At 47.2% G+C, this 144,179-nt stretch overlaps 1 protein-coding gene and 1 long non-coding RNA gene across 3 annotated transcripts in view; both read right to left on the bottom strand.

Annotated features, from left to right (window-relative positions):
• LOC141237910 (uncharacterized) overlaps nt 1-4,953 on the bottom strand; it is a 46,151-nt gene extending 41,198 nt beyond the window's left edge. Inside the window, exon 1 of the long non-coding RNA XR_012303435.1 lies at nt 4,826-4,953. This is a non-coding gene — a long non-coding RNA (uncharacterized lncRNA). The remainder of the gene's footprint in view (nt 1-4,825) is intronic.
• Nucleotides 4,954-39,012: 34,059 nt separating this feature from the next.
• CLIC6 (chloride intracellular channel 6) lies at nt 39,013-122,454 on the bottom strand. 2 transcript variants are annotated; one of them, XM_073668374.1, is made up of 6 exons: nt 119,816-122,454; nt 76,332-76,441; nt 65,356-65,481; nt 63,208-63,314; nt 57,071-57,252; nt 39,013-40,631 (listed from the first exon to the last, which is right to left on the bottom strand). In XM_073668374.1, exons 1-6 carry the CDS (start codon nt 122,312-122,314, stop codon nt 40,467-40,469), a joined length of 3,189 nt encoding a protein of 1,062 aa, XP_073524475.1. In that variant the 5' UTR covers nt 122,315-122,454; the 3' UTR covers nt 39,013-40,466. The 2 variants fall into 2 exon arrangements, with proteins under 2 accessions (XP_073524475.1, XP_073524476.1); XM_073668375.1 differs by lacking the exon at nt 119,816-122,454 and adding an exon at nt 104,091-104,247.
• Between the last annotated feature and the right edge of the window lie 21,725 nt (nt 122,455-144,179).

Genomic DNA, 144,179 nt, shown 5'->3' with positions numbered 1-144,179 from the left:
CCCAACCAGAGAGCACTGGGATGGACATCCACCATATTACAAGAAGACATCTAGCCCATAAAATGAGATTGAAGCGTACATGCCCTCCAAACTTTGGATGGAGCTTTAACCCATTAAATACCATAATGTGTGAAATAGGAGACCGCAGGATCACTATATAACAATGATGCTGTCAATCACTACAAGTGTGAATGGGACACAGGAACTCAGCTCAACTTTGGGGCCAAAATGTTCTATCTAACTATCTAGAGATAGAAAAATAAAAGTAATACTTTTCATGCAAAAATTGGTGCAAAGCCCCCAAGGTTATCACCAAATATTCATATTTACAAATCCCAAAAATGGGGAGTTTTTGAATGAAAACTCTTCAAACTCCTCCCCATTACTTCTCTGTAAAATTTCTGACATTTGTATGTTTTATATGTTTGGTTTGATCAATACCTTACAGACCATCTTTGATTCTATAATTAATAACCCGGAAAAAATCTCAAATTCATGTGTGTGGGCAACTGTACAAAAAAATGAATGACATAATCTGATTCAGAGGACTGAACATACCTAAAATCAAGCCTAATATCTGAGGCACACAAAAAAATATTAATTTGTTCCCCAGTTCTATCTACAGAGGCTTGCTAAAGTATTCATCCCCTTGGCTTTTTACCTTTTTTGTTATATTACAACCTGTGCTTAAATATTTTTGTAATCCAATTTGTGTGTGATGCATCAGCACTGAAAAGTCTAAGTTTTTGAAGTGAAGTGAGAAAAATCTAGGCATAAATTACATTTATAGGATCAAATAACTAAAAATTGGCATGTGCATATGTATTCACCCATTTTGTGATGAAGCCCCTAAACATTTCTGGTGCAAGCTATTACCTTCATAAGTCACATGCTTAGTGACAGGATGTCCACCTGTGTGCAATCTAAATGTCACATGTCTGTCAGTATATACAATTTACCTTTACTGAAAGGCCACAGAGGCTGCAAAACCACTAAGCAAGAGGCTCCACTAACCAAACAACACCATGAAGACCAAGGAGATCTCCAAACATCACCATGACTACCAAGGAGATCTCCAAACAACACCATGAAGACCAAGGAGATCTCCAAACAACACCATGAAGACCAAGGAGATCTCCAAACAACACCATGAAGACTAAGGAGATCTCCAAACAACACCATGAAGACCAAGGAGATCTCCAAACAACACCATGAAGACCAAGGAGATCTCCAAACAAGTCAGGACAAAGTTGTTGAGAAGAACAAGTCAGGGCTGGGTTATAAAAAAATATCCTAATCTCTGATGATCCCCCGGAGCACCATCAAATCCATCATCATGAAATGGAAAGAACATGGTACCACAACAAACCTGCCAACAGAGGGCCGCCCACCAAAACTCTCAGCCCGGGCAAGGAGGGCATTAATCAGAGGGGCTGCACAGAGACCAAAGATAACCCTGAAGGAGCTGCACAGTTCCCAAACAGAGACTGGAGTATCTGTCCATATGACCACATTAAGCCGTATGCTCCATAGAGGTGATCTTTATGGAAGAGTGGGCAGAAAAAAAGCTTTTACTTAAACACAAAAATTGTAAGGCTCGTTTTGAGTTTGCCAAAAGACGTGTGGGTGGAGGAAGGTGCTGTGGTCTGATGAGACCAAAATTGAACTTTTTGGCCACCAAATTAGTAAATGCTATGTCTGGTGCCAAACCAACACAGCTCATCACCCCAAGAGCACCATCCCCACAGTGAAACATGGTGGTGGCAGCATCATGCTGTGGGGATGTTTTTCAGAAGCAGGGACAGGGAAAATGGTCCGAGTCGAGGGGAAGATTGATGGTGCGAAATGCAGGGATATTCTTGAGCAAAACCTGTTTCAGTCTGTCAGTGATTTGAGACTTAGACGGAGATTCACCTTCCAACAAGACAATGACCCAAAGCATACTGCTAAAGCAACACTCGAGTGGTTTAAGGGGAAACGTGTAAATGTTTAGGAGTGGCCGAGTCAAAGCCCAGACCTTAATCCAATTGAGAATCTGTGGTCAGAATTGAATATTTCTGTTCACTAAAGGATACCATCTAACCTGAAGGAGCTGGAGCAGTTTTGCCTTGAGGAATGGGCAAAAATCCCAGTGGCAAGATGTGGAAGCTCATAGAGACTTATCCAAAGCAACTTGCAGCTGTGATTGTCTCAAAAGGAGACAAAAGTATTGACATTAGGGAGTGAATAGTTATGCACACTAAAAATTTCAGTTATTTTGTCCTATTTGTTGTTTGCTTCACAATAAAAAGAAAACCAAATGTTCACTGTTATCGGCATGTTCTTTACATGAACTGATGCAAATCCTCAAAAAAAAAAACAGTGAAATTCCAGGTTGTGAGGAAGCAAAACACGAAAAATTACAAAGGGGTCAATACTTTCACAAGCCACTGTATCTACAGTATCTACCACAAAAATGACAAAGGTTCAATCGTTAATGTTGCCACCATGGACATGAGTAAATAAACCGTTGATTTTTGTGCCAGAATCTAGAATGCTGCCTACAATTACATTTTTTATATTCTATCTATCTATCTATCTATCTATCTATCTATCTATCTATCTATCTATCTATCTATCTATCATCTATCTATCTATTATCTATCTATCATCTATTATCTATCATCTATCTATTATCTATCATCTATCTATCTATTATCTATTGTGAGGCAGTGACCGGGATCGTATACGAGGAACGTTATATATCACCAGAATGTGTACAGAGACCTATTAAATCTATTGGAGTGCATTGCAGTTGTGGCACCCCAGTGGGTCTGGTTGCCACAGTGGTAGTAATACCATGTCTGGGAGCAAAACAGGAGTTTCCTGGTCAGGAACACACAACATGCAACACCTCTTGCCCCAGACCAGAAAGGGGAGGATCCTGCCCTATATAACTGGATCTGGAGGCGGGGTTAGGGGAGTCTAGTGTCAGGAGTCAGAGAGGACACAAAGGAGCAAGGAGCTGAGGACTGGAGCTGGCAGAGCTCGTCCTGGCCAGAGTACATACAGAGGACCGGACACCGGAGTCCGAGGCTGTGGGGATTGTATATCCAGCAGCAGAAACCGCACGGCAGGAGATTGTAGGTCTCCTGGCCAACAGAAGCCCGAAGGCTCAGCCACACGAAAGGACCAGTACCGCCACAGAGGAGCAAGGAATACACGGGATCCGAGTCGCCAGCCATACGGGTGAGCACAGCACGTCACACTCAGGGACGTGGGCTACAACACGACTATAAGCGGGATAGCCAAAGAGTACAGTTAGAACGGCAGGCCTACAACTCCACCTGGCCAGGGGAATTCTAGGATTGCTCCTAGACTGACCAGGCCCTCATCCCTAGCAAGTAATCCCGTTGGGGCCTATATATTTGCCACCAGTAAAGACCCTAGGACTGCACTGCAAAGACTCCATGTTATTATTACTGATCCAGGCACTATCACCACCATCATCCACTCAAGCTGCCCTGAAGCTCCACTCTTCCTGTGGGGAGTTACATCACCTTGCTGCACAAACCACCAGCTTCAGCGGACTGCTCCGCAGCGGCGGTTTCCAATAACCGCATTCCACAGGTGGTGTAGTCGGACTATTTAAAACAGATACACATAGACTACCCTGGTTTGACCGCCCTGGGTCACGGACCGGGTCGTCGCCACGGTGACTACAACCCCCAGCATCTACAAGGCCTGGCTCCGGGTACCCCCACGGCCCAGGGGGCACGTCACAGTCACAGATACAGCTGCGGCTGCAATGCAGGAATGAAGGTGAGCATTGACCTGGTCGGTTATAGGAAGTTTCGCCCCCAGCAGTACGCCCCCAGCAATTTTCCCCCAGCAGCTTGCCCCCATCTGTTCACCCCAGGTACATTTCGCCCCCGCACATTTCGCCCCTATCATTTCGCCCCCAGGAAGATTCGCCCCCGCACATTTCGCCCCCCCCACGTTTCGGCCCCGTCGAACTGGGGGCGATATGTGCGGGGGTGAGATGTGCGGGGGCAAAACATCCTGGGGGCCAAATTCTGGGGACGAAATGTGCGGGGGCGAAATGTACCCGGGGGAGAGTTGCTGGGGGCGGGGGCGAACTGCTGGGGCCAAACTGCTGGGGGCGAACTGCTGGGGGCGAAACATCCAATTCCCAACCTTGGTCAGGCTATCTGGCTAATGCAGATTAAGTAAAACCCAGCAGGGCCTTCATTTCTTGGAGGAGGCTACAGGAGGCAGTGGGGCGGCCTCCTCCCTCCAACCCGGGTTTTCCAGTGGCTCTTGCCACAGGTCCTTTAAAATCCCTGCACTAAGGATTAGTGTTGTTCAGTGTTGGGACCTGCTAGGAGCACAGCAGGAAAGCTCGGCGGGACTCTGTATAGCTGAACCCACGCCTGGGAAGGCTCTGCACCTGTCAGGCTCTGAGCGTCCCAGTGTGGCCGTTGTGTAGCACCCTGAGGATTCGGCTGCTACAGGGGTATTGCACCTCAACCCAGAGGTGTGATATTCCACTCCCGGGTAAGGATGGAGTGTGAAACTGAGCCCAGAGAGCTGCATGCACTACACACATCCCATTTCCGGAGGGCAGACCAACGGTACTCCCACTTAGAAATGTGCAGGTACGACCGAGTCTGTCCTTGGCTGGAGTGGGAGGGGGGTGGAACATCCCAAGTAGTGTAGGGGCAGATAGGGGGAGCAGCCTGGGTAAGGTTAGGAGCTCATTGGGTGCTGGTCACCTGAGCTCACACATAGAGGGAGTATTTAAGGTGGGCACCATCTAAGATCAGAGTCAGTCTGTGTAACATACCTGGCGGCGTCCTTGCATGGTGGTCCTTCTCCCACTGTGCAAGAGAGCGCACTTGATCTCCTGTCCAGAATGTCTCTCTGGCTTCCCTCCATGCTGTCTGTTTGTGTCTGTTTCTGCTGCTTAAGGGCGGCGCCCGATCACTTCCTGCTTTTTGTACCTGCTGTGGGTCACGCCCCTTGTGCGTCCTCAGCCTATTGCTGTCTGACACTTGGTATATAGCTCAGCAGCTCCCTTCTATCCCTGCCTGAGCATAAGTGTTTCTTTCAGTGTGTGCTTGCACTCTGAAGGTGCCAGGTCCCGTTCTGTGTTCTCTTGTCTGCCTATCCTGGAGGCTGTATTTCCAGGCCTGTCTGAACACGCTCCTAGCCTGTTCCTCCTGCCTTCTAGGGGCCGATTACCTAGACCTGTTCCTGTATCTTGTCTGACCTGTCTGAACACGCTCCTAGCCTGTTCCTCCTGCCTTCTAGGGGCCGGTTCCCTAGACCCGCTCCTGTATCTTGTCTGTCCTGTCTGAACACGCTCCTTGCCTGTTCGTCCTGCCTCTCTGGGGGCCGTATTCCCAGACCCGCTCCTGTGTCCCGCTGCGGTGTCGGTCTCCTCCGTACACTCAGTTCCAGTCTGAACTCTCTCCTATCCTTTACCTGTTTTTCCTCTATGTCCGTTCCCTTCCTTTTTCTGCAGAGTCTGAACTCGTACCTAACTCCTGCTTGTTGTCTCTGTACTCCCGTTTGTGAGTTTGTGGTCCACTCGCTACTTCACTGCAAGTACCCTGTGGGTGTCTGGCTCTGCCTTTCCCTTCCTGTCTGTTCCGTGTGAACAGAGCCCTGTCCCCCCTACTCAGCCTAGCCTGCTCTGACTCCTCTGGCCGCTGCTCCGGCAGTCCTGTCCTGCCCTGCTTCTGCCCGCTGCTCCGGCAGTCCTGTCCTGCCCTGCTTCTGCCCGCTGCTCCGGCAGTCCTGTCCTGCCCTGCTTGTGCTCGCTGCTCCGGCAGTCCTGTCCTGCCCTGCTTGTGCTCGCTGCTCCTGCAGCCCCGTCCTGCTCTGTTCTTGCCCACCGCTTCGGGCGTTCCCTCTCTGCTGTGGTTGTCTACCGCATCTGCGGTTCTGTGACCCAGTCTGTACTGGGTCTTAACCTTTCTGTGCTCCAGCCCGTCCTTTCGGCCAGTACCTCCCTGCCTGCATACTCGCCTGTATCCACCCATCTGCATACCTGCCGTGTTTGCTTATATCCACCAGTCTGTGCCAGCCTAACCTGCCTGTTCCTGAGTCCCAGTGTGTACTGGGTCCTATCCCGCCTGTGTTCCTACCTGCTAGTGCCTCCCTGTCTGCACTCTAGCTGTGCTTGCCTGTACCCCTCTACCTGTATTGTTCCTGAGTCCCAGTGTGTACTGGGTCCTATCCCGCCTGTGTTCCTACCTGCTAGTGCCTCCCTGTCTGCACTCTAGCTGCGCTTGCCTTTACCCGCCTGCCTGCATACCAGTCGTGCCTGCCTATACCCTCCAGTCTGTGTGCCAGCCTACCAGCCTGTTCCTGTATTCCCCTGTGTGGGTCAACAGCCGTGTCCGGGGTCTGTCCTGGAGTAGCACCTGGTCCCTCTGCTCGGTTCCTCCTTGGTGCACTGGCGTCGTATGCCGTCGTGCGACCCTGGTCGGATCGGGTGAATACTTAGTCACGCCCCTCCAGGCATTCACTCTCCGGCACGGTCCAGTGGAATCACTACCAATCCCACGCACACGCCGCTTAGCCCGGGCGTGTGCATAACAGCATGCTCAGGCCATGGTTCCCGTTGAGCCCCACGGCCTTCGCTCTCTGAGAAGTTTTCCAGCGAATACATGCATTAAAATAAATAAATAAATATTTTTTTTTTTTCCTTTAGCTGAGTTCCAGGCGAATTACGCACCCGTCCAGATGGATCTATCTGCTCTCGTTCCCGCGGATCCGCTACGTTATTATGGGGATCCTAGACAAAGTCGTGCATTTGTGGAGCAATGCATGCTACACTTTAAGGCCTACCCTCTCTACTTTCCTTCCGATTGGGCTAAAGTGGCCTTTATGATGTCTTACCTGGCGGGTGATGCCTTGGAATGGATCAACCCCCTATATGAAACACAGGATCCGATCCTCCGGGACCTAATGGCCTTCCTGGTGGCCTTTCTAATGGTCTTCGATGATCCTAACCCGGAGGCTCCTGCTGAAGCTTCACCTCCCAATATCCCGGAGCAGCCCCGATGGGTAATGTGTGTGGGTAGCGCAATAGTCCTCCAGCCCAATGAGACTACTGCCCACCCAGAATCCTCACAGGGTGACTACGCTTTCCGGAATACTTCTCTCAACCTCAAGAGGCAGTCCAGACGTGCTAGACTTAGAGGCAAGCCGTCACGCCAGGGTCTGTCCTCCCTGAGACCTCCTGACCCCAACCTTGAAGTCCCTACTGAAGCTTCATCTCCCTGTATTCCAGAGAAACCCCAATGGGTAATGTGCGTGGGTAGTGCACCAGTTCTCCTGCCCGAAGAGACTTCTGCCCATCCAGACTCCACACAGGAGAACTTCCTGCACCCGGCATCAGTTGCTTCTCTCTCTTTAACCGGTGTGCATGTCCAAGGATGCGCCAAAGCTGTGGTTACCTCAGAGTCTGTGCACCTCTACTACCTGGCGGAGGATCCCCTGTTGCCTCCAGAATCCTCCGGGATACCACTCGATGACAAATGGAGAGAGACTTCTCTACACCCGGTACTCAATACTTTGTCCGCTTCGTCCTGTGAGCCTGACAATGGGTACCCCAAAGTGGTAGTTACCCCCGAGTCTCTACACCCCTCCGACCAGGCGGAGGATCTCCAGTTGTCTCCTGAACCCTTCGGGGTGCTACCTGGTAGCGAAAGGACAGAGACTCTCCTATACTCTGTACCTGATACCTCGCTCGCTTCGTCCAGTGAGTCCAACCTAGTGTACTCCGAAGCAGAGGTTACTCCCGAGTCTCTACACCCCTCCGACCAGGCGGAGGACCTCCAGTTGTGTTCAGAACCCTTTGGGGTGCCACCTGGTGGTGAAAGGACAGAGACTCTCCTATACTCTGTACCTGATACCTCGCTCGCTTCGTCCAGTGAGTCCAACCTAGTGTACTCCGAAGCAGAGGTTACTCCCGAGTCTCTACACCCCTCCGACCAGGCGGAGGACCTCCAGTTGTGTTCAGAACCCTTCGGGGTGCCACCTGGTGGTGAATGGACAGAGACTTTCCTATACTCGGTACCCGATACCTCGCCTGCTTCCTCCAGTGAGTCCGACCTAGTGTACTCTGAAGCAGTTGTTTTCTCTGAGCCTCTGCACTCTTCTGACCCGGCGGAGGACCTCCAGTTGTTTCCTGAATCCTCCGGGGTACCACCAGATAACAAAGAGACAGTGACTTTTCCTCATTATGTACCTGATAACCCGTCTATTTTTTCCTGTGAGCTTGACAAGATGTACCTCGAAGCAGAGATTACCCTCAAGTCTCTGTCCCCCTCCAACCCAGTGAACGACTGGTCCTCGAATTCCCTGCGGAAGATTCTGGCAGGCCTGAAGAAGAGGGGGCGTAAGGGGGGAGGTACTGTAACATACCTGGCGGCGTCCTTGCATGGTGGTCCTTCTCCCACTGTGCAAGAGAGCGCACTTGATCTCCTGTCCAGAATGTCTCTCTGGCTTCCCTCCATGCTGTCTGTTTGTGTCTGTTTCTGCTGCTTAAGGGCGGCGCCCGATCACTTCCTGCTTTTTGTACCTGCTGTGGGTCACGCCCCTTGTGCGTCCTCAGCCTATTGCTGTCTGACACTTGGTATATAGCTCAGCAGCTCCCTTCTATCCCTGCCTGAGCATAAGTGTTTCTTTCAGTGTGTGCTTGCACTCTGAAGGTGCCAGGTCCCGTTCTGTGTTCTCTTGTCTGCCTATCCTGGAGGCTGTATTTCCAGGCCTGTCTGAACACGCTCCTAGCCTGTTCCTCCTGCCTTCTAGGGGCCGATTACCTAGACCTGTTCCTGTATCTTGTCTGACCTGTCTGAACACGCTCCTAGCCTGTTCCTCCTGCCTTCTAGGGGCCGGTTCCCTAGACCCGCTCCTGTATCTTGTCTGTCCTGTCTGAACACGCTCCTTGCCTGTTCGTCCTGCCTCTCTGGGGGCCGTATTCCCAGACCCGCTCCTGTGTCCCGCTGCGGTGTCGGTCTCCTCCGTACACTCAGTTCCAGTCTGAACTCTCTCCTATCCTTTACCTGTTTTTCCTCTATGTCCGTTCCCTTCCTTTTTCTGCAGAGTCTGAACTCGTACCTAACTCCTGCTTGTTGTCTCTGTACTCCCGTTTGTGAGTTTGTGGTCCACTCGCTACTTCACTGCAAGTACCCTGTGGGTGTCTGGCTCTGCCTTTCCCTTCCTGTCTGTTCCGTGTGAACAGAGCCCTGTCCCCCCTACTCAGCCTAGCCTGCTCTGACTCCTCTGGCCGCTGCTCCGGCAGTCCTGTCCTGCCCTGCTTCTGCCCGCTGCTCCGGCAGTCCTGTCCTGCCCTGCTTCTGCCCGCTGCTCCGGCAGTCCTGTCCTGCCCTGCTTCTGCCCGCTGCTCCGGCAGTCCTGTCCTGCCCTGCTTCTGCCCGCTGCTCCGGCAGTCCTGTCCTGCCCTGCTTGTGCTCGCTGCTCCGGCAGTCCTGTCCTGCCCTGCTTGTGCTCGCTGCTCCTGCAGCCCCGTCCTGCTCTGTTCTTGCCCACCGCTTCGGGCGTTCCCTCTCTGCTGTGGTTGTCTACCGCATCTGCGGTTCTGTGACCCAGTCTGTACTGGGTCTTAACCTTTCTGTGCTCCAGGCCGTCCTTTCGGCCAGTACCTCCCTGCCTGCATACTCGCCTGTATCCACCCATCTGCATACCTGCCGTGTTTGCTTATATCCACCAGTCTGTGCCAGCCTAACCTGCCTGTTCCTGAGTCCCAGTGTGTACTGGGTCCTATCCCGCCTGTGTTCCTACCTGCTAGTGCCTCCCTGTCTGCACTCTAGCTGTGCTTGCCTGTACCCCTCTACCTGTATTGTTCCTGAGTCCCAGTGTGTACTGGGTCCTATCCCGCCTGTGTTCCTACCTGCTAGTGCCTCCCTGTCTGCACTCTAGCTGCGCTTGCCTTTACCCGCCTGCCTGCATACCAGTCGTGCCTGCCTATACCCTCCAGTCTGTGTGCCAGCCTACCAGCCTGTTCCTGTATTCCCCTGTGTGGGTCAACAGCCGTGTCCGGGGTCTGTCCTGGAGTAGCACCTGGTCCCTCTGCTCGGTTCCTCCTTGGTGCACTGGCGTCGTATGCCGTCGTGCGACCCTGGTCGGATCGGGTGAATACTTAGTCACGCCCCTCCAGGCATTCACTCTCCGGCACGGTCCAGTGGAATCACTACCAATCCCACGCACACGCCGCTTAGCCCGGGCGTGTGCATAACAGTCTGCCACAGTCAGTCAGTCTGTGAGAAGCCAGAGGAAGAGGAGCAGAGCAGCCCCAGAGAGAGAGAGAGGAGAAAGGAAGAAAGACCCAGAGGGGGTGAAAGAAAAGGACTCTGAGAACCCAAAGTCCATCACCGGGTGAAGAGTTGGCAACTGGGTACCGGATCCCAAACTGGTGGGGGCTAAAGCACACCCTAGCCAGAGACCGGAGGCCGTGGGCAGGATCTGCCACAGCCACCCACCACATCCACCCGGAAGGCAAACCACGTGTAGGGTCAGGGAACCCAAGGCCAAGGGTCTCCCAACAGAAGGCCCGAGGGAGCTGGACCTAGGTGGATCCCTGGTGGGGACGGCCAGAAGACAGGACAGGAAGGAGGGCTCAGGGTCACGCTCCGGACTTGCTTGGGGGTTGGCTGAATCCAGGACCTGGTGGACGCAGCACGGCTCGGGTGGTCACTTGAAGCTGGAGTGACCGGAACATCAGCAGTAAGTAAATACCCTAAACTGCACAACCCGACTCTGTCTTTAATTACCATCTATGCTGCACCACCACAACCCCCATCCTCTGCACCTGACCCCCTGAGGCTATACCCCACCCGTTGGGGGTTATACTATCAAAAGCTGCACCAACACCATCAGCCTCAGCGGACCCTGCTGCAGCGGCGGCCGTAGTGACCGCAATACAACGGGTGGCGTAGTCGACATAAAGAACTTTATAACATCTGTAGGACTGCCACATACTCTGAGCTTGACACCCTGGGCACGGACCGGGTCACAGCCACTCGGAGACTACAACCCCCATCTGATCCGGCTCCGGGTATTCCCCTAAAGAATATGGCCCAGGGGGTGCGTCAACTTTGGCGTAGTCGGCAGGATAACGTGCCCGCAACACCCGGGTACTGCGTGCCTGAAGAAAAGAACAAGTTTACCTCAAAAAGAAGTCTCCCGCCGGTCCCGGAGGGTCCCCGCCATCGGACTCCATCACAGATCGATTCCCGCCGGTTGTCCGCCATTAACAGCTTTTTCCCGCCATCTGCAGAGTTTCCCGCCACTGGGAGACGATTCCCGCCATTTCCAAAGGTTTCCCGCCTTGTCAGAGCGGACCAGAGGATGGCAAGAGGCCGCCTCCCATCGTGGGCCAGGACCGAAAATGGCGCCAAAAGTGGAAACCGCCCCCACCAACAGAGACTGTGATGCTAGAGGTGTCTGTCAGCGTGAAAGAACTGCCCCTGGAGCTGACAATCACCAAGTGGCCCCGGGACCGCCCTCGAAGTGGGAGGACTGAGAACAAGAGAGCAAAGATGGGTGTCGCCTGGAGCAGTCTGGAGAGAGCGCACCCGGAGACAAGAAGCCTAGAGCTGAGTCCAGAAGAAGCTTACCCGGAGATGGGAGAAGAGCAGAGCAGCACCGGCCCGCTGGCCAGGAGCCTGCCGGGAACAGCAGAAGGAGAGCAGAGCAGCACCGACCCGTTGATCAGGAGCCTGCTAGAAGCAACGACCCCACTAGGCCTAGTGGAGGTCCTAGCACAGCTCCCCCGAGACCGGGAGTGTGCGCAGACCGCTCTGGAGGGCCTCGCACGGAGGATGGCCCGGGTGCAGCGAGAGACGTTGGCGGAGTGGAGCCGTGAGATGGCCCAGCAGACCGAGACCCGTCAGCGGAGCACGCCACCCAAGACGAGGAGACAGACCGCCTCTGAGGATGGCGCAGGAGGACTGAAGGCCGGAGACGGCGCCGAGAAGGGAGCCGAACGAAAGGAGGCAGGTAAAGGGGACGTCTCTACCCCAAGCCGGGAAACCGCGTGCCTGCCCCAGCTCCCCGTCGCAGAGCCCGAAGTACCCCCTGCCGTGCCCGTAACCGCAACGTCACCGCCACAGACTAGGCCTCAACCGGAAGCCGCAGCCGCGACCCCTGTGACCCCTGTGACGTCACACGCCTCGACCCCGAGCGTGACCAAGCAGGAAGTACCACCAGCCTGGTCGCAAGGCCTAGTACCCCCGGGCGCCGCAATACCAACAGCGCCCCCTACCTCCGCGGAGCCACCGGCCTGGTCGCAGGGCCAAGTAGCCCAGGGCGCCGCCGTCCTTACGGTGCCCTTCACTTTCCAGGTGCCCCAGGCCTGGCCGCAAGGCCTGGGCAACCCGGGCGCCGCCACCACCACCGCGCCCATAAAACCTAAAGTACCGCACCTGGGTGAGGACCTGTTCGCCCAACATACGTGCCCGGATGGGCAGCCCTTCATATGGCCACCGGAGTTTCACCATCCCCGACTCCGGAAAGAGAGACCCCTAGATGAACCCCTGATCCCGGCTCCAAAGCCCGTTAAGAGGATCTCGCCCCCGCTAGCAGAAGCGCAGTTTGAGTGGGACCCCACCGGAGAAGATCTCATGGGGTTCACTCAAGAGACTCGGGCAGCCGCAGCGGAGCGTGCAGAGTGCTGCCGCCAGCAGCTCGAGGTCTTTGAGAGAGAGCGGAGAGAGAGGCGGGTCCGGGAACAGCAAGCTCAAGTAAGGAGCGCGGAGCAGAAGAGCCGGGCCAGGAGAGACCCCCGTGCAGCGCATAGTCCCCGCACCACCGGGACTGTGATCAAGTTTAACATGCAGCATGGGTGGGGCTTCATCCGAGACCACCGCACCCCAGGCGACGTCTTCGTGACCAGGAGAGACGTTGAGTCCCACCTACCGGAGGGACACAGAGGTCGTGACCTTTACATCGGGGACGAGGTCACCTTTACCCGGCACAAGTGTGCCAAAGGACCCTACGCCCTCCATGTGCATCGCCTGACGGAGGAAGAGCTGCGGTGTGAGGAGGAAGAACAAGAGGACCCGGACGGGTCTGAAGCTAAAGGTAACCACAAAGAAAGAGCAGGAGGACGTCGTCGTTGAGTACGGCAGAGTAGAAGCTGTATATAGTTACCCGTAGGGGTACCAAAGAAACTGTTGCTGATAATATAGTCCCCGTTGGGACCAGCAAGTGTGAACTGTTTACCCGTTTATCCCTTAAATACCTGGCCGAGGACTGAGAGCGGCCATATCCCTTGTATATAGTTGCGCTTCCTAAAAGCACCCCCTACCGGTTTTATAGGAAAACCATTTTTCTAGAGAAACTGTTGCACTTTTCCCGGGCACACGTTGCACAGTGTCCGGAGGAGGAGCCAGAGGCGACGAGAATGTTATTAATATGAAAAGTTTTATGATGATGCTGATATATATATGATATTTTATATGTTTTTATTATGTTGTTTATATGAAAAAAAAATGTATGTTTGTGGATGTTTATCTCTTACAGCCCGAGGACGTGCTGTGGTTTACCAGGGGGGAATGTAGCACCCTGAGGATTCGGCTGCTACAGGGGTATTGCACCTCAACCCAGAGGTGTGATATTCCACTCCCGGGTAAGGATGGAGTGTGAAACTGAGCCCAGAGAGCTGCATGCACTACACACATCCCATTTCCGGAGGGCAGACCAACGGTACTCCCACTTAGAAATGTGCAGGTACGACCGAGTCTGTCCTTGGCTGGAGTGGGAGGGGGGTGGAACATCCCAAGTAGTGTAGGGGCAGATAGGGGGAGCAGCCTGGGTAAGGTTAGGAGCTCATTGGGTGCTGGTCACCTGAGCTCACACATAGAGGGAGTATTTAAGGTGGGCACCATCTAAGATCAGAGTCAGTCTGCCACAGTCAGTCAGTCTGCCACAGTCAGTCAGTCTGTGAGAAGCCAGAGGAAGAGGAGCAGAGCAGCCCCAGAGAGAGAGAGAGGAGAAAGGAAGAAAGACCCAGAGGGGGTGAAAGAAAAGGACTCTGAGAACCCAAAGTCCATCACCGGGTGAAGAGTTGGCAACTGGGTACCGGATCCCAAACTGGTGGGGGCTAAAGCACACCCTAGCCAGAGACCGGAGGCCGTGGGCAGGATCTGCCACAGCCACCCACCACATCCACCCGGAAGGCAAACCACGTGTAGGGTCAGGGAACCCAAGGCCAAGGGTCTCCCAACAGAAGGCCTGAGGGAGCTGGACCTAGGTGGATCCCTGGTGGGGACGGCCAGAAGACAGGACAGGAAGGAGGGCTCAGGGTCACGCTCCGGACTTGCTTGGGGGTTGGCTGAATCCAGGACCTGGTGGACGCAGCACGGCTCGGGTGGTCACTTGAAGCTGGAGTGACCGGAACATCAGCAGTAAGTAAATACCCTAAACTGCACAACCCGACTCTGTCTTTAATTACCATCTATGCTGCACCACCACAACCCCCATCCTCTGCACCTGACCCCCTGAGGCTATACCCCACCCGTTGGGGGTTATACTATCAAAAGCTGCACCAACACCATCAGCCTCAGCGGACCCTGCTGCAGCGGCGGCCGTAGTGACCGCAATACAACGGGTGGCGTAGTCGACATAAAGAACTTTATAACATCTGTAGGACTGCCACATACTCTGAGCTTGACACCCTGGGCACGGACCGGGTCACAGCCACTCGGAGACTACAACCCCCATCTGATCCGGCTCCGGGTATTCCCCTAAAGAATATGGCCCAGGGGGTGCGTCAGTTGCACACGGCAACCATTGTGTATGGACTTCTGTTAACCCGGCTGCAAACCGGAGGACTTTCTGTTAACCCGTGAGTTGCTGAAATAAAAGCTGTTAATGTTGGACTTGCTTGGGTCACTGCCTCAGTTACTGCATGGTGTGAACACCGCCGCCTTACAGCTTGGTGGAGAATGCGGGCATAGTGACTGAGGCATACCCCACCGGCAGCTGCATGACAACAATCCGGCCGGCCACCTTTCAGCCTAACCCCGTGGACAAAATGGAGGAACTGTTAAGGCAATTGGTCCTCACGCAGCGGCAGCAGCAGGAGCAGTTCAAGCAGCAGCACACCAATGAGCTGATCGTGCAGCAACTCACAGCCCTGTGGGAGACGCCGACGGCACCAGCCCCGGAACGTCGAGAGGCCCGTGACAAGGTTCGCTCAGCATTGAGGAAGATGGGACCGGAGGACGACGTGGAAGTGTGACGCCCTGCGGCTGCAGGCTGTCACAGAACTCCTGGGTGTTGCACAGATGGATTCTCCCCAGTGGCCTCAATACATGCAGACACCTCCACCCAAGTCCACTAGATGGAGCCCTGTCAGGTATATATATACTGGGGGTTGGAGTTCAGGAAGTCAGTCAGTGGGAAGCAGTGAGTGTGACACGATGCTGCAGCACCAGACAAGCTGAAGTCTGTGTGGCTGAAAGCCAGGCTAGGCCCAAGCTGCGGGCTACTCTGGCCAGTGAGAGCCTAGAGTGGGCTAGAAGGAAAGGAGAAGAGAAGAGCCTTGAGGGACAGAGGAACCACAGAGGGTTCGTCCCCTGATGCAAGCCAGGCACCGGGCCCGAGCCTATTGGGATCTCTATGCCCAGTAGGGAATCCGGCATACTGAGGAGGATTTCATATCCCTCAGTCCATCCATGAATACCGCACATTCAGAGGACTAGGTACCACGAAGGCCCCAGCGTCCAGGGATCGTGGTAACCAGTGGGAAAGCCCTCGCCGCCAAGCAACATGGGTGAGAGAAACATCAAGGGAGCTAGACCCTGTTCCAGGCAGGTCAGACGCTCCAAGGAGAGAGGCAGGAAGATACAGGCAAGGAGGCCTTACACCCGCTCACTGGGGAGCAAGTCCAGAAGTGCACACCACCTACAAGTACCCTGGACCATACCTGCCTACCATCTGCAGTAAAGGTACTGAAACTAGCCCCGGTGTGTGTGTCTGTTCTTCCTCTGACCCGGCTGGGTCCCCTCTCTCCTGCATCCCTTCATACCATCCCTGCCCCGGGGGCCCGCTCCACCTGTGGGGAGCAGAAACACCTCAGCTGCCATCCCAACACCCCCGGAGGTCTGAAGCAGCGCTGGTAATCGTTACCAGGTACCACAGGTGGCGTCACGAACTGTTTATTTATTTTATCCATGTTCCAATCCCCTTTTTCAAGAGTGACCCCAGGGTACGGGCCCGGGAGCCGACCACCTCGACATCCCCCAAACCAGGTAAAGGCCCGGGTACCGAGTCATCCCCATCCCCTGGGCGCGTCAACTCAATCCTGGCGTCACGAATAGGATTGCATGCCCGTTGCCACCGGGTACTGTGCGCCTTAAAGTACTGTGTCGCATACCGTGGTGACGTTTTCCCGCAAATTGCCACTGTTTCCCGCCATTGTCCGCCATTTTCGAGTCGCCACGCGGGAAGAAGAGGGGAGTAACCGCGGGAACCAGAGAGGCGTGACCGCTGGAAGCGCGCAAAGTTCAAGCCCCGCCTCACGCACTGATGCAGTGTCAGGTCCTGGAAGGAGACCGCCGTGCCAGGAAGTGCACGCCCTGACGTCAGACGCAAGGGGATGCCAGGTCCTGCACCGGGAACTGCTAGTCGAGCAGTTCTCCTCTTCCCGTCTGAGGGACCGCGGCCAAAGCTTGAAGCCGGAAGGTAGGCCACAGTTAACTAGGGGGGCACAGCGATGGCGGATGATCAGCAACACGCCGGGGCCCCAGTTAATGCCCCAGATGACCAGTCTGCACCCGGCGCTGCTCAGGCAGGAGCAGTCGCCGCACCAGCAGGAGCTGTGGCACTGATGGTGCCCATGGCTCTACAGCATGCCCTAAATGTTCAGAGGGTGAGGGAACTGTTGGAACAGGACACCCTGACTGAACGGGAGGATGACCAGGACGGGTCACCTACCTCCCATCCCCAGGCGCATCCCAGGAGGGGGCGCCCTTGAGCTACTAGTTCCCCGGTAGCTCTCATGTTAAGTATAAGTTAACCTGAACTTGGAGTCCGTGAACTATGAGCGGTCCCACCATTGTACATAGTTTGCACCTCCTGAGGTGCCCCCTGGTGGTTTTCACAAGACCACCACCACTAAAACCTGCTTGGCGTGGCCAAACCAGTGGTCCTACACCAGTCCTGCAGCCCGCCCAGGACCTTCATTGGGGGTTTGGAGCAGGTCCCCCACAAGCCAGCTTACCCGGATGAGAGGGACACACCCGAGGAGGGATCTCATCAAAACTGACCGTTGCAGAAAGTAAAGTTGTTGTAATGTTTAAAAATATGTTATCCTTGTGTTACCTGTTATACAAAAATGTTTCAGTCCGGGAGTACTGACTTTTACTAGGGGGGAATGTGACACCCTGCAGCTGCAGGCTGTCACAGAACTCCTGGGTGTTGCACAGATGGATTCTCCCCAGTGGCCTCAATACATGCAGACACCTCCACCCAAGTCCACTAGATGGAGCCCTGTCAGGTATATACACTGTGTTCCAAATTATTATGCAAATAATATTTTCTCAGATTTTCCCAAATTACCTATATGAATTGCAGTCATTGTAATTTTCCAGTCAAATAACTATTAGAGTACAATTGAAAAGTTTTTGTACAAACTGCCTATGATAACAGTATATTTTTTAAAAAATAAAAAACTCAAACTGCACTCAAAATGCATGTTCCAAATTATTATGCACAGCAGAGTTTTCAACCTTTTCATTTTAATAAAGAACAAAAAAATGGTCATTTTTGAAATTATAAGCATTAGCAGGTTATTACAAACTGAAATCAAACAGTTTTCAACTCAAAACTTTATTCTAGGTGATGTTACATTTGCACATAGGACCCCTTGTTCGAAAGGAGCTTCTGAACTCTCTCGTCCATTGAATTTGTCAGGTTTTGGATGGTTTCTGCTTTAATTGTTTTGCATGAGGACAGAATACCCTTCCAGAGCTGTTGCTTAGATGTGAACTGCCTCCCGCCATCATAGATACTCCTTTTGATGATGCTACAGAGGTTCTCAATGGGGTTGAGGTCAGGGGAGCATGGGTGCTACACCATAAGTTTGTCCCCTTTTATGCCCATAGCAGCCAGAGATGCAGATGTGTTATGTGCAGCATGAGACGGGGCATTATCATGCATGAAATGATCTCAATGGTCCAGATGGATGGAGTGGAGGATGGCTGGTTGATGGACACCCCATGCAAACACGGCTACAGCGCCAACAAGGAGGAGGTGGAGTAATGTTTTGGGCTGGAATCATGGGGAGAGAGATTGTCGGCCCTTTTAGGATGCCTGAAGGGGTAAAGATGAACTCCATAATGTATGTTGAGTTTCTCAAACAGCACTTCCTTCCATGGTTCAAGAAGAAGAACCGTGCATTCCGCAGCAAGATCATTTTCATGCATGATAATGCCCCGTCTTATGCTGCACATAACACATCTGCATCTCTGGCTGCTATGGGCATAAAAGGGGACAAACTTATGGTGTGGCACCCATACTCCCCTGACCTCAACCCCATTGAGAACCTCTGGAGCATCATCAAAAGGAGTGTCTATGATGGCGGGAGGTAGTTCACATCTAAGCAACAGCTCTGGGAGGGTATTCTGTCCTCATGCAAAACAATTAAAGCAGAAACCATCCAAAACCTGACAAATTCAATGGACGAGAGAGTTCAGAAGCTCCTTTCGAACAAGCGGTCCTATGTGCAAATGTTACATCACCTAGAATAAAGATTTGAGTTGAAAACTGTTTGATTTCAGTTTGTAATAACCTGCTAATGCTTATAATTTCAAAAATGACCATTTTTTTGTTCTTTATTAAAATGAAAAGGTTGAAAACTCTGCTGTGCATAATAATTTGGAACATGCATTTTGAGTGCAGTTTGAGTTTTTTATTTTTTTTAAAAATATACTGTTATCATAGGCAGTTTGTACAAAAACCTTTCAATTGTACTCTAATAGTTATTTGACTGGAAAATTACAATGACTGCAATTCATATAAGTAATTTGGGAAAATCTGAGAAAATATTATTTGCATAATAATTTGGAACACAGTGTATATACTGGGGGGTGGAGTTCAGGAAGTCAGTCAGTGAGTGTGACACGATGCTGCAGCACCAGACAAGCTGAAGTCTGTGTGGCTGAAAGCCAGGCTAGGCCCAAGCTGCGGGCTAGTCTGGCCAGTGAGAGCCTAGAGTGGGCTAGAAGGAAAGGAGAAGAGAAGAGCCATGATGGACAGAGGAACCACAGAGGGTTCGTCCCCTGATGCAATCCAGGCACCGGGCCCGAGCCTATTGGGATCTCTATGCCCAGTAGGGAATCCGGCATACTGAGGAGGGTTTCATATCCCTCAGTCCACCCGCGAATACCGCACATTCAGAGGACTAGGTACCACGAAGGCCCCAGCATCCAGGGATCGTGGTAACCAGTGGGAAAGCCCTCGCCGCCAAGCAAGACGGGTGAGAGAAACATCAAGGGAGCTAGACCCTGTTCCAGGCAGGTCAGAAGCTCCAGGGAGAGAGGCAGGAAGATACAGGCAAGGAGGCCTTACACCCGCTCATTGGGGAGCAAGTCCAGAAGTGCACACCACCTACAAGTACCCCGGACCATACCTGCCTACCATCTGCAGTAAAGGTACTGAAACTAGCCCCGGTGTGTGTGTCTGTTCTTCCTCTGACCCGGCTGGGTCCTCTCTCTCCTGCATCCCTTCATACCATCCCTTCCCCGGGGGCGCGCTCCACGTGTGGGGAGCAGAAACACCTCAACTGCCATCTCAACACCCCCGGAGGTCTGAAACAACGCTGGTAATCATTACCAGGTACCACAGGTGGCGTCACAAACTGTTTATTTATTTTATCCAAGTTCCAATCCCCTTTTTCAAGAGTGACCCCAGGGTACGGGCCCGGGAGCCGACCACCGCGACATCCCCCAAACCAGGTAAAGGCCCGGGTACCGAGTCATCCCCATCCCCTGGGCACGTCAGAAGCCTTCCTGACCATTTATGAGCACACAGTGGAGCGGGAAAACCTACCAGCCGGACAGTGGGCATAAGTGGTGGCTACGTTTCTGGTCGGCGATGCCCAAAAGGCCTACTTCAACCTCAGTCAGGAGGACGCCCAGGACTACCAGAGGCTCAAAGGTGAGATTCTTGCCCGACTGGGGGTCAATACATACGTGAGGGCTCAGCGCGTATTTTCATGGGCCTATGTGGAGACCCGACCCGCCCCGCTCTCAGGCTTATGTCCTCCTGCAGCTGGTAAAGAGGTGGCTCCAGCCTGAGTCTTTGACTCCAGCCCAGATGGTGGAGAGGGTGGTGGTCGAACGGCTGGTGAGGACTCTGTCGGCCGCTGTCCAACGTTGGGTGGGGCAAGGGGACCACGGCACCCTCGACCAGGTGGTCAGCCTGATCGAGCACTATTCGGCCACTCAGGACTTTATCCGAGACTCTGCCCCCTCGCGGCTGTCACGCCGATCCCTGCCAACCCAGGAACCGGGATAGGGGTCGCGTCCCTCTGCTGAGGACAGTCAGCACAGTACCCGTGTTGAAGGGGTACCCCGGAGTGAGAGTGGCAGGATACCGGTTCCCTCCCTCATAAGACCTAACAGTACCTCCACCATTAGGTGCTGGCGGTGTCAGGGGCCTGGACATGTGGTTGCTAACTGCCCCCTGACTACGGAACCCATGGACTTCGGGTATAACCGCCGGGTCTCAATGTACGCCCAGACTGTCTGCACTGCGAGCGCCGACCCCCCAGACAGTGAACCCCAACTGTGCCAGGTACTGGTTAATGGGTACCCCACGGAGGCTCTCCTAGATTCGGGAGCCTAGTGACTTTGGTACATACGTCATTTGTGGCAGGAGACAACCCCAGTGGACAGACAGTCGGGGTTGTGTGTATCCATGGGGACTTCCCAGAGTACCCAACAGCGGAGGTAGTTTTGTCCACGCCATGTTGAGACATAAAACATGTGATGGGGGTGGTAAAAACTCTTCCCTATGGGACTGTGTTGGGAAGAGACTTGCACCTGTTCTGGACTCTGTGGGAAAACAAAATCCACTCTCCCCCGGTAAAATGTGTTACAGGCGCTGTACCCGACGAACCCGAGTCAGGGGTACCTGCCGTAGGGGTGTCCAACCTAGGGACAGAGTGTGACCCCGATAGGTTTCCCCTAGAGGTGCTGGCAGGAGAGGTCGAGGAGACGCCATTGATCCCCGAGCTGGAAGTGTCCCGGGGGAACGTTTTTGACAGCTCAGCTACAGGATCCCACTCTGACTCGGGCGCGGGAAAGGGTGTTAGAGGTAAATGGCGTAGCTCAACAGACCGGTGCAGATACTGTATTTCCACGCATGGTAGTCAACGGTGAGTTGCTCTATAGGGTAGACAAAATCAGGGACGAGGTCGTGGAACAGTTAGTGGTACCTCAGTCGTACTGTCGGGCTGTTCTGTTGTTGGCACACACACACCTGCTGGGTGGACACTTAGGGGTTAAAAAGACGCAAGAGCGTATCTTGCAGCGGTTCTTTTGGCCGGGGATTTACGCGGAGGTCCAAAAGTACTGCGAATCCTGCCCCGAATATCAGTTGACCACACACACCGCAAGCTTCCATAACCCATTGGCACCTCCGCCAGTGATAGAGGTACCTTTTGAACGGATTGCAATGGACTTGGTAGGGCCCATTGTAAAATACGCTCATGGCCACCAACATATACTGGTGGTCGTCGACTATGCCACCCGGGACCCGGAGGCTATACCGCTACGCCACACCTCGGCAAAACTGATTGCACGGGAGCTGTTTGCCATGTTCTGTCACCTTGGACTACCTAAGGAGATCCTGACACATCAGGGGACCCCTTTTATGTCCAAAGTGACAAGGAAACTGTGCAAACTGCTTAAAATTAAACAATTGCGCACCTCGGTGTACCACCCTCAAACCGACGGGCTAGTAGAACGGTTCAATAAAACCCTCAAGTCCATGTTAAAAAAGGTGGCTTCTAAGGACGGAAGGGATTGGGACATGTTGCTACCCTATTTGATGTTCGCCGCCCGTGAGGTACCCCAGGCTTCCACAGGGTTCTCTCCTTTTGAGTTATTGTACGGCAGACACCTTAGGGGTCTGTTGAACGTAGCCAAAGAGACGTGGGAACAAGAGCCAACTCCACATAGGAGTATAATTGAACACGTGGCTAGTATGCAGGACCGGATTGCGGCGGTCATGCCCATCGTGAAAGAACATCTGTTAGATGCCCAGGCAGCCCATAGGCGCACATATAATAAAAGAGCCAGAGTCAGGTCTTTTAACAAGGGCGATCGGGTGTTAGTACTGGTACCCACAGCAGAGAGTAAGCTCATGGCCAAGTGGCAAGGGCCGTATGAGGTTCGAGAAAAGGTGGGGGAGGTAAATTACCAGGTGTATCAGCCCGGAAGGAGGAAACCTGAGCAGCTTTATCATGTAAACCTGCTAAAACCTTGGAGAGATCGAGAGTGTTTAGTTACAGACATCACTCCGGGCATATCACCAGAGAGTTCTCTACTTTCAGCCAGGCATGCGTTCGGGGGAGAGGTCAGGATAAGTGATGCTCTCACTAAACAGCAGCGACGGGAGGCTCGCTCGCTGGTGCAGCAGAATACTGACGTGTTCTCAGAGCTACCGGGTAGGACTACGATTCTCCAACATGACATTGTCACCGAACCTGGGGTAAGGGTGCGAATTAGACCATACCGGGTACCCGAAGCACGGAGGCAAGCCATCACGGCTGAGGTACAACAAATGCTCCAGTTAGGCGTCATCGAGGAATCACGGAGTGAGTGGGCTAGCCCCATCGTACTGATTCCGAAACCAGATGGATCTTTACGCTTCTGTAACGATTTCCGAAAATTAAATGAAGTGTCGAAGTTTGACCTTTATCCAATGCCCAGGGTGGATGAGCTGATTGAGAGACTGGGGCAGGCCCAGTACTTTACCACACTCGATCTCACAGTACCTCTCACAAAATCGGCGAAGGAAAAGACCGCCTTCATAACTCCGGAGGTTCTATTTCACTATGTGGTCTTACCTTTTGGATTACATGGGGCCCCGCGTACATTCCAGAGGTTGATGGACCTAGTGCTCAAGCCACATCAGGAGTACGCATCCGTGTATCTAGATGACATTATCATCTTTAGCACCGACTGGCATACACATCTATCCCAGGTACAAGCAGTGCTGGATTCTCTCAGAGCCGTGGGGTTAATGGCAAACCCCAAAAAATGTGCAACAGGGCTAGAGCAAGCCCGATATTTGGGGTATGTGATTAGCCGAGGAGTTATCAAGCCCCAAATCAATAAAGTTGAGGCCATAAAAAATTGGCCTAAACCGTCAAATACAAAGCAGGTGAGGGCGTTCCTTAGCTTCCTTGGGTATTACCGCCGGTTTATACCTCATTTTGCTGGGAGAACGGCGGCCCTGACCAATCTCTTGAAAGGGAAAAAATCAGTAATGGTTCCGTGGAACCCTCAGGCAGAAGAAGCCTTTCAGTCCATGAAGTTGACCCTGTGTGGACAGCCGGTCCTCATAAGCCCCAACTTCAAGGAAACCTTCATTGTACAGACAGATGCCACGGAGGTAGGCCTAGGGGCTGTATTGTCACAAAAAGTGAATGGTGAAGAGCACCCGGTCACCTACTTGAGTAGAAAACTTGTCCCGGCAAAGAAAAACTATAGTGTGGTAGAGAAGGAGTGTTTGGCTATTAAGTGGGCCTTGGAATCACTACATTATTATTTACTCGGGCATCAGTTCCTCTTGGTGACGGACCACTCACCCTTGGTATGGATGAGAAATGCCAAGGAGAGGAATGCGAGAGTCACCAGGTAGTTCCTGTCACTGCAAAATTTTAGTTTCTCTGTAGAACAACACCCTGGGAAGTCACAGGCAAACGCGGATGCCCTGTCCCGGGCACCCTGTATGGTGGCAAATGTTCAACCCCACAAGTTTGAACAGAGGGGGGGATATGTGAGGCAGTGGCCTGGATCGTATACGAGGGACGTTATATCTCCCCCAGAATGTGTACAGAGACCTATTAAATCCATTGGAGTGCATTGCAGTCACAAACTCACCTGCGGCTGCAATGCAGGAATGAAGGTGAGCATTGACCTGGTCAGGCTATCTGGCTAAGACAAATTAAGTAAAACTCGACAGGGCCTTCATTTCTTGGAGGAGGCTACAGGAAGGCAATGGGGTGGCCTCCTCCCTCCAACCCGGGTTTTCCAGTGGCTCTTGCCTCAGGTCCTTTAAAATCCCTGCACTAAGGATTAGTGTTGTTCAGTGTTGGGACCTGCTAGGAGCACAGCAGGAAAGCTCACCAGGACTCTGTATAGCTGAACCCACGCCTGGGAAGGCTCTGCACCCGTCAGGCTCTGAGCGTCCCGGTGTGGCCATTGCCCAAGGCAACCATTGTGTATGGACTTCTGTTAACCCGGCTGCGAACCAGAGGACTTTCTGTTAACCCGTGAGTTACTGAAATAAAAGCTGCTTATGTTGGACTTGCTTGGGTCACTGCCTCAGTTACTGCACGGTGTGAACACCGCCACCTTACACTATCTATCTATTATCTATCATCTATCTATCTATTTATTATCTATCTATCATCTCTTTTCTGTGCTCTTATATTCTTGTAGTAATGCCGTTCCTCCGGCCCTCTTTTCTGTATTCAGCCATGGATTTCTTTTTCCGTGCCCCGGCTTTATTTTAGGCTTTGGTCTGGTCCTCTCCCCCGTACGATGGCTTTCTCGCTCTTCTGGCAGGAGGCCAGGTTACTTCTGATAGCCGCCTTGTGACATCACTGATCTCGCTCAGCACAATAGATTGCAGTGTTTACTGAGATAACGCGGCCGCTATAGAACAAGGTGACATTTAGGAAATCGGAAACTTCAGTCCTCAACAATGATTCGGACGGCTGGAGACCAGGGCAGATCGCTTATGAAACCAGTAAAATCCTATGCGGCTATTGACGGGGAAGACTTGTTAAATGGATAATGCAGTCCAGTAAATGAGGATTACTGCTATAAGCTTATTATTAACATCTTTATAGTATTGAGAAAGGATATTGTTGGACACGTCTAGTATTTCACTCCCTGAATAACAAGTACCAAATACTGAATTCATTTTAGTGTAACACGGTAGAAGCATCATCCAGTCTGTCTGGGATTATATAAAGAGCCAGAAAGATTTTTAACAAACCTCATCCATAGAAGATCTGTGGTTAATTCTCCAAAATGTTTGGAACCACTTCCTTGCCGAGTTCCCTAGAACTTTGTAGAAGAATTTAATACTTTGACCTGTTAAATGAAACTATCTTCCACAACCTCACCTTTGTAGCAGAGTTTGACTATTCCTCACCCAGTTTTAAGTCTCCTAAAATGCTGTTTCAGTTAATGACTGTTTTTTTCATCCTACAAATGAAAATTGATCATTAACAACTGTGTGATATAACTGGTTACTCATACCCCTGACTGTAATCCTACAAAATCCTTGACTGTGTATAAGTGTATCTAGGTGAATTGATGCTGTTTTGAAGGGAAAAGGAGGTAACACCGAATATTGATCTGGTTTAGATTTCTCTTCTGTTTATTCACTTTGCATTTTTTTAAATAAACTATTAACACTTCTATTTTTTTTAAAGCGGTATTCTTACTTTGCCGCATTTCTTCCACACCTGCCTTTTGCACAGTGACATATATATATATATATATATATATACACAGTACAGACCAAAAGTTTGGACACACCTTCTCATTTAAAGATTTTTTTGTATTTTCATAACTATGAAAATTGCACATTCACACTGAAGGCATCAAAACTATGAATTAACACATGTGGAATTATATACTTAGCAAAAAAGTGTGAAACAACTGAAAATATGTCTTATATTCTAGGTTCTTCAAAGTAGCCACCTTTTGCTTTGATGACTGCTTTGCACACTCTTGGCATTCTCTTGATGAGCTTCAAGAGGTAGTCACCGGAAATGGTTTTCACTTCACAGGTGTGCCCTGTTAGGTTTAGTATGTGGTATTTCTTGCCTTATAAATGGGGTTGGGACCATCAGTTGTGTTGTGCAGAAGTCTGGTGGATACACAGCTGATAGTCCTACTGAATAGACTGTTAGAATTTCTATTATGGCAAGTAAAAAGCAGCTAAGTAAAGAAAAACTAGTGGCCATCATTACTTTATGAATGTCAGTCAGTGCGAAAAATTGGGAAAATTTTGAAAGTGTCCCCAAGTGCAATTGCAAAAACCATCCAGCACTACAAAGAAACTGGCTCACATGAGGACCGCCCCAGGAAAGGAAGACCAAGAGTCACCTCTGCTTCTGAGGATAAGTTTATCCGAGTCACCAGCCTCAGAAATCACAGATTAACAGCAGCTCAGATTAGAGACCAGGTCAATGCCACACAGAGTTCTAGCAGCAGACACATCTCTTCAACAACTGTTAAGAGGAGACTTTGTGAAGCAGGCCTTCATGGTAAAATAGCTGCTAGGAAACCACTGCTAATGACAGGCAGCAAGCAGAAGAGACTTGTTTGGGCTAAAGAACACAAGGAATGGACATTAGACCAGTGGAAATCTGTGCTTTGGTCTGATGAGTCCAAATTTGAGATCTTTGGTTCCAACCACCGTGTCTTTGTGCGACGCAGAAAAAGTGAACGGATGGACTCTACATGCCTGGTTCCCACCGTGAAGCATGGAGGAGGAGGTGTGATGGTGTGGGGGTGCTTTGCGGGTGACACTGTTGGGGATTTATTAAAAATTGAAGGCATACTGAACCAGCATGGCTACCACAGCATCTTGCAGCGGCATGCTATTCCATCCGGTTTGCGTTTAGTTGGACCATCATTTATTTTTCAACAGGACAATGACCCCAAACACACCTCCAGGCTGTGTAAGGGCTATTTGACCAAGAGGGAGTGTGATGGGGTGCTACGCCAGATGACCTGGCCTCCACAGTCACCAGACCTGAACCCAATCGAGATGGTTTGGGGTGAGCTGGACCGCAGAGTGAAGGCAAAAGGGCCAACAAGTGCTAAGCATCTCTGGGAACTCCTTCAAGATTGTTGGTGACTACCTCTTGAAGCTCATCAAGAGAATGCCAAGAGTGCGCAAAGCAGTCATCAAAGCAAAAGGTGGCTACTTTGAATAACCTAGAATATAAGACATATTTTCAGTTGTTTCACACTTTTTTGTTAAGTATATAATTCCACATGTGTTAATTCATAGTTTTGATGCCTTCAGTGTGAATGTACAATTTTCATAGTCATGAAAATACAGAAAAATCTTTAAATGAGAAGGTGTGTCCAAACTTTTGGTAGGTACTGTATATACACATTATATATACTGCATATATATACACACACAGGTGCATAAATATTTGGACAGTGACTGAATCTTCATGATTTCAGTTCTGCAGGCGACATTTTTTTATTTTAAATGAAACATCTGGGATGTGATAGAAGTGGAGACTTTCAGGTTTAATTAATGGGGTAGAACAAAAATATCCTGTGAAACGTTTAGGAATTGCAACCATTTTTCCAAAAAACCTCCTCATTTCAGGGGCTCAAATGTTATTGGACAAATTAACAATATCATAAAAAAGTGTTTAATACTTTGTAGAGAATCCTTTGTGAACTATGACGGGCGGAAGTGTGGAGGCCATGGACATCACCATCACTGGGTTCCCTCCTTTGTAAGGCTTGGCCGCATTTACTGCGGTGACTTCAGTTGTTGCTTATTTCTGGCTCTTTCTGCCTTAAGTTTTGTCTTCATCCTGTGAAATGCGGCTCGATGGGGCTGAGATCTGGTGGTGACTTCTTTGCTTTCGCAGGATGTTTTGGGTCATTTTCCATCTGTCATATGAAGCGTCGTCCAGTCAACTTTGCTGCATTTGGTTGAATCTGAGCAGAAAATATCTCCTTGTACACACAGAATTCATCCGGCTGCTTCTGACTTCAGTCACATCATGTATAAACACTAGTGACCCGGTGCTATTGGAAGCCATACTTGCCCACACCATCACACCGCCTCCACCATGTGTTATACAAGATATGTTGGCTTTAGATCGTGGTCTGTTCCAAGCCTTCTCCAGACTTTCTTCTTCCCATCGTTCTGGTGCAGGTCGATCTTAGTTTTGCTTTTCCAGACCTGGTCGGCTTCTTTAGATGTTTTTTGGCAAAGTCTAATCTAGCCTTTCTATTCTTAAGGCAGATTAAGGTTTGCACCTTATGATGAACCCTCTGTATTTGCTCTCATGAAGTCATCTCTATTTGGCAGATTTAGATACTGAAACACCGACTTTCTGTGTTCTTCACTTGGGTGGATGTTGTGAAGGGGTTTTTCTTCACCATGAAAAAGATTTTGCAATCATCCACCACTGTTGTCTTTCGTGGATGTCCAGGCCTTTTTGAGTTCCCAAACTCACTAGTGCGCTCTTTCTTCTGCCGAATTTACCAAAGTGTTGATTTGCCACTCCTAACATTTCTGCTACCTCTCTGATTCATTTCTTCTTTTTTTTTCAGCCTAATGATAGTCTGTTTCACTTCCAGTGAGAGCTTCTTTCATTGTATGATGTGGGTGCACAGCCATAGCTTCAAAATGCAAATGCCACACCTGGAATCAGCACCAGACCTTTTACCTGCTTAACTAATGATGGATTAATGAGGTAAAAGCCCATGCAGCTCATTTAAGAGCTGTTGAGATAATTATTCAATTACTTTTGGTCCCTTTAAAAGACGCAGCCACATATTAAAGAGCAGTAATTCCTAAACGCTTACTTCAATTAGGATGTCAATACCCTGAAATTAAAACTGAGAGTCTGCACTTTGAGCCCCTATTGATTATATAACTGTATCGTGAATATGTTTTGATAAAATGCCCAAACTTGTGTCACTGTCCAAATATTTCTGGACTTAACTGCATATATATATATATATATATTTTTTTTTATTTATTTATTTATTTTTCCCCGTTTCCACATATTTTATAAAGTTTTTGAACAAAATAATCTCCTATTGGCCCCACGCTTCATTTATCAAATATCTTGTGTTAGGTTGGACATTTGCTATGCCAACTGCTGGCGTCACTGGCATGTCTGCAATGTCCTTTGTAATTAGCCCCTTATTAACATGCACTTCCGAGACAATGAACATCTTCAGATATTTTGTGCCATCCAGATAGCTGAATCAGACAGTCCTCGGCAGAGTTTGTGCACACATCTGGGGGACCCTGTACAAGCAACGATAACACACATTTAATGTGTTTGCACAGGGAGAGAAAAGGCCTCTGACGTTGGCGCTCGTATTACCAGTACCAAAGACACAATGCAAACCACACAAAATAGCCGAGGACTGGTCACCAAATGTCACAAATGTGACTTAGTAAAAGTGGAATTTGATTGAGGTCTCGGTCAATGTAAGGGAAGGGGGGGAGGCAGGTTTATAAGGGTCCGAGCTTCCCGCAGAGCGTCAAAGAACCCGCACCCACAGGACAAGCCTTATCCTAAGGCGCTCACAGCTAACGGAGTAGGGAGGAAGGATGGAAATCATAGTGATCCTTAGTGTGATTGCCACCGCGCTGCTCTCTGTGACACGAGTCGTCAAATGCTCTCCTCTGGGGGCCGAAACGCTGCAACTCAGAGAAGGTACGTACAGATCAATAGTTATATATGTGGAGATATATATATATATATATATATATATATATATATAAATTCATTTATAAATATATATATAAGATATAAATTAATATATAAATATATATATATACATATAAATATACGATATATGAATTTATATATGTGTATATATATATATTTATATATATATATATATATTTATTTATTTATATATACATGGCATAAATAACTATCCAGTGTGATATACCTGTTTCCCACATCATTAAGAATGGAAAATTCACTTCTGTCAAAGAGGAAATCCAGGATTAAACTTTAAAAAATTATTAAAAAAAAACACATAGGTGCAATTATTATTCTGATTGCATGTATGAGTCTATTATTATTATTATCATTATTATTTTTATTGTTTATTTATTTTTTTAATTAAGCCTGAATATTTATTAATATATGGATTTATAGACATTACCTTCATCAAAATTTGGAAAATTATTTCATGAGTCTATGTCTCAATTTTTCAATTTATTATTATTATAATTAAGCCTTGATATTTATTAATATTTGTGTTCATCAGAATTTGGAAAGTTTGTTCCCTGAGTCTATATCTCTCATTTTTCTTAAAATATTAAGATCCAAAAATCTTGTAACAATTAAGAATATTATTATTACTAGTATTATTATTATTTTTTTTTTTTGTCCAATTCTGTTGGATTTTGTTTCAGTCAAATTTTTTAATCTTAGAATGATGAACTTCTATCTCAGAATCTTTCATATTTATCATAGAATGTTGAATTTTATCTTAAAAAAAAAATGAAAATTTGAATTCTATCTTGGAAATACAATTTTTTTTAAATTTTAGAATTTAGATTTTTTTTATTGAAAGTGAAACTGTCAGTTTATTTTTACATACAGAAGCAGTGGTATGCCTATATAGGTGCTTGTCCCCCCCCCCCATCCATAATTATATATTCTTTGTAGGGATCCAATTTGCAGATCAGTAGAAATATAGTGTAGAAGCCATATACAAATCAGACTTTAAGTGCACTGGGGGCGTGTCAATGCACTTAGTGCATTTCCACCCTGATTTGCATATTGGCTTCTATAATAAATTTTTTATGACATGAACATCAAATCTTTATGAAAAATGTAGCATTTCGATTGGAGGACAGACGTTTATACAACTAGACCACTACTTCCCTATGTAATAATGTGCTGGAAGATTCCCTTTAAGAATTTAATTTTTTTTTTATCAATTTTTTTTTCCAACTTTCAGAAAAGATTGATTAATTTCTCACCTTAGCCGGCCTCCATGACTCCAGAAGGTGCAGGTACGACAATGTGGTGTGAAATAAGTAACACAACGGAAGTTCCTGTAAACGCCCCTGATCACTATTTTGCCCGCTGCACAGAGGAGATTCTCACAGATACTCGTCCCCAGTGGTAGCAGCCATCTTTCCATGTACATTTATGTGATGTTCTTATTTATTAGAAGAAACTGAACAGACACAAGAGCGTCTTTCGGCAGAGAATGAGGACGTGGTGGCATTCCTAGATTTACTGGAGAAAGCAGAAAAAATTGCCAGTTCCAGGTTTGCAGCAAAAATCACCGGTGTAAAAGGTAAATGTAAAGATAATTGTTATAAAGAACACGAATACACACACTGTAATATCGCATTCAACCGGGGCACACACATACATGTGACACATACACTCACTTATATACTGCACACCACACAAGCTGCCATCTCAAGTGACCTAGACAAGATGATAAAATCACAAAAATAAATGAGTTTCACATTGTTGTACTTTCTTTTTTCACTAAAAACGAAGCAAAATCTGATGGGTGGTGAAAAAATGCTGAAAAACGCTTAGCGTGAACATAGCTATCAGGTTTTGCTGTGTTTTTCGTGAAAAAAAAGCAAGTAGAACAGTATGTGAAACTCATTTATTTTTGTGATTTTTTTTTACCATCTTGTCTTGGTCACCTGAGATGGCAGTTTGGATTAGAACACTTTAATTAAATTAGTGATATGTAAAACAGTAAACATTGGCTGAGCTAGGTGTGACATTGAACAATACCTGTGGCCCGGGAAGGTGTGAAATTGAACAATCCCTGAGCAACTGAATGGCAGACCATAGTGTGAAAATAAATCCTGTCCTACAAACTCAATGCACTGTCAGTGTCTTAGGTAAATTATTCTTGAACAATTCACCTCCCCCACTGTTACATTTGAAATTCTGATTAAAATGTTTTCACATATGTCTTGCATTGGTGACCTGTGTTCCTGCTTCTGTGGTGGAAGCAAAGCTGAACTTTGGGATCCTGAAAAACGCACTAAAACCTGCGTTTTTGACAGAGCTTCTTTCCTGCCAAGAGATCAGGTTTTGCTGCAGAAAAAAAATGCTGAAAAAACGCAATGTGTGAACTTAGCCTTACATATATATCACATACACACTAGCAGCAGTGGTAACATGTATAATTACATGTTAGAAATACATCATTTTTAAAACATTTCTGAGATTTTCCATGGCAAGACAAAAAGAGAAATATGTTGTAGATTTCACATTACAATGAATGGAGCAGAGGAGCACGAGCTCGGCCACCGCTCCAGACCGATGGGACATTTCAAAGCCCGGCTCTCACGATCAGTGCTGGATCTCCTCCACCGATCCAAAAGTCGTCATCTATCCTTCTGCATAGCTGATAACTTTTAATGCTTGCTCGTGCTGCTCCCTATTGACCTTGGGTAACCAACAAGGCTTTAGTTTTGGGTAACCACCAACCACACATTTGGAGATGTGAAGAGGACCTATTACAGACACCCTGTTTTTTGGGGATGGAAAAGAAAACAATATGGCCAATGTATGTCCTCCGAGGACAGGTGTGTGGGGGAGATAGTGGCCCCTTTACACTTTAGCTCCATTATTGAACCTGCTGCATTTTATAATAGTGCAGGACCCCATATATACAATAACAGGGTGACTTTAGTCTATGCTCAGGAATTATAGACAGTCCTAGGATAGTCCGCCTTGTGGTGTCACCATTGGCTCCAGATGCCTTAGTGCCTGGATACTGAGTCAGTAAATAGGAGGAATGTGAACGTGTGTACACTGAGGGTCCGCGAAATGTGAATGTTATCCCGAATACTGAGCAAAATTGTAAACACGGGGGACAGTATAATGGACATTACCACCTCCCATCATCCCAGCATATAGGGGAAGGAAAGGTTAGACGGCTCCCTGCTAATTCTCTGGTCACATCATGGGGAGAAAATGTATTTTTTTGGTGTCCATTTTTGGGGACAACTTTTTTTATTTTTACTTATTGACATGTATTTTTGGCTAATAATCAATTTTATAATTGGGTTTTATTAAAAATTTTGCACCGTTTACCTTCCATAGCTTCTGTGTCACGCAATCTATTCCTGGCTGCAGAATGAGCTAACTCAGGATCCATCAGTGAGCTTGTTCTGACAGGAGAATTTGCCGCTTTTTCTATGCTGATTTATGACCACACACCACTTAAAAAGATGAGCATACTCTGTAAAAGCCAAAGAGTGCAATATTTTTTTAATAAAACCCAATTGCAAAAATTTTTGAGCCACAAATACATGCATTTAAGTTGAAAAAAAATATTTAAAGTATTAAGTTTTCACACTGAAATCTTTGCAAAACTTTGTACACACAAGCCCAATGACAAATTGGAGAAACATTGAGGTTATTTGTCACTTGTGGTGATGCTACAAGTGACCATGTTTTGCCATAAAGCCCTTAAACGATCACAGTGTTTCCATTCTGCGGCTGTCGTCTTGCATGTAAGTGAAGGAGTTAGTACAATTAGAAAAAGAGTCTTTTTTTTTCAAAGCAACAGCGCCACTCATGTCCAGTGGCCATGTCTGGTATTGCAGCTCGGTCTGCAGAATAAAATTGAGTTGTAATACCAGGCACAGCCTATGGACAAGAGTGGCGCTGTTGGCTGGTGAAAAAATACATGAAATCCATTTAACCATGATTCGTGATATATTTTAAGTTTCTTGATGATTTCACAATTTTCATTTGAGTTTTTCCTTGTTTTTTTTTATCTTGTAGCCAACAAATTATTTGGAAAAAAGAACAGACTGGTAAGTGGTTCTTTTCATTAATGAAGTGACTTCCATTTGATTAATGGTTAGAAACTAGGTCTAGAAATTTGGAAATATTTTCACACCCTCCAAATTGTCTGGAATAAGTTGCAAAGAGTCGTGAAGTTTTAGAAACAATCCTAGAAAATTGAGCCATACGCCCGATCAAAAAGATAAGCGATACTTATGTAAACTCATCCCCAAAGTTGGTGTTTTTAAACATTTTTCACCATTGTTGGGTGAGGGGGTCTATCTATGACCCAGCAGACACCATTAGCAGGAGCTCACTTCATAAAAAAAAAAATCAATACTTGCGCCCTCCACTAGAGGGAGCTCTTCACATAATCATTCATAGAGCCCCAGTGCAGTTTTAGCTGTATAATTCCATATGCACCTAGCTCCCCCTAGTGGTGACATTATATCTTGTGAATACTTTCATATATATATTGATTGGCGGGCACAGACAGAAAAGGGCCCCTGTGAAAGATCAAGTGCACCCCTTGGACTTTTTTGATTTTATGTGATATGCCATCACAAAGTAGCAAGTATTTGTGAAGTGTAAAGAAAATTCTGCTCTTGATTTGCTTCAAAAAACGCTGCGGAAATTTTTAGATATGTATGCCCTGTTATATTTGGCCTCCTTAATAAAACCTTCATGTAGCGTTCCTCTTTAACAAATCTTCTGTTGTACAGGATGAAGTGCGAGAGGAGCACCCGAGCCCATCGTTCCATCTAGAAGAGTCCGTAGATCACACTGATGAAATAGCCGACAATACCCCCGTGAGGGGTAGACACTTTAGGAAGATTTCTCAGAATTTACCCAGGAAAAGCAAGAAACGAGGTAAAAAAAAGTTCTAGAAGTTTTATATTAAGTTCCAATATGATTTGGTGTATATGAAACAGAATTTAAAGTGGACTTGTCACTTCATTTTTTTTTTACCTGGCGTAAATGCCGCTGTTCTCCTGAATCCAACGCTGTTTCTCTTTTGTTCCTGCGCCTCTCCGTTCCTGAGATATCGCCTCCTCTTCACTGTATATAAATCTAGTATTGTTAGTAAAGTGGGCGTGGTCCTGAATCATTTTCTGTGGGCGTGTTCATGAGGACCACACCTTGTTGCTTAAAAAGACTTGATTTACATACAGGAAATAAGAGGCCATATCTCAAGAACGGAGAGGCACAGGAAGAAAAGAAAAACATAGCCGGATTCAGGAGGACAATGCCTTTTACACTGAGTAAAAGAAATACATAATTTTGGCAAGTGACAGGACCCCTTTAAGAGGTTTACTGGTTTGGTTCTGCTATGTCTTCCAATATGTAAATCCTCGTTTGAAGATATGCTTCCTATGCACCAGAAGTGTCCAAAAAAATCACCCAGAATGGCAGTTTTACTACTCCTAAACTTTATTTGGGTCTAACCACAATCATCACCGCCAATCAGATGTACAAAGGGACAGGGACCTCTGCAGAATTTTCTTACACAGCTGACCCTGTGCAAAAAAAATCAAATTCTTTGAGTCACATTAATAGGACTGAATTGCAAGACCAAGAGCACCAAGCAGGGCAAGAATCACAAGGGTTACTGAATGGCGGCATTTTGTGGGACACACATATAGCGGTGGTATGTAGGAACTATATGGCAGTACTATCAATAAATCCAGCCTGATAATGATAGAGACCACGCAGAATAAATCATATATGTGACATTATGTAGCATAATACATTTTTTTTTCTCTTGCAGCTTGTTTCTGGAAATACTGCATTCAAAACAAGTGACTCAGGCGACCGTACGCCGACATCAAGAAAATCCTAACCTGAACGACAGTGAAACTTTCACCATGAAAACATTAGCAAAACTAGTGACAAGGAACATTCGTATCATGTTCCAGCATTTAATAAGTTAAGAAAAAAATAAACTAAGTGAAATAAAGTGTAAATCAGTGGCTCTCTAACTGGTGTGGAACTATAACTCCCAGCGTAACATGAAAGATGTCCACTGTTATACAGTGCTGAGACTTGTAGTTTCAATACAGCTGGAGAACCACAGGTTAATGATGTAAAGTGAATATAAAGAGACATTTCATTTGTATACAAAAAAATATATATTGCATGCGCCAAACTTATTTTGTGCTTTCGAAACTTTTTTTATGCTTATATTCACACTGTTGAAAAGAAGCAAGGCTAAGAGGAGTCATAGACAATATATATATCTATATATATAGATATATATACATACTTATACAGTATATACATATGTATATACTGTAAGTTTATACAGAGCCTTGAAAAAGTATTCATACCCCGAGGACTTTTTTGATTTTATGTGTTACCAACACAAAGTAGCAAGTGCTTATGAAGTGTAAAGGAAATGATACATGTTTTTCTAATTATTTAAAAAATATAAATCTGAAAATTGGGACATGCATTTGTATTCAGCCCCCTGTAGTCAATACTTTGAAGAACCACCCCTCGCTGCAATTACTACTGATGAATTTTCAAGTTTTGCCACGGATTCCCATGAGGTTTAGGTCTGGACTGTGACTGGGCAGTTCACACACATGAATATGTTTTGATCTATACCATCCATTGTAGCTCTGGTAGTATGTTTATTTTCATTTTCCTGCTGGAAGGTGAACCTACGCACCAGTCTCAAGTCTTTCGCAACCTCTAACAGGTTTTCCTCCAGGATTGCCCTGTATTTAGTTCCATCTATCTTCCCATCAACTCTGCCCAACTTCCCTGTCTCTCTTGAAGAAAAACCTCCCCACAGCATGATGTTGCCACCACCATGTTTGATGGTGGGGATGGTGTTTTTGGGGTCATGTGCAGTGTTAGTTCTCCACCACACATAGCGTTTTGCATTTAGCACAATAAGTTCTCCTTTGGTCTCTTCTGACCAGAACCCCTTCTTCCACATCCTTGCTCTGTCCCCTACATGGCTTTCTGCAAACTCCAAATGTGACTTCTTATTCTTCTTCTTATGCCTTGCTTTCAAAAATGTCTTTCTTCTTGCCACTCTTCCAAAAAGGCCAGATTTGTGAAGTACACAGCTAATAGTTTTCCTGTGGACACATTCTCCCACCCGAGCTGTGGATCTCTGCATCTCCTCCAGTGACCATTAGCCTCTTGGCTGCTTCTCCTATTAGTGCTCTCCTTGCTTGGGATCTCAGTTTAGGTGGACGGCCATGTCTTGGTAGGTTTGCAGTCGTGCTATTATACTCCATCCATTTTTGGATGATGGATTGAACAGTACTCTGTGAGATGTTCAGATGTTGGGCTATTTTTTTATATCCTAACCCTGCTTTACTCTTCTACACAACTTTATCCCTGACCTGTCTGGTGTGGTCCTTTGTTTTCCCTAATCTTCTCAAACAAACCTCTGAGGCCTTCACAGAACAGCTGTAGTTATACTGAGAAGGAATTAAACACAGGTGGACTCAATGTACTAATTATGTGACTTCTGGAGGCAAATAGTCACTCAGGATTTTACTTAGGGTTATCAGGGGGGCTGAATACCAATGTACCTCACAATTTTCAGATTTATATTTTTTAAATATTTAGAAAACCATGTATCATTTCCTTCACACTTCCCAAATACTTTGTGTTGGTATATCACGTAAAATCCCAATAAAATACATTTAAATTTGCGGCTGTAACATGGAAAAGTTCAAGTGGTATGAATGCTTTTTCAAGACACTGTATATTATTGGTTTGATACATCGTGTTCTAAAATTAACTGTTCTACAAATTCAAATTCAGAAATGTATGTAAAAAAGTCAAATCTAGTTGCACAGAAAATACCTGTATAGTGAAGCCTGTATCATTTGTACCATTTCTGAGGACTTTGTCTGGGACAGACTGTAATTATTGATGACCTCTTTCACTGTGTGAGGGGGCAAATACTATTTCCTGACAAAGTCAACGCTTATTTTTGACTACGACGTATAGTAAAATTTGGAGCTGTGATTAAAAGTGAAAGCAATTGTACAAGTGTCTGACTGATGATCGGCGTCACAATCATGGAGTCCAGTGAAGTTTAGTCTCACTAACTACTGTCATTGTTGATTTTCAGGAGGACTTATCACTCACCGTAAAGATGTAATATTTTACCTGGTATAAAACCCGCTGTTCTCCTGAATTCGGCGATGTTTTTCTTTTGTTCCTGCGCCTCTCCGTTCCTGAGATATGACCCTTTCTTCTTTGTATATAAATTTAGTTTTTTAAATCCAAGTGGGCGTGGTCATACCCTATTCTCTAGAAGAGTCTTCCCGTGGACCATGCCCAATTGGCTAAATTATATACAGTGAAGAGGGCTCCATATCTCAGGAACGGAGAGGCGCAGGAACAAAATAAAAACAGCACCGGATTCAGGAGAACAGCGGTATTTACACCAGGTAAAAAAAATTACAGAATTATGGCAAGTGACAGATCCCCTTTAAGTGTCTAAATAAATTACACATTTCATGATAAGTATAAAAAAGGACACTTTATTTAGACAGATATTTTCAGTACGCTCTTGAACTCCACCTAGTGGCTACAAGAAGATGAAATTTGATTATTTTACTCTATGGGGAACCAGAAGTTTGGAGTGTGCGCCACTCACTGATCTACTGTCTAATCAATGACTACGTCATCATAATTACACACTATAATGAGAAGGGAAAAAAGTGAAGCCTAGTTCTAAATTATTTAGACTTTTCACAGAAGATTAAAAAAATATATGATACAAAATTCTAAGAAAAAGATGCTTTAGAATAATTTCATAGGGATTAAAAGTATTTACTAGAACAGAAATGGGATACTGAATATAGAATATATGAAAAAAAAATCCTATATTTTTCTCCTTTTCTTTTCTCCTATTTTGTCTCAGTTTACAATTAAAATGGTAAAGAAATATAAAATATCTAAAGAAATCTTTTCTGTGTCCAAGGAGTTTAACCATTTCTTGGCCCCACCTCTTCATTGCCCTGTCTCATATTGTAGCAAGAGCCTTTCCCTCTTTCAAAAAGGAAATTGTTATAAGCCAACACCCCTGGCTAAACCCTCAACTCTGTCAATGAAAATGGTTTTTTATTTTTTTTTATTTTCCAAATAAAATATATTCAATTTTATAAAGATTAATAATAATAACAAAAAAAATAAAGAAAATATTAATAACAAAAAAATAAAGAAAAAAAAAACCAGAAAACTGCATGTAATGGTAAAGATAAAGTTTAATATAAATGTGGGTATATGCATAGTAGTTATTTGCAGTAACATACATCATTAAATAGTTTTTCTTGTGAAATGCACACGACTTCTTTAAATTGCATTAAGTGACAAGATCAAGTCGGAGGCTCAGAAGCAGCTGAATATAAAGGGAGAAGAAAAAAAGTGGAAGAAACATCACATGATGCTAGAAATAAACTAATCAAATAACAGATTCTCTGGAATATTCTACTAATTTATTACATGTCGTGGAAACATGTAAAAATCAAGATTGCGTTCCCATTTAGGAGGCCTGACGGACCCCACTAGTCCATTTTATATAGAGGAGAATGTGCCCATCCTCTTCTTTGTGCCAATGAGAATGAAGAACCAGGAGGACGGCCCATGAGGAACATTAAAAACCTGATTTATACAGCAGGCGATTTTCTGATGGCACATTCTTATTAAGTGTTAATCCTATGCTATGACTACATTATTAAAAGTTTACTTTTTAAAACTTTTATTGCTTTTTTTTTTACTTTTACACCTAAGACCACAGAAGACCACAGTTTCATCTTAAGAAAGTATCAAGATCTACAAAAGAAATAAATCTGATATTTAAATATCTAAAATCCTTCAAGTCAGTCTCTATATGACTCAGATATACTTATTGGCACTTTCACGTTCCAGGCGGCAGGTCACCGAATCTTAGCTTTTATGTTTTGGGTAGTATTAACCTAAAAAAATGTGTTTTCTTTAGAATTTTATCATTTAAGTCTATGTCTATGCAAAGTATTTGGAGCACTCTAACCTATTAAGATGTCCTATGAAATTGTGTGACCTAAAAACTTCATGGTGTTAAAAGGTGAAGTTTTACTTTTGGATACATTCACACTTACAATGTTTTTGCTGCTAATTCACTGCAGATTTTGATGCTGATTTATTGTGGATTTCACTCTAGGCAATTTTTGCCATAGCTGCTCATCTTTTTGTGAAGTCTCACCCTTTACACTCATTCTCAGCCTTTTTATTCCCAATCCACACCTATCCCAGCCCCTTCTTTTGCTTTTTAGAGTGAAATAACCTCCCAGAACAGTCGGTTTCCCAAAAAATTAGAGGTAGGTTCAGTTTAGAGATTTTTAGGATATCTCCCATTATTCCAGGAATTGACAATTCTTCTTGGTATTCCCTTAACTGCTATTGTGAATTTTCAAACAGTAAATCCAGATAGGAAATCTGCAGCGTATCATGTGTGAACATAACCATAGACTGTGTATTGGACATAGTTGCACATTGCCTAGAAGCAGTGATAACATTAATTAAGATAATTCAGATTTGCGTTTCTGTAACTCATCAAATCTCTAGTAAATAAGGTTAATTAAATTTACGGTAAATTTGATTTTGACACTTTTTTGAACCAATACTGCATATGGAATATTTCAAGAAATTGGCAACAAATCTTTTATACATTCATTTGTTTGGCAACTCCGAAATATGCAAATTCAATCTCATGGACGGCCGGACAAGTGTTGATGAATTCATCTCTGGTATACGCATTTTTCAGGTATCTCCAGATTCCGGTCATTTCCGCTGGGATTTCAAAATTCCGGAATTTTTTGCAAACAACCTGAAAAATAATTAAAAAAAAAGAAAAATCCATTATTACATAACTAGTTCTAATGAAATGATTATTCCCCAAAACATAAAGTAACGTAGTCTCAGTTTTCAGTACATAAAGAATTGGTTATATTCTGCCAATACAGCTTATTATTAAATATTGCACTGATTTGCAGTATCACCCCCTAATGATGACTCCAAGAGCTTTCTTCCATTGTCACTGGATCTGTCTCCCAGTAGTTCTAATGCTGTCGGTCGTGTATGCTCAGATGCACCCAATGACTCTATATAATAAAACATCTGACAGCCGAGTTGCAGCAGGGCTCAGCTGCGCTATGCTGAAGATCCCAAGGATAGCAGCTAACATTTTTACCTAATGACCCTGTCTAATTCATGAAAAAAAGATGCACCTAATGACCCTGTCTAATAAAAAATCCCCCAGACCTTCTCACAGCATCTTCTTTGCTTTGACAGCCGACTTGTAGCACAGCTCAGCTCAGCTATGCTGAAGACCCAACGGATACCTGCTAACATTTGCACCTAATGACCCTGTCTAATAAAACATCCCCCAGACACACTCACGGCATCCTCATGGTCCTAACAGCCAGTGTCATGGGTGTGTCTGAAGTGACAGACAGTCATCCTGCAGTTGGTTGTAGGAGATTTCTGCGTTTGGCACCTTCTTAGGTGTCTTACAGACACCTTCTTAGAAGTTGTCTCTCTAGGACCCAGCGGCTACCTTCCTCTAGCTAATTAACATCCTGGCCTGGGTGTATAAATACCTGCAGTTTGCTAGATGGAGGTGCTGACGATACTCACATGATCCCCTGTGAAGGCTTGGAGCAAGTGCATTACTTCTTCCTCTCTGGTGCTATAAGGATGGGTGTCCATCTCTCTGAAGTCGACTAAAAGCTAAGCTAAGCTATCTACCCTTGTCTGTTCCCCCTTGTTGTCTTTAGTTGTCAGTGGGGATCGACTAGCGCTCATCCCCTCCCTTCCCTAGCCAGGGCTAATCGCCAGAGAAAGCCAGCACGAGGTTCGCGTGCATGATTGGTGAAGAACCTGTTATGATCTGCAACAAGAACTAAGGAAAGATAGGGGAAAGCTGTCCCTACAGTAAGACTAAGCTGAATCCCTACAATGTAGCGGGCTGCCTATTGTTAGAACCCTCCTGTTAGTTTTTTTCTATTTTGTGGTCACGTGACCTGCTGCCTATTTATTCCAGCTCCGCCCTTCTGGCTTTGCTGGACTTCAGTGTTACTTTGACTCTTAATCTAGCCAGGTGCTTTGTACCTATCTCTATAGTTTGCTTGGTCCTTGGACCTCTAAGTATTTTTGTCTGTTTGTCTTTTTGCTCCGCTACAACTTCTGCTAGGAGGTGTCCAATTTTGTCCCAGTCCTTAGTACTTTCAGGGACCCCTCCCTTATATCTATAGGTCTGCGTTCTGACTAGTTGAGGACGAAGGCGGGTCTGTTCACAAGGAACAGGTTGCCCGCTGCATCGTAGGGAATCAGCTTAGTCCTATTGTAGGGACAGTTTTCCTATCTTTCCTTAGTTCTTGTAGCAGATCATAACAGTAAGTCCAGCCCAAAATAAAAAAAATAAAAAATCCTAAGGAACGAGATCCGGAGATCAGCATGGTGTCTGTTCAGGAATTGGCTCAACGCCTACAGGGATTGTCTCTTGAGGTGGCCGAGCTCCAGCAACACGTGAGTAGCTGTCCTGGTGCGCATTTTGTTGAACCGAAGGTAGGACTGCCTGATTTTTTTTATGGTAAACAACAAGATTTTTTTTCCTTTAAAAATGCTTGTTTATTATATTTTTGTTTGAGACCCAGGTCCTCTGGGAATGAATCACAGCGTATTGGGTTTATCATGTCACTTTTGCGCAAGGAACCACAGGGATGGGCCTTTTCTCTCCAACCTAATGATCCGTGTTTTAGATCAGTGGAAGATTTTTTTTCTGCTATGGGGTTGTTGTATGACGATCCTGATCGAGTCTCTTCTGCTGAGACACAACTGAGACGTTTAAAGCTGGGGTCAGGGGATGTTGAAAATTATTGTACACACTTCAGAAGGTGGTCTTCTGAAGTGAGATGGAATGATTCGGCGTTAAAATGTTTGTTTCTTGCTGGTCTAAGTGAAAGGGTTAAGGATCTGCTGATTGCTTTCCCTGCACCTGGAAACTTGCAAGAAGCCATGCAATTAGCTATACGGGTGGACAGGAGACTGCGTGCCAGGGTTAATGAGGAGAAAACTCCTGCTATGGCAGCTCCTAGTCATCAGAGGGTCTGCTCGGACGACGGAGAACCGATGGAGATTGGGGCGATGCCACTCCGCTCTCAGGAAAAAGACTGCAGGTTTTCCAAGGGATTGTGTTTTACTGTGGTAAATCTGACCATTTTGTTAAGAAGCTTCTGTAAAACAAAGAAAAAAAAAAGGTCAGTTACGCCCGTATTGCTTGTTTAAATTCTAAGGGAGTATTTCTTTCAGGGAGTACCTCATTACAGGAGGACTTGATTGAATTTCAGGTATTTGTGGATTGTGGTTCTACACTGAATGTCATTGATAAGGGATTTTTGGAAAAACTTAAATTGGAACCTAAACCTTTGTCATCTCCTATTTCTGTGGTTGCTGTGGATAACACTCCTTTGAAATGTGTTACTCACAAGGTTTTTGAATTTCCTCTTAGTATTAATGGTATTCACCAAGAGAATTTGGATTTAGTGGTATTAAATAATTTACCCTCTCCAGTCGTTTTGGGTTTGCCTTGGTTAAAACTGCACAATCCTTTACTGGACTGGTCTACTAATGAGATTAAATCCTGGAGTCCTAAGTGTTATGATAAATGTTGTAACGGTCGCATTGCTGCTGTGGAAAGAGGGGAATTACCTGTACCTATTCAGGATTTTTGGAAGGTTTTTTCAGAGGAGGAGTCGCAAATTCTACCTCCTCACAGGGACTATGATTGCACCATTGAGTTTGTTCCGGGTGCTACTGACGCACCCCTGGGCCTGTGTCGCGCAGCGTTGCGCACGCGGGAGCTTACCCGGAGCCGGATCTGTTGAGGGTTGTAGTCTCGTGGCGGTGACCCGGTCCGTGCCCAGGGAGTCAGACTAAGTGGCGCTGTATTAGTGGTAGATGTTGTACGACTACGCCACCCGTTGAATGCAGCGAAGGAGCTGCCGCTGCAGGGCAGACCGCTGAGGCCGGTGGTAGGATTGTGCAGCGTGATAGTATCACCCCCAACGGGAGGGGTATGGCCTCAGGGCAGCCGACGTGGATGATGGGGGTAGCAGGAACCACTCGGAGACGGTACGGTGTAGTTCAGGGTCTTTACTGGTGACAAAGATAGACCCTCCTGGAGTACTGGCTAGCGATTGGGGCCTGGTCAGTCCTTGAGCAGATGGGATCTCCCCTGGCCAGGCGGAGTTGTAGGCCTCCCAAACTAACTGTACTCTTCTGGCTACCTTGCTAGAGGCGGGTATAAGTAGCCCACGTCCCTGAGTGTACAGTGTGGTGCTCACCCGTATGGCCGGTGACTCGGGGCCTTCTAGTAGCTTCCGCTCCACGACGGCGGTGCTGGTCCCACGCGTGTGACCGTGCCTTCGGGTTTCTTGGCCAGAGGACCTGAAATCCCCTGCCGGTCGGTTTCTGCTGCTGGATAGGAGTTAGTCCCCACAGCCTCGGACTCCGGGTCCGGTGATAGCTTCTCAGTCAGGGCGAGCTCTGCAGCTGCCAGCCCCTGACTCTTTGTAGTACTGCTCCCACAGAGCTCCTGTTGTTTCTTCCTATGCTGCTTCTCTTCTCTGTCTCTACTTCTTCTCTACTCACTAACCCTGCCTCAGCCCTAGGTTTATATAGGGGAAGTTCTTCCCCTCCCAGGACTGGGCAGGAGGTGTGGCATGCACAGGATCCCTGACCAAGAGACCTCCCACCTGCTCTCAGACATAACATTGCCGTTACTGTGGAAACCAGACCCCTGGGGTGCCACACTACTCTTCCCAAGAGTCGCTTATTTAATCTTACTATCCCTGAGAGAAAGGCCTTGGAGGAGTACATACAGACGAGCTTGGCTGCTGGTCACATTAGACTTTCTAAGTCACCTGTGGCTGTTGGATTTTTTTTTGTAAAAAAAAAAAGACGGCGATTTACGTCCATGTCTGGACTTTCGAGAAATTAATAAAATTACCGTACACAATTCCTACCCATTGCCGTTAATTCCTGACTTGTTTAACCAGTTAGTGGGGGCCAAGTGGTTCTCTAAAATTGATCTCCAAGGGGCATACAATTTGTTGCGAATGAAGGAGGGTGATGAATGGAAGACTGCTTTTAACACTCCGGTAGGTCATTTTGAGAATCTGGTTATGCCTTTTGGTCTTACCAATGCACCAGCGTTTTTTCAGAACCTTATTAATGACATCCTGAGACCTCTGATTGGTAAGAATGTGGTTGTGTATTTGGATGACATTTTGATTTATTCGCCAGATCGCCATTGTCAGAGTGTACATGAGGTATTGCAGTTATTAAGTGACAATTCACTTTTTGCTAAGCTGGAGAAATGCGAGTTCGCTGTGCAGAGAATTAGTTTTTTGGGCTACATTATCCCCAGCGAGGGCTTTGAGATGGACCCGGTGAAGGTTCAGGCTGTGCAGGAATGGCCTAGGCCTATTGGTGTAAAATCGATACAGAGATTTTTGGGTTTTGCCAATTATTACAGGAAATTCATTAAGAATTTTTCTATAATTGTTAAGCTGCTGACCGATTTCACCAGGAAAGGTGCGAATACGGTCCAGTGGACTACTGAGGCCATTGAAGTTTTTGTGTATCTCAAGGAGAGCTTCAGTTCTGCCCCCATCCTTATGCAGCCTGATGAGACCAAGCCTTTTTTGGTCGAGGTTGATGCTTCTTCGGTGGGGGTCGGTGCGGTTTTGTCTCAGGAGAACAAGGATGGGGTTCATCCCTGTGCTTTTTTTTAGAAAAAATTTTCTGAAACCGAACTTAATTACGATGTTGGTAATCGGGAATTGCTGGCTATCAAACTCGCATTTGAACATTGGCGTCATTTCTTGGAAGGTGCTAAATTTCCCATTCAGGTTTTCACTGATCATAAGAATCTGATCTATCTAGATGCTGCCAAGCGCTTGAATGCCCGTCAGGCTAGGTGGGCACTTTTTTTTTCTCGGTTTAATTTTTCTATTACTTACATCCCTGGTACCAAGAATGTTAAAGCCGATGCTTTATCTCGCAGTTTTTCTCCCATGGTTGGTACCGAGGAGGAGGAGAGCATTTTACAGGAAGGAGTTGTGGTAGCAGCATTGGACTCCGTTTTGGAAGATGGGATTCTGAAAGCCCAGGAGGATGCCCCATCTAACACTCCCCATGGGAGGTTGTTTGTGCCTAGAACCTTTAGGAAAGATTTGTTTGTGGAATATCATGAGTCTCGGTTGGCAGGTCATCCAGGAATTTCTGAGACTAAGAGACTTATAAGTCGCAGTTTTTGGTGGCCTGGGTGGCAGAAGGAAGTCATCAAGTGGGTGCGTCAATGTACGGTGTGTGCTAGGTCAGAGGCTTCACATACCCCTGCTGCGGGGTTGCTTTGCCCTCTGGAGGTTCCTAGTGCACCTTGGACGCATCTTGCAATGGATTTTATTACCTTCCTGTGTCCGAGGGTTTCACTGTCATCTAGGTGATCGTGGACCATTTTAGCAAGATGTGTCACTTGGTTCCATTCATTAAGTTGCCCTCCGCCAAGACACTCACTAAGGCGTTTGTTAAGGAGATTGTCAAGCTCCATGGCTTTCCCACGGATATTGTTTCTGATAGAGGACCTCAGTTTGTGGCTCGCTTTTGGTGTGCTTTTTGTGACAGGTTGGGAGTCCATTTGTCATTTTCGTCTGGTTATCATCCTGAGTCTAATGGACAGACTGAAAGAAAGAACCAGGATGTTGAACAGTTTTTGCGTTGTTTTGTGACGGCCAATCAAGAGGTGTGGTCTGAGTTTCTGCCTCTCGCAGAATTTGCTCTTAACAATCATACATCCTCCTCAGCTGGGTGTTCTCCTTTTTTTTGTTGTACTGGGAGACATCCGTCTTTTGGTTCGTTCTCCAAATTAGGGTCGGCGGTGCCGGAGGAGGAGAATTTTTCCGGTGATTTGGAGAGAGTTTGGACTAATGTACATTGCAACCTTCAAGAGGCAAACAAGAAGTCCAAGAAGTATTTTGACAGGTTTGGTTGTCCTTGAAGAACCTGCGGTTGAGGATTCCCTCTAAAAAACTGGGTCCTAAATTTGTGGGTCCATTTAAAGTACTTCAGGTTGTTAACCCATCTGCTGTTATTGTTGGATGTCCCTACTTCCTGGAAGATTAATCCTGTGTTTCATGTTTCCTTGTTGAAAAAGGCTGACGTATCTAATAGGGACGCCACTGTCACAGTTCCTCCTGTGGTGGAAGACGGCGAATATGAAATTTCACGTATCTTGTCTCCTGGAAGGGTTTCAGTCCCGAAGACAACTCCTGGGTAAGGACGGATGATGTCTGTGCTCCTAGGCTTGTTAAAGCTTTCCACAGGAGGTTTCCGGATAGGCCTGGGTCTAGAGGATCCTCATAGAAGAGGGGGTACTGTTAGAACCCTCCTGTTAGTTTTTTCTATCTTGTGTTTTGCGGTCACGTGACCATCTGCCTATATATTCCAGCTCCGCCCTTATGGCTTTGCTGGACTTCAGTGTTGTTTGACTGTTTTGCTAGCCTGGTGCTTCGGTGCCTATCTCTGTCAGTTAGCTTGGTCCTCTGGGACCTCTAGTACTTTTTGTCAGTTTGTCTTTTGTGTTCTACAACAATTTCTGTTTAGGAGGTGTCCCATTTTTGTCCCAGTCCTTAGTTCTTTTAGGGACCCGTCCCTTATTTCTATATTAACATTCTTAGTACCGGGGATATAGGTGACAGAAAAATGAAACCGGGAAAAAAAAAGTGCCCACCTAGCTTGACGGGCATTCAAACGCTTGGCAGCATCCAGATAGATCAAATTCTTATGATCTGTGAAAACCTGAATATGAAATCTAGCGCCTTCCAAAAAATGACGCCAATGTTCAAACGCAAGTTTAATAGCCAGCAACTCCCGATTTCCAATATCATAATTCAGTTTGGTTTCCGAAAATTTACTCGAAAAGAAGGCACAAGGATATACTCCACCCTTGTTCTCCTGAGACAAAACTGCTCCGACCCCCACCGATGAAGCATCGACCTCGACCAAAAAAGGCTTGGTCTCATCAGGCTGCATAAGGATAGGGGCAGAACTGAACCTCTCTTTGAGATACTCAAATGCTTCAATGGCCTCAGTAGTCCACTGGGCCGTATTCGCACCTTTCTTGGTGAGATCGGTTAGAGGTTTAATAATTACAGAAAAATTCTTAATGAATTTCCTGTAATAATTGGCAAAACCCCAAAATCTCTGTATAGATTTCAAACCAATAGGCCTAGGCCATTCCGGCACAGCCTGAACCTTCACAGGGTCCATCTCAAAGCCCTCGCTGGAGACAATGTAGCCCAAAAAACTAATTCTCTGCACAGCGAACTCACATTTCTCCAGCTTAGCAAAGAGTGAATTATCACTCAATAACTGCAAAACTTCACGTACACTCTGCCAATGGGACTCCAGATCTGGCGAATAAATCAAAATGTCATCCAAATACACATTCTTACCAATCAGAGGTCTCAGGATGTCATTAATAAGGTTCTGAAAAAATGCAGGTGCATTGGTAAGACCAAAAGGCATCACCAGACTCTCAAAATGACCTACCGGAGTGTTAAAAGCAGTTTTCCATTCATCACCATCCTTCACTCGTAACAAATTGTATGCCCCAAGGAGATCAATTTTGGAGAACCACATGGCTCCCAATAACTGGTTAAACAAGTCAGAAATTAACGGCAATGTGTAGGAATTGCATACGGTAATCGTATTAATTTCACGAAAATCCAGACATGGACGTAAACCCCCGTTCTTTTTTTTAACAAAGAAGAATCCAACTGCCACAGGCGACTTAGAAGGTCTAATGTGACCAGCAGCCAGGCTAGTCTCTATGTACTCCTCCAAAGCCTTTCTTTCAGGGATAGTCAGATTAAACAAGCGACTTTTGGGAAGAGTAGCACCCGGAACAAACTCAATGGAGCAATCATAATCCCTATGAGGATATAAAACTTGCGACTCCTCCTCCGAAAAAAACCTCCAAAAATCTTGAATAGGTACAGGTAATTCCCCTTTTTCCACAGCCGCAATGCGACCATTACAACATTTATCATAGCACTTCGGACTCCAAGACTTAATTACATTAGTAGACCAGTCCAATAAAAGATTGTGCAGTTTTAACCAAGGCAATCCTAGAAAAACTGGAGAGGGCAAATTATCCAAAACAACCAAGTCCAAAATTTCTTGGTGAACTCCATTGATAGTGAGGGAAAATGCAGCAGTCTTGTGAGTAATATGACAAGCCCAGGGGAATGGGGATGACTCGGGTACCCGGGCCTTTAGCCTGGCCTTGGGGATGTCGCGGTGGTCGGCTCCCGGGCCCGTACCCTGGGGTCACTCTTTAAAAAGGGGCTAATACATTTCTTAGTTTTATGAAAGTTCGTGACGCCACCTGTGGCTTCTGGTGAGAATCACTAGCGCTGCGCAGTCCACTGAGGCCGATGATAAGGCAGCTCGATGGTATAGCTCCCCACAAGTGGAGCTGGGCCTCAGGGCAGCGTACGGAAAGGGGAATGCAGGACAGGTGAGACCCAGCCGGGTCAGAGCAAGAACAGGGACAGACACGATAGTCACTTCAGTACCTTTTACTGATGGAAATTCAGGCACGTCCCAGAGCACTGTAGGGTGAAGGGTGCATGTCAGGATCCTCCCCAATGAGCGGGTGTAGGGCCTCCTGTTACTTGCCTCTGCGTAGTAAGTTTCTGACCTGCCTGGAGCTAGGCCTAACTTTGTCTCTGTCCTGCGCTGGCTGACCTTGTGGTAGGGCCTTTTCTTGGAATACACGCTCCTCAGCTTGCAGGGCCTATGTGTTTCCCGTCTCTGTTACGTATCAGCACTTTAGCGATCCTAGGACTTGTAGTTCTCCAGGGATTCCGGTTATGCCTTACTGGGTCATAGAGATCCCAGTAAGCTTCGGACCCGGTGTCCGGTAAATGCTTCGGGGTGAGCTGGTTAAGCTCCTCTGCCCCCTATGTACTAACTCTCCACTCGCCTTCGGTCTACTCGGGCCCTCACTAGGCTATACATACTAACCGCAGCTTGCCGCGCTTCACCGATCTTATGGCGCCGGCACACCTTAAGCTCCCTATTCCGAGCTTCAACTGAGTCTAGACTGGGCTTACCTCTGCAGACAGATTTCTGCAGGAACCGAACTGAGAACTCTGTCCCTCTCTGACTGTGAGCAGGGACACTGTTCTGGCTAGACTGAGCTTGACTCTGTATTCAGGTTTGTACTTGCTGAACTCTCCAGAGGAACTGAACTGCCTGGCTCCACCTTCCCTATTTATATCCCTAACGGGCTCCCTCTGCTGGTCTGAGGTGGAAGGTGGAGATGTGTGAATGTTTATGGGGGCCTCTTGTGGAGGAATCCATCAATGCACTCTTCCAGGATCTGTGATACCAAGCGCAGCTGGGCGTCACAAATACATTTCAAAGGAGTGTTATCAATTGCAACCACAGAAATAGGTGATGACAAAGGTTTGGATTTCAATTTAAGGTTTTCCAAAAACCCTTTATCAATCACATTAAGTGTTGAACCACAATCCACAAATACCTGAAATTAAATCAAATCTCCCTGCAGAGTAGTACTCCCAGAAAGAAACACTCCTGCAGAGCATAAACAAGCTATACGGGCGTAACTGACCTTTTTTTTCTTTACTTAAACGACGCTCACAATACTTAATCAAATGGTCAGCTTTACCACAATAAAGACATAAACCCTCGGCGAATCTCTGGTCTTTTTCCTGAGAGCGGAGTGACATTGCCCCCACCTCCATTGTTTCTCCACTGTCAGAGCAGATTTTCTGGGAACTAGGACCTGACGTTACAAGAGTCTTTACATCATTCACCCTGGACCTCAGTCTCCTGTCCACACAAACAGCTAACTACATAGCTGCATGCAGAGTCTCAGGTGCAGGGAATGCAATTAGCAAATACTTAACCCTTTCACTCAGACCAGCAAGAAATAAACATCTCAGCGCAGAATCATTCCATTTAACTTCTGAGGCCCATCTTCTGAAGTGTGTGCAATAATTTTCAACACTGATTCAAACGTCTAAGTTCTGATTGAGTAGATGAGATTCGAACAGGATCGTCATATAATAGTGTGGCGCCCCTGAGGGTTCAGTCACCACAGGGGTACTGCACCTCAGACCGAGGTGTGGTATCTCCTCTCCGAGGTAAGGGTGGAGCACCTCTCAGGACTCAGCCATCCATTCAACACTACACCACTCCTGTCCTGAGGGGGGCTTTAATGCACCATAGTGCTGCCCCAGCCAGGATAGAGGAGATGGGGGGAACCAAAAGATAGGGGGAACCATGTAGTGGGTGAGGGTGGAGGATGCACTTTAGGTTACACTCATTCAATCATATTTAATCAACGGCCATCTTAGGTTCAAGGTCCTTTGATTGTGGTCTTCATCACTGAATGTGGCTTTCCGGTGGAACCAGCAGCTGATTGAAGATACACGGTCCTCGTTCTCTGGCCTTGAGGCGAGGAGCAGGCTAGAGTTAACGGCTGTCTCTACCCGGTCAAGGTCCCTACCTAAGAAGGCCTGGAGGGGAGCAGAGGAGACAAGCTCCACAGGCAAAAGGATCCCAGGGGGATGCAGATGGAGCGGCATGCGCCACCTGTCCTCACTATTCTGGCCTAGTCAGAGGGACTCCTGCTGCAAAAGGGGTACCGGCCCCCGATATCTGGCTTTGCTACTTCATGTCCTAGTCAGAAAAGCCCGGAGGCTTAGAGGATCCCACCGGATAACGGACGGAGCGGAGTCGCCACCTGTACCCTTGTTCTGTGTATAGCCAGAGGGAGACCCAGCCTTGTAACACGCACCACATAAGGACAGGAGAGGACCTAGTGGGAAAGTCTAGGAACACTCTGGTGCAGGGGGTCCTGATTGATGGACCCGAACTACCCGGAGTGTGCTGAACCTAACAACGTGAGTAAAGCTTGGAAGACTGCATCCATTGCCTCCGGTCCCTTATTTTAGCGCAACACCACACCGCACCACCCACTACGACCCCCCCTGATCCGTCTTCTCTGCCCTGAGGCCCTGCTTCGCCTGTGGGGAGTAGTACCATCTTCTGCTGCCACGACATCCCGCCTCAGAGGATTGCCGCAGCGCTGGTGGCGAATCACCAGGCACCACAGGTGGCGTAGTCATTACATCCACTCGATTACCACCGTTCCTCCTGGCCCTTATTTTTTTACTGAGACGACCCTGGACACGGGCCAGGCCTAGGCCACGACTGCATCCACCGTACACCAGGAGGCTCAGTTCCGAGTACCCCCATCTCTCAGGGTAGGGCCAGCGAGCGGGAGCGAGGCGTCACAATAGCCCCATAGCAGAAAAAAATTCAACAGAACTTAAACACGGATCATTAGGCTGGAGAGAAAAGGCCCAACCCTGTGGTTCTTTGCGCAAAAGTGACATAATAAAACCAATGCGCTGTGATTCATTCCCAGAGGATCTTGGTCTCAAAAGAAAATATAACAAACAAGCATTTTTAAAGGAAAAAAAATCTTGCTGTTTACCATAAAAAACATCAGGCAGTTCTACCTTGGGTTCGACAAAATGCGCTCCGGGACAGCTACTCACGTGTTGCTGAAGCTCGGCCACCTCCAGAGACAATACCTGCAGGCGATGAGCCAAATCCTGGATGGAAACCATACTGATGCCCGAATTTCTTTCCTTTTAGTTTTTTTTTTTGGCTGGACTTACTGTTATGATCTGCAACAAGAACTAAGGAAAGATAGGGGAAAGCTGTCTCTACAGTAAGACTAAGCTGAATCCCTACGATGTAGCGGGCTGCCTGTTCCTTGCGAACAGACCCGCCTTAGTCCTCGGCTAGTCTGAACGAAGACCTATAGAAATAAGGAAGGGGTCCCTGAAAGAACTAAGGACTGGGACAATAATGGGACACCTCCTAAACAGAAATTGTTGTAGAACACAAAAGACAAACTGACAAAAAGTACTAGAGGTCCCAGAGGACCAAGCAAACTGACAGAGATAGGCACCGAAGCACCAGGCTAGCAAAACAGTCAAGCAACACTGAAGTCCAGCAAAGCCATAAGGGCGGAGCTGGAATATATAGGCAGATGGTCACGTGACCGCAAAACACAAGCTAGAAAAAACTAACAGGAGGGTTCTAACAGAACCAATATAGGGACGTTAGTGGAGACAGAGTGATATTAGATCAGCCTAGGAGGTCTCCACTCCCCCCCTTTCCCTAGAGTCTGGGCTTCCATACCCTCTTCCTGTGATTCCTGATTTGTTCAGCCAGGTTGTAGGAGCTAAGGTATTTTCCAAGTTGGATTTAAGGGGAGCCTACAATCTGATTAGAATCAGAGAAAGGAACGAATGGAAAACAGCGTTCAATACCCCTGAAGGGCATTTCGAGAGTCTGGTTATGCCTTTCGGTTTGACCAATGCACCTGCGGTATTCCAGCATTTCATAAATTATATTTTCCATCATTTGGTGAGGAGGTTTGTGGTGGTCTACCTGGACGATATTTTGGTTTACTCAACTGATTTGGAGACACATCGGGGACATGTTAAACAGGTGCTCCAGAAATTAAGGGATAACAAACTATATGCCAAACTGGAAAAAATGTGTTTTTGCCGTTCAGGAGGTGCAGTTTTTGGGGTACTTGTTGTCATCTTCGGGTTTTCGGGTGAATCCAGAGATGATCCGTGCAGTCCTTGATTGGGACCGTCCTGAGAACTTGAAGGCTCTACAACGTTTTCTGGGGTTTACTAATTTTTACCGGAAATGACATGACTAAGAAGGGGTCTGATTTTTCCAAATGGTCGGAGGCCTCCATCCAGGCTTTTTCATCCTTAAAGAATTATTTTGCCACTGCACCTATAGTCAGTCAACCTGATGTTTCCCAACCCTTTATTGTGGAGGTTAATGAGTCGGATGTCGGGGTTGGGGCTGTGTTGTCTCAGGGTTCATCCCCTGGTAAATGGCGTCCATGCACCTTCTTTTCTAAAAAATTGTCTTCGGCTGAGAGAAATTATGACGTGGGTAGTAGGGAACTTTTGGCAATCAAATTGGCGTTTGAAGAATGGCGACATTGGTTGGAGGGGGCTGTCCATCCTATTACTGTTATTACTGACAATAAGAATCTGTCATTTATCCAGTCAGCTAAACTTTTCAACCCTAGGCAAGCCAGATGATCCTTGTTTTTCACTAGGTTCAATTTTGTTGTCACTTTTTGTCCAGGGGTCAAAAATGTCAAGGCTGATGCTTTGTCCCGGACCTTCCCTGGTGGTGGTGACCATGGGAACCTTGTCCCTATATTACAGAAGAAGGTAGTCATTTCGGCGTTTTATCCTGAAGTGGAGGGTGAGGTGTTGGAGGCTCAGGGGGGCACCCCTACCTCCTGCCCTCCAGGAAGGTTACCATCCAATCTGTGCCGTAAGGTTATTGAAGAACAGCATAAACTCTGTGCTTCCTGGTGATCCAGATGGTAAGGCAACCGTGGACCTCCTCTCTCGTCGTTTTTGGTGGCTGGGGTTGCATCGGGGTGTGATTGAACACGTATCTGTTTGTAGTATTTGTGCGCGTTCTAAGGTTTTGCATACCCATCCGTCTGGTACTCTTCTTCCGCTATCTATCCCTTGTCCATGGATTTTTTTACTGACCCACCGGTTTCTGCAGGCAAAACGGTGGTTTTGGTGGTTGTAGATAGGTTCAGTAAAATGGTTCACTTTGTCGCATTACCTGCACTTCCAAATGCCAAGACACTTGCTCAGGTGTTCATAAATGAGATCGTGAAGCTTCACGGGGTTCCCTCCGATGTGGTGTCAGATCGAGGGACCCAGTTTGTTTCCAAGTTCTGGAAGGCATTCTGTTCTCGACTGGGGGTGCAGCTGTCCTTTTCCTCTGCCTTCCACCCTCAGTCGAATGGACAGACCGAGTGTGTCAATCATAATTTGGAGATCTACCTCAGGTGTTTCGTCTCCGAAAATCAGGAGGATTGGGCATCCTACTTACCGCTGGCAGAATTTGCCATTAATAATCATCATCAAGAATTTACTGGCAGGTCACCGTTCTTCGGTGCATACGGTTATCACTCACAGTTTGGTACCTTTAGTGGGGGAGGAGCTTCAGGAGTTCCTGAGGAGGAACGGTTTGCTTCGTTGCTCTCCTTAGTATGGCAGGGTGTGCTGAGTAATTTAAAGATAATGGGAGACAGGTATAAACGTATGAATGACAGAAAAAGCTTGCCAGGTTCAGACCTAAATGTGAATGACTTTGTGTGGTTGTCTACCAGGAATATAAGATTGAAAGTTCCTTCTTGGAAGCTGGGACCTAGGCTTATTGGTCCCTATAAAATAACCGCCGTCGTTAACCCAGCAGCGTTTCGTCTTGAACTTCCTCAGGCTCTTAAGGTCCACAATGTGTTCCATAGGTCCTTACTCAAGAAGTATGTGGAACTTCTTGAGCCCTTACCTCTACCACCGCCCCCAGTAATGGTTGATGGTAATCTGGAATTCCAGATTTCGAGGATTGTAGATTCTCGTCTTCAACGTCGTTCTCTGCAATATTTGGTGCACTGGAAGGGCTATGGTCCAGAGGAGATGATTGGGGTTTCAGCATCAGAGGTGAATGCTCCCAGGTTGGTTGGTTCATTCCATACCTCTTATCCTGAGAAGCCCGGTCCTGAGTGCCCTGGGTGTATAAATACCTGCTGTTTGCTAGAGGGAGGTGCCGGCAATACTCACATGATCCCCTGTGAAGGCTTGGAGCAAGTGCATTACTTCTTCCTCTCTGGTTCAATGAGGACGGGTGTTCATCTCTCTGAAGTCGACTAAAAGTTAAGGTATCTCCCCTTGTCTGTTCCCTCTTGTTGTCTTTAGGTGTGGGGATCGACTAGCGCTCATCCCCTCCCTTCCCTAGCCAGGGCCAATCGCCAGGGAAAGCCAGGGTGAGGTTCATGTGCAGCGATTGGTGAAGAACCAATATAGGAATGTTAGTGGAGACAAGGTGATATTAGATCAGCCTAGGAGGTCTCCACTCCCCCCTTTCCCTAGAGTCTGGGCTCCCTTTCCCTCTTCCCTTTGTGTTGCACTAGTCTTTCCCACACTTTGCGTGACAGCCAGATTGTAGCACAGCTCAGCTATACTATGCTATAGATCGCACTGATATAAGCTAACATTTGCACCTAATGGCTCTAATTCCTGAAAAACAGATGCACCTAATGACCCTATCTAATAAAAAAAATCCCTCAGACTTTCTCAAAGCATCTTCATTGCTCTTACAGCTGGGTTGTAGCAAAGCTCAGCTGTGATATGCTGAAGACCCCACGGATACCAGCTAACATTTGCACATAATGACCTTGTCTAACTCATGAAAAATAGATGCACTTATGACATAATTCCCATTGCCTTATTGCAGCATCCTCATTGCTCTCACAGCCGGTTTGTATCACAACTCAGCTATTCTATGCTCAGCTTTCCCATGCATACAATGAATGTTGGTCAAATAGTTGGTCACAGTCACTACATTCAAAACCATAAATGATCTCCTCAGCCAGAGAAAAAATATTGCTCATGTTGAGATCTATATATCTCTATAAAGGAGGAACATAGGAGAGCAAAGGATGGGGACCTGCAGCACTGAGAAGAAGCAGGGTGCAGCTGGGAAATATAGCTTTAGCAGATCAGAATAGGACCGCTCATTCCGTTCAGTGAAGCTGGATGCACAAAGAGGCAGAAGAAGATGATAAAAGACACAAAGGTACAAGAAAGAATCTTTATGTTGGGTTTCTACTGTATATTAACAATAGTAATGGGAATTATTGGAGTCAGTTTTGCTTGAAGCCGTTTCGCCAATATTCTCAATGAAACGTACAATGTTTGATAACATTGGCACATCTTTAAAAATTCGAGAATTTTTATACCACAACGGTAGTGGAGTGAGAATTGTGACAATTCGAAAAATTGCAATTTAAACATCATTGAAAGCACGTGAACGTTTGGCTGAGTGGGGGATTCGGGAGAGATAGCTGTCAGCCGAACATTCATCTCATTCCAATAGATGTCGGCCAAATATTGGTGTAATGTGTAGAGCACAGCTTGTATAAGGCATAAATCATCACAAGCTGATAAATGACCGTGTCAACGAGAAAAGAGCGATCGTCAGTAACGGACACTCAGAGCTCAGCTGCTATCACGTGTGTTATCTGTATCAAACCTTTATTATGTGGAGTTTTGGTAACAGGTTACAATCTGCGAGGGTCAGTTCATTCCCGTCCAAAAATTTCCTGTCGGAGACAGTGATCTCCTGTGTCGAATTGGCATCAATCTCGTCAGGCAGCGGTGAATTCAGAAAGTCATTCAGCTTCTTTAAGGATCTCAACAGATTTTTTTCTAAATCTGAAAAACAGAAGAAAATACAGAATTACTGACATAAATATATATATAAATGTTACTTCTTATAAGAAATAACCAGTCATTAGATTAGCATTTACTGTGTACAGATCAGTAATCCTGTACTGATCCTGAGTTACATCCTGTATTATACTCCAGAGCTGCACTCACTATTCTGCTGGTGGAATCACTGTGTACATACATTACATTACTGACCCTGTACTGATCCTGAGTTACATCCTGTATTATTCTCCTGAGCTGCACTCACTATTCTGCTGGTGGAGTCACTGTGTACATACATTACATTACTGATCCTGTACTCATCCTGAGTTACATCCGGTATTATACTCCAGAGCTGCACTCACTATTCTGCTGGTGCAGTCACTGTGTACATACATTACATTACTGATCCTGAGTTACATCCTGTATTATACTCCAGAGCTGCACTCACTATTCTGCTGGTCGAATCACTGTGTACATACATTACTGACCCTGTACTGATGCTGAGTTACATCCTGTATTATACTCCAGAGCTGCACTCACTATTCTGCTGGTGGAATCACTGTGTACATACATTACTGACCCTGTACTGATCCTGAGTTTTATCCTGTATTATACTCCAGAGCTGCACTCACTATTCTGCTGGTGCAGTCACTGTGTACATACATTACATTACTGATCCTGTACTGATCCTGAGTTATATCCTGTATTATACTCCAGAGCTGCACTCACTATTCTGCTGGTGGAGTCACTGTGTACATACATTACTGACCCTGTACTGATCCTGAATTACATCCTGTATTATACTCCAGAGCAGCACTCACTATTCTGCTGGTGCAGTCACTGTGTACATACATTACATTACTGATCCTGTACTGATTCGGAGTTACATCCTGTATTATACTCCAGAGCTGCACTCACTATTCTGCTGGTGGAATCCCTTTGAACATGCATTACTGACCCTGTACTGATCCTGAGTTACATCCTGTATTATACTCCTGAGCTGCACTCACTATTCTGCTTGTGCAGTCACTGTGTACATACATTACATTACTGATCCTGTACTGATCCTGAGTTATATCCTGTATTATACTCCAGAGCTGCACTCACTATTCTGCTGGTGGAATCACTGTGAATATGCATTACTGATCCTGTATTGATCTGGAGTTACATCCTGTATTATACTCCAGAGCTGCACTCACTATTCTGCTGGTGGAATCACTGTGTACATACATTACTGACCCTGTACTGATCCTGAGTTACATCCTGTATTATACTCCTGAGGTGCACTCATTATTCTGCTGGTGCAGTCGCTGTGTACATACATTACATTACTGATCCTGTACTGATCCTGAGTTACATCCTGTATTATACTCCAGAGCTGCACTCACTATTCTGCTGGTGGAGTCACTGTGTACATACATTACATTACTGATCCTGAGTTACATCCTGTATTATACTCCAGAGCTGCACTCACTATTCTGCTGGTGCAGTCACTGTGTACATACATTACATTACTGATCCTGTACTGATCCGAAGTTACATCCTGTATTATACTCCTGAGCTGCACTCACTATTCTGCTGGTGGAATCACTGTGAACATGCATTACTGACCCTGTACTGATCCTGAGTTACATCCTGTATTATACTCCTGAGCTGCACTCACTATTCTGCTGGTGCAGTCACTGTGTACATACATTACATTACTGATCCTATACTGATCCTGAGTTATATCCTGTATTATACTCCAGAGCTGCACTCACTATTCAACTGGTGGAGTCACTGTGTGCATACATTACATTACTGATCCTGAGTTACATCCTGTATTATACTCCAGAGCTGCACTCACTATTCTGATGGTCGAATCACTGTGTACATACATTACTGACCCTGTACTGATCCTGAGTTACATCCTGTATTATACTCCAGAGCTGCACTCACTATTCTGCTGGTGCAGTCACTGTGTACATACATTACTGATCCTGTACTGATCCGGAGTTACATCCTGTATTATACTCCAGAGCTGCATTCACTATTCTGCTGGTGGAATCACTGTGAACATGCATTACTGACCCTGTACTGATCCTGAGTTACATCCTGTATTATACTCCAGAGCTGCACTCACTATTCTGCTGGTGGAATCACTGTGTACATACATTACTGACCCTGTACTGATCCTGAGTTACATCCTGTATTATACTCCTGAGCTGCACTCACTATTCTGCTGGTGCAGTCACTGTGTACATACATTACATTACTGATCCTGTACTGATCCTTAGTTGCATCCTGTATTATACTCCAGAGCTGCACTCACTATTCTGCTAGTGCAGTCACTGTGTACATACATTACATTACTGATCCTGAGTTACCTCCTGTATTATACCCCAGAGCTGCACTCACTGTTCTGCTGGTGCAGTCACTGTGTACATACATTACATTACTGATCCTGAGTTACCTCCTGTATTATACCCCAGAGCTGCACTCACTATTCTGCTGGTGCAGTCACTGTGTACATACATTACATTACTAACCCTGTACTGATCCTGAGTTACATCCTGTATTATACTCCTGAGCTGCACTCACTATTCTGCTGGTGGAGTCACAGTGTACATACATTACATTACTGATCCTGAGTTATATCCTGTATTATACTCCAGAGCTGCACTCACTATTCTGCTGGTGCAGTCACTGTGTACATGTAATAGTGGGGAAGGGCGTAGCCTTCCCTTGGTACTGAGATAGTTAAAGGAAGTGTTCCTGAAGTCAGACCTCTCTGAACTGTTTGTAGACCAAGCTAAGGGGTTAGCTTTAGTGGTCCAGTCAGTAGAGTAGAGGGGGAACTTAGTGCCCTGATCAAGCCTTGAGTGATATAGAGCTCGTTCCTGGCATAATTCCTTGTGTGCTGCAGTACCTGTAAACAGCCACAAGATGCCACTGTCCTGGGTGCAAATGTCAGGTTGAGTCTGCTAGCAGCGTTACAGACAGTGATGGGTTAATGCTGTGTGATGACAGCTCACTGAGGGTGGGCACATTAGGAAAATCTCTGTTTAGTTTCCAGGATCAGGAAGTGATTCTTCATTAAGAGATAGGACAGAGAACCATACAGGCAGCCTGAATATATATTGGCTGCTAAGGTAGACGGGAGCTCCATACCCTCAGATAGTGGGATCACCAGTGTGAAAGTCTCCCTACCCAAGAGCAAGAGTCCTGTTAGCCGGCCGGAGAAACTCATCAAAGGTAGTGAGGACCCGGGGCACTTCTAGTCTGCAGGAAGCAGAGGAAGATAAATAGGACTCCAGGCTAAGACGTGGGGGAGAGATATCGGATCCAGATCACTGTCGGTATTTTAGAAGAGTCTCTTGGGCCAGAGATTAGAGTCACAGAGATGCTTCACTTAAAGAGGGAACCAGGGCTGAAGGAGTTACCAGCGCCTGTGAGAGAGATGATAACCTGTCGGGCCTTATCCATTATATCTGCCTGTAAATATTGTACATATTCCTCTTCCCCAAGTAAAGTTCAAGTTCTGGTTAAGAACCTCGTGTCCTCTGAATTTATTGCTGCTCTGGTCCCAGAAGAGAAATGCCTGGAGACAGCGCCGATCGGATGGTTTGAAGTAAGTGGAGAGCCCCACATACACAGCCACACATCAGAGGGAGGACACGTATTGTCTGTAGGGTGCCAGAGCGAGAGGGGGCTACAGCTCGCCCACGACTACCTCGCTGGGGCACCTTACATACATACATTACATTACTGATCCTGTACTGATCCGGAGTTACATCCTGTATTATACTCCAGAGCTGCACTCACTATTCTGCTGGTGCAGTCACTGTGCACATACATTACATTACTGATCCTGTACTGATCCTGAGTTACCTCCTGTATTATGCTCTGGAGCTGCACTCACTATTCTGCTGGTGGAGTCACTGTGTACATACATTACATTACTGATCCTGAGTTACATCCTGGATTATACTCCAGAGCTGCACTCACTATTCTGCTGGTGCAGTCACTGTGTACATACATTACATTACTGATCCTATATTGATCCTCAGTTACATCCTGTATTATACCCCAGAGCTGCACTCACTATTCCCTTAGATGTAACTGTGACGCCCTCCCTGAGCAAATGGGGGATACTCGGAGCCTGGCCTTGCGGATGTTGTGGGGGATGCAGTCGTGGCCTAGACCCGTTCCGTGCCCAGGGCTGTCACATGAAAAATGGGCTTTTGGATGAGTGGTTGTTCGACTACGCCACCTGTGGTTTCTGGTGAAGGCCACCAGCGCTGCAACAGTCCTCTGAGGCTGGTGTTCTGGCAGCTTGGTTGGTACTACTCCCCACAGGCGGAGTAGGCCTCAGGGCAGTGATTGATCAACTGTGTGGAGGAATGGTGGGTGCAGTGCCACGCAGGAATAAACAAGCGGAGGCGGTGAATGAAGTCATCCGGGTCTTTACTCACTTTAGGTGAACTTTCAGCCGCAAAGCTTCTCTCTGCTACACACGGCGTACTGCGGCCACCGGGAAGGGGTTCAGTGCTCCCCAGGTAGATCAGGAGCACCTGTCGAGACCCCGATGGTGTGTGTTCCTCTCCTTGGTAAGTTCTCCCACTGAGTCTTCTCCTGACTGTGTGTGGTATGAACGTGGTGTAAGGCCGGGTCCCACTGGATAAATGCAGGTTTGAGAGATACAGGTGGCGTAAGCTGCTTCGTCCGTATCCCCCTGGGATCCACTAAGCCTCCGGGCTTTTCTGACTGAGACGTGAAGTAACAAAGTCAGATATCGGGGGCCGGTTATCCCTTTTGCAGCAGGAATCCCTCTGGCTAGGCCAGAGTGAAGAATACAGATGGCGACTCCGCTCTGTCCGTATCCCCCTGGGATCCTTTTGCCTGTGGAGCCTATCTCCTCTGCTCCCCTCCAAGGCCTTCTTAGAACAGGACCCTGACCGGGCAGAGACACTTATTAACTCTGTCCCGCTCCTCGTCTCAAGGCCAGAGAGCGAGGACCGTGAATCTTCAGCCAGCTACAGACTCTTGCTGGACCCTGACAGAAGACCCTCAATCAAAAGACCTTGTACTAAAGATGGCCAAATATTATATATGATTCTATAAGTGCTTCCTGTAAGTGTTTCCTCCACCCTGACCCACTACTTGGTTCCCCCTATCTTTGGTTCCCCCCATCTCCTCTATCCCGGGCCGGGGCAGCACCCTGGTGCATTTAGGCCCCCTACAGGACAGGAGTAGTGTAGTGTTGAGTGTGAAGTGGGGTCCGGTGAGACGCTCCATCCTTACCTGGAAGAGGAGATACCACACCTCTATCTGAGGTGCAGTACCCCTGTGGCGACTGAACCCTCAGGGGCGCCACAACCTGCAGCAGCTCAGCTCTAGGCCCCCATCTACCATTCACGTTCTTCCTATATGACAGAGGAGTCTTTGATCCCTTTATGACCAGGAGTCACTGGAGCATCTCTACAATGTAATCCTCCCCTGCGTGTCCTGCATCCTGGCACACTCCACAATGCCGCACACAGATACTGTCCAGCATGTAAAGGAATCCGTCAGCAGGTTTTATATATGGAAGTAGTGGTGTGGGTGCATGTGTGCTTGTTCCCCAAATATAAAGACACATTTTTGTGGAGATCGGATCTGCCAGTCATGAGAAGTCTAGTTTAGAAGCCATATGCAAATCAGGCTGGAAGTGCACTGAGGGCGTGCCATAATCCATCCATGTGGAATGACATGCCCCCATTGCACTTCCAGCCTGATTTGCATATGGCTTATAAACTAGACTTGTCCTGAATGGCAGATCCGATCTCTATAAAAAAAAGATGACTTTATTATTGGGGGACGATCGTCTACACAGCCTGTACCGCTGCTTCCAGAGGGAGAAACCTGCTGACGGATTTAGTTTAAAAAGCCAGTCAGTATTGTAATATCCACATCACAGTCACTAAACTCTTTACTTACTTTCATTTAAATCTTTCCGAGGATTTTTTATGTAGGCTGAAAATTTAGCAAACACATCGTTTCCGGCTGAGTTGGATTCTGGGTGATTTGTTACAAGTTTAGGAAACCTGAAATAACAGAATAAATGGAGAAGTTACAATAGGATGTGGCACCGAACCAGGACACGACGGCAGCGTCACAATGTGTCAGAACCAGAGCGCCACTAGTTACATTTCACACCTATTAGTATCGTTGTTTGGGTGCTCATAAATTTCTATGTAGATGGGAGCGGGAGGAACTAGAAGCAGAACTCCTCCCCTTTACATAGAACTTCATGAGCACCAACTGTCATCTCCTATCTCAGTAATGTAACATTCTGTCTTCACTGAATACAGATTTTACCTGTGAATTGAGAATTTTGATAATGAAAGTTCAGTCCAGGAGCAGAAATAAGCAGATTTCTCTGATAAGATATATTGCAAACTTGCTTATTTTCATGTGCACTATTTATTTATGAAAATAAAACTTAAAACCGCAGTTACTCGTTAAATGCATTCTTTAAAAAAAGTTTCATTTTTTTTCAAATTTCCATATCACTTTATATATATATATATATATATATATATTGCATTATATATGTATTGATATGGAAAATTGAAAAAAAAAAAGAAACAATTTTTAATTATATAAGAATCTGAAATCTTCCAATTTTCACACTTGCCACTAGACTTTATACTAAACTATGGCATCCTGTAATATACAGATGATTTTTCAACAATATCAATATCATCACAGACAGTATTACAATGACAGGTAACATCTCTATATACATTACATGACACAGTATCCACCAATCACATTAGATGATGTCACAACTCACCTCCTACTCCTCCTGTACAATGACTGATAACACCTCTATATACAGTAGATAATACAGCATCCACCATTCACAATAGGTGATATCACAGCTCACCTCCTCCCCCTCCTGCACAATGACTGATAACACCTCTATATACAGCAGATAACACAGGATCCACCATTCACAATAGGTGATGTCACAGCTCACCTCCTCCTGTACAATGACAGATAACTCCTCTATATACAGTAGATAAGACAGGATCCACCATTCACAATAGGTGATATCACAGCTCACCTCCTCCTCCTGTACAATGACTGATAACACCTCTATATACAGTAGATAACACAGGATCCACCATTCACATTAGGTAATGTCACAGCTCACCTCCCCCTCTTCCTGTATAATGACTGATATCACCTCTTTATTCAGTAGATAACACAGGATCCACCATTAGCGATGTCACAGCTCACCTCCTCCTCCTCCTGTACAATGACAGATAACACCTCTATATACAGTAGATAACACAGGATCCACCATTCACAATAGGTGATGTCACAGCTCACCTCCTCCTCCTGCATAATGACTGATAACAACTCTATATACAGTAGATAACACAGGATCCACCATTCACAATAGATGTCACAGCTCACCTCCTCCTCCTGTACAATGACTGATAACAACTCTATATACAGTAGATAACACAGGATCCACCATTCACAATAAGTGATGTCACAGCTCACCTCCTCCTCCTGTACAATGACTGATAATACCTCTATATACAGTAGATAACACAGGATCCACCATTCACAATAGGTGATATCACAGCTCACCTCCTCTCCCTCCCCTTAGAAGGGCCTGTACAAACATATAGGGTCTGTGGTCCCTTTCTTGCAGTTAACGTCCATATGAAGGACATGAAGCAGGAGTCTAATATTTGCCCTAGTGGTCAGTGTGAAGATTTCAGATTTTTTTTCAGTATAATTAATGATATATATAAAAAAAGGTTTAAAATAAATGTAACATAAAAATTTGATTTATAATAGGAAATTTTCTGGTGACACTTTCCATTTAAGAGCAAGAAAGGACCTTTGAGAACATTTCAAGGGGTTGCTGAGGTTTTTTTGATAATGGAATTGGAGGACAGACGACATTGAGCTTTCATTGCACAATTTTATGTCTAAGTAGAATTATGAGATTGGAAAAGTGTGGGGGGATAATTCTAAAAAAAATATCCTCTAAAGTGTTTACTTCCTAAGTTCTTAATAAAAAAAAAAACACATATATAACAAAAACAATCATAAAAACTATACTTTGGCACTGTTAACTTTTCCTCCAAGAATTCTTCAATTTTATTCACATCGGTTTTCACTTCCCCATCGAACATCATGAACGGCGGGTTTGTCCCCGGTGCCAGGTTGTGCAGATCGGCCGGTTTCCTGTAGGGGAAAGTTTTGTTTCCTGTTTAGAACTGACACATATCTGTATATATGAGCGCAGATCATCTAATGATTTCACTCGGGAACTGAAAACTTAGAAAAGCTTGATGCAACCTATGCCCGGGCTGTAACAGCCGCCATGTTAGTTGTCACACAGCTTCTCCGAAAACAGACTCGGAAGTTATGTGTCAACTTCTGTAACTTGAAAACTAGTTTGAGCCTTGAAAGTTTCCCAAAATGTCATAATGTTGCATTAACTTTAATGCTTCAGGCATGGTGTTAAATGTCAGAACCTGCTCCAAATATGTACCGAATATTGCAGCACAAAAAAGTGCTGCAAAGTCATCTAATCGACAGGTGGAGAAAAGTGAGACACACATAGCTAGAGATGCCCCAAAATGCTGTCACTGTGATATATTTAGTGCAGTTTTACCTGTCACGTCTAAGATCACACTGCCTAAATAATGGACAGGATTAGTAAATCTGCCCCAGTGACTCCAGGGCAAATTTACCAATTGTATTTAATATTATGGCAGCGCAAACTTGTGCACCTTTTTGGCATTTTTAGACACTTGTTTCTAACTTTTTACCACCTTTTTGTTGGCTTGTTTTGCACCACTTTCTGCATTAAATTCACCACTACGGGGAGATACTTGTAGATATCCTTTTATCGATGACTTGAAAATATATTATAGGATCGCGCTGATATCAGAGAGCTCTGCACCACCAGCCATCCTGGCACATGTTAGTAAAGGAAGACTGCAGGAAAGGGGCCAAATGTTATACACCAGGGGGCGAGGGGCCGGATGTTATACACCAGGGGTGAGGGGCCAGATGTTATACACTGGGGGCAAGGGGCCTGTTGTTATACACTGGAGGGCGAGGGGTCGGATGGTATACACCAGGGGAGAGGGGCCGGATGGTATACACTGGGGGCGAGGGGCCAGATATTATACACTGGGGGCGAGGGGCCAGATGTTATACACTGCAGGAAAGGGGCCTAATGTTATACACCAGGGAGCGAGGGGCCGGATGTTATACACCAGGGGTGAGGGGCCGGATGTTATACACTGGGGGCGAGGGGCCTGTTATACACTGGAGGGCAAGGGGCCAGATGTTATACACTGTGGGTGAGGGGCCAGATGTTATACACTGGAGGGCGAGGGGCCGGATGTTATACACTGGGGGTGAGGGGCCAGATGTTATACACTGGGGGTGAGGGGCCAGATGTTATACACTGGGGGTGAGGGGCCAGATGTTATCCACTGGAGGGCGAAGGGCCGGATGTTATACACTGGGGGTGAGGGGCCAGATGTTATACACTGGAGGGCGAGGGGCTAGATGTTATACACTGGGGGTGAGGGGCCAGATGTTATACACTGGAGGGCGAGGGGCTAGATGTTATACACTGGGGGTGAGGGGCCAGATGTTATACACTGGGGGCAAGGGGCCTGTTGTTATACACTGGAGGGCGAAGGGCCGGATGTTATACACTGGGGGTGAGGGGCCAGATGTTATACACTGGAGGGCGAGGGGCCTGTTGTTATACACTGGAGGGCGAGGGGCCAGATGTTATACACTGGGGGCGAGGGGCCGGATGGTATACACTGGAGGGCGAGGGGTCGGATGTTATACACCAGGGGAGAGGGGCCGGATGGTATACACTGGGGGCGAGGGGCCAGATATTATACACTGGGGGCGAGGGGCCAGATGTTATACACTGCAGGAAAGGGGCCTAATGTTATACACCAGGGAGCGAGGGGCCGGATGTTATACAGCAGGGGTGAGGGGACGGATGTTATACACTGGGGGCGAGGGGCCTGTTATACACTGGAGGGCAAGGGGCCAGATGTTATACACTGGGGGTGAGGGGCCAGATGTTATACACTGGGGGTGAGTGGCCAGATGTTATACACTGGGGGGGCGAAGGGCCGGATGTTATACACTGGGGGTGAGGGGCCAGATGTTATACACTGGAGAGCGAGGGGCTAGATGTTATACACTGGGGGTGAGGGGCCAGATGTTATACACTGGGGGTAAGTGGCCAGATGTTATACACTGGGGGTGAGGGGCCGGATGTTAAACACCAGGGGAAAGGGGCCGGATGTTAAACACCAGGGGAGAGAGGCCGGAGGTTATACACCGGGGGAGTGGGGCCAGATGTTATACACTAAGGGCGAGGGTTGGATATTATACCGTGGGGACAAGGAGCCGGAGGTAATATACTGGGGGCGAGGGGCCTGATGTTATACACTGGGGGCGAGGGGCCGGATGTTATACACTGGGGGCGAGGGGCTGGATGTTATACACTTGGGGGCGAGGGGCTGGATGTTATACACCTGGAGCAATGGAGCCTGATGTTATACATCAGGGGTGATGGGGTCAAATGTTATACACTGGAGGGCAATGAGGTCAGATGATATTGTAACACAGGTACTTTAGATGCAGTGACACAGAAACACAGAGCAGCCAGTACAGGGTTAATAAACAGGGGGGATTTATTGTAACATGGTCAATCTCCACTCAGGGAGTAACAGGGGAAATATGGGGACAACAAGGGGAGTAGCAGGTAACAGACTATAAACGACAATTCACAGTTTGGCTAGATGTAGCAGGGTCGACACGGTTGTAATCGGCAGTTTTACACTTAGCTGACTCTTGTTCCCCACAAGGCAGATGCCGGCTGATGCCGGTGTTTTCGTCTGGCTTCCCCGCCTAAACAATGCTCCGTCTTCTGGCGGCAGCGGGCGGTCTCCGGTTTGATCCACTGAGCCCCTAGTCCATAACACTTCACCTCACTTGCTCGGCTCCACGTCTTCTGGCGCCAGCGGGCGGTCTTCGGTTTGACCCGCTGAGCCCCTAGTCCATAACACTGCACCTCACTTGCTCGGCTCCACGGACCCTGCATCTCTTCTCCCTCTAGTGGGGCTTGACCCCAACTGTCAATTCCCTGCTTTCCAGCGGAAAACTCCTTTTTCTCCCTCTTCCTAGACAAGCTTCCAGCTCCCCGGTCACCTGACCCCTGAGCTCTGGCTCTGGACACGCCCCCATCTTCCCGGTCACCTGACTCCTGTGCTCGCAGTCTGTTTTCCCCCTGCAACCAGAAGCACGGCCCCGGCAGTTCCGGATCCCTTGTTCAGAAAGTACTTACACCCCGGTCTTCCCCCTTACACTCCCGCTCTCCTTTAACTCGCCATTCCACGGGCGAGAGTTCCTTCACTAAACGTTCACATTCTTGGACGATACGTTGCCATATAAACTGATCTTGTTCGTAACGGTGAGGAGGCACAACGGTGAGGAGGCACTCCTGCTGTTGTCCGTTCTGACCGGCGTAACTCAGTTTGACCGATGGGGGGTGCAGGGACACTTGGATTCCCAATCTCCGCCTGCCTGGTAGCTTCAACTGATCGTGTTCCCCCGCCGCCTGCACTGGGGACTGCAGGTAATCGAGTGCTGGGGCTCGGAGGTAGAATCAACAATTCTTCTTCATCCACATCGTGGCTTGGGGCAACTGTGACAGGACCCTCTCTAGAAGCAGGTTATCCTTCTTCATCTTCGTCATCTTTAGACAGACAGGGCCGCAGCATACTACGGTAAATCACTCTGGCAAGGGCTCCTTCAGCCCCCTCGGGCTGAACTTCATACCCAGGTCCTTCAGCGCCAACCCTGCGCTTCACTCGGTGCGGGGTCCGTTCCTACCGCCTACTCAATTTTCCTCGGGGCCGCCTGTCTCGAACCAACACCCGCTCCCCGGGCCTCAGAGCTGTCCCTCGAAGAGGCAATGTCTCATGATGTTTGAGCTCCCGAAACTTATGTTGTTCCAACCATTGGAGGGTCTACAGTCGATGCCGGTGTTCCCGGACCCAGGAAGACATCCCCGTCCGTGGGTAGTCCTCCTCGGGGTCCAGCTCTAACTCGGTAATCTCTCGCCCCTTTCGCCCGAACAGTAAGGTATAAGGAGTGAACCCCGTCGTACTATTCACTCGGTTGTTGTAGACCCACACCAGCTCGGCCACAAACTCAGGCCATCGTACCTTAAGATCTTCCTCTAACGTGCGGAGTATTTGGATCAGTGTCCGATTAAAACGTTCACAGGCCCCATTTCCTTGAGGGTGGTTAGGAGTAGTCCGTGACTTCTCAATCCTGTACAACCGGTGCAGCTCTTCCATCACCCAGCCCTGGAAGCAGGCGCCTTGATCGGAATGGATCCTCTTTGGGCAGCCGTACACCCGAATGGAGTCTCGGCAGATGGCCTGCGCAGCAGATTTGGAGGTCTGGTCTCTGGTCGGGGTCACCACCGCAAACTTTGTGAAGTGGTCTGTCATCACTAGGCAATGTTCATACCCGAGATGCGCTGGTCCAACAGTCAAATAGTCGATCATCAGCACCTCCAAGGGGGCAGAAGGCACAATGGTTTGTATGGGGACCCGCTGCTCCGGGGGCTTAACCAGCTCACAGCTCCGACATCTTTGACAAGTGTCTTCTATTGTTGCTCGCAGTCGGGGGTGATACACCAGCCTCTGCAACCACTGAAATGTCTTCTCTGGTCCGAAGTGAGCCTCCTTAGCCACTACTCCGACCAACTTCTTTGGGATCACCACTTGCCAAGTGATCCCGAACTCTTGCAATAGCTGTACCCGTCGGTACAGCAGCCCGTCTCGCAAACAAAGTCTCTCACATTGTCCCAGCATTTTCAGGGCCCCCGGGGACAGGGTACTCCTCTCCTTTCGACTGGGGACCTGTCTCAAAGCCACCAATTGACGTAATTGGGCGACTTCTTTGTCAGTCTGTTGAAGTTGGACCCAATCGTTTCTTAGCTGCCCTAGCACTTATTCTTCTGACGTCTCTCCGATCTGTCCCTGCGCCGCAACCAGCGGTCCCACGAAACTTCGGAAGCTAGGGACCTTATCCGCCTCTAAATTTTCATCGCGGTCATGATCAGGCCGTTCATATATCACTCTGGAAAGGGCGTCGGCGTGAGTATTCTCTGCCTTAGACCAGTAGGCAATCTTATACCGGTACCTGGCCATGCGGGCCACCCATCGCTGCTCCAGGGCCCCCAATTTTGCATTCTCCAGGTGAGCCAGAGGGTTGTTATCTGTTCTCACCAGTACTTCGGACCCGGACAAACACTGTGCGAACTTTTCGGTCATTGCCCAAACCAGAGCCAGCAACTCTAATTTGAAAGAGCTATAATTATCTGGGTTCCTCTCATGAAGGGAGCGACTGGTGTACGGCTCCCAGACCATGTAGGCTCCCATCAGTGTGGAGTATGAATGGTTGGGAGAAATCCGCATAGGCAAGTATTGCGGCCTCAGTCAGGGCCATTTCTAGGGCACGGAAGGCCTCTTCCTGGCTGCTTCCCCACCGAATTGCCTGATTCTTGGAGCCCGCCGGCACACCCTTAAGTAGCTCCAGCAATGGGTTGGCTATGCGGGTGAAGTTCGTCACGAATCTTGGGTAGTACCCAGCAAGTCCCAGGAAGGCCCGAATGTCCTTCACTTTCTTCGGGGTAGGCCACTTCTGTACGGCGGCCACCTTTTCCCGGGTGGGCCTGACTCCTTCACCGGACACAGTATGACCAAGATATTCGATCTGTTTGTGGAACAGGTGGCACTTCTGGGGCTTCACCTTTAGGCCATGACTCTGTAGGCGACTCATAACTTGCTCCAGTCGCTGGAGGTGCTCCTCGAAGGTGGCGGCATAGACAATTGACGCGCCCCCTGGGCCGTGGGGTACTCGGTAGCCGGGCCGGTCATTGCTAGGAGAGATGTCACAGTGGCGGTGACCCGGTCCGTGACCCAGGGCGGTCAATAAAAGGGGTTTTAAAGAAAAGGATTATAGTTTTTATGTTTAATGTTCGTGACGCCACCTGTGGTATGCGGCTATATGGAGCCGCCGCTGCGGAGCAGGTCCTCTGGAGCTGTTGGTAATGCAGCAGAGTTGGTTCAGCTCTCCACAGGTAGATCTAAGCTCCAGGGCATTGCTGTGGTGATTATAGATGAGGTAGATGTTGTGCAGTGTAGTGCAGGGGGTGATGGCGCAGCAATAATTCACAGAGACAGTGGGGTGCAGTCTTCAGGGTTTACTCACGATTATCACGTTGTTCCTGGTTACAACTGCAGTTCATAACCACCCACGTCGTCCGGTGTTTACTCAGGGAGGGGTTCAGCAATCCCTCAGGTAATTCAAGAGCACTTAACGAGACCCCTTTCCGTGTGCCTCTCCTGTTCGTCTTCCTGCACTGGCTCTCACCCTCCTGCCCTGCGCCTCGCAAACAGTGTCCCAAGCCGGTAACCTCAGATCTTGGCGGGCAACCTGGAGTTCCCTGGATCCTGTGCGGCTACCTTTTTGGCGAATAATTGCGGCTGTGGCAACTACACCCTGGAAATGTAGAAGCCTCCGGTTTCTAGCTGAATATTGCAATTCTCACTAGTTAGGGGCCGGTCCCCTCTGCGGCCTGATCCTTCCACTCCTGGTAGATTCAGGCGTACGGGTGGCCTCCAGCACTTCCCGTACGCCTAGGATCCACTCTTTCCTTCTGGAGCCTTCCTTCCTGCTCCACACACTCTCTCCTCACTGTTCCCTCAGACTGTTCTGACCACCCCCAAGATGGCTTCCCCTTTTTATTTTCTCCTTCTCAAGTTCTCCCCTGACCTGCTTCCTCCACCCACACCCACTACATGGTTCTCCCTCTCTTGGTTCCCCCCACTCCAGCCAGGGACAGGGCTCAGCAGCGCAGCAGTGCATCTTGCCCCTCCTGCTGGTCTGGAGTAGTGTACAGTCATGGCCAAAAGTATTGAGAATGAGACAAATAGTAATTTTTCCAAAGTTTACTGCTTCATTTTTTGTAATGGCAATTTGCATATACTCCTGAATGTCAAAGAGTGATCAGCTTAACAGCAATTACTGTACTTGCAAAGTCAATATTTGCCCAGAAAATGAACTTTAACCCCCAAAACACATTTCAACATCATTGCAGTCCTGCCTTAAAAGGAGCAGCTAACATCGTTTTAGTGATTGATCCATTAACACAGGTGTGGGTGTTGATGAGGACAGGGCTGGCGATCAATCAGTCATGATTAAGTAAGAATGACATCACTGGACACTTTAAAAGGAGGCTGGTTCTTGGTATCATTGTTTCTCTTCAGTTAACCATGGTTATCTCTAAAGAAACACGTGCAGCCATCATTGCACTGCACAAAAATGGCCTAACAGGGAAGAGTATCGCAGCTACAAAGATTGCACCTCAGTCAACAATCTATCGCATCATCAAGAACTTCAAGGAGAGAGCTTCCATTGTTGTCAAAAAGACTCCAGGGTGCCCAAGAAAGACCAGCAAGCGCCAGGACCGTATCTTAAAACTGTTTCAGCTGCGGGATCGGACTACCAGCAGTGCCGAGCTTGCTCAGGAATGGCAGTAGGCTGGTGTGAGTGCTTCTGCACACACTGTGATGCGGAGACTCTTTGAGCAAGGGCTGGTTTCAAGGAGGGCAGCAAAGAAGCCACTTCTCTCCAGAAAAAACATCAGGGACCGACTGATATTCTGCAAAAGGTACAGGGAGTGGACTGCTGAGGACTGGGGCAAAGTCATTTTCTCTGATGAATCCCCTTTTCGATTGTTTGGGACATCTGGAAAACAGCTTATTCGGAGAAGAAGAGGTGAGCGCTACCACCAGTCTTGTCTCATGCCAACTGTAAAGCATCCTGAAACCATTCATGTGTGGGGTTGCTTCTCAGCCAAGGGAATCGGCTCACTCACAGTCTTGCCTAAAAACACAGCCATGAATAAAGAATGGTACCAGAATGTCCTCCAAGAGCAACTTCTCCCAACCGTCCAAGAGCAGTTTGGTGCCCAACAATGCCTTTTCCAGCATGATAGAGCACCTTGCCATGAAGCAAAGGTGATAACTAAATGGCTCATGGAACAAAACATAGAGATTTTGGGTCCATGGCCTGGAAACTCCCCAGATCTTAATCCCATTGAGAACTTGTGGTCAATCATCAAGAGACGGGTGGACAAACAAAAGCCAACAAATTCTGGCAAAATGCAAGCATTGATTATGCAAGAATGGACTGCTATCAGTCAGGATTTGGTCCAAAAGTTGATTGAGAGCATGCCAGGGAGAATTACAGAGGTCTTGAAGAAGAAGGGGCAACACTGCAAATATTGACTTGCTGCATTAACTCATTCTAACTGTCAATATAACCTATTGATACTCATAATATGATTGCAATTATATTTCTGTATGTGATATAAACATCAGACAAACACTAATAAAAACCAGAGGCTAGCAGATCATGTGAAAATATAATTTTGGTGTCATTCTCAAAACTTTTGGCCATGACTGTAGTGTTGGATGCAGCTGTTTGGGTCACTAATCAGGATTTGCCCGATCTCTTTCAGCACATTCATTCCGAGGGTCACCGGGGGTCCACTTCCGGTTTCCCCTGCGACCAAGACGACCCCTTTTTTTCTCACATCTTTTCCACACACTCGGATCTTCATCCACACCACCCCTGCGACTGGGATGGGTAATTGATTAGCTGCCGTGAGTCTAATTACTGGTCCCCATTCAGGCCGCGCTATCTCTGGAAATCGCAGTTGGAAGTAGGCTTCTGTCATCGTAGTTACCTGGGATCCCGTGTCAACCAGGCAGTGAACAGCCCGACCGCTTATTTCAGGCCAGACAGTCGGGCTGGTGGAAACCAGGTCCTTGGGACTTCCTCTTTTTCTTTCCCATTCCTCAGGCTCCGGGCTGTGTCCCCCAAACACGGAGCCCGCTAGTTTAACGGCTAGCACAGCCCCTGGCGTAATGTCCTGGGCCTCCACACTTCCAGCAGGTCGTGTCTCTGTCTGTGTAGGGCTGCCTCACATATCTACGGAACTCTTCTGCGGGGCAGGGCCTGAATTCAATTCTTTCCATAACTGGGGCAATCGATCTGGGTATCTCTGGTGTTGGTGCAGGGGTCTTCTTGAGACTGGACCATTCACCCCGCATCTCCTGTATCTCCTTTTGCATCTCTCGAGCCCATTCCGGTTCAGCTGCAGGCGGGGTGGGTACCTCGTTACTCCGGACCACCCCTGCCAGGGCCGTCACCCCCATCTCCTGCTCTCTCACACGTGCCTCTGCCCCCACTTCTAGAAAAGCCATACATGGGTTGGCGCGTAGGCGCTCCCGCAAGGCCTGCTTCAGCTGCACAACCCTGAGACCGGCCACAAACTGGTCCCTTAAGATCACATCAGGGGGGCCCATTCCCATATTCCCCATGTCGTCTTTTCTAGTGATATAGGCATGCACCCTCTGTAATGCATTAACATACTGCGTCACAGTCTCCTTCTCCTGCTGCACTTGGTGAAACAGCCATATCCTCAGCTCTCCTACATTGGTGGGATCCCCATGCATCTCGTCCAATATCCGCACCACTTTTTCTACAGTATCCCAGTCATAGGGAGGGTGGTACATCACGGAGTGCCAGGCCTCGCCGTCCAGGGCCAGTAGGGCTATTTCGGCTTGCATAGCTGGGGTCATCGGATGCATACGTAACATACTCCTAACTCTCTCAACCCAGTCCCACAGCATCATATTGTCCCCGGTGAACTTTGGGAGATTGCTGAGCATGGCCCCCAGCGGAAAGCTAGATCCAGGGGCTCCCAGGAGGGACTGATCAGCACTGTCTGTGTCTAACGACTGCATCCTGCCGACTACGCCAAATGTAACACAGGTACTTTAGATGCAGTGACACAGAAATACAGAGCAGCCAGTACAGGGTTAATAAACAGGGGGGATTTATTGTAACAGGGTCAATCTCCACTCAGGGAGTAACAGGGGAAATATGGGGAAATATGGGTGACAACAAGGGGAGTAGCAGGTAACAGACTATAACCGACAATTCAGTTTGGCTAGATGTAGCAGAGTCGACACGGTTGTAATCGGCAGTTTTACACTTAGCTGACTCTTGTTCCCCACAAGGCAGATGCCGGCTGATGCCGGTGTTGTTTTCTTCTGGCTTCCCCGCCTAAACAATGCTCCGTCTTCTGGCGGCAGTGGGCGGTCTCCGGTTTGACCCGCTGAGCCCCTAGTCCATAACACTGCACCTCACTTGCTCGGCTCCACGTCTTCTGGCGGCAGCGGGCAGTCTCCGGTTTGACCCGCTGAGCCCCTAGTCCATAACACTGCACCTCACTTGCTAGGCTCCATGGACCCTGCGTCTCTTCTCCCTCTAGCGGGGCTTGACCCCAACTGTCAACTCCCTGCTTTCCAGCGGAAAACTCCTTTTTCTCCCTCTTCCTAGACACGCTTCCAACTCCCCGGTCACCTGACCCCTGAGCTCTGGCTCTGGACACGCCCCCAGCCTCCCGGTCACCTGACTCCTGTGCTCCCAGTGTGTCTTCCCGCTGCAACCAGAGGCACGGCCCCGGCAGTTCCGGATCCCTTGCTCTGAAAGTACTTACACCCCGTTCTTCCCCCTTACAATATACACCGGGGGCAATGGTGTGAGATGTTATAAACTGGGGGGCAATAGGGACGGATGTTATATACTGTGGGCAGTGGAGCCGGGTGTTGTACACCGAAGGCAATAGGGCCAGATGTTATACACCGGGTGCAAGAGGACAAATGTTATACACCAGGGATGAGGGGACAAATGTTATACACCGAGGGGGAAAATATGGATGGATGTTATACACTGGGGGCAAAGGGACTGAATGAAAAGTTTTTATTCAGTGATCAAGTTGTATCTCAATACTGTTCTCCCTATGGTGTAGTTTTCATAGTAACACAAAGTTCCAATTTCAATAGTCTGCAATCTACCTGCTTTACAATGACAGAGCAGAACTGTGAATTTACCTCTTCAGATCCACTGTGGTGACGCTGAATATGACTCCCTTCAACCAGAGAATCATAAATAAACGCTGAGAAAATGGACAGTTACCGATACTTTCCCCGTCACTTCCAGCCTGAAAATAAACTCAGAATTAAAGGGGTTTTCTCATGTCACTAATTTGCGTAGTTATTTAAAGAGCATAAAAATAAGCAAGTTTACAATTGACTTGCCTTTTCTATCTGCTGTCATTCTCCTGCAATGACAGCTTTTATCTTTCATAGTGTACAGTTGGTTTCCATAAAACTTGACCACTAGACCGTGAGAGTGCACATTAGTTAAATTCCAGGAGAGGAGTTAACTCCGAATATACAGTACCAGACAGCTCTCTTTCTGTACAGCAGTTATCTGATCACCTTCCTTCCCCCTCACAACTTCTGACAAGATGCCATTATAAATCTGTCAAAATCACCAGCCCTCAGCATTGGCTTCTCCCAGAGATGGTCTCCTAATCACTGCTCTCACTTTCCTTTGCCGTGTGCTTGTTCAAATGCCCTGTTACTGTATATCTATATGTAAATACAGTGATAGCAGTGTAGACTCAGAAAAAAACATTGATGGCTGAATGTGTTATAGCAGGACTTGTGCTGAGCTTTATAGTTCTACAAATACTACAGCTCTGCTACTCACAAGAATAAAATTCATGAATTGTATTTTGATAAATTTGGCTCAAAAAAACCCAACAACTAATATCACATGACAAAAAAAGGAAAGTGACTAAAAAAAAGCAAATGGGCACAAATGATGAATTGAGGGTCATAATGTTGCTCCCATCATCACATTTATCTGTCCTGTAAACGTTACATATTTTTCAGGACAAGGTTGCCACTAGGGGGAGCCAACTGAAGAAGCATTTACATAGGATCATTAGAAAAAAAAGTATTAATAACGTGTGTGAATTTTTTAATCCAAATAAAATGATATCAGTGCGCCTCGTCAGTCTTTACTTCCTTGGTGTCTCAGTAGTGCAGCCTACATGGATGGCACAAGGCCAGTGATTGGCTGCAGCAGTCATGTGAGTGTAAGCTGCCATTTTGGTACTCCCATGAAGAGCAGTCTGTGGGCTTTATAAGAGAAGGTTAATTTCACTATACACTATATACCTCACTGTCGAATTCACTATAGAACAAGGGAATAAATGATCGAAGGATCATAATCCCCTCTGGGAAATACAGAAAAAAAAAATATATTTTTAAATAAATAAATAAAAATTGAACTTTAAAAATAAAGTAATAAAAAAACAAACATATTTGGTATCACCGCAACCATAAAGCTCCAGTTTGTCAAAATATAAAAATAATTAACCAGAATGGTAAATGAAAGAAAAAAAAAGAAACGAAAATCCAGAATTGCCGTTTTTAGGTCACTGCACCTCCCTAAAGGAAAAAAAATCAAGTGTGTATCCCGAAATGGTAACAATAAAAACAACATCGCTCCACGGAAAAAACAAGACCTCACACCTCTCCCAGAAAAATAACATATTTATGGATCTCAGAAAATAGCGGCACAAACCAAAAGGTTTCAAAAGTGCTGAACTTTTTTTTAGCCAGTGAAGTATAAAAAAAACTACTACACAAGTTTGGTATCGCCGTGATCGGACTGATCTGGAGAGTCATGTTGCCGGGTCATTTATACTACCTTAAAAACAAAATTAGAAAACTAATAGAACAACTGCGTGGTTTTTTTTTTCACGATTTCACAGCACTAGAAGTTTTTTTCCCCTCTTTCCGGTATATTAAATGGGTCCATTCAAAATCAGGCCCTCATGGTCACTATGGTATTGCTGTATGGGGTCCGTATTGCAGAGCTTTGGTCACTATGGTGTTGCTGTATGGGGTCCGTATTGCAGAGCTTTGGTCACTATGGTGTTGCTGTATGGGGTCTGTCGGACAATGCCGCTATCATTGTTAGAATCTATGTTGTTTTACTTTTCGGTCATCTTTTTGTGGTTTGCTGGCTTATAGTATTTTCCTCTGGTGCTGGGTGTCTTGGTCACGTGATCTCCTCACTCTTTCTTAGTCAGCACCTGTCTCCCATTCCTCGCTGGACATCAGTGTTGTTACGTTTGTGCTCTGGCTAAGTTGCCTTGTTAGTTCTTTGTGCTTAGGACAATTGATATCCTGGGACTTTTTGTTCAACCAGTTTTGTTTCCTTTTATCTTCGTTTCTGCAACTAACTTTTCTGTTAGGAGGTCTCCTGTTTTTTCTCCCAGTCCTTAGATCTTTTAGGGACACCCTTTGCCCTTCCTTCAGGTCTTCGTTTGAGTTCAGTGCAGGAGTGTCGGTGGGGCTATTCACAAGGAATAGGGCACCCACCCCAGCGTAGGGTTTAAGCTGAGTCTCAGTGCAGGGGCAGCTTTTCCCTCCTATTCCTTAGTTCTTAGTTGCAGAACATAACAATCATACGTCATGTGATGGTGCCATGATGAACCTCCATGTATAATGACAGCTAGACGTCCAGTATGGGCCAGTGTTACGGGTCATGATATGGCCACGTAGATGAGGCCGGCACCTTTCTGCATCTCTCCCGCTATAACTAGAATTCATGGACTAACGTAAGCATCCGGACAAATCTCAGTACCGTGTGACACAATGTAACAGCGGCTGCAGAGATGCAATCCTCACTTTTCATGTAATGTGACAAGTTAACGTTCCTGGAGCGGATCCACAACAAACACAGGCCCAGCCCGGCGGTGAGGGACGAGTGACCTTGCTGTAAAGAGCCGGGGATACATTTATCAGGGTTGTACAGCACAATTTACAGCTCAGAGGACAAGTTCCTGGGAACTGCACGTTTTCCTCATTTGTGACCCATTGTCTTGGCAACAGTAAATTTCACTAACGCACAAGGGTGAGGATTTCTTGGTAATTTTCCACACGGCCTGGTACTTAGTTACTATAGAGAGGGGAACCAGACAATGTCTTTATATCAGGTAGACGACAAGGGATTAAAAACAGATACGTTTCATCTACCCCGTCATCAAGAGTGCAATTATGGCATCAAGTGCTAGCAGGGTGTGGGGGGGGCACCGAGGAAGCAGAAGCTCGGGGTCTGATGTCTTATGAGGCCTACAGGCTGGTAAAAGGTGACCAAGAAATGAAAACTCAGTGGAAATCTCATCACATGACACCGGTAAAAGTTCACAAACTTTTGCAAACTTTGTACGACAACAGTTAGAATGGCAGGATCACTCCCGATCTTCCTTCTACTCCACCAACGGACGCGCTCACTCCCAATCTTCCTTCTACTCCACCAACGGACGCTTTCAGGCGACACCTCCTCTAGCACAACAATCTCAGGTTCTCACTCAGATCCACCCCGGCCTGTAGCACATCACTGTTCAGCCACCTTCATACATGCTCCACCAATGGACGCACTCACTCTAGATCCTCCTTCTACTCCACCAACAGATGCGCTCGGACAGCACCTCCTCTGACACAAAAATATCAGGTTCTCACTCAGACCCACCCCGGCCTGTTGCACAACACTGTTCAGCCGCCTTCATACATGCTCTCATCTCTGGTGGTCTTCACACACAGGGCAGTGTATCACCTGCTGGACACCCCCTGTCAGACATGCCCTTCAGTGGGATTCATAGGTCTACTCACAACCGGTGTGTTACCGCCATGTACCCTCAGAAGTCCTCTAAGAATATGTTTACAATGAATTTTATAGTGTACATCTGGTTTCCAAGGAGTTTGACCACTAGACCCTGAGAGTAGAGTACGCAGTAGTTACATTCCAGGAGAGGAGTTAACTCCTAACATACCGGACAGCTCTCTTTCTATACAGCATCTCCAAAGTTCTCCTCAAAAACTGACTCTAGGAAAACTCTTCCAGTTTATTTGTAACGGAAATCCATTTTGATGTTCATAGCATGAGTTCTTTTAGCTTTTTTTTTCCCCCTGAAAAATGCCTGGTGGGGAAAAAAAAGAAAGTGCATATCACTTCTGTGAAGCGGCTCCTGATGGAAGACATTCCAAACCAGGCAGCGTCCAAACCCAGGCTACAAAAAACTCTTCCAAAACTCATCAAAATCATTTCAGGAAAAGGAAAACTCCTCCAAAAAGTCCCCAAGGGTATGTGCACACAGCATCTTCAAGACCGATGGATCCGCCAAAAAGGTTTTCCTGTTCAAAGCCACTTCAAGGAAAATCCAGTGATCTTTTTCTAGAAGAGATTTCGCCATTGTTTTTGCTGCGTCTTTTTTCTATAATTCAGACTATAATTAGTGGCTGCTTCCTAGTGGAGGCCGCCCAAAGAATGAGCGGGCTGCTTCTTTTAACCGGTTCATGGTTTCCGAACCCTGAAGTAGTTAAAAGAAGCAACAAAAGACTGAACATGTGCACACATGGGGACACATATACAGTGCATTGTGAAAGTATTTGGCCCCCTTGAACTTTTCTACCTTTTGCCACATTTCTGGCTTCAAACATAAAGATATAAAATTCTAATTTTTTGGGGAAGGATCAACAACAAGTGGGACACAATCGTGAAGTGGAACAAAATTTATTGGATATTTTAAACTTTTTTAAAAAAATAAAAAGTGGGGCGTGCAATATTATTTGGCCCCCTTGAGTTAATACTTTGTAGCGCCACCTTTTGCTGCGATTACAGCTGCAAGTCGCTTGGGGTATGTCTCTATCAGTTTTGCACATCGAGAGGCTGAAATTCTTGCCCATTCATCCTTGCAAAACAGCTCAAGCTCATTGAGGTTGGATGGAGGGCGTTTGTGAACAGCAGTTTTCAGCTCTTCCGACAGATTCTCGATTGGATTCAGGTCTGAACATTGACTTGGCCATTCTAACACCTGGATACGTTTATTTTTTAACCATTTCATTGTAGATTTTGCTTTATGTTTGGGATCATTGTCTTGTTGGAAGATAAATCTCCGTCCCAGTCTCAGGTCTTTTGCAGACTCCAGAATGGTCCTGTATTTGGCTCCGTCCATCTTCCCATCAATTTTAACCATATTCCCTGTCCCTGCTGAAGAAAAGCAGGCCCAAACCATGATGCTGCCACCACCATGTTTGACAGTGGGTATGGTGTTTTGAGGGTGATGAGCTGTGTTGCTTTGACGCCAAACATATCGTTTTGCATTGTGGCCAAAATTCCACATGTTTGGTGTGTCTCCCAGGTGGCTTGTGGCAAACTTCAAAGGAGACTTTTATGGATATCGTTGAGAAATGGCTTTCTTCTTGCCACTCTTCCATAAAAGTCAGATTTGTGCAGTGTACGACTGATTGTTGTCCTATGGACAGACTCTCCCACCTCAGCTGTAGATCTCTGTAGTTCATCCAGAGTGATCATGGGCCTTTTGGCTGCATCTCTGATCAGTCTTCTCCTTGTTCGAGATGAAAGTTTAGAGGGACGGCCGGGTCTTGGTAGATTTGCAGTGGTCTGATACTCCTTCCATTTCAATATGATCGCTTGCACAGTGCTCCTTGAGATGTTTAAAACTTGGGAAATATTTTTGTATCCAAATCCGGCTTTAAACTTCGCCACAACAGTATCTCGGACCTGCCTGGTGTGTTCCTTGGTCTTCATGATGCTCTCTGCACTTGAAACAGAACCCTGAGACTATCACAGAGCAGGTGCATGTCTACGGAGACTTGATTACACACAGGTGGATTCTAGTTATCATTACCAGTCATTTAGGACAACATTGGATCATTCAGAGATCCTCACTGAACTTCTGGAGTGAGTTTGCTGCAATGAAAGTAAAGGGGCCGAATAATATTGCACGCCCCACTTTTCAGTTTTTATTTTTTTTAAAAAGTTTAAAATATCCAATAAATTTTGCTCCACTTCACGATTGTGTCCCACTTGTTGTTGATTCTTCCCAAAAAAATTAGAATTTTATATCTTTATGTTCGAAGACAGAAATGTGGCAAAAGGTAGAAAAGTTCAAGGGGGCCAAATATTTTCACAATGCACTGTACCATGAAGGGGCCCAAGATGGGGGGCATACATACCCGGAAGGGGCCCAGGATGGGGGACATATATACCATGAAGGGGCCCAGGATGAGGGACATTAGTACATAATGAAGGAGGGGGCGAACACGTATGTATTCATAGGATTGAGAAAGAGCTACAAGGGCCCAAACATCTGACCAACATGCAGGTGGGGGCCCAGGTCCATCAGCAGAAGTGTATCTAGGTTTTCTGGCAAGAATTCAATTTAGCCCCCCCCAAGCACATATTCGACTTGCACACTTCCATTCGCATGTGTGGCGCCCCTGCGGGTTCAGTCGGCACAAATGTACTGCATCTCACCCAGAGGTGTGGTATCTCACTCTCAGGTAAGGATGGAGTACTGCCCGGGACCCAAACACCAGCATCCAACACTACACTACTACAGACCAGCAGGAGGGGCAAGATGCACGTGTACAGTGCTGAGCCCTGTCCCTGGTTGGAAGGGGGGGAACCAAGAGAGGGGGAACCATGTAGAAGGAGCTCAGTACGGGTTAGTACAGAGGAGAAACAGTAGGGAGTGGGAGCTCAGATGGAGCTCCGCTCAGGAGAGAGGAGAGCGGGCCTGGTAAGAGAGGCCCAGGAAAGACTGAGAGAAGAGGACGGGAGCAGAGGGAAAGGCTCCAGAGACAGAGGGGATCCCAGGGGCACGGCGAGTGCGGAAGCCACCCGTGCGCCCGAATCTACAAGGACGTGGAGGGATCGGGCCGCAGAGGGGACCGGCCCGTAACTAGTGGAGAACTACAAGGCTCAGCTAGATAATCGGAGGCGACTGTACTTTCAAGGTGCAGCTGCCCAAAACCACAATTATATCGCCGAAAAGGTAGCCACAGAGGGTCCAGGGGACTGCAGGTCGCCCAACAAGATCTGAGGCTACCGGCTTGGGACACTGATTGTGAGGCACAGGGCAGGAGGGTGAGAGCCAGTGCAGGAAGACGACCGAGGAAGGCACACAGAACGGGGTCCCGTTTAAGTACTCCTGAGAGACTTGAGAGCTGCTGAACCCCTTCCTTGGTGAATTTAGGACGACGTGGGTGGTTATAAGCTGGCAGTTGTAACCAGGAGCAGCGTGATAACTGTGAGTAAAACCTTGAAGACTGCACCCCACTGTGTCCTAGAATTATTGCTGCGCCATCACCAGCCCTGCACTACACAGCACCAGCAATATCTACCTTATAAACACCATTATATCCTGCCCTGGAGCTAAGCTCTACCTGTGGAGAGCTGAACCAACTCTGCTGCGTCACCATCAGCTCCAGGGGATCTGCTCCGCAGCGGGGGCCCTATATAGCCACATACCACAGGTGGCGTCACGAACAATATCTCTATAAAAACTTTATTCCCCTTGACCGCCCTGGCTCACGGACCGGTTCACTGCCACCGTGACATCCCCAGCACCGACCTGGCTACCGAGTACCCCACGGCCCAGGGGGCGCGTCACATGCCGACGAGCTGCTCTCCCTAATTCTCTCAATGTTCAGTGAAAAACTGAGAGAAGCAGGAAGAGAAGCTCGTTGTCACCTGACTGTAAGTATGAGAATCGTATATGAGTGAGGCGGCCATGTGATGACTGCTGGAACCTGCAAGCAGAGCTGCATCCTGACAGTGAGGATATTACAGGTTGTTAGGATTGGCTGCAGGGATTCATTTTATAATTAAAGGGTTTGTCCAGGTTTGAAATGAAAGTCTGCTGTCGCGCTATGTGACTGCAGGCTTCTGAATTCTCACAGCGCATACACTGCACAATTTTTGGATTCTCCCTTGTGCAACTATGTGATTTGTATACTTCTGGGCACATTACAACAAGACATGTCCGGCCTCCCTTAATTCATTTTCATTGAGTGAGGCCACGCATGTCTAGTCGTCACTTGACCACATGTATGCAAATCACTGGCACAAGAGAATCCTGATAGCGTGCAGTGTGCAATGTGAGAATTCAGAAGCCAGCAGTCACTTAGAATGACTGCACAAACCTGGACATCACAAACCTGGACAACTCAATAGTCTCCTCACATGTTTCCCCCTCCCTCTTTGTACATTTACCCTCTCACTTTCCACACTGCCTCCTCACACATCCCCCCGACTCCCCATACTGTGTCCGCACCCATCCCATCTCCCTCGCTCCCCATACTGTATCTGCTGTCATTTTCCCCTCGCTCCTGATACTGTGTCCGCACCCATCCCACCACTTCCCATACTGTGTCTGCACCTATTGTGTCTTTTTGCTTCCCAAACTTGTGTCCTCAAATATTCCCCCTGTTACACTAAATTACCCCCAGCCCCATTACACTAAATCTCCACCCAAAGTAAATCCCCCCCAGCCCTGGTATAATATCATGCTGAAGAGCAAAGGATAATGACTCGATGCAGCAAGAGTGAGCCCTTGAACTGCGGTAACCTTAGTGAGTTCAGCATGAGCAGTCGCCTCAAGCCACCACTCACGGTGATGAGTAAATGTCACATAGATGGATTACGGCATGGGACACTATGGATTCTTTAACCTTTGGAAAGGTGAGGGATATTGTATTTTTTAATTTTTGTTTTTTTACAGGGGACAATGGCTTCAGCAGATTAAGCATTAAGGTGAGTATAATGTGTTTTTAATTTTATTTTTCATTTTCCACTTGTTAGAAACAGCAAGGGCTGAATACAACTCTCAACATTGTCTCCTGCTGACTCTGATCTCAGCGCAAGCAGAGGACAATGACGACATATGCCTCCAGCACCCGGCGTCTGGAAAGAACGGGAACTGAACCGCTGTTTCCCAGGCGCCAATATGTGTCACACTGATGACACACGGAACAAAAACTACCCAAATACTCGTCGTGGAAACAAAGCCTTAAATTAATAGTAGCTGAGCTGCAGTACCCAGGATTGGCCACTATACCGCTGTTCCAGCTGATTGGTGGGGATGCCGGGTGCTGAACCCCTAACAATCTGATAATAATGACCACGTTCACACGTTCAGCATTTGGTCAGTATTTTACATCAGTATTTGTAAGCCAAAACCAGGAGAGGAACAATCAGAGTAAAAGTATAATTGAAATACGTCACCACTTCTGTATTTTCTGTATTTTTCACCCACTCCTGATTCTGGCTTACAAATACTGATGTAAAATACTGACTAAATACTGAATATGTGAACGTGGCCTAACGATATGTCATCAATATCAAACGCATGCACAAACCTTTTGACCAAATTCAATTGACAATTGATTTCTATATCATTACTCACACTGAGCCATGATCGCTGCTGGACCTGATGAATCAGAGCATGTTACTATTTCATGTTAGTATTCTACCATCTAGTGGTCAGAACTGGTATTACAAGACTTGTCGTTTTACATTTTTCAGATATTTATAAGCACAGTATACTTAATATTTGTATTTCCTATACAATATAGAAGACAGAAGCTAACAAAGATTTTTTTTTAGAAATCATCATCACAATATGGAGCAACAAAGAAATCTATCAGACTCTGAGATCTTGATCGTAAGCTGATCATCATTCATGTTGGGCTTGTCCTATACGCAGGTGTCATGCTGCCGAGCAGAAGAAACTGGAAAGTAAATGTTATTTGGTGGGGAAATATTAAGTATAAAAAGTCTAAGTCCTGTGCTTTTCTGTCTATGCAGAATGTGACCATCACTGGGTTTTTATTCTTATATTCGGCACCTGATTTATATTCACACATATAAATAAATAATAAAATATCAAATAAAATATTAAAGTCCCACAACCACCTGGACAAAATGGCTGTAATTACTTTATACGCACTTGGATCTTTTTTTCCAATTTTGCATCAAAATTATTTCTTTGTTTTTTTACAAAGAAATGATAAAAAATTATATTTGTGGATAAAACTGAGACCCAAGAAGAAACTAAGACCAATAATCACTAATGATATAAGTTTGAGATGTGCAGGGTAACGTCAGTGTCATTATCCTGTACCCCGAGTGTCAGTGTCATTGTCCTGTACCCCGAGTGTCAGTGTCATTATCCTGTACCCCGAGTGTCAGTGCCATTATCCTGTACCCTGAGTGTCAGTGTCATTATCCTGTACCCCGAGTGTCAGTGCCATTATCCTGTACACCGAGTGTCAGTGTCATTATCCTGTACCCCGAGTGTCAGTGTCATCATCCTATACACCGAGTGTCAGTGTCATTATCCTGTCCCCCGAGTGTCAGTGTCATTATCCTGTACCCCGAGTGTCAGTGCATTCATCCTGTACCCCAAGTGTCATCATCCTGTACCCCGAGTGTCAGCGTCATTATCCTGTACTCCGAGTGTCAGTGTTATTATCCTGTACCCCGAGTGTCAGTGTCACTATCATGTACCCCGAGTGTCAGTGTCATTGTCCTGTACCCCAAGTGTCAGTCATTATCCTGTACCCCAAGTGTCAGTGTCATCATCCTGTACCCGAGTGTCAGTGTCATTATCTTGGACCCGAAGTGTCAGTATCATTATCCTGTACCCAGAGTGTCAGTGTCATTATACTGTACCCAAGTGTCAGTGTCATTATCCTGTACCCCAAGTGTCAGCGTCATTATCCTGTACCCCAAGTGTCAGTGTCATTATCCTGTACCCCAAGTGTCAGTGTCATTATCCTGTACCCCAAGTTTCAGTGTCATTATCCTGTACGCCGAGTGTCAGTGTCATTATCCTGTACCCCAAGTGTCAGTGTCATTATCCTGTACGCCGAGTGTCAGTGTCATTATCCTGTACGCCGAGTATGAGTGTCATTATCCTGTACCCCGAGTGTCAGAACTACTACATACTACTTATATTTAAAGGGGCATACCATCTTCCACTTCATATTCATATTCATATTGAGTTCCACCTTGAACTTTTTTACACATTACTTAAGTGATTTTCCTGGAGACATCAGGTGTCAGGTTACTACTGATCTGGATTCCTAAGAGTCTCTATAATAGACTAAAGCCCAGATTATAGAGAAGCCCCGCTGGATACGTGTCCTGAGGCCTGCACCCCCTGGGCAGTAAGCTGGCCCCGATCGTCCAACTAAATATCTACTATATGTCTCTATTAGTGATGAATGAGCGTGCTCTGTTAACCCTTTCGGCGAGCATGCTCGGGTGTTTTCCGAGTATCTTCAGCGTGCTCGAATGTTATGTTTGAGTCACTGTGTGTACATGATTTGCGACTGTTTGACTGCTTTAATACATGTGAGGAATGCCTAGCAAACAGGCATTCCTCACATGTATTAAAGCTGTCAAACAGTCGCAAATCATGTACACACAGTGACTCAAACATAACATTCGAGCACGCTGAAGATACTCGGAAAACACCCGAGCATGCTCGCTCATCACTAGTCTCTGTATCTACAAAGGCAAGAAAAAAAGAAGAGAACTCTTTTGAATTAGGTAATAGAATGTGGCCTAATTGTTATCTAAGTCACAATAAAATACAAACAAACAAAATGTAACTGAATAAGGAAGATCCAGCTTGATAAAATTCCAAATTTATTCCAAAAATTGATAAAGTTGTAAAAAATTGATCCATGATGTTAATGGAAACAGCAAGGCGTTTTGAACGTACACACAGCGTTCGTAATCGGAGCTCTGATAAGAAACGCAGTGTGTGCGTTCGAAACGCGTTGCTGTTTTCATAAAACGTCATGGATCAATTTTTTATAACTTTATCACTTTTTGGAATAAATTTGGAATTTTATCAAGCTGGATCTTCCTATATTTTGTTTATTCTCAAGTTATCCATTGGATTCCGTGCTTCAAAACGCCTGGAGCCTCGGGTAGCCGGTTTCTTTTGCATTTTACAATGTAGCTGAACAAATAACACAAAAACTGCTGTGCCCAAGTCACCAATTCTGCATTTATCACCCACTCCTGGCCAAATACTGATAGTGGGGACATGGGCTAAAGGGGATAAAACTGGCAGTGAATTTTGCCTTTCACATTACATACAGGCACAAGAGACTAGTTACTGACAAAAATGTTTTTCTCAAGAAAAGTATAAACCGCACCTCAAACAATTTTGTTAAGGTCTCAGAAGATGTGATATAGGGACCCCCTTGGCTTCACTATTCATACAGGTTCACCGCTCATCTTTGGGGCCCCCACCATCCAGAAAAACAGCGTATGACGATACCGCTTATAATCTTAATCAGCCAGACATCTAGATTTGCTATGCTAAGAGAAATACACTATTGTGTTTGTGTTGACTAGTAAATATATGTGTATGTGTGGCGCCCCTGAGGGTTCAGTCGCCACAGAGGTACTACAACTCGTGGTGCCTCACTTTCTGGTAAGGAAAGGGCACAGCCCGGGACCCCAACACCTGCATCCAACACTACACTGCTCCAGGCCGGCTGGAAGGCAAGATGCACTGTGTTCTGCTGAGCCCTGTCCCTGGCTGGAGTGGGGGGAACCAAAGAGAGGGGGAACCAGTAGTGGGTGTGGGTGAAGGACGTGGAACAGGGGAGCACTTTTATAGGAGGTATATATAAAGGGAGGCCATCTTAGGGTGGCAGTGCAGTACTGTGCAGTGAAGTGAGTAGTAAGGAGAGGAGGGGAGCAGAGTCTCTTCAGGAGCTCTGCTCCACAGTGGGGCCTGGTGAGAGAGGCCCAGGAGGGGAGCAGAGGAGGAAGCCTCCGGTAACTGAAGGGGTCCCAGGGGTACGGAAGGAACAGGAAGCCACCCGTACGCTCTAATCTGTCAAGTGACGGAGGGACCAGGCCGCAAGAAGAGAACCAGTCCCTGAGCTAGTCGTGTCACTTTAGGTCTCGGCTAGGAAACCGGAGGCTTCTGGCCTTTATGGTACAGTTGCTACAGCCTCACCCTAGTCGCCGAGGAGGGCCACAAGTAGGTCCGGGAACTCCAGGTTGCCCAGAGGGACTTCAGAGCACCCTATCGGGACTTGTGTGGGGAAGCGCAGGGCAGGAGGGAGAAGACCCAGCGCGGAAAGTCGACTGAAGAAAGGAACATATAGAAAGGGGGTCCCGATAAATACTCTCAAATTGCCGAAGGGACTGCTGAACCTCTGCTTGGTGAACGCAGCGCGACGTGGGAAGCGGTAACCTGTACAGTGTACCGAGGAATCTAGAAAGAACTGTGAGTAAAATCGGATGACTGCACTCCACTGTCTCTGTTGGTTATTGCCGCTGCGCCATCATCCCTCCTACGTTACAACGCCCTGCATCCCTTCTATCAACTCTGCCCCGGGGGCCCGCTCCGCCTGTGAGGAGCAGAAACATCCCAGCTGCCATCCCATCATCCCCCGGAAGTCTGCAGCAGCGCTGGTAACCATTACCCGAAACCACAGGTGGCGTCACGAGACAAACTGTTAACAAAACCCCTTTTAAAGAGTGACCCCAGAGTACGGGCCTGGGAGCCGACTGCCGTGACATCCCAAGGAGGTAAAGGCCCGGGTACCGAGTCCCCATATCCTCCTGGGCGAGTCATATGTCTGTAGCTGGTCAAGAAGGACAGGATTATTTGTATAACCCTGATTGCTGTCTTCTCTTGGGTTTGAAACAAAAATGTTTGGTAATATGCTAATTATGTATTATACTTAAGCCAGCTGAATGTTGATTTAAAGAACCCCTTGCTATACCAACTATGTAAATTGATTAGCTCAAACAATGAGACCTGAGTTAGCCATGCGCCTTTACCTCTGACCTGTGACTGATGACCTTACCAACATATGTAAATATAAAAAAGGTTTGCCTATCCTGATGCAAAGAGATTTGAAAGAGAGAATTGAAAGAGGCTTTACAAGGAGAATCAAAGATCAGACTCTTCACACCATCAGCTTGGTAGCATGGCTTTATTCAAAGAGACACAGATTTGGATTCTACATGATTCCAGGCTAAGGGTATGACCCTGACTGGAAAGATAAGGATGTGCTCCACTGACCATCAGAGAGCCCATGGATACATTTGGGGAGACCAGGCAGGGATGAAGAAGTCACCTGGCCCCATGGATATGTTGTTTGGGGTTGACAGGTGGGACCCTCCGGTCACCTGGAACCCATGGAGACATTCGGAGAAGCCAGATTGGGACCAGCTGGTCATCTGGCCCCATGGAAACTCTCGGAGAGGCCAGGGTGGGACCCTCAGGTCTCCTGGCCTTGTACCTCGATGGACTACTCTCCTGGCCTTGTACCTCGATGGACTGCTCTCCTGGCCTTGTACCTCGATGGACTGCTAGCTTCCCAAGCTTGCCACTACCTTCTCTCTGTGCGGGCCCGCCAGAAGCAGGGGGCCACTGGTTTCGGTAGTTGGCCCTGGAAGTCCCAAAGTCACAGCTGTTCTATCCCAGGCGGGCGGAGAGTAAGGGTGAGACTGTGTAATGTTGTACCATCTTGGGCGCTAGCTGGGAGTGTTATATGTGTTTATTCTCCATTTTGTGGTTCAATAAAGTATTGCCACGCTGTTTTACCCTCACACTGTGTTGTCTGAGTAATATTACGCCCATGGAAGACCCTGGGTCTTCACACAGCGGTGATCCTATCCAGCTAGAAATGGAAAGTAATGCTTGTGACTCAAATGGCCAGGTGTAGGCGCCCTATAAGAGGCTTTATGGCTAAGAGATAATATAGGGAGATGGAATCCTCTACAAACCTAAAGTCGACCCTTAGTAAATCTAATCAAATTAGACAACATAGGCATTAACATAGGACTGCCACTTGAATGTAGCGGAGCCCGTTAGTGCACTGATCCTTAATGGGTTAATGATCTACACTACAGGCAGAGATTAGCCTCCGCAGCGACCTGTTCAATAGATTAGTGTCACACGCGGAATAACTCCGACATAAAATCTGTTACTCCTTTATGTCATGTTCGGTCTTAGGCCTCAAAAAATATTCATAATCTTTACTTAATCACCTGGTGGGAATCCGGCCAAGCAGTCACTATAGATACAAAACCCCTATATCCTCTGTAACGTCCTAAGAGGAATTACAGGAATAAAGGGGGAATTACAGGAATAAAGGGGGCTTTGTTCTCCAGCCCACAACCCAGGGAAGCAGATTACACAGCGGCATTATGATTATCGCATTGTTTTACGCTCTTACATTTTTGCTTACACTGTATCACTTTCATTGAGTCGCAGACGACTGTATGTGGAGTAACAGCGACAAGAGATTACACATCATGGCAGAAGCTACAGCGCTGTTACATCATAGGAGGTGACGGCAGGAAACAATGAGGCAGAACCAGCCCCGACTATAAGGACACGAGCCGGCCGTCCACCTCTGCACAATAATATAGTGGTATTCCTCAGGATCAGTAATGTAATGTATGTGCACAGTGACTGCACCAGCAGAATAGTGAGTGCAGCTCTGGGGTATAATACAGGATGTAACTCAGGATCAGTAATGTAATGTACGTACACAGTGACTGCACCAGCAGAATAGTGAGTGCAGCTCTGGAGTATAATACAGGAGGTAACTCAGGATCAGTAATGTAATGTACGTACACAGTGACTGCACCAGCAGAATAGTGAGTGCAGCTCTGGAGTATAATACAGGATGTAACTCAGGATCAGTAATGTAATGTACGTACACAGTGACTGCACCAGCAGAATAGTGAGTGCAGCTCTGGAGTATAATACAGGAGGTAACTCAGGATCAGTACAGGATCAGTAATGTAATGTATGTACACAGTGACTGCACCAGCAGAATAATGAGTGCAGCTCTGGAGTATAATACAGGAGGTAACTCAGGATCAGTAATGTAATGCATGTACACAGTGACTCCACCAGCAGAATAGTGAGTGCAGCTCTGGAGTATAATACAGGATGTAACTCCGGATCAGTAATGTAATGTATGTACACAGTGACTCCACCAGCAGAATAGTGAGTGCAGCTCTGGGGTATAATACAGGAGGCAGGGCCGGCTCCAGGTTTTTCTGGGCCCTGGGCGAAAGAGTCTCAGTGGGCCCCTTTAATACATACCACGATTCATGATGCACAGATACCGCAGACAAATATATATATATTTAGTACAATGCAAAGATTTCACTTCTTACATTACATGAGCGATATCTATTGTAAATTCCACAATAGCTTAGAAACCGGCGAATCGCTCCCACAGAATACTGGCCCCCATATAAGGCCCCATACAGAATACTGGCCCCCATATAAGGCCCCATACGGAATACTGGCCCCCATATAAGGCCCCATACGGAATACTGGCCCCCATATAAGGCTCCATACGGAATACTGGCCCCCATATAAGGCCCCATAGGGAATACTGGCCCCCATATAAGGCCCCATAGGGAATACTGGCCCCCATATAAGGGCCCATACGGAATACTGGCCCCCATATAAGGCCCCATACGGAATACTGGCCCCCATATAAGGCCCCATACGGAATACTGGCCCCCATATAAGGCTCCATACGGAATACTAGCCCCCATATAAGGCTCCATACGGAATACTGGCCCCCATATAAGGCTCCATACGGAAAACTGGCCCCCATATAAGGCTCCATACAGAATACTGGCCCCATATAAGGCTCCATACGGAATACTGGCCTCCATATAAGGCTCCATATGGAATACTGGCCCCAATATAAGGCTCCATACAGAATACTGGCCCCCATATAAGGCTCCATACAGGATACTGGTCCCCTTATAAAGCTCCATACAGGATACTGGCCCCCATATAACGCTCCATACAGGATACTGGTCCCCTTATAAAGCTCCATACAGGATACTGGCCCCCATATAACGCTCCATACAGGATACTGGTCCCCTTATAACGTTCCATACAGGATACTGGCCCCCATATAATGCTGCATGCAGGCTGTTACCCCCCACATAATGCCCCATACAGGTTGTCCCCCCCCTTATAATGCTCCATGCAGGCTGTTACCCATCACATAATGCCCCATACAGGCTGTCCCCCACCTTATAATGCTCCATGCAGGCTGTTCCCCCCACATAATGCACTATGCAGGCTGTCCCCCCCTTCTAATTCCCCATGCAGGCTGTCCCCTCCCCCCTTATAATGCCCCATGCAGGCTGTCACTCCTCCTCTTTATAATGCCCCATGCAGGATGTACCCCCCCCTCTTTATAATGCCCCATGCAGGATGTCACCCCCCCTCTCTATATAATGCCCCATGCAGGATGTCACCCCCCCCTCTCTCTTTATAATGCCCCATGCAGGATGTCACCGCCCCATATTATGCCCCATGCAGGATGTCACCCCCCCATATTATGCCCCATGCAGGATGTCACCCCCCTTCCCATATTATGCCCCATGCCTCCATACATTAAAAAAAAAAAAAATCAAATACTCACCTCCCTCCTCCTCACCTGCTGCAGCTGCTCGGGTCCGGACTCCAGCGTCGCCGGCATCTTCCCGCTCTGCGCTCCCTGTGACGGCTCAGGGGAGCGCGCGGTGGAAAGACGTCACTGCACCCTCTGACCTGAGATGTCACAGGGAGTGCAGGGCAGGAAGACGGCGGATCTGCGGAGGCACGGGGAGAGGTAAGTATCTGGCTGCCGGGGCCCTGAGCAAGCGGCGGAGAAGGGCGGGCGCTGACACCACTCTCCTCCGCCCATAGCCCAGCAAGGTCGGCGACCGCCAGTGGGCCCCCCTGCCTGCTCAGGGCCCCGGCACTTGCCCGGGTGCGCCGGGTGCTGACGCCGGCCCTGACAGGAGGTAACTCAGGATCAGTACAGGATCAGTAATGTAATGTATGTACACAGTGACTGCACCAGCAGAATAGTGAGTGCAGCTCTGGAGTATAATACAGGAGGTAACTCAGGATCAGTAATGTAATGTATGTACACAGTGACTCCACCAGCAGAATAGTGAGTGCAGCTCTGGAGTATAATACAGGATGTAACTCAGGATCAGTAATGTAATGTATGTACACAGTGACTGCACCAGCAGAATAGTGAGTGCAGCTCTGGAGTATAATACAGGATGTAACTCAGGATCAGTAATGTAATGTATGTACACAGTGACTGCACCAGCAGAATAGTGAGTGCAGCTCTGGAGTATAATACAGGACGTAACTCAGGATCAGTAATGTAATGTATGTACACAGTGACTGCACCAGCAGAATAGTGAGTGCAGCTCTGGAGTATAATACAGGATGTAACTCAGGATCAGTACAGGATAAGTAATGTAATGTATGTACACAGTGACTCCACCAGCAGAATAGTGAGTGCAGCTCTGGAGTATAATACAGGATGTAACTCAGGATCAGTAATGTAATGTATGTACACAGTGACTGCACCAGCAGAATAGTGAGTGCAGCTCTGGAGTACAATACAGGATGTAACTCAGGATCAGTAATGTAATGTATGTACACAGTGACTGCACCAGCAGAATAGTAAGTGCAGCTCTGGAGTATAATACAGGAGGTAACTCAGGATCAGTAATGTAATGTATGTACACAGTGACTCCATCAGCAGAATAGTGAGTGCAGCTCTGGAGTATAATACAGGATGTAACTCAGGATCAGTAATGTAATGTATGTACACAGTGACTGCACCAGCAGAATAGTGAGTGCAGCTCTGGAGTATAATACAGGATGTAACTCAGGATCAGTACAGGATCAGTAATGTAATGTATGTACACAGTGACTGCACCAGCAGAATAGTGAGTGCAGCTCTGGAGTATAATACAGGAGGTAACTCAGGATCAGTAATGTAATGTATGTACACAGTGACTCCATCAGCAGAATAGTGAGTGCAGCTCTGGAGTATAATACAGGATGTAACTCTGGATCAGTAATGTAATGTATGTACACAGTGACTCCACCAGCAGAATAGTGAATGCAGCTCTGGAGTATAATACAGGATGTAACTCAGGATCAGTAATGTAATGTATGTACACAGTGACTGCACCAGCAGAATAGTGAGTGCAGCTCTGGAGTATAATACAGGAGGTAACTCAGGATCAGTACAGGATCAGTAATGTAATGTATGTACACAGTGACTGCACCAGCAGAATAGTGAGTGCAGCTCTGGAGTATAATACAGGATGTAACTCAGGATCAGTAATGTAATGCACGTACACAGTGACTGCACCAGCAGAATAGTGAGTGCAGCTCTGGAGTATAATACAGGATGTAACTCAGGATCAGTAATGTAATGCATGTACACAGTGACTGCACCAGCAGAATAGTGAGTGCAGCTCTGGAGTATAATACAGGATGTAACTCAGGATCAGTACAGGATCAGTAATGTAATGTATGTACACAGTGACTGCACCAGCAGAATAGTGAGTGCAGCTCTGGAGTATAATACAGGAGGTAACTCAGGATCAGTACAGGATAAGTAATGTAATGTATGTACACAGTAATTCCACCAGCAGAATAGTGAGTGCAGCTCTGGAGTATAATACAGGAGGTAACTCAGGATCAGTACAGGATAAGTAATGTAATGTATGTACACAGTAATTCCACCAGCAGAATAGTGAGTGCAGCTCTGAAGTATAATACAGGATGTAACTCGGGATCAGTACAGGATCAGTAATGTAATGTGTGTACACAGTGACTGCACCAGCAGAATAGTGAGTGCAGCTCTGGAGTATAATACAGGATGTAACTCAGGATCAGTACAGGATCAGTAATATAATGTATGTACACAGTGACTGCACCAGCAGAATAGTGAGTGCAGCTCTGGAATATAATACAGGATGTAACTCAGGATCAGTACAGGATCAGTAATGTAATGTATGTACACAGTGACTGCACCAGCAGAATAGTGAGTGCAGCTCTGGAGTATAATACAGGATGTAACTCAGGATCAGTACAGGATAAGTAATGTAATGTATGTACACAGTAATTCCACCAGCAGAATAGTGAGTGCAGCTCTGAAGTATAATACAGGATGTAACTCAGGATCAGTACAGGATCAGTAATGTAATGTGTGTACACAGTGACTGCACCAGCAGAATAGTGAGTGCAGCTCTGGAGTATAATACAGGATGTAACTCAGGATCAGTACAGGATCAGTAATGTAATGTATGTACACAGTGACTGCACCAGCAGAATAGTGAGTGCAGCTCTGGAGTATAATACAGGATGTAACTCAGGATCAGTGCAGGATCAGTAATGTAATGTATGTACACAGTAATTCCACCAGCAGAATAGTGAGTGCAGCTCTGAAGTATAATACAGGATGTAACTCAGGATCAGTACAGGATCAGTAATGTAATGTGTGTACACAGTGACTGCACCAGCAGAATAGTGAGTGCAGCTCTGGAGTATAATACAGGATGTAACTCAGGATCAGTACAGGATCAGTAATGTAATGTATGTACACAGTGACTGCACCAGCAGAATAGTGAGTGCAGCTCTGGAGTATAATACAGGATGTAACTCAGGATCAGTGCAGGATCAGTAATGTAATGTATGTACACAGTGACTGCACCAGCAGAATAGTGAGTGCAGCTCTGGCGTATAATACAGGATGTAACTCAGGATCAGTACAGGATCAGTAATGTAATGTGTGTACACAGTGACTGCACCAGCAGAATAGTGAGTGCAGCTCTGGAGTATAATACAGGATGTAACTCAGGATCAGTACAGGATCAGTAATGTAATGTATGTACACAGTGGCTGCACCAGCAGAATAGTGGGTGCAGCTCTGGAGTATAATACAGGATGTAACTCAGGATCAGTGCAGGATCAGTAATGTAATGTATGTACACAGTGACTGCACCAGCAGAATAGTGAGTGCAGCTCTGGAGTATAATACAGGAGGTAACTCAGGATCAATAATGTAATGTATGTACACAGTGACTGCACCAGCAGAATAGTGAGTGCAGCTCTGGAGTATAATACAGGAGGTAACTCAGGATCAATAATGTAATGTATGTACACAGTGACTGCACCAGCAGAATAGTGAGTGCAGCTCTGGAGTATAATACAGGATATAACTCAGGATCAGCAATGTAATGTATGTACACAGTGACTGCACCAGCAGAATAGTGAGTGCAGCTCTGGAGTATAATACAGGATATAACTCAGGATCAGTAATGTAATGTATGTACACAGTGACTGCACCAGCAGAATAGTGAGTGCAGCTCTGGAGTATAATACAGGAGGTAACTCAGGATCAGTAATGTAATGTATGCACACAGTGACTGCACCAGCAGAATAGTGAGTGCAGCTCTGGAGTATAATACAGGATGTAACTCAGGATTAATAATGTAATATATGTACACAGTGACTGCACCAATTTTCCTTGTCTGAACCTGGCCTTATATTTAAATGTCGAGTTTCACCTTTCTGCATTGTGATGTCTTTAACATTTTAAGAAATGCTGCATCTCTAGGTGGTGGGCTTTGTATTAGGGTCTGGGTGTCTGATGTTGTGTCTCTGGCCATCATCCTCCTATAGCAAGAGAAAACTAAGCTGCCTTATAATCATTTGATGTCCTTGCTGCGTCTTTCAGCCTCACTAGGGTACGTTCCCACGATCAGTGTTTGTTCAGGTTTTCACGCAATTGAATTTCAGCATGAATCCCGCACTTCAGCTAACTTGCATTTTTCCTTGCTTTTTTGTCTCTCTTTGGTATGTTAAATTAGATGTGCAAAGATATAGATAGATACGGGGTAGATAGATAATAAATAGATAGATAGATATCCGTGAGATATATAATCAGTGCTTTGCGTTTGCAGTTTGCTGCACTTGTATTAAGCTAATAAATAAATAAATGAAAAAAACGAAGTGGGGTCCCCCTTATTTTTGATAACCAGCAAAGGTAAAGCAGACAGCTGAGAGCTGATATGATCAGGCTGGGAAGGTCCATGGATATTGGCCCCTTCCTAGTCTAAATATACAAGTCCGCCGCCGCCGCCGCAGAATTGACGCATCACATGAGATGCTCCAATCCTGGTGCTTTGCCCGACTCTTCCCAATTGCCCTGGTGCGGTGGCAATCGGGGTAACGGTAGTTGGGTTTGATGACAGCTGTGATTTATTAAATATTAGTGATGAGCGAGCACTAAAACGCTCGGGTGCTCGAAGCTCGGGCCGAGCACATCGTGATACTCAGGTGCTCGACCCGAACAACGAGACCAATGTAAGTCTATGGGAAACTCGAGCATTTTTCTGGCGGTCCCCCCTGCGGTCTGCAGAAGGTCAAAAATTGCCCAAATCGATGGGAACAGTGCTCAATGAAACATGTCAGGCAGGCAGGCGGAATATATAAGCAGACAGGCAGGCAGGGTATATAGGAGGGTGCATGAAAAACATAGCAGGGCACTCGGAACACACTAGTGCCCTCCGATTTTCACACACCCATCTCTTTAAAAAAGCCGGCAATTCAGCAGCCGCATACAGTTATAATATCGGTACCTGACAATTTAGAATAGAAAGAATAGAGAATCACACATAGATTAGATAGATATAAACATGTCAGTCACATATATATGAAGTACAGTGACAGTGTTGATTACTGTACTTGTCATTTAGTTTTAAAATAAAGGATTTATAAAAAAAAAAATTGGCGTGGGGTTCCCTGTAATTTTAGTCTCCAGCGGAGGTTAAGCAGACGGCTGGGGCAGATGTTTGAAGCCTGGGAAGGGGGTAATACCCACGGAGCATCCCAGGCTACTAATATCAGCCCCCAGTTGAATACCTAGCCTTTACTGGCTATTAAAATGGGGGACCCAAAAAAAATGACGTGAGGTCCCCCCTATTTTAATAGCTAGCAAAGGCTAGGCAGACAGCTGGGGGCTGATATTAATAGCCCAGGAAGGGTGCCATGAATATTGGCCCCCTCCCAGGCTAGAAACACCAGCCCTCAGCCGCCCCAGAAATGGTGCATCCATAGGATGTGCCAATTCTGACACTTAGCCTCCCTCTTCCCACTGCCCTGTAGTGGTGGCAGGGGGTAATAGGGCTTATAATGCCAGCTGACAAAAAGCCCAGGTAAATAATGGGGAGGCGTCTATAAGAAGTCAGTGTTAATCATCGTCTCCGGGTCTCGCTGAGCGCAGCGATACTGTCACGGGTGTGTCAGGTGTAATAGACAGTCGCTCTGGATCTGGCTGTAGAAGGTCACTGCGCTTGGCATTACAGACGCCTTCTTAATCCTTATTCCTTTAGGACCCAGTGGCGACCTCTCTCTTGCTGCTGATTGACACACCCTTGCCCGGGAGTTAAAAGCACTCAGTTTGCTCCAGGGAATCGCCAGTGATACTTCGATGAACCTTTGTGCAGGCTTGGAGCACTACCAGTCAGCTAACTTCTTCTCTGGTGCCCTTGGAGGACAGTGGGTGTTTCTCCTCTGGTGTCTGCTCAAGCTAAGTTGATCCCCTCTGTTTGTCTACCTTGTTGCCTTTAGTTTGTAGTGGAGCCTGACCAATGCTCACCCCTCCCCCTCCCTATCTAGGGCCAAGCTCTAGGGTCATCCAGGGTTTAGGGTTCTGCTCGGCGATAGATGTGGAATCTATATAGGGTCGGTAGGATAGGCAGGGTGATATTAGATCTGCCTAGGGGTCTCCACTCCCCCCTTTCCTAGTGTTTGGGCTTCCTCACCCTCTTTCCTTCATGATGCACTTAGTCTTTCCCACATCTTGCGTGACAGATACTTGGCGGCTCTGAGCGTCGTAGTCACTACCTGGCACCTGTGAAAAGCAGGAACTTTATTGCTATTTACAGTTGCCGGAGCCAAATTCACGGAACGTGGACTACATCAGACCTGTGTGGCAACATTTTTGATAATAAATTGAACGAGGGGCTGTCTCTTGTTTTTATTTTTGCTTTTTTATGTTTTTTAGGTATCCATTTCTGGACTACATCAGATTCGGTGCATTACGGGATTTTTTTTTTTTCAAAAAAACCTCTCCATTACTAACATCAGGGGTTGATGGCAGCTGTGATTTTTGACAAATCACAGCTTTCATCAACCCCAACTACCATTACCCCGATTGCCACCGCACCAGGGCAATCAGGAAGAGTCACTTTTAGGGCCGCTGCGGGCTTGTATTTTTAGGCTGGGAAGTGCCCAATAACCAGGGACTTTCCCAGCCTGATAATATAAACCCACAGGAGTCTGTTTTACCTTGGCTGGTTATCAAAAATAGGGGGGACCTCATGACCTATTTTTAATTAATTGTTTATTTGTTATGTTATACCAGGCTGAAACACCTGCGTAAATGGACTTACAATGCATGTGCTTTTTGTAAACTGTAGATTTACCGCATCTAATGCAAGTCTATGAGGAAATTCCGCACATAAGACTCAGCGTCTCCGCAAGAAAAATTGACATGCTGCGGCTCGGAAACCCGCACCGCAGGTGATTTTACGTAGTGTAAAAAAGAAGCAGGGCAGGCATGGGGTTTTTATTAATCCCATCCACTGTACTTGTACCATACAACGCAGTGTTTTGGACGCAGCAAAAATATGTTGTGTCCAGAATGCTGGTATTCCTGATTGTGGGCACGCAACTTCACTGTGATGGGTCCAAGCCAAACAGAGGAAATAGAAACAGACCAAAAGACCCCAAAAAGCCCATTAGCAGCTTCTGTAGACTATGAAAGTTCTCCTGGTCTGTAATTTGTGGCTGCGGCTCGTTCGGCACATCACATATATATTCGCTTCACAAGACCCTGGAGCTATTTCTGGCAATAACTGGAAGGCGTTCACTTTCTGAACAGTGAGAACATTTTTCATCTTTTGGGACAAGTATAAGCTGTGATATAAATGTTTTCACGATCCTCTTCATCACTGATCTAATTATAGTGAGGGAATTTGGAAATTCTTTTTTCAGTTTTTGGTTTTTTTGGATTAGACAAAAATCCTTAAAGGGGAAATCCTATAACAGACGACACGATCAGGGATATTAGAAATTCTCTATTAAATGACACGCAGCAGGACGTACAGCGTCACCTCAAAATCACTAATGTACATAAATCCATGAGCCAGGACTGCGTACACCCCCGAGAACTGCAGGAATTAATACAGTGATAGACAGACCAAGTTTAACCTTGGCTGTGGTGGGAAACATCTTTGAGGTGGTTATTATCGGAACATACTTGCATTGGTTCACAGTTAACAGTGGGGTAGGGGTAGGGGAGTCAGTATTGGGCCCTCTTCTTTTAAACATTTATTAATGATGCTGTAGGGGGCATACAGAGTAGAATTTCAATATTTGTAGATGATATTAAACTCTGCAAGATATTAAAAAGAGGAGGATAATTTAATACCACAAAAGGATTTATGTAAGTTGGAGGCTTGGCCTGAGAAACAGCAATTGAAGTTTAATATAGATAAATGTAAGGTCATGCACTTGGGCAGAGGAAATAAAATGATGTAATACATTGTAAAACATTGTGTAAAAGTGTCACTCAAAAAGACTTTGGCGTATGGGTGGATGACAAACTCAACTATAGTGACCAGTACCAGTCAGCTGCTGCCAAGGCTAATAAAATAATGGGATGCATTAAAAGAGGCAAAGATGCTCATGGCAAGAACATAGTTTTGCCTCTATAGAGGTCACCTGTGTGACCGCACTTAGATACTGTGTACAGTTTTGGTCTCCAGTGTATACAGTAAGAAGGACACAGCTGAACGACAGCGGGTGCAGAGAACTGCAACCAAGGTTATTAAGGGAATGGGTGGACTATGAATTCTTTACTATAAGAGTTGTGAGATTATGGATTCTCTACTGTAAGAGCAGTGATACTATGGATTATCTACTATACGAGCAGTGAGACTATGGATTCTCCAATGTAAGAGCAGTGAAACTATGGATTATTTACTGTAAGAGCAGTGAGACTATGGATTCTCTAATATACGAGCAGTGAGACTATGGATTCTCCAATGTAAGAGCAGTGAGACTATGGATTATTTACTGTAAGAGCAGTGAGACTATGGATTCTCTACTATACAAGCAGTGAGACTATGGATTCTCCAATGTAAGAGCAGTGAGACTATGGATTATTTACTGTAAGAGCAGTGAGACTATGGATTCTCTACTCAACAAGCAGTGAGACTATGGATGCTCTAATGTAAGAGCAGTGAGACTATGGATTATTTACTGTAAGAGCAGTGAGACTATGGATTCTCTACCCAACAAGCAGTAAGACTATGGATGCTCTAATGTAAGAGCAATGAGACTATGGATTCTCTACTATATGAGCAGTGAGACTATGGATTCTCTAATGTAAGAGCAGTGAGACTATGGATTCTCTAATGTAAGAGCAGTGAGACTATGGATTCTCTAATGTAAGAGCAGTGAGACTATGGATTCTCTACTATACGAGCAGTGAGACTATGGATTCTCCAATGTAAGAGCAGTGAGACTATGGATTATTTACTGTAAGAGCAGTGAGACTATGGATTCTCTCATGTAAAAACAGTGAGACTATGGATGCTCTAATGTAAGAGCAGTGAGATTATGGATTCTCTAATGTAAGAGCAGTGAGACTATGGATTGTTTACTGTAAGAGCAGTGAGACTATGAATTCTCTACTATATGAGCAGTGAGACTATGGATTCTCTAATGTAAGAGCAGTGAGACTATGGATTATTTACTGTAAGAGCAGTGAAACTATGGATTCTCTAATGTAAAAACAGTGAGACTATGGATTCTCTACTATACGAGCAGTGACAAGATGGATTCTCTAATGTAAGAGCAGTGAGACTATAGATTATTTACTGTAAGAGCAGTGAGGCTATAGATTCTCTACTTTATGAGCAGTGAGACTATGGATTCTCTACTGTAAGAGCAGTGAGACTATCAATTCTTTATAGTACGAGCAGTGAGACTATGGATTCTTTACTGTAAGAGCAGTGAGACTATGGATTCTTTACTGTAAGAGCAGTGAGACTATGGATTCTTTACTGTAAGAGCAGTAAAGCTATGGATTCTCTACTCTACGAGCAGTGAGATTATTGATTCTCTAATGCAAGAGCAGAGAGACTATGGTACTCTCTGCCATATGATGTTGTAACTTGATTTACTACAGAAGTTCAAGGACCTCCCGGATGCCTTTCTTGATAAATATAATATTACAGGTTATGGATATTAGATTCCTTGATAGGGCGTTGATCCAGGGAACTAGTCTGATTGCCGTATGTGGAGTCGGGAAGGAATTTTTCCCTTAATATGGAGCTATTAGTGTCTGCCTCATGGGGTTTTTGCCTTCCTCTGGATCTACATGTTAATCTATAGTTTGGATTTAAGTCTACCTTCAACCTAAGAATCTATGAAAATTTATCAAAATGATCAGAAATGTCATAAATCCCACAGAGGTAAAATATTGGATAGAATAATAAAACCCATATCAACCACCTGATGAATTCAAGTCTAATCTTTGACCTTGTTATAGAAATTCCTAATTTTCCAGTCCGCATCTCCATAATTAGATTTTTTTCATATTGATATAAAATTTCCATAGACCCAATTAAAATGTGTCCAGATGAATAGTTCGTGCCACACAGTATCCATACATATAGTGCCTATAGAAATTGTGCTCAGCTGCAGTGCTATACAGGACCCACAAGTGTCACAGAAAAGGAAAAGTTACACCAACTCAGTCATTGTTGTGACCCCACTAATGGTACCAGCCATGCAAGGAAACCAGATCTGCAGGAGGAGAATCTGTTAGTTATAACTTGTTTTAACCGGATATCCCCTTTAAGTGCTCTGGTTGTGTAAAAGCACTTCCCAATCATCTCAGATTTTTCTCTTGTGGGAGTGTCTGTCCCAGTAATATATGCGAAAAGAAAAGAAAGGGCGCATGTGTAGACTCACAGGGCTATTTAAATAATTTAAAAAGTGCCAGTACACTCACCTGTGATGGTTGTGTACGTCTACACAACCAAGATTAAGCGTGTGATTAATGAGGCTCCGGGTCACCTCTATTTGTAGTACCGTCCTGTCGGTGTTTGCCTCGCAACTCCGTGCTCCTCAAGTGGTCACACGATCCTGCTGGACCAGATACCACGTCACCGCAGGTCCTCAGTAGTTTAACCCGGTGGCTGGATAACCGCAGGTCCTCACACATCCAAATATGCCCAGCTGCTCCTGCCGCTTTGGCTCCGTATGGAGATATTTCACAAGTAAACAATGGTGCAGCGGTATTGGAGGAAGAATAAAAGTCGGTTGCCATCTATTAAATTGTCCAGTATTCCTTTGGCGCTCCCTGAGACCGCTGCACCATTGTTTACTTGTCCCAGTAATATAGGCAGGATGTAAGCTCTGTGTGCGTCCTACTGACTTACTTAGCTCATGTATTAGTGCAGCTTCTTTTCTGCAGGAATTTCTTCTTCATAGGCTCTCCTCCTTTTATACTGCTTGTTTGCAAGTCCTTCATCTTGCTCAGTGCTTTTGCAAAAATGTTACAAAGCTTATGGTTCTGACAGCTCCCTCTGCTCTCCCCTTTCCTTCTCTTAGTGTTATAGATAGCAACAGGGAGGTGATTATGCAGTGCGGGGAGAAAAGAGGGCCCTCTCTGCCCTCCCTGAGGCTGTAGATACTTTCCCCTCTCTCCACACTGCATAATCCCCTCCCTGTTGCTATCTAGAACACTAAGGGAAGGAAAGGTGAGAGCAGAGGGAGCTGTCAGAACCAGGAGCTTTGTAACATTTTCGCAAAAGCACTGAGCGAGATGAAGGACTTACAAACACTCTGCAGCAGCAATAAAATAGAACATGTATCTCAACACTATTTAGACCAGGGGTCTCAAACTCGGCTAAGTATATGGGCCGCACATAGTAAAAATGTGAATTTGAAGGGCCGCATTCTTTGCAGGATGATATGAAATTTTTAACATTTTTGGCTTTATTTTATTCTTTTACATGGCATTCATTTTATGGGCTATGTAGTTTTTACAATGTAATGTCCCCATCTTGTAGTAGTTTCCCCATCTCATGGTAATGTCCCTATCCATGTCCGCATCTTGTTGTAATGTCCCCCATCTTGGTCCCCATCTTGTAGTAATGTGCCCATCCTGCTCCCCATCTTGTAGTAATGTGCACATCCTGGTCCCCATCTTGTAGTAATGTACCCATCCTGGTCCGCATCTTGTATTAATGTCCTCCATCTTGGTCCACATCTTGTAGTAATGTGCCCATCCCGGTCCCCATCTTGTAGTAATGTGCTCATCCTGGTCCCCATCTTGTAGTAATGTGCCCATCCCGGTCCCCATCTTGTAGTAATGTGCTCATCCTGGTCCCCAGCTTGTAGTAATGTGCTCATCCTGGTCCCCAGCTTGTAGTAATGTGCTCATCCTGGTCCCCATCTTGTAGTAATGTGCTCATCCTGGTCCCCATCTTGTAGTAATGTGCTCATCCTGGTCCCCATCTTGTAGTAATGTGCACATCCCGGTCCCCATCTTGTAGTAATGTGCTCATCCTGGTCCCCAGCTTGTAGTAATGTGCACATCCCGGTCCCCATCTTGCAGTAATGTGCTCATCCTGGTCCCCATCTTGTAGTAATGTGCACATCCCGGTCCCCATCTTGTAGTAATGTGCCCATCCTGGTCCCCAGCTTGTAGTAATGCGCCCATCCTGGTCCCCATCTTGTAGTAATGTGCCCATCCTGGTCCCCATCTTGTAGTAATGGCCCATGCTGGTCCCTAACTTGTACAACATTCAACTGAACAGAATCACTGACTTCTGCGGCCCTCAGGACCAGGCTGCAATCATTACTGGGGGGCCGCATTAAGTAGCCTCAGGGGCCGCATGCGGCCCTCGGGCCTCGTGTTTGAGACCCCTGATTTAGACAGTTGCTTAACTTTGCATTTAGGAAGCAAATGAACAATAAAAAAACCTATGCAAAGTTGAACATAGGCTTTAACCCTAGATCCCCATAGTGTAAATGTTGCACAGTACGATTGTATGGCCTCCAATTTTTTCCCTAATTGGATAAGAAACTCATGTAAAAAAAAATGTTTTTTCTTTTTTTGCGTTTCTCATATTACAACTCAATTGACTTGTACTGAGAAAAAACAAACAAACAACAAAAATGCAGGAAAACTCAAGTTATTATAAAAAAATGCAACATAAAAGCAGAAAAAAAGGCCAAAAAAAAAAGAAAATTGCAGGGTCTTTTTGTTACATTTTTTCCCAAAAACAATAAAACCCCTGACAAAGCATTAGCGAAACGCTAGTTGGGTGTTTGGTGGGTCAGCTTCTTTACTACTGATTACTAATATCCAGCTGTGGGTTTTACATACTTATTGATATTTTTATATTGCTATTGATGCATGCACTTATGTCTACATACCACGGGATCATGTATATCACCAATTTATATTGTATATAAAACATAATTTTGCCATGATGACTTGTTATCTTGGGTTTCCCACTGCTGCTCATCCTCCAGTTTTTAGCCTTTGTTTATGCAGGAACTATTTGTATGTTTTTTATGTATTCTATCTCAATAAAGATTAGTATTTTTTTGGTAATTTGGATTATTTTTTTTTTGCCCTGGCAGAAAAATCTTTTTCTTCTCGGTTACATCTGAAAAAAATGCAACAGAAATTCAGAAAAAAGGCCAAAAAAAACCCCACAGACTCTTTCTTTTCATTTTTTTTCCAAAAAACATCAAAATTGTCAAATCTTCGTATACAGTTCACACTACAATCAATAAACCTTTATGGGTCCGTTTAAGGTCCAAGAAAAAAAACAGCACATGGACGTGTACTTACAATGGATGTGTGAACGCAGCCTAAATATAATCACACGCTCCATATCATCGGGTCACCTCCACCCGCTGTACTGCTTGGCAGCTATATGAGATATGAGGCCACCTACACTAATGGCATTCAGATCAACAAGCTTATCTGTCACTCCTATTAACACCTTTCAGACCGGGATATTAGTAATAGTCACTGTCACGTCAGCAAACTTTCCATGTATCAATAGTACAAGCAAATATGAGAACCTTTGTAATACATCTTATAAGAGAAATGTGCTTCTTTCTCCACTTATGAGCCATTTCTTCTCCTCCTGTTTCCTGAACTCATCATTCATTCGAATAAGTAGCTAAAATCTGTCTTTGGTTAAAACAAGATGGATTCACTGAAAGGGATCAGATTACAGCTGCCCATGAAAGTCTATGAAGAGAGGATGGGAAAGAGGAGGGGGGAATAGAACGGGAGAGACAGATTGTTCTGCTGCCTTCTAGTAAGTGTTTTATCTGACTACTTAATACTGTTGTATAATATCCTCCATGCTGCTGCTTTCTAGTAAGAATTTCATTTTACCTCAGTGCTGGATTCACAGCTACACTGCTCGGTGCTGCTGAATTATGTCATCTATGCTTCTGCTTTTTAGTAATGTTCTTTTTTAGAATTTATCTCACCTCAGTGCTGGATTCACAGCTACACTGTTTGGTGCAGCTGAATAATGTCATCTATGCTGTTGCTTTTTAATAAAATTTTAGTAAGGGTTTTATCTCACATCAGTGCTGGATTCACAGCTACACTGCTCAGTACTGCAGAATAATGTCATCTGTGCTGCTGCTTTTTAGTAAAGTTCTAGTAAGGGTTTTATCTCATCCCAGTGCTGGATTCACAGCTACACTGCTCAGTACTGCAGAATAATAACATTCAATATATTCAATAGGTGAATATTGGTTTTTGTTTTCCCTTTTGCACAAAGCTGGGCACATTAATAAAGTCATTCAAGAAAGAAAATGCCGAGGAGCGTTCACTTAGTAAGGGCCTCCACCACTGAGATACTCCCAGCAACAAGATACGTATGACAACACTTATCTTAAAGAAGTTTCCAGGAGTACAAAAATATGGACGCTTTCTTCCAAAACAGCAGCACCCCTGTCTATGAGTTGTGTCCGGTAATGCAGCTCAGATCCATTGAAGTGAATGAAGCTGATCTGCAATACCACACGCTACCTGGTGACAGTGGTGGAGCTTTTTTTTTAAAGTGGCAGACATATATATATATATTTTTTTAAATCAGTGAATTGGAATAGACAGTCATGTTAATTCCTCCTTCGTGAGAGTTGTAGCAGCTCTTTGCTTAGGGAGAATATGCAACATACAATAATCAGGTATTTGGGGACAAGTTGTCCCGAGACACCAGCCCTCATAATGTCCCCCCTGGACACCAATACTAATGCATGATCCCCGTATTATGAATGAAAGTGACATTCTAATAACAGACATGTAATTGCTAAAACAAAGCGAACAGATCCTGTGTATGAGATCTTACAGATAACTCTAAAAAAATTATACAATGACCTTAAACGTCCTGCCGGAGCTACAATGGAGGGTTTAGATGAGAGCACATTCCTGTGTGTGAATGGTCCAGTCATAGACCAGACCCAAATCCCAGAGAATCTGTGACAAGACGTGAAAATTGCCGCTCACAGACATCTCCATCCAATCTCTCTGAGCGAGAGGGAGTGTGCAAAGAAGGGGCAAAATGTCACCTCTAGATGTGTAAAGCTGCTAGAGACAGACCCCAAAAGACTGCAGTGAAAGCTGGAGAGACAGACCCCAGAAAGACTACAGTGAAAGCTGGAGAGACAGACCCCAGAAAGACTCAGGGGCGGAACTACCGCCCGTGCAGCTGGTTCATTGAACGGGGGCCCCGAGGGAGAGGGGGCCCCTCCAGCCTCCAGCAGGGCCGCCATCAGGGCATGACTGCCCTGACTCCAGTATGGGGCCCGGCCGGTAGGGGCCTCCCTCTTGTGCATCTCTCGCCACATGGGGCCCCCGGCCCCATGCTAAGCGCCGGGTCCGGGACATCTCAGCGCTGCGCTGCGCTGCCGTGGCAGCGCCTTCATGATTCCCCTGACTTCCGGCCATGTGACGGCGCCGTCACATGGCCGGAAGTCAGGAGAACCTGGTGTCAGCGATTTGGACGAGCGCCAGGATTCTGCAGGGATTGCATGGGGGTAAGTATAACAAGTTTTATTTTTTTTAAAATACAATTAACTAGGAGTGGGGGGAATGGGAGATGCACATGTGGGGGGGGGGGGAGATGAGAGATGCACATGAGGGGGAGATGAGAGATGCACATGGGGGGGAGATGAGAGATGCACATGTGTGTGGGGGGGAATGGGAGATGCACATGTGTGGGGGGGGATGGGAGATGCACATGTGTGGGGGGGGAAATGGGAGATGCACATGTGGGGGGGGAGATGAGAGATGCACATGGGGGGGAGATGAGAGATGCACATGTGTGGGGGGGGATGGGAGATGCACATGTGTGGGGGGGAATGGGAGATGCACATGTGTGGGGGGGGATGGGAGATGCACATGTGACGCGCCCCTGGGCCTGTGTCGCGCTGCGTTGCGCATGCGGGAGCTTACCCGGAGCCGGATCTGTTGAGGGTTGTAGTCTCGTGGCGGTGACCCGGTCCGTGCCCAGGGAGTCAGACTAAGTGGCGCTGTATTAGCGGTAGATGTTGGACGACTACGTCACCCGTTGAGTACAGCTAAGGAGCTGCTGCTGCAGGGCAGACCGCTGAGGCCGGTGGTAGGATTGTGCAGCGTGATAGTATAACCCCCAACGGGAGGGGTATGGCCTCAGGGCAGCCGACGTGGATGATGGGGGTAGCAGGAACCACTCAGAGACGGTACGGTGTAGTTCAGGGTCTTTACTGGTGACAACTTTAGACCCTCCCGGAGTACTGGCTAGCGATTGGGGCCTGGTCAGTCCTTGAGCAGATGGGATCTCCCCTGGCCAGGCGGAGTTGTAGGCCTCCCAAACTAACGATACTCTTCTGGCTACCTTGCTAGAAGCGGGTATAAGTAGCCCACGTCCCTGAGTGTACCGTGTGGTGCTCACCCGTATGGCCGGTGACTCGGGGCCTTCTAGTAGCTTCCGCTCCACGACGGCGGTGCTGGTCCCATGCGTGTGACCGTGCCTTCGGGCTTCTTGGCCAGAGGACCTGAAATCCCCTGCCTGACGGATTCTGCTGCTGGGTAGGAGTTAGTCCCCACAGCCTCGGACTCCGGGTCCGGTAAGAAATCTTCTCAGTCAGGGCGAGCTCTGCAGCTGCCAGCCCCTGACTCCTTGTAACACTGCTCCCACAGAGCTCCTGTTGTTTCTTCCCATAGCTGCTTCTCTTCTCTGTCTCTACTTCTGGCATGGCCCAGGAGCTGGGCCCAGCCGGAGCCACAGCTCCCTGTCAGCCCTCCTGGCTGCACTCTCCCTTTGAACTCTCTAACCCTGCCTCAGCCCCAGGTTTATCTAGGGGAAGTTCTTCCCCTCCCAGGACTGGGCAGGAGGTGTGGCATGCATAGGATCCCTGACCAAGAGACCTCCCACCTGCTCTCAGACATAACATTGCCGTTACTGTGGAAACCAGACCCCTGGGGTGCCACATTCCCCCCTAGTGAAATTTAGTACTCCGGGACTAAACATATTTTTAGAAAAACATAACAAGGTATAAACAATAATAATACAATAAGAAAAACACATAAAGATGGTTACGGCGTGTCCGCAACCGGGTGCAGTCTTTGAAGAAAACAAAGGTGTCCATTTCACCAAAACAGGGAGACGTAACCAGGTAGGGGTCTGTCCTGCCCCGAGTCCTTAACAGTCTTTAGTCCGTCCTGTGTTACGCTCCAACTATGTACAAAGGATTCCCGGTAAATCCACCAAAGACTCCCATAAATTACTAGAAACACATAATTATTTACAGGATATGGCCGCTCTCAGTCCTCGGCCAGGTAGAGGGAAAGAACGACCGCTCTCAGTCCTCGGTCAGTGGGAATAAGGGATGGCTGCTCACAGTCCTCAGCCTGTTAAGGGATAGGGACACACAGGAAACAGTTCTTTTAAACAGTTCCACACTAGTCCCAACGGGGACCATATTTTAATTAGCAGCAGTTCTTGTACCCTTACGGGTAACTATTTACAGCTCTTTATTCATGCTACTTCCCTTCAGTAGCTATGTCCTCTTTGTGCTCCCTCCTGAGGGTAGTCCTCAGACCCGTCCGGGTCCTCTTGGCTTTCCTCGTATTGGTAGTACTGCAGCTCCTCCTCGGTTAGCTGGGTATCTCTGCGACAGTCCTCCTCCCAGGTGGCCAGGACTTTACCTCCCTTTGGGCTGCCCCGGTTAATTGGGCCACCAGGATGCTCACTTTTTGCTCCTCTGTGAGGGGGTACACCTGGAAGAGGCTATCCAGCTTTTCTTTAAAGTCATTCAGGGTATGTAACTCCCCTGAGTACTGGGGTAGCCAGGCTGCCCCCGGGATATAGGGCATGGTGAAAGGCATGACCGCAACAGCGGTGGCGCTGGCGGGGGTTGAAGCGGTGAAGCTCTCCTCCGTATCCGACATCCTTCTCCCCCCTAGTGGACCGTGGCCTACCTTGCGATGATCCTCTTCCGTAGGCCGCGGCTCCGCAGTGGATCGTCAGGGTTGAGGACCTTCCGTCGCGCTCCTGTGACGTCGGCGTCTGCTGGGCTCCTTCCAGGACCTTACGCAACGTCCGGACGTGAGGCGGGGCTTCAGTTCTCGCGCGTTTTCGGAGTCCACGCCCCTCTTCTTCCCACGCGGCGTCCTCAAGATGGCGTCCAATGGCGGGAAAACTCCACGGATGGCGGGAAGAAGGCCGAAGATGGCGCCGGATGGCGGGAAAACTCCACCGATGGCGGGAAGAAAGCGGAAGATGGCGCCGGATGGCGGGAATCTTCACCACGGGTAAGTTTTCACAGTCTTTTTCAGGCACGCAGTACCCGGTGGTTGCGGGCACGAGATCCTGCCGACTACGCCAAAAGTTGACGCGCCCCTGGGCCTGTGTCGCGCTGCGTTGCGCATGCGGGAGCTTACCCGGAGCCGGATCTGTTGAGGGTTGTAGTCTCGTGGCGGTGACCCGGTCCGTGCCCAGGGAGTCAGACTAAGTGGCGCTGTATTAGCGGTAGATGTTGGACGACTACGCCACCCGTTGAGTACAGCTAAGGAGCTGCTGCTGCAGGGCAGACCGCTGAGGCCGGTGGTAGGATTGTGCAGCGTGATAGTATAACCCCCAACAGGAGGGGTATGGCCTCAGGGCAGCCGACGTGGATGATGGGGGTAGCAGGAACCACTCAGAGACGGTACGGTGTAGTTCAGGGTCTTTACTGGTGACAACTTTAGACCCTCCCGGAGTACTGGCTAGCGATTGGGGCCTGGTCAGTCCTTGAGCAGATGGGATCTCCCCTGGCCAGGCGGAGTTGTAGGCCTCCCAAACTAACGATACTCTTCTGGCTACCTTGCTAGAAGCGGGTATAAGTAGCCCACGTCCCTGAGTGTACCGTGTGGTGCTCACCCGTATGGCCGGTGACTCGGGGCCTTCTAGGAGCTTCCGCTCCACGACGGCGGTGCTGGTCCCATGCGTGTGACCGTGCCTTTGGGCTTCTTGGCCAGAGGACCTGAAATCCCCTGCCTGACGGATTCTGCTGCTGGGTAGGAGTTAGTCCCCACAGCCTCGGACTCCGGGTCCGGTAAGAAATCTTCTCAGTCAGGGCGAGCTCTGCAGCTGCCAGCCCCTGACTCTTTGTAACACTGCTCCCACAGAGCTCCTGTTGTTTCTTCCTATGCTGCTTCTCTTCTCTACTTCTTCTCTACTCCTGGCATGGCCCAGGAGCTGGGCCCAGCCGGAGCCACAGCTCCCTGTCAGCCCTCCTGGCTGCACTCTCCCTTTGAACTCTCTAACCCTGCCTCAGCCCCAGGTTTATCTAGGGGAAGTTCTTCCCCTCCCAGGACTGGGCAGGAGGTGTGGCATGCATAGGATCCCTGACCAAGAGACCTCCCACCTGCTCTCAGACATAACATTGCCGTTACTGTGGAAACCAGACCCCTGGGGTGCCACACATGTGTGGGGGGGGGGAATGGGAGATGTACATGTGTGGGGGGGGATGAGAGATGCACATGTTTGGGGGGGGGAATGGGAGATGCACATGTGGGGGGGGAGATGAGAGATGCACATGGGGGGGGAGATGAGAGATGCACATGTGTGGGGGGGGGATGGGAGATGCACATGTGGGGGGGAATGGGAGATGCACATGTGGGGGGGGGAATGGGAGATGCACATGTGGGGGGGGATGAGAGATGCACATGTGGTGGAGGGGGATGAGAGAGGTGCACATGTGGGGGGGGATGAGAGAGGTGCACATGTGGGGGAGGGGGATGAGAGAGGTGCACATGTGGGGGAGGGGGATGAGAGAGGTGCACATGTGGGGGAGGGGGATGAGAGAGGTGCACATGTGGGGGAGGGGGATGAAAGAGGTGCACATGGGGGGGTGATAGACGTGCACATGGGGGGGTGGTGAGAGCTGCACATGGGGGGGATGAGAGAGGGGCACATGGGGGGGGTGAGAGATGTGCACATGGGGGGTGGTGAGAGATGTGCACATGGGGGGGGTTGAGAGCTGCACATGGGGGGGATGAGAGCTGCACATGGGGGGGATGAGAGCTGCACATGGGGGAATTGGGAGAAAATGAGCTGCACATGGGGGAATTGGGAGTAGGGGGATAATGAGCTGCACATAATGAATGTGGGGTGGGGGAGAGTAAATGATAAATGATGATGGGGTGGGGAGAGCACGGACATGATATAATGAATTGGGGCAGGGGGTGCATGTAAATAATGAATGCGGGGAGCAGGAAGCATAGAGTAGGGATGCAGGAGTGTAACTGGTAACAAATTGGCGGAAAGAGTAGAGGTTCTAATTAAATTATATATTAAGTGCCTATTTACAGTTAATGGGGGCACCGTGGTGGATTACAATTTATATTTGGAATGGTAGGTTGCATAATAACTAACCATATATTGATGGTGGATGCACGTCTGTATTCAGCTGTGTAGTGTAGAAGTTGGTGAATATACTCTAGATAACTGTGTTATTTTATGCAGAGACGAGTCCTGGCTGGAAGACGTGATGGCGGTCTGTGCTGGATGAAGGAGAAAAGCGTAGCTGAAGGACTTCACCTAGAGACGTCACCAGTGAGTCAGTGTATTACATGTACACTTACACTATATACTATGTACCGGGCTCCTGTGTATAATGTCACTGGTGATCACTGTATTACCTGTACACTATATACAGAGCTCCTGCGTATAATGTCACTGGTGATCACTGTATTACCTGTACACGGACACTATATACAGAGCTCCTGTGTATAATGTCACTGGTGATCACTAGATTACCTGGACACTTACATTATACATACCATCTATAGAGCTCCCGTGTATAATGACACTTATGGTAATATTAGTAATGTGGTGGTAATATTAGTAATGTGGTGGTAATATGTGGTCTGGTCATGGTGTGGCAGTTTTTCTCCCTTCTGTGTGGTATTATTCTGTCACTATGTTGTGGTAATATGTGGTCTGGTCATGGTGTGGCAGTTTTTCTCCCTTCTGTGTGGTATTATTCGGTCACTATGTTGTGGTAATATGTGGTCTGGTCATGGTGTGGCGGTATTCCCTGTATGTGGTATTATTGGTCATTTTAAAAAAAAATGTATATGACACATTCCCTTAAAGAAAACTAAATAAACATATATCTAAAAAGAGTATTGGATATTTTAAGAAAATTTTAATAGGTTAGAGTAGGGCCCGGCCAGAAGAGTCTACCTTATCGTGGTGGCGGCTTTAAAAATCTTTTGGCCAAAACAAAAGCTGTTGGCTATGTATGTGGCGCCGTCACATGGCCGAACGTCAGGAGAACCTGGTGGCAGCGACGTGGACGAGCGCCAGGATTCTGCAGGGATCGCATGGGGGTAAGTATAACAAGTTTTATTTGTTTTAAATACAATTAATTAACCAGGAGTGGGGGGAATCAGAGATGCACATGGGGGGGATGAGAGATGCACATGGGGGGGGGATGAGAGATGCACATGGGGGGGATGAGAGATGCACATGGGGGGGGATGAGAGATGCACATGAGGGGGATGAGAGATGCACATGGGGGGGATGAGAGATGCACATGGGGGGATGAGAGATGCACATGGGGGGATGAGAGATGCACATGGGGGGGATGAGAGATGCACATGGGGGGGATGAGAGATGCACATGGGGGGGATGAGAGATGCACATGGGGGGGATGAGAGATGCACATGGGGGGATGAGAGATGCACATGGGGGGGATGAGAGATGCACATGGGGGGATGAGAGATGCACATGGGGGGGATGAGAGATGCACATGGGGGGGATGAGAGATGCACATGGGGGGGATGAGAGATGCACATGGGGGGGATGAGAGATGCACATGGGGGGGATGAGAGATGCACATGGGGGGGATGAGAGATGCACGGGGGGGTGAGAGATGCACGGGGGGGTGAGAGATGCACGGGGAGGATGAGAGATGCACGGGGGGATGAGAGATGCACGGGGGGGGTGAGAGATGCACGGGGGGGATGAGAGATGCACGGGGGGGATGAGAGATGCACGGGGGGGATGAGAGATGCACGGGGGGGATGAGAGATGCACGGGGGGGATGAGAGATGCACGGGGGGATGAGAGATGCACGGGGGGATGAGAGATGCACGGGGGGGATGAGAGATGCACGGGGGGGATGAGAGATGCACGGGGGGGATGAGAGATGCACGGGGGGGATGAGAGATGCACGGGGGGGTGAGAGATGCACGGGGGGGTGAGAGATGCACGGGGGGGATGACAGATGCACGGGGGGGTGAGAGATGCACGGGGGGGATGAGAGATGCACGGGGGGGATGAGAGATGCACGGGGGGGATGAGAGATGCACGGAGGGGGATGAGAGATGCACGGGGGGGATGAGAGATGCACGGGGGGGGATGAGGGCTGCACATGGGGGGGGTTATGTTTACATAACTTTGTTGCCTTATGAAGGGCAGGGGGGGGCCCCAAAAAATTTCTTGCACAGGGGCCCACTACAGTCTGTGTCCGCCCCTGGAAAGACTGCAGTGAAAGCAGGAGAGACAGACCCCAAAAGACTGCAGTGAAAGCTGGAGAGACAGACCCCAAAAGACTACAGTGAAAGCTGGAGAGACAGACCCCAAAAGACTACAGTGAAAGCTGGAGAGACAGAGCCCAAAAGACTGCAGTGAAAGCTGGAGAGACAGACTCCAAAAAGACTACAGTGAAAGCTGGAGAGACAGACCCCAAAAAGACTACAGTGAAAGCTGCAGAGACAGACCCCAAAAGACTGCAGTGAAAGCTGGAGAGACAGACCCCAAAAAGACTACAGTGAAAGCTGGAGAGACAGACCCCAAAAAGACTACAGTGAAAGCTGCAGAGACAGACCCCAAAAGACTGCAGTGAAAGCTGGAGAGACAGACCCCAAAAGACTACAGTGAAAGCTGGAGAGACAGACCCCAAAAGACTACAGTGAAAGCTGGAGAGACAGACCCCAAAAAGACTACAGTGAAAACTGGAGAGACAGACCTCAAAAGACTGCAGTGAAAGCTGGAGAGATAGACCCCAAAAAGACTGCAGTGAAAGCTGGAGAGACAGACCCCAAAAAGACTACAGTGAAAGCTGGAGAGACAGACCCCAAAAGACTGCAGTGAAAACTGGAGAGACAGACCCCAAAAAGACTACAGTGAAAGCTGGAGAGACAGACCCCAAAAGACTGCAGTGAAAGCTGGAGAGACAGACCCCAAAAGACTACAGTGAAAGCTGGAGAGACAGACCCCAAAAAGACTACAGTGAAAACTGGAGAGACAGACCCCAAAAGACTGCAGTGAAAGCTGGAGAGACAGACCCCAAAAAGACTACAGTGAAAGCTGGAGGGACAGACCCCAAAAGACTGCAGTGAAAGCTGGAGAGACAGACCCCAAAAGACTGCAGTGAAAGCTGGAGAGACAGACCCCAAAAGACTACAGTGAAAGCTGGAGAGACAGACCCCAAAAAGACTACAGTGAAAACTGGAGAGACAGACCTCAAAAGACTGCAGTGAAAGCTGGAGAGATAGACCCCAAAAAGACTGCAGTGAAAGCTGGAGAGACAGACCCCAAAAAGACTACAGTGAAAGCTGGAGAGACAGACCCCAAAAGACTGCAGTGAAAACTGGAGAGACAGACCCCAAAAAGACTACAGTGAAAGCTGGAGAGACAGACCCCAAAAGACTGCAGTGAAAGCTGGAGAGACAGACCCCAAAAGACTACAGTGAAAGCTGGAGAGACAGACCCCAAAAAGACTACAGTGAAAACTGGAGAGACAGACCCCAAAAGACTGCAGTGAAAGCTGGAGAGACAGACCCCAAAAAGACTACAGTGAAAGCTGGAGGGACAGACCCCAAAAGACTGCAGTGAAAGCTGGAGAGACAGACCCCAAAAGACTGCAGTGAAAGCTGGAGAGACAGACCCCAAAAGACTGCAGTGAAAGCTGGAGAGACAGACCCCAAAAGACTGCAGCAGTAATTGCAGTGAAAGGTGGTCCCACAAAGTATTGACTCAGGGGGCTGAATATAAATGCACATCGCAATTTTCAGATTTATATTTTTAAAATATCTAGAAAACCCTGTATCATTTCCTTTAGGATGTGTTGTGGGTTTTTTTCAGTCAGAAATCTGCAGCAAAACTGATCTCCGGCAGGAAATCAGCTGCGTTAAATCTGCAGGTTTTGCTGCGTTTTTTTGATGCGTTTTTGATGACTTTTTTCAGTGTTTCTTTTCACTGTCCTTCTGTCTCTCTTTATGCATGTGCATAAAGTTCTGTGAAAAAAAAGAACCCCATTCTATTTTTCCATCAAAAACGCTGAAAAAACGCTGAAAAAAATTTCCTGTGTTTTTTCAGCGTTTTTTTCACCACCCATTACTTCCTATGGCTGAAAAAACGCTGAAAGAAGTGACATCCTCTATTTTCCAAGAATACAACCAAGGCACAAAATACGCAGCAAAAAAAACCCACAAGATGTGGGAACAGAGAATTCTGGTTTCTCATAGACTTTGCTGGTACTGCAAAACGCAGCTGAAAATTTGCATAAAAATCAGCTGCAAAATACGCTGAAAACCACAACATGTGTGAACATAGCCTAACACGTCACAAATACTTGCTTCTTAGTGTGGGTAAAATAAAAAAAATACCAATAAAATATATTTATGTTTGTGGGTGTAACGTGAAAAAATGTGAAAAAGTTCATGGGGTATGAATACTTTTCAAGGCAGTGTATAGTTCACATTTATAGGTTTTCTATTGTGCTAGTAAAGTTTAATAAAGTATGAATTAAAAGTTCTACAACTTTCTATCATACTTTATATTTCAATTCATCTACAGGTGCATCTCACTAAATTAGAATATCATCAAAAAGTACATTTATTTCAGTTCTTCAATACAAAAAGTGAAACTCCTATATTATATAGAGTCATTACAGACTTACCACCAAGTCAGCAGTCTTCCCCATGATTGTGGAGCCTACTGAAACAGACTAAGGGCCCTTTTTAAACCCTTCGGAAGCCTTTGCAGATGTTTGTTCTTTATTATTCTAATTTACTGAGATAATGACTTTTGTGTTTTCATAGGCTGTAAGCCATAATCATCAACATTAACAGAAATAAACACTTGAAATAGATCACTCTGTGTGTAATGACTCTATATAATATAGGAGTTTCACTTTTTGTATTAAAGAACTGAAATAAATTAACTTTTTGATGATATTCTAATTTAGTGAGATGCACCTGTATGTTTGTTATTAATGAATGTTACACTGATACAGCAGCTGTACAAATCTCACTGGTTGTCTGCAACATTGTATCAGTCCGGAGTCCAGGATGTTTAGCCCACAGAGCATGGTCTGGACAATGATACAATTGGCCAGAGCAGGAGATTATAGATGTACATGTAAATAAGAGTCTTCTCATTCACTGACAGCAGAGAGCTTGGAAATGGGGAGGAATTAAAAGAAAAAGTATATTAGAAAGTAGAACTTATACAAAACCGGAATCCCCTTTGGGTAATGGGTTGTAGAAGTCGTTCTCTTCTATGGTGGCTGCTAGTAAATATGGCAAAGATAAATACTGAAGGGCATGGTCATACTAAGAATAAGAACACGTTGTTCGAAACGCGTCAATCTCAACATGCTATCTATAGCGCTGTTTTAAATATGGACGGTTTTAATCATGTTTAAATAAACTTCAGTTTTAATTAATTCCCTGGAATCTGTGCTGAATCCCTTTTCCTGCCATTGAAGGGCATAGTGTATACAACCATGAAACCCAAAATAATGGAGCAGAAGACAACTGGAAACGTTTTTTTAAACCTAAGAAAATTCACACTTTCCGACTCCGACTGTTAAAAAAACGCCAATCTGCTATATACAAGACCACAGAACGATTGTTAATACGATTGTTCTGTGCACGTAGGACATCACCGTTCTCGGCAGCACGCATTCTGTTTACAGGAATCTGTGTTGCCAATAATGATGACTTTATTGCCATCATGAATGATCCAATCACCAGATGAATGAGTGTTTTGCTGGTTTGGCGGATGATTGCCAGCATGTTTACACAAACCAATAATCGGCGTTCAAAAGAACACTCGCTCCTGATTATCTGCTCATCTAATGGGGCAATATACTCGTCAGACAGCAGCCTGCACCAAAAGTATTATCTGATAGTATGAAGGGAAACCTTACCTTGACGAATAGACATATGTCATGCTCCGGTAGCACCTCGTTGTTTTGCACCGCGGGGTCTGCGTTGATCGTATCCATCGTACCATTTTCTCTGATTAAATCTTCTTTCCTTCCTTCCCCAGCACTGGCTTCAGAACCCATATTTTGGGTTTCTTCCTCTGTTGGGGTCTCTTCAGCTTTGGCAGAACTGTCCCCAGGTATGGTCTCGCTTGTCTCTTCAAGGGTGGCATTGCTTTCTGTTATAAGGCTCTCGTTTGGTAAATTGTCCTCTTCTTTATGTTCTTTTCCAGGAGTAATCTCCTGAGGAACATCTGCAGCAGGGGTTTCTGGTTTTTCCTCACTTCTCTCTTTTTCACTTGATCCATGTCTCACATCTCCATCATCATGTTTTGCTGGTGGAGCTGTATCTTCTACATTTTTTTCTGACACCTCTTCTTTCTCTGTGGGATGACTTATCTCAGAAGATGCTTCTTCTCCAGTGCTGCTCCCAGGATCTATGTGTGCAGCAGCCACCTGATCTGCAATATTAATCCCTGGCTCTACCTCTGATCTAGCAACACCTTCTATATCTGCTTGTTCTCCAGCTTCAGCCTCTACCTGTCCTGCAGCTCCTGCTCCCTCCTGCTCCTCACCTTGCTTCTCAGGAGCTTCATCTCCAGCTTCCTTTTCCTCAGTCTCTTCTTCCTCCTCCTCATCACTGCTGGAAGTTCCTTCACTGCTCTCACTACTGGTATCTTTCCCTCCTTCTTTCTCATCCTTGTCTAGGCTGGTATCACCCTCATCTAAATCTGGCTGTGTGGTCTCTGTAGGCACCTGAGGTTTGTCCCCATCTGCAGTGGTTTCTGTTTCTGGAGATGCTACAAGTGTCTCCAGCTCCTGAGTCTTCCCTGTATGCTCGTCCATCCTGGAGCTCTCAGTCTCCTCCTTTTTGCTTGCACCCTCTTCTATTAATGGTTCCCCAGTTACTTCATTGTCACCTTGCTGTGTTTCTGAGCTCACAGCATCTCCCTCACATGCATATTCTTCTAAATTGAGGTTCTCAGTCACCCCGCTATGTTTTGCATTGTCCTCCACACTAGTACCCTCAGTCTGAGCTTTCTCCCCTTCTCCCACCTCTACATTGGGGTTCCTTGCATCCAATGTCTCTTCTGCCCCCTCTACAATATCTGAGTTCACAATCTCCTCTAACTCTCCTACAATCTTCTCCACATTGGGGTTCACAATCACCTCTTCCGCTTCTATCCTCTCCTTCACATTGGGGTTCACTGTTTCACTTTTTTCTTCGGCCCCCTCTTCAGCACTGAGACTTACATCCTCCTCTTTCTTTCCTGAACAATCCTCCACATTAATGATAGTAGCCTCCATTTTCACCATTGCTCCTTTCTCTCCTACACCCTCTTCAATGTTGGGGTTCACTGCCCCCTCTACAACTATGGGGTTCACAGGTTCTTCTTTCTCTCCTGCACCCTCTGCAAAATTAGGGCTCACAACTTCTTTATTTTCTTCCCCTTCTGCAACATTGGGGGTCACAGTTTCCCCTTTCTTTCCTGCCCCATCTACAACATTGGGAGGCCCAACCTCCTCTTTTTTCGCTGCTTCTTCCTCTACATTGGGGTTGACAGCTGCTTCTTTCTCCCCTGCTGCCTCGTCAGCATTTGAGTTCTCTCTTGCCTCTTCCTCTACATTGGGGTTCACAAACTCCTCTTTCCCTCTTGTCCCATCCTCCACATTGGGGTTCACAGCCTCCTCTTTCTCTCTTACCCCATCATCTACATTGGGGGTCACAGTATCCCCTTTTTCACTTGTCCCTTCCTCTACATTGGGGTTCACAGCCTTCTTTTTGTCTCTTGCCCCATCCTCTACATTGGGGTTTACAGCCTCCCCTTTGTCTCCTGCCAAATCCTCTACATTGGGGTTCACAGCCTCCCCTTTCTCTCCTGCCAAATCCTCTACATTGGGGTTCACAGACTCCCCTTTCTCTCCTGCCAAATCCTCTACATTGGGGTTCACAGACTCCCCTTTCTCTCCTGCCAAATCTTCTACATTGGGGTTCACAGCCTCCCCTTTCTCTCCTGCCAAATCCTCTACATTGGGGTTCACCGCCTCCCCTTTCTCTCCTGCCAAATCCTCTACATTGGGGTTCACAGCCTCATCTATCTCTTTCGGCCCATCCTCTGCATTGGGGTTCACAGCCTCCCCTTTATCGCTTGCCACTTCCTCGACATTGGGGTTACAGATTTCTTTATTTTCTATACCTTCCACCCTATTGGGATCTACAACCTCTTCCATTCCCCCTGAACTAGAAGTGTCTCTGGTCCCAATTCCTCCAGACCCCTGAACCTCAGGAGCCTCCATGCCCCCCTCAGCCTCTCCTCCCTCCACCTGCCCATTGCTCAGTGCTGTCTCTATGCCCCACTCCCCTAGGCTGACTTTCTGTAGCACTTGTTGCTGCTGTTGCAGTTCTGCCACTTGGTGCTGCTCACCTGCCGCCTCTGCCATGCTTAAACCAGCAGAAAGTGTGTGTGCCCCAGCTGCCAGCCTCTCTGCTTCTGGAATGACCTGGTTAAGTGCAGGATTAGTGCAGTCAGAGCTGTGCTCACAAATCCTCTAAGTGTGCGGCAGTGTGTGTGTCCCACTCCCCTCCGGTCTCCACGCCTTGCACACCTCCCACTGGTGCCACAAGTCTCCTGGAGGAATTCCCAACCCCACACAAGCTGCAGATCACAGAGCAAGAAGCAGCCAGGACCATAGAATCGGATATATTCTATAGAATCAGATATATCCAACTGATAAGTCTGCTCAAAATAATGGTTCCACCTATCATATAACCTCTGTTATCAAAACTCCACTCTCTCTGGTTCCTCCGTCATTCCTCCTGGAAATGTGTGAATAAATAGTGTATGACAATACTTTCATTTTTTTTATACAAGTAGGACTGTTCTCTAGAACTTATCCCTTTTGTCATCTCTATAATACAGATATAATGATGGTGCAATCATTGTACACACACAAAATTATCTACCCTGTACGAATACTCAGTAACACCTGTATTTCAGCTCTAAACCTGGCAGAATAGTGAGTGCAGCTCTGGAGTGCAATACAGGATGTAACTCAGCATCAGTAATGTAATGTATGTACAGTGACTGCACCAGCAGAATAGTGAGTGCAGCTCCGGAGTATAATACAGGATGTAACTCAGGATCAGTAATGTAATGTATGTACACAGTGACTACACCAGCAGAATAGTGAGTGCAGCTCTGGAGTATAATACAGGATGTAACTCAGGATCAGTAATGTAATGTATGTATACAGTGACTGCACCAGCAGAATAGTGAGTGCAGCTCCGGAGTATAATCCAAGATGTAACTCAGGATCAGTACAGGATCAGTAATGTAATGTATATACACAGTGACTGCACCAGCAGAATAGTGAGTGCAGCTCTGGAGTATAATACAGGATGTAACTCAGGATCAGTAATGTAATGTATGTATACAGTGACTGCACCAGCAGAATAGTGAGTGCAGCTCCGGAGTATAATCCAAGATGTAACTCAGGATCAGTACAGGATCAGTAATGTAATGTATGTACACAGTGACTGCACTAGCAGAATAGTGAGTGCAGCTCTGGAGTATAATACAGGATATAACTCAGGATCAGTACAGGATCAGTAATGTAATGTATGTACACAGTGACTCCACCAGCAGAATAGTGAGTGCAGCTCCGGAGTATAATACAGGATGTAACTCAGGATCAGTAATGTAATGTATGTACACAGTGACTGCACCAGCAGAATAGTGAGTGTAGCTCTGGAGTATAATACAGGATGTAACTCAGGATCAGTAATGTAATGTATGTACACAGTGACTGCACCAGCAGAATAGTGAGTGCAGCTCTGGGGTAGAGTACAGGATGTAACTCAGGATCAGTACAGGATCAGTAATGTAATCTATGTACACAGAGACTGCACCAGTAGAATAGTGAGTGCAGCTCTGGAGTATAATACAGGATGTAACTCAGGATCAGTAATGTAATGTATGTACACAGTGACTGCACCAGCAGAATAGTGAGTGCAGCTCTGGAGTATAATACAGGATGTAACTTAGGATCAGTAATGTATGTACACAGTGACTCCACCAGCAGAATAGTGAGTGCAGCTCTGGAGTATAATACAGGATATAACTCAGGATCAGTACAGGATCAGTAATGTAATGTATGTACACAGTGACTGCACCAGCAGAATAGTGAGTGCAGCTCTGGAGTATAATACAGGATATAACTCAGGATCAGTACAGGATCAATAATGTAATGTATGTACACAGTGACTGCACCAGCAGAATAGTGAGTGCAGCTCTGGAGTATAATACAGGATGTAACTTAGGATCAGTACAGGATCAATAATGTAATGTATGTACACAGTGACTGCACCAGCAGAATAGTGAGTGCAGCTCTGGAGTATAATACAGGATGTAACTTAGGATCAGTACAGGATCAATAATGTAATGTATGTACACAGTGACTGCACCAGCAGAATAGTGAGTGCAGCTCTGGAGTATAATACAGGATGTAACTTAGGATCAGTACAGGATCAATAATGTAATGTATGCACAGAGTGACTGCACTGTTTGTGTAGACCCAGAGAAGCCACAAGGCTTCCATCACGGAAGAAAAGCCTGCTGGTGTGCATGATGGCACTCCTTCCGGAGGAAAGCTGAATCTCACGGAGGTGAGGCCAACATCACTGAGGAAGGTTGGGGGCTGCAGAGACCCCGGAAGTATGTGTCCACCTATGCCTCCCGGGTCATGAGCCACCTCCGTTTGTATGATGAAGCGAGTAAGACCATTAGGAGGTTCCGAGAGGAGCAGCGCTGCACAAGCGCCAAAGCCGCAGGTGCCTCCAAACAGAGGAAGAATCAATTCCAGGTGAAGGTAAAGAGGCTGAAAATTGAAATTAATGAGCTGGAAATAAGGAAAGCTGTCATCAGAGAGAAGAGTTGTCCTTTCAAGGAATAACTAATGAATGAAGACAGATTTAGAAAAATGGCTGATACCAGAGAACAAAGGCAGATGGGGCTGCAGCCTGAGAGCCAGATGGATGATAAGCGTGATAAGGACCAGCAGAAAGCCCCACCTGGCAGCCTGCAAAGTCACCTGCAGGCCACGTGCAGCGAGCTCCCTGCAGGACAGGCGACAATGACAGTGACAACAGCGACCAGGGAGGGGCGCTAATGGCAGAGATAAAGCTCCTGGAGTCCCCAGTGTGCCTCCAGAACTTCCATCTTGGTGACGATCTACCAGAAGAGGCACCTGGGGGCCAGAAAAAGGAAAAGAAGAACAAACCAAAGCTGCAGGAAGCGGTAAGCTACGTGTATGCCCCCCTCCCTGTACCTCCTGAGTCGGTTGCAGGGTCAGCTCACCGTATAAGCCCCGTTACCCCGCTCAGCCCGGGTTTTGCTGAGGATCCGGTGCAATGGCGCAGGAAGATTACAAAGTAAGGTAGTGAGGCGCTGAGCTCCGTCTCTGCTTATAGTAGTGGAGATGTAGCAAGAAGTGCATCAGCTGAGAGGATGGACAGTGAGGGCGGCCCGGCGGCGGGCGTTCGATCAGGCCACGATACTGTGGTGCGCTCCTCAGTGGGAGGGGGGAGCGGTCCAGTGTCGGGGGCAGCTACGGTAGCCTTGCTTGCCGCCTCGTAAGCATTGTCTAGTGGTGTGGTTGCTGGTTTCGTGGAGGGTGAGATGGTGATGGAGGTAGGTAATAGTGATGCTGTTGAGGCTGATGTAGTCATTGGTCCGGTTGCCCCTGACGGTGGCATCACCTGTCAGGAGTAATGCCGGTGTCACCTCCGTGGGAAATAGTGCATTCTCCTCGTCTCCGGGCTCTGGGGACGGCATGTTGTAAGGCCGTCTCCTGGAGGCTCTAAAGAAGGGAGAGAGATCACTAATGGTAGAGAGTCGACAGGTTGATCTATTCTACTGGATAGAGAGGCATGGCCTCGGGGCCTTCTGAGAGCAGAAAAGGGGGGGATACAGTGTGGTCCCTCCCAACAGCCGGGCCAGGCAGTGTGCGTAGGAATGTGGTCCGTCTTCGGTGGAGGGGCAGTGATGCGTGTGTCCTCCAAGGTCTAAAGTTGTGGAGCTCCTGCTGAGGATGGGCTTCAAGGCAATTGACATCTACGCCTTGATACATCCGTATTCTGTAGCATCGGCGTCTCTGCCCTCTGCCCGTCAGAGACGCCGTCCCTCTCACCGCCGCGCTCCCTGCCCGGCGTCCTCCAGCGCTCCTCTTCCTGCTTCTGCTGCCGGCGCGCGCAGCTTCCCAGGCACTGTGCTTAGGGCGCGCGCGCGCTCCCTTCCTCTTAAAGGGGCCGCGCGCGCCGCCCTAAGGAGTCCCCGGTCAATTGCCGGAGGTCCTCCCATATATAAGGCACCTCCTCCAAAATGGAGGTGCCCGAGCAATAGTTTATGCACAGTGTACTCACCTCTGCTTCAGCCCTCAGGTCCTGCTGCTAGCCTGTCTACTAGTCCTGCCCGCCAGCCTGACTATCAGTCCAGTCCGCCAGCCTGACTACTCTCCAGCCCGACAGTCTGTCTTCCGCTCAGTCTGCCAGTCTGTCTATGGGCTTCACCCACCTACTTACCTGGGAGCACCTGCCTGTTACCTGTCTGCCTACCTGGAGGCTCCTGCCTGTCACTTGCCATTACCACCTTTCTGCCTACCCGGAGGCTCCTGCCCGTCACTTGCCGTGACCACCTGACAGCCTACCTAGAGGCTCCCTCCTGTCACTTGCCGTGACCACATGTCTGCCTACCCGGAGGCTCCTGCCCGTTACTTGCCTTGACCACCTGACAGCCTACCTAGAGACTTTCGCCTGTCACCTGCAGTCTCTGCCAGTTCATCTACTGGGACCTCTCATCAGCCTGCCTGCTGTGCCTATCTGCAGTATCGGTCAGTCTCAGCCATCTGACCCGTGGGAGTCACCTGCTCTCTTACAAGGTCGTCCCCAGAGTAGCACCTGGTCCCTCTGCTCGGTCCCTCCCTGGTCACGGAGTCGTTAGCCGCCTTACGACCAGGATCGGTCCGAGTTGATACTTAGTTACGCCCCTCTAGGTCCCTCCTTGCACCGCAGCACAGAGGTTCCACCACCCGGATCCGTAACAGTTTGCTCGGGCCATGGAACCCGGTGGCCCCCAAGCCCCCTCGCTGACTGACCTGTACCAGGAGGTTTCTCGTCAGAGATCCCTACAGGAAACCATCCTGAACTTCCTGCGGAGTGTCAACTCCCGCCTGGACACACTGCCTGTTCCACCTGTGTCCGCCTCGAGTTGTGCGACTTCCGCTCTGGCAGCGCCGCTGCCCACCAATACCACAGCATACAACCCAGGTCTCCGGCTTTCTGCAACTCCTCGTTTTGGAGGCAACCCCGCTCTAGCTCGGGGTTTCATAAACCAGTGCACCCTGCACTTTGAACTTTTTGCACATCAGTTTCCCTCTGACTGGGCCAAGGTGGCGTTCATCATGTCTCACCTCACTGGGGAAGCACTGGCATGGCTTAATCCCCTGTGGGAGAGAGGGGATCCCCTGGTGTCCGATCTATCGTCTTTCCTCGCTGCTTTCCGGAAAGTCTTCGATGAACCAGGACGAAAATCCTCTACTGCCTCCTCTTTGCTCTGTCTCCGCCAAGGGAGTCTCACCGTGGGCCAGTATGCCATACAGTTCCGTACCCTCGCTTCTGAGCTCGCCTGGGACAACGAGGCCCTGGTGTCCATCTTCTGGGAGGGCCTTTCCGGCCGGATTAAGGATGAGTTGGCCGGCCGGGACATTCCTACCACTCTGGATGACCTGGTGTCGCTAGCTACCCGGATCGACATCCGTTTCCTGGAACGTACTAAAGAGACCACCCGGGAGTGAAGATTTCCTCAACTAGCTCCTACTTTCCAGAGACCTGTCTCTCAATTAGCTACTCCCCGGGCACGCTCGCCCGAACCTATGCAAGTCGACCAGAACAAGATGGTCAAATCTCGCCAACAGTCACGCCGAGCCGAGGGGAGCTGTTTCTATTGTGGCAGTAAGGAGCACTTCATCCGTTCCTGCCCGGTGAGGCCGGGAAACGCCAGTACCTAGGACCGCTCGGAGAGGTCGTCTTAGGCAAAAGTAAACCCTCTCCTTCCCCGACTTTGTCTGTCTCCATCTCCTGGGGAGAGAACCGCTACTTTGAAAGTGCACACCTAGATTCCGGAGCTGCTGGGAACCTCATTTCCCAGTCCCTGGTAGAGAAATATCACATTCTCACCAAACCTCTGGCTGAACCATTGGCAGTCGCCTCCGTGGATGGAAGACTCCTTCCGGTGACCATCCTGCTCGTCACAGAACCTATAACCCTGCAGGTGGGAATGCTGCACTCTGAGAGGATCTTTCTATGTGCTTTCCGGTCTTTCTCACTCCCTATTGCTAGGTCTACCCTGGCTTCAGAGACATGAACCCGTGCTGAACTGGCAATCCGGTGAAGTACTCCGTTGGGGGCAGGATTGCCATGAGTCCTGCCTGGTCCCGGTCCGCCCGGTTCGTCCACCCCTCACTCCGGCTAATCTACCCGGTTTACCGGCACCTTACTGGTCCTATGCAGATGTCTTCGACAAAAAGGAAGCAGAGACACTACCACCTCATAGGCCATATGATTGCCCGATCGACCTGGTACCCGGTGCCACTCCACCCCATGGGCGTATTTACCCGTTGTCGTCGGCAGAAACCCGGGCCATGTCGGAATACATTAAGGAAAATCTGGCTAGGGGATTCATCCGGAAATCTACCTCCCCGGCTGGAGCCGGATTCTTCTTCGTCAAGAAGAAGGATGGTTCACTACGCCCCTGTATAGACTGTCGAGGACTTAACCAAATCACGGTCAAAAACAAATACCCCCTGCCACTCATCTCCGAGTTGTTTGACCACCTTAAGGGCGCTAAGATATTTTCCAAGCTGGATCTACGTGGGGCGTATAACCTGGTCCGGATCCGTCGAGGAGACCAGTGGAAGACGGCATTCAATACCCGGGACGGTCACTATGAATACCGTGTAATGCCCTTCGGTCTCTGCAATGCTCCTGCTATCTTCCAAGAATTAGTCAGTCAATGACATCTTCCGTGATCTTCTATATTCCTGCGTGGTGGTGTACCTGGACGACATCTTGGTCTTCTCACCGGACCTTCCCACACACCGGAGGGATGTTCGTCAGGTCCTGCTTAGGCTCAGGCAGAATCACCTCTATGCCAAATTTGAGAAGTGCCTCTTCGAGCAGACCTCTCTTCCGTTCCTGGGTTATATTATCTCCCAGACAGGTCTACGAATGGACCCCAAGAAGCTCTCTGCCATCTTAAAATGGCCCCGTTCGTAGGGGTTGAAGGCGATTCAGCGATTCCTGGGCTTCGCCAACTACTACCGTCTCTTCATCCCGCACTTCTCTTCTCGGACTGCTCCCATCTCTGCGCTCACTCGTAAGGGAGTAAATCCCAAGGAATGGCCACCCGAAGCCGAGGAGGCCTTCCTTTCCTTAAAGCAAGCCTTCTCCTCTGCCCCAGTGCTGCACCGTCCGGACTGCAACAAACAGTTCTTCCTGGAGGTTGATGCTTCCTCCTCCGGAGCCGGAGCGGTGCTCACCCAAAAATCTTCATCGGGAGAATGGTAACCTGCGGCTTCTTCTCCAAACTCTTCTCCTCGTCTGAGCGCAACTACTCCATAGGAGACCGAGAACTGCTAGCCATCAAATTGGCGCTGGAGGAGTGGCTTTACCTGCTTGAAGGGGCTCTATACCCAGTGATCATCTATACTGATCACAAAAATCTTGCATATCTCCAGAATGCCCAAAGACTCAACCCGCGTCAGGCCCGGTGGTCTTTGTTCTTTGCTCGCTTCGACTTTATTCTACATTTCCGCCTGGCGGACAAGAATGTTAAAGCTGATGCCTTGTCCCGATCCTTCCTGTCCTCCGATCTAGAGGAGGAGCCTACGCACATCATCGACCCCTCCAAAGTAATGAGTATGGCCCCCTTTGATCTGACTCATCTCCCACCCGGTAAGATGTTTGTAGCAGTTCCAGATTGGGAGAAGATTCTTCACTGGGGTCATTCATCTAAACTAGCCGGCCATGCCGGTCGGAAGAAGACTTTCCTGCTCATTACCCGGCATTACTGGTGGCCCACCCTGCGCAAGGATGTAGTTGACTTCGTCTCGGCCTGTTCGTCTTGTGCCCGCAACAAAGTTCCCAGATATCTTCCAGCCGGTCACCTCCTGCCTCTTCCCGTACCTGCTGCCCCTTGGCAACACATTGCTATGGACTTTATTACAGATCTCCCTGTTTCTGCCAGCTGTACAGTCATTTGGGTGGTCGCCGACCGCTTTTCTAAAATGGCCCACTTCATTCCTCTGCGTGGTCTCCCGTCTGCATCAGAGCTGGCTAAGGACTTCTTCCTTCACATTTTCCGTCTCCATGGCCTACCCCTCCACATTGTGTCGGATCGAGGGGTTCAGTTCACCTCACGCTTCTGGAGAGCTACGTGTAAGCTGCTGGATGTCACCCTGGATTTCTCCTCCGCTTACCATCCACAGTCCAATGGCCAAGTGGAGCGTATCAACCAGATCCTTACCAGCTACCTCCGGCACTTTGTTAATGCTCACCATACCGATTGGGTGGACCTCCTACCATGGGCCTAATTCTCCTACAACAACCATGAGAGCGAATAGACTTCCAAGTCCCCGTTCTTTGTAGTCTATGGTCAACATCCCCGGATTCCGTTTCCCGTCTCCGCTTCTGTGGACAACCCTGCCGCGGAGTCTCTGGTCAGTGAATTTTCCACAATTTGGGAGAATACTAGGTCCGCACTTCTTCAGTCCTCCGAGCGGATGAAGAGATATGCTGACAAGAGACATCTGGACCCGCCTCAATTCCGTCCGGGCGACAAGGTTTGGCTCTCCTCCAAACATGTTCGGCTCAAAATACCCTCCTACAAGTTGGGTCCTCGGTTCATCGGCCCATTTGAAGTCCTCAAACAAATCAATCCGGTGGCCTACAAGTTAAAACTCCTGGCCACCTTACGGATTCCCGACTCCTTCCATGTATCGCTCCTCAAACCAGTTGTGTTTAATTCTTTTTCCAACAATCCAGGTACTCCCCCTGCTCCGGTTTCCGCTGAGGACGTTTTTGAGGTAGAGAACATTCTGGTCACCAAGAGGGTAAGAGGAAAAACCTTTTTTCTGGTGGATTGGAAGGGGTTTGGCCAAAAGGAGAGAACTTGGGAACCCAGGGAGAACATTCATGCCCCGCTTCTTCTTGAAAAATTTCTTTCTGGCCTAAAAAAAGGGGGGCGTAAGGGGGGGGGACTGTAGCATCGGCGTCTCTGCCCTCTGCCCAGCAGAGACGCCGTCCCTCTCACCGCCGCGCTCCCTGCCCGGCGTCCTCCAGCGCTCCTCTTCCTGCTTCTGCTGCCGGCGCGCGCAGCTTCCCAGGCACTGTGCTTAGGGCGCGCGCGCGCTCCCTTCCTCTTAAAGGGGCCGCGCGCGCCGCCCTAAGGAGTCCCCGGCCAATTGCCGGAGGTCCTCCCATATATAAGGCACCTCCTCCAAAATGGAGGTGCCCGAGCAATAGTTTATGCACAGTGTACTCACCTCTGCTTTAGCCCTCAGGTCCCGCTGCTAGCCTGTCTACTAGTCCTGCCCGCCAGCCTGACTATCAGTCCAGTCCGCCAGCCTGACTACTCTCCAGCCCGACAGACTGTCTTCCGCTCAGTCCGCCAGTCTGTCTATGGGCTTCGCCCACCTGCTTAACTGGGAGCACCTGCCTGTTACCTGTCTGCCTACCCGGAGGCTCCTGCCTGTCACTTGCCGTAACCACCTTTCTGCCTACCCAGAGGCTCCTGCCCGTCACTTGCCGTGACCACCTGACAGCCTACCTAGAGACTTTCGCCTGTCACCTGCTGTCTCTGCCAGTTCATCTACCTGGACCTCTCGTCAGCCTGCCTGCTGTGCCTATCTGCAGTATCGGTCAGTCTCAACCATCTGACCCGTGGGAATCCCCAGAGTAGCACCTGGTCCCTCTGCTCGGTCCCTCCCTGGTCACGGAGTCGTTAGCCGCCGTACGACCAGGGTCGGTCTGAGTTGATACTTAGTTACGCCCCTCTGGGTCCCTCCTTGCACTGCAGCACAGAGGTTCCACCACCCGGATCCGTAACATATTCCACGCCTGAGTTTGATGTCAGCTTTGTTCGGGGCTTGAGCTCTTCTGGTCGAATTATGAGCTGGCAAAAAATGAGCCCGGCTGATTAGACTTTGTCATTCAGGCAGTATCTCGCCAAAACCAAGTCAAGAAAGTGAAGTGATGACTTGTAAAAAGTAACTTTCTTGTTGTGACATCATGACGTGGCTTGGCTGATATGGAGGGGTGGTAGAGATGCCAAAGAAAAACGGTGACGAGTTTGATATCTAGTCAGGGGCTGGAAATTTATGGTAAAACTTAGGCGTTTAGGTGGTACGGTTGCTCACATTCCATCATCTGCCTTTCTGGATAGGGATCGTATCCTGGTCTTCTACAAGGGGCAACCGAAGTTCAGTCTCTGTGGCGACCCAACACACTTCATTGCAAACTGCACTGTGCAGAAATATGCATTGTGTGGGGATGTCTGCCATCTTGCTGCATTTTGTCTAGAGATTAGGTGCAACCTTTGTGGTTAGTTAGGTCACGCATTCAGCAGTTGTTCTCGCTCCTTCACTAATGCGGTTGTGACCCCCATGGGAGAAAGCCATGAGGCTGGTTCTGCTGGGGAAGGGACTGGCATGGTTGAGGGAGCTGAGGGGCCAGGAAAGAAAAGCAATAAAAAGAAGCCTGCCCAGCTGAGAGGCGTCTAGACAAGCGCAGACAGGAGACGGAGCTGGACGAGCCCCGGGCTACTGGGGCAGCCCCTGACCTGGACGCCAGTCTTGCTGTTGAGGCCCTGAGGGATGAGGAGTTAGATGAGGAGGTCCAGAGGATCCACAGGGAGGAAGCGCCACTTCCTCAGAATCCTCCCATTATGAAAGCATGGATGTGGATAATAAGCAGTAGCTAGAGGACAAGCGTAAGCTCGGCACCAAAAAGAAGAGAAAGAAGGGAGATAAAACCAAAACCTCCAAAACCAGCGTCTTCACGGAAGATCAACTTTCTTCTTTACTCTCCAAGTCACATCTCACCACCTGCGAACTTGACCCAATCCCGTCCCATTTCATCCCAACCCACCTCTTCAACCTGACACTAGCAACTGGTGTCTTCCCCTCAGGCTTCAAACATGCCTCGATCACACCCATCCTCAAAAAGCCCTCCATTGACCCATCCTTTCTGTCTAGCTATCTCCCAATATCACTTATCCCCTATGCCTCAAAACTGCTGGAACAACACGTCCATCTTGAGCTGTCCTCCCACCTCTCCTCCTGCTCCCTCTTTGACCGCCTCCAATCTGGCCTCCGACTGCACCACTCCACTGAAACTGCCCTGACTAAAGTCACCAACGACCTACTGACCGCCAAATCCAAGCGATACTAATCTGTCCTTCTCCTTCTGGACCTGTCATCTGCCCTCGACACAGTGGACCATTCCCTCTTACTACAGACTCTCTCATCTCAGACTTGATCCTATCTTGGATCTCCTCATACCTAACAGACCAGACATTCAGGGTCTCCCACTCACACACCACCTCCTCACCTCGCCCCCTATCTGTCGGTGTTCCCCAAAGCTCAGTTCTAGGACCCCTGCTCTTCTCTATCTACACCTTCGGCTTGGGACAACTCATAGAGTCTCATGACTTTCAGTATCACCTCTGATGACACAGAGATCTGAACCTGATATCACCTCCTTACTAACCAGAATCCCACAATGTCTGTCCGTTATTTCATCTTTCTTCTCTGCTAGATTCCTAAAGCTTAATATGGATAAAACTGAATTCATCATCTTTCCACCATCTCGCTCAACCCCCCCTTCTGACCTATCCATCAAAGTCAATGGCTGTCCACTCTCCCCAGTCCCGCAAGCTCGCTACCTTGGGGTAACCCTTGACTCTGATCTCTCCATCACACCTCATATCCAAACCCTTTCCACTTCCTGCCGACTTCAACTAAAAAATATTTCCCAGATCTGTACATTCCTCATCCACGAATCTGCAAAAAGACTAGTGCATGCCCTCATCATCTACCGCCTCGACTACTGCAACTTCCTGCTCTGTGGCCTCCCTTCTAACACTCTCGCACCGCTCCAATCTATCCTAAACTCTGCTGCCTGACTAATCCACCTGTACCCCCTCTATTCCCCAGCCTCTCCTCTCTGTCAATCCCTTCACTGGCTCCCCATTGCCCAGAGACTCCAGTTCAAAACCCTAACCATGGCAAATAAAGCCATCCACAACCTGTCTCCTCCATATATCTGTGGTCTAGTCTCCCGGTACTAAACCTGCACGCAACCTCTGATCGTCACAGGATCTCCTGCTCTACTCCCCTCTTATCTCCTCTTTCAATAATCACATACAAGATTTCTCCTGTGCATCCCCCCTACTCTGGAACTCTCTACCCCAACATATCAGACTCTCGCCTACCGTGGAAACCTTCAAAGGGAACCTGAAGACCTACCTCTTCCGACAAGCCTACAACCTGCAATAACCCTCACTCCACCACACCGCTGCACGACCAGCTCTGCCCTCACCTACTGTATCCTCACCTATCCGTTGTAGACTGTGAGCCCTTCCAGGCAGGGTCCTCTCTCCTCCTGTACCAGTCGCTGACTTGTTTTGTTCAAATTATTGTACTTGTTTTTTGCTATGTATACCCCTTTTAAACATGTAAAGCGCCATGGAATTAATGGCACTATAATAATAAATAATAATAATAATAATAATAAAACATCTCTGACCAATGTACCTAAGAAAGGTAAAACTGACTCCCATCTGGTTGGTCTTTCTAACCGGTTCCAAGCCCTTGAGAACATCTCTTCTTCTAAGGAGGAGGCCAAGGGTGAGGTTCCGGCTTCAGCGGTGTCTTACAGGAGGTACCAAATCTGCTAGGTCCTTGGGGTGGAGGAACTAGCCCAGAGTCTGGAGACGAGGATGATAAAATAAGAATAAAATATGTCCGTCTGAAGGGGAGGATAAGGGGAGTGGGAAGAAGAAAGCCATCTAACTCAATCACCAATGATGGCAGTACCCACTTCGTTGACGCTGGCGTCCATTAATGTTGCCAGCATTAAGTCAAATACGGCTAGATTTTAGGCCTTTGATTTTATCTGCCGGGTTGAACCGGACATTTTCTTTTTGCAAGAGACCAGGCTGCCAAACATGGCAGAGGTGGTTAAAGCTAAGAGGGAGTGGAGACTCGGGCCCTCCTATTGGTCTCTTGCGGCCGAGGCATATAGCGGAGTGGCAGTCCTTTTTACCGCACCGGTAGAATGCTGACGGGTTATTGAGTTAGAAATAGGGAGGTGCCTGATTTTAGATGTCCACATGAAGAGACAGGAGCTCCGGCTCATTAACATTTATGGTCCCCAATCTAAGCGAGACTGGAAGTGTCTCTTTATGAGGATCAAGCCCTACTTTTTACGAGTCGGCAGGTCGTCTTTGGAGGGGACTTCAACACTGTCATGAGGCCCCGAGATCAAGAAGGTTCCAGAGACTAGCTGAGTTATGATAGCGTCACCCTTAATAGTATAGCTAGTGAGGCTCGCCTGGTGGATGTCCACATCTGGCACACCCCAGGCCACGAGGGGTTCACCTATCATAGAGGTAACTGTAGGTCCAGAATAGACAGGTATAGTTAAAGGAGGAAGCCGTCTTTTCAGCAGTATCTGTTGTTGAGGAGGAGTTCTCCAACCACTGTTTGATTTTGTTTTCTTTGAATGTTACAGAGACCCCACAGATGGGAAGAGGCTTTTGGAGGCTCAATTCGTCTCTCTTGGAAGAAGCGGAGATAAGACAGTCCTTTGAGGATTTTCTTCAGCGCTAGGTACCTTCACCGACCACTGTTTGATTTTGTTTTCTTTGAATGTTACAGAGACCCCCCGGATGGGAAGAGGCTTTTGGAGGCTCAATTTGTCTCTCTTGGAAGAAGCGGAGATAAGACAGTCCTTTGAGGATTTTCTTCAGAGCTAGGTACCTTTACTGGATCTTTGTAGTAGTAAGTCAAAGTGGAGGGAGATGTTCAAGAAAAGGGTGGCGAGGTTCTTCCGTCTTCTGTCGAGCCTCCGGAGTCTGGACAGGTACCGCCTGTATCAGGGCCTGAGGAGGAAACTCGAACATCTTGTCTCAACTGGAGGTAGCCCCGAGGAGATCTCCAGAGGGAAATCTTTGCTAATGAGGTGTCAGTATGATAGACACGCATCTTTGGTTTTTGAGAGGGATTATGGGAGTACTGCTCTCCTGACCCTTACAGAAACTGCAAATTGTCAGTGAATAGTAAAGTTGTTACAGGACTGGTTGACACTGCGGGTTCCCTGAAAAGCTCCAGATCAGGGATCCTGGAGGTCGTCAGATCTTTATACTCGCACATCTTGGGAAAGAGGGATCTGGATTGGGATGAGATGTCGGCTTTCCTGGCTCAAGCCGTCCCCGAATAAGCGGTAGACCCCTCTCTTGGCGTTTTGAAGTTAAGTTGGCTATTGAAGGGCTTGCCCTAAAGAAATCTCCCAGTCCAGATTGCTTAACATCTGAATTCTATAAGACCTTTAAGGACGCCTTGGTTCCCCTCTTGACTGAGGTATTCAGTGAGTGTCTTTCCTCGAGCACTCTGTTGTAGTCATTGAGGAGGGCTGCCCTGATCATCTTATCAAAGGTTATCTGTAATAGAATGAAGTTGGTGCCGGGAAAAAAAAAACACGTTCCTCCGTTGTGAAGAAATTTGCAGAGAGATTGTGTATAATTAACAATCTTGTAGTTTATTACTTAAAGTTACAATTACTACGCGTTTTGTGGACATCCCGTCCACTTCCTCAGGTACATAGCTGGTGTTTTTATCTCGGCACTAACTTCATCCTATTACAGATAACCGTACAAGATCCCTAGGGATTCTGTGCTGGCTGTAGCGCTTCGATACAAATTCTTACATGAGTTGTGCATTACACAACTCATAAAGGTGAGCATATTTTCTTTTACCTACTTGGTTGTTATTGGATAACAGCGCAATTTGCGCCCCTATCTCTCTACTTACTTTCATCTTGTCAAAGGGTAAGGACCCATCTTGCATTGAGAATAGGTGTCCCATAGCACTTCTCAATGCAGACAGGAAGGTTTTGGCAAAGGTGCTGTTTAATCAGCTGGTGAAATTTGTGCCCCGACTCCTTTCTGAGGTCCAGCATTGCTCTGTTCCGGGCCGCAGTACAATTAGTGCTGTACTCTGTGTCCGATAGGCGGTGGAGCAGGGTAGGGCTGGTCACTGGAAGGGGTACATGCTATCAGTGGACCAGGCAAAAGCGTTTGATCGGGTTAATCATGAGTACATCTGGTCTGTCCTTCTGAGGTATGGCCTGCCGGGGGGGTTTGTTGATTGGCTTAAGATCTTGTACGCTGGGGCAGAGAGTTTCCCGCTTGTGAATGGTTGGATTGGCAGCTCTTTTGAGGTTGGGTGTGGTGCTCACCAGGGTTGTCCCTTGAGCCCGTTGCTGTATGTGTTTGCGATTGACCCACTTCTTAGGAGGGTGGGATGGACAGGGCAGCACCAGAAGCCACTCTGCTCTGAGGGTAGTGGCGTATGCCAATTATGTCACCGTTTTTGTTTCCTCTGATGGGGAGGCAGAGTGGCTGATGTCAGAGGTAAATCGCTACTCGGAGGCATTCGTGTCTAAGATCAACCGGGATAAGTGTGAGAGTCTCTGGCTGGGAGGAGGAGATCCTGGTTTTGATCTCCTGGACACCTTTCCAGGACCCAAAGTCTCTGCAAAAGTTCTTGCCATCGAATTTGGCCAGGGGGATTACCCCAAACAAAATTAGGACAGCAGGCTGGAGATCGCCACTCAGAAGGTGAACCAATGGAAGGGTTGGTCTTTGACCCTAATAGAAAGGGTAAATCTGATCAAAACTTAATCTGGGCAGTGTGTGCAGCTTGCCGGAGCCTCTCTGGACTCGGGTTTCAAGTTTGTTCTACCAACTATTATGGGGGAATAGACTGAACCTGGTCAAGAGGGAGGTTACTTACCATACGAGGAGACTAGGAGGGTTGGGTATGGTCAACCCTGTGGTATTCCTTGTGAATACCTTCATTAAGATCAATATTGCAAACCTCTGGAAAGAGAGGGCTCCTCCGTGGGTATTCTCCCGCAGGGGATGGTTTCAACCTTTCTTCCAGGAATGGGAGACAGGAGGGCAAGTGAAGAGTCTACGCACATTGCACGGACATCTACCGGATTACGCTAACCTGGTTCTGAAGGCAATTTGCTTGTGGGGTCTGGGAATGTGGGAGGTCAGGATTCTGCCAAGGAAGCTCCTTGATAAAAGGGTTCTTTTGCCATTTTCAGAGGCCTCAGGTGCTCAGGGATTGACCAAGTTGGGCTCGTGGGGGAGTCTGCTTGGAAGTCTAAGAACACCATCCCAACTGTGAAACATGGGGGTGGCAGCATCATGTTGTGGGGTTGTTTTGCTGCAGGAGGGACTGGTGCACTTCATAAAATAGATGGCATCATGAGAAAAGAAGATTATGTGGCAATACTGAAGCAACATCTCAAGACATCAGCCAGGAAGTTAAAGCTTGGGCAGAAATGGGTCTTCCAAATGGACAATGACCCGGAGCATACTGCCAAAATGGTAACAAAGTGGCTTAACGATAACAAAGTCAATGTTTTGGAGTGGCCATCACAAAGCCCTGATCTCAATCCTATTTAAAATTTATGGACAAAGCTGAAAAGGCTGCGAGCAAAGCGACCTACAAACCTGGATCAGTTACAGCAGTTTTGTCAGGAGGAATGGGCCCAAATTCCAACCAACTATTGTGAGAAGCTTGTGGAAGGAGATCCCAAATGTGTGACCCAAGTCATTCAGTTTAAGGGCAATGGTACCAAATACTAATGAAATGTATGGAAACTTTTGACTTTGCAGTAAGTAATAAAAATCCCTGAAAACATTCTCTCTCTCTCATTATTCTGGCATTTGGCAAATATTAAAAATTATAGTAATCCTAATTGACCTAAAACGGGAAAGATTTATTCTGATTTCATGTGAGATATTGAGAAAAACATGCAGATGTGTCTTTTTATATAGTGTATGGAAACTTCTGGTTTCAACTGCATGTAGACAGTGATTGCACCAGCAGAATAGTGAGTGCAGCTCTGGAGTATAATACAGGACGTACCGTATATTCCGGCGTATAAGACGACCTGGTGTATAAGACGACCCCCCTACTTTCCTGTTAAAATATAGAGTTTAGGATATATTCACCGTATAAGACTACCCCTTTTCCAACGCATACCAAACACCGGTAAAAATTAAAAAAAAACAGATTTGAATTTAACATGGTCCTTTTTTAATTTAAATTCTTATGACATGCAGGTATATAGCAGGAAAACTGTCACTCATAAACATATTAAAATAGGGGGGACCCCACGTCATTTTTTGGGGGGGTCCCCCATTCGAATAGCTAGTAAAGGCTAGGTATTCAGCTGGGGGCTGATATTAGTAGCCTGGGAAGCTCCGTGGGTATTACCCTCTTCCCAGACTTCAAACATCTGCCCCAGCCGTCTGCTTAACCTCCGCTAGAGACTATAATGATGGTGGATCCCACGCCAATTTTCTTTTTAAAAAATCCTTTATTTTAACACTAAATGACAATTGAGGGGTTAATAAAGATGCAGTCCCTAAATTATTAATTTTGTAATTAATTTTTCCCAAAAATGTTGACGTGGGGCTTCGCCATTTTTGTGTCCAGCCAGGTACAGCAGGCAGGAACGGGCTGCCCCCAACCACCAGCTGCCTATTTGTACCTGGCCGGACACAACAATATAGGGAAGGCCTTTTTTTTTTAATTATTTCATGAAATAATTTAAAAAAAAAATACGTGAGGCTTCGCCCTATTTTTGTGTCCAGCCAGGTACAACTAGGCAGCTGGGGGCTGGAATCTGCAGCGCAGGGAGGCCCAAGCTTTCTGGGCCCCCCCCGCTGCAAATTGCAGTCCGCAGCCACCCCGGAAAATGGCGCGTTCATAGAAGCGCCATCTTCTGGCGCTGTACCCAACTCATCCAGGGCCCTGGTGCGGTGGCTCACTGGGTAATAAAGGGGTTAGGGCCAGCTTGGCATTATCAGCTGGCCCTAAGCCCGAAATTCATGGGGTCACGCCAATATTAGACATGACCACCATGAATTTCTAGTAAAGTAATTAAAAAAAACACAACACCCAGAATAAAGTCCTTTAATTGAAATAAAGACACAATTTTTTAATGTTCTAAATTAAACCATACTTACCGTCACGCCCATTCCAGCTGAAGCCAACGATCTCCTGCAATAAAAGTAAAATAATAAAGCAACCTCATCCTTACCTTTCCATGGTTCCCAGGACCGGTCCAGCTCTGCTACATTCACATGACAGGCTGGACCGCAGCAGAACGCTGCCGTTCAGCTTGCCATGCGGCAGACACTGAGAAGCGCAGGCATGCTTGTGCTCCTCAGTGTCTGACTGTGACGGCATCCAGATGAGCCGAGATCATGTCCAATGAACTCGGCTCACCTCATGCACGTCACTGACAGCGTGGGAAAATTCTCCTGCTCCCCGCATGCGCAGTAGAAGTTTCCCACGCTGTCAGTGACGGACGTCCAGGAGGTGAGCTGAGTTCATTGTCGGCTCATCTGGATGCCGTCACAGCCAGACACTGCAGAGCGCAAGCATGCCTGCTCTTCTCAGTGTCTGCGGGATGACAGGCTGGATGGCGGCGTTCTGCTGCGGTCCAGCCTGTCATCTCGATGTAGCAGAGCTGGACCCGTCCTGGGAACCATGGAAAGGTAAGGATGAGGTTGCTTTATTATTTTTCTTTTATTGCAGGAGATCGTTGGCTTCAGCTGGAATGGGCGTGATGGTAAGTATGGTTTAATTTAGAACAATAAAGAATTGTGTGTTTATTTCAATTAAAGGACTTTATTCTGGGTGTTTGTGTTTTCTTTTAACTTTGACTATGGGGTTAGTAATGGGGGTGTCTTATAGACGCCTCTCCATTACTAACCTGGGCTTGATGTCAGCTGGCATTATAAGCTGACATCAACCCCAACCCCATTACCCCCTGCCACCGCTACAGGGCAGTGGGAAGAGCGAGGCTAAGTGCCAGAATTGGCGCATCCTATGAATGCGCCATTTCTGGGGCGGCTGACGGCTGGTGTTTCTAGCCTGGGAGGGGGCCAATATTCATGGCACCCTTCCTGGGCTATTAATATCAGCCTCCAGCTGTCTGCCTAGCCTTTGCTAGCTATTAAAATAGGGGGGACCCCACGTCATTTTTTTGGGATCCCCCATTTTAATAGCTAGTAAAGGCTAGGTATTCAGCTGGGGGCTGATATTAGTAGCCTGGGAAGCTCCGTGGGTATTACCCCCTTCCCAGGCTTCAAACATCTGCCCCAGCTGTCTGCTTAACCTCCGCTAGAGACTAAAATTAAGGGGAACCCCACGCCAATTTTTTTTTAAATAAATCCGTTATTTTAACACTGGATGACAAGTACAGTAACCAGCACTGTCACTGTACTTCATATATATGTGACTGACATGTTTCTATCTATCTAATCTATGTGTGATGCTCTTTCTGTTATAAATTGTCGGGTACAGATGCTGAATTGCCGGCCGGCTTTTTTAAAGAGACGGTGCATGAAAACACTATTATTTGTTTTAATAAATCCTTTACACTAAATGACAAGTACAGTAAGCAATACTGTCACTGTACTTCATATATATGTGACTGACATGTTTCTATCTATCTAATCTATGTGTGATGCTCTATTCTTTCTATTCTAAATTGTCGGGTGCCGGCTTATGCCGCTGCTGAATTGCCGGCTTTTCATATATTGTCACAGAAGCGATGCGAACTTCCCAGCTCCGGACACAGCGCAGCGCTTCTGTGACAAGTGAAAGCTGTCGGCACAGAAGCCCTGCGCTGTGTCCGGAGCTGGGAAGACACTGCGATGTGTCAGAAAAGTTCGCTAGGTTCTGTCTGTCTCCGCTGCTGGGAATACGCTGCGCTGTGTCCCAGGCCTGAGAAGACACAGCGCAGCGATGTGTCAGTTTCAGCACAGAAGCGCTGACTGTCTGGACCTACCGCCGCCGTATTTTAACTCCCTCCACCTTATATTAACTCCGACATGGCAGGGATACGGCCACGGCAGCTTATTAACACCCCCAGAGTATCCCCGCATGTCAATCTCTGAAAGTTCAAAAGCATTACCGGCGTATAACACGACCCCAGACTAGACAGAAGATTTTTCAGTCTTCAAAAGTCGTCTTATACGCCGGAATATACGGTAACTTAGGATCAGTACAGGATCAGTAATGTAATGTATGTACACAGTGACTGCACCAGCAGAATAGTGAGTGCAGCTCTGGAGTATAATACAGGAGGTAACTCAGGATCAGTACAGGATCAGTAATGTAATGTATGTACACAGTGACTGCACCAGCAGAATAGTGAGTGCAGCTCTGGAGTATAATACAGGATGTACCTTAGGATCAGTAATGTAATGTATGTACACAGTGACTGCAGCAGCAGAATAGTGAGTGCAGCTCTGGAGTATAATACAGGATGTAACTCAGGATCAGTAATGTAATGTATGTACACAGTGACTGCACCAGCAGAATAGTGAGTGCAGCTCTGGAGTATAATACAGGATGTAACTCAGGATCAGTAATGTAATGTATGTACACAGTAACTGCAGCAGCAGAATAGTGAGTGCAGCTCTGGAGTATAATACAGGATGTAACTCAGGATCAGTAATGTAATGTACAGTACAGACCAAAAGTTTGGACACACCTTTTCATTTAAAGATTTTTCTGTATTTTCATGACTATGAAAATTGTACATTCACACTGAAGGCATCAAAACTATGAATTAACACATGTGGAATTATATACTTAACAAAAAAGTGTGAAACAACTGAAAATATGTCTTATATTCTAGGTTCTTCAAAGTAGCCACCTTTTGCTTTGATGACTGCTTTGCACACTCTTGGCATTCTCTTGATGAGCTTCAAGTGGTAGTCACCGGAAATGGTCTTCCAACAATCTTGAAGGAGTTCCCAGAGATGCTTAGCACTTGTTTGCCCTTTTGCCTTCACTCTGCGGTCCAGCTCACCCCAAACCATCTCGATTGGGTTCAGGTCTGGTGACTGTGGAGGCCAGGTCATCTGGCGTAGCACCCCATCACTCTCCTTCTTGGTCAAATAGCCCTTACACAGCCTGGAGGTGTGTTTGGGGTTATTGTCCTGTTGAAAAATAAATGATGGTCCAACTAAACGCAAACCAGATGGAATAGCATACCGCTGCAAGATGCTGTGGTAGCCATGCTGGTTCAGTATGCCTTCAATTTTGAATAAATCCCCAACAGTGTCACCAGCAAAGCCCCCCACACCATCACACCTCCTCCTCCATGCTTCACGGTGGGAACCAGGCATGTAGAGTCCATCTGTTCACCTTTTCTGCGTCGCACAAAGACACGGTGGTTGGAACCAAAGATCTCAAATTTGGACTCATCAGACCAAAGCACAGATTTCCACTGGTCTAATGTCCATTCTTTAGCCCAAACAAGTCTCGTCTGCTTGTTGCCTGTCCTTAGCAGTGGTTTCCTAGCAGCTATTTTACCATGAAGGCCTACTGCACAAAGTCTCCTCTTAACAGTTGTTGTAGAGATGTGTCTGCTGCTAGAACTCTGTGTGGCATTGACCTGGTCTCTAATCTGAGCTGCTGTTAACCTGCGATTTCTGAGGCTGGTGACTCGGAAAAACTTATCCTCAGAAGCAGAGGTGACTCTTGGTCTTCCTTTCCTGGGGCGGTCCTCATGTGAGCCAGTTTCTTTGTAGCGCTTGATGGTTTTTGCAACTGCACTTGGGGACACTTTCAAAGTTTGCCCAATTTTTCGCATTGACTGACCTTCATTTCTTAAAATAATGATGGCCACTCGTTTTTCTTTACTTAGCTGCTTTTTTCTTGCCATAATACAAATTCTAACAGTCTATTCAGTAGGACTATCAGCTGTGTATCCACCAGACTTCTGCACAACACAACTGATGGTCCCAACCCCATTTATAAGGCAAGAAATCCCACTTATTAAACCTGACAGGGCACACCTGTGAAGTGAAAACCATTTCCGGTGACTACCTCTTGAAGCTCATCAAGAGAATGCCAAGAGTGTGCAAAG

Source organism: Phyllobates terribilis, unplaced genomic scaffold (assembly GCF_046119375.1).
Source record: "Phyllobates terribilis strain yellow unplaced genomic scaffold, ASM4611937v1 Scaffold_2__4_contigs__length_985480577, whole genome shotgun sequence".
NCBI classification, from domain to species: Eukaryota; Metazoa; Chordata; class Amphibia; order Anura; family Dendrobatidae; genus Phyllobates; species Phyllobates terribilis.
The sequence above is the reverse complement of the archived record's forward strand: the minus strand, read 5'-3'. Positions and strand labels throughout refer to the sequence as shown.

Coding starts and splice junctions, on each gene's coding strand:
- CLIC6 (XM_073668374.1), bottom strand. CDS start 122,314: ATGGCAGAGGCGGCAGGTGAGCAGCACCAAGTGGCAGAACTGCAACAG. Junction 57,253..63,207: donor TCGGAAAGATTTAAATGAAA/GTAAGTAAAGAG, acceptor TCTGTTTTTCAG/ATTTAGAAAAAAATCTGTTG. Junction 40,632..57,070: donor CAAAACTCCACATAATAAAG/GTTTGATACAGA, acceptor ATTATTTTTCAG/GTTGTTTGCAAAAAATTCCG.